Source organism: Melopsittacus undulatus, chromosome Z (genome assembly GCF_012275295.1).
Source record: "Melopsittacus undulatus isolate bMelUnd1 chromosome Z, bMelUnd1.mat.Z, whole genome shotgun sequence".
In the NCBI taxonomy this organism is placed as follows: domain Eukaryota; kingdom Metazoa; phylum Chordata; class Aves; order Psittaciformes; family Psittaculidae; genus Melopsittacus; species Melopsittacus undulatus.
In genome coordinates, this window is record NC_047557.1 from 42,489,193 (window position 1) to 42,604,218 (window position 115,026).

At 39.2% G+C, this 115,026-nt stretch overlaps 1 protein-coding gene across 1 annotated transcript; it reads right to left on the reverse strand.

Moving 5' to 3' along the window:
* Nucleotides 1-20,821: 20,821 nt before the first annotated feature.
* Nucleotides 20,822-63,129, reverse strand: SLC28A3 (solute carrier family 28 member 3). Its single transcript, XM_031054253.1, has 17 exons — nt 62,989-63,129; nt 52,510-52,592; nt 47,669-47,760; nt 46,074-46,263; nt 44,028-44,172; nt 42,272-42,385; nt 40,892-40,969; nt 34,576-34,656; nt 33,439-33,519; nt 32,476-32,601; nt 31,229-31,356; nt 30,234-30,402; nt 28,412-28,609; nt 25,738-25,819; nt 24,750-24,848; nt 22,813-22,936; nt 20,822-21,014 (listed from the first exon to the last, which is right to left on the reverse strand). Exons 1-17 carry the CDS (start codon nt 63,043-63,045, stop codon nt 20,900-20,902), a joined length of 1,962 nt encoding a protein of 653 aa, XP_030910113.1. The 5' UTR covers nt 63,046-63,129; the 3' UTR covers nt 20,822-20,899.
* Between the last annotated feature and the right edge of the window lie 51,897 nt (nt 63,130-115,026).

A 115,026-nucleotide genomic window follows, 5' to 3' on the forward strand; every position in this document is an offset into this window, starting at 1 on the left:
TTCACTGGACAAAATAGATCAAAAGATGGCATTTTCCTAAGCACTGGAGTATTTTAAAAGGCAACTTGCTCTTTGGAGGGGGGAATGCTGTTTGTTTAATAATCCCTGTATTTCTCATTCCCACCTCATTTTGCTAGTTTATCATAGAACTGAAACACGATTGCTTAAAAATGTTTATGCATCAGCCAGAATGCTCCCCTTGTTTGACAAATGGACACATACACAAAGGACAAGCTATCAGTCTTACAGATCTCATAATGCAGCTTGAACAAGGTCTGTATTGGTACTGTAGGCTGGTTAGAGTAGTATGTGAAAGAGCAGAAAGCGAATAAGTGCATAAACAATGGGCCCTCAGGAAACAATGGGAGATATGCTCTTTGATCTGTTTGATGGGCATTCTGCAGCTTCTCTGAAGGAGCAGGTGAGTGCTAAAAGCAAGTAAGCTCACCAGGAAAAAATGAGTGCTGCATAAGGGGTGCAGAAATTACTGCCAAGAAATCTCTGCTACAGAAGTTAATGGATGGTTTGTGTTAGGGTCAACCAAAAATTCTGGGTGCAAAAGTGTGAATTTCCTGAACTTAATCACCACTTCAGCTTAGCAAACATGAATGTTCAAAAGAAAAGCAAAGGAACTAAGTTGTCACCAGTACACCTGTTTCAAGGCGTAATCACTCCCGTTCACAAGGCCATTTCCTTCCTTTCAGTTGCCATACCTTTTCAAATAACTTGAAGTTCTGGCTAAAGATAATAAGTGAAAGAGGCTGGGCATCAGAAAACAGCATAGATGTTGTGTTGGTACACTACAGACATAATGAGGAAGGTTTAATTAAAGGATTTTGTAGTAATAATGTCATTCTAACAAATGGCAGGCTTTTTTTCTACAACTGCTTTTTCTTACTCTATTGATACAAAAGCCAGAGCTCCTGCATCTGATCCTGGCAATCTCTTCTCCCTGTAAGCCCCACCAATGAACATCTTCAGTTCCCTTCTTAGGTGCTGTGCAGGGACTATGGACAACCATTTCAGCATCTTCTGCTGCCATTGGTACTCCAGCCAAAGTCAGAGGAGCTGTCAGTGGAACTTTGTCTGCCAAAGTATTGTGTTTATGTAGCCCTGGAAGTGGGAAAAATAGCACACCACAGGATTACTTAAACTTTACAGGGCTTTTTCAGGCTCTGGCATTTTTTAAGTGCTTTTAGTTCCTGAAATATAAGTTGTTATAAAAGTGTCAACTGTTATTGACCCTGCTCAAATTCTGATCTGTCAAAAAAAATTTCAGGGCACATTATTGTGAATTTTCCATTTTACAGCTTTTACAGACAAAAATGATCTCCAGTCCCAATGCAGAGCATGTTATACATTAGCATTTAAGAGAACAACACTGGAAAATGGAGAATAGGCATGGAAAAATATCTGGAATATACACTTAGAAAATGAAGTGGTGATAATCAACTAAGTTCCATTTACATTCAAGATAAAAGGGAATAACTTTAAGCAAACAAAAAGATAAAGCCTCTAAGTAGGTCTGTGATGATATATTCTCAGAAAATGACTACTCTGACGGACATGAAAGAAATTAAAGGACTCCTTAACAGCCTCCAAATGCACCACATGCCTATATACAGAAAGGAACATCTTAGAAAAAGCATTACTTGAGGATACCATTAATTCACTAAATAATGGAAAAACATCTGGCTTGGACGTTCTCCCACATAAATTCTATAAAGTGTTTAAAGAACCTTGGAGGTCCATTTTCTGTGCAACATTCAGCATGTTCTTTGAAAGTTGTGATGAGCCAAGATGTTTGGAGCAATTCTGGTTGAGACTGCACATATCCAGCATCATTCACCTATCTGCAAAGGCATTTCCAAAGAGCCTAAATCTTAAATTTCCCATTACTGAAAATAACAATTGAGTAATCTTTGTTAATGGAGATTGTTTGATCATTAATAAACTTATTTATGTTTTTCTTGTATTAATCATAGAAAATAGGAAGGTTCATTACTCATGAAGTACAAAAATAGTTTAATTACAATGCCTTAGCTTTTAAACGTTGATAATAGGCTTCTACATCTATATCAACAAATCACATTGGAAATAACATTAGATTTTTCAAGGAAATGTTGTTCCTTCAGCACAGAGAGCCAGGAATTAGCCAAAGAACCCTTTTTCTTCCATAAGATGTTAATTTCTCAAAACAAAAAATGTTGCTTGGAAAGCATTCATTTCAAAGAAATCCTGATCTTGAAAAACATTTGGAAAATTTTCAAAATAGCCTGTTCAAAATGCAAGATCCATTTTTTTTTCACTAATGTACAAAATACAATGTGGTTACAGGAGCAGTTTTAGCAGATTGTTGAAGTATGCCAAAGAAATGTTTTAACTGATCTGAACCAAACTCACCCCTGACTTAAGGGCAGGGTATCCAGACTGAATCCTTTCACTATATTTCCTAATTACCCATTTAGAAAGATTTCCCCAGCACCCTGAGACAAGCAGCTGTTCCTGGCCTTCTCACAAAGACTGAGAACCGGATATATGAGTTGCTCATAGGAAGAGATGGAAGATTTTTCTCCCACTTTGTGTAAGCCAGAGTTGGCCCAAGGTTTTCATAATGTGGACCATCTGGTCTGATGCTTTTGTCACTTTTTTTTCCTCACAGGGAGCTGTGACCACAGCAAGGGGATTAATGCATAGGAGAAAAACAAAATAAAATTGTAATTGGAGTTTGTATTTGTTTTCCTGGCATTTTTAATTATTTTATAGTTTCTTCTCTGATTATTATTGCCACTTCATCCTCCTATCAACTTAATGCTCTTACTCATTCTTCAACCTTTTTGTCACTCCAACCACTTTGTTTCATCCACTTACCTCTTTCTTTCTTCATTCCCACTCCCTGCTTATTTTCACTCCCTTATTTTCTTTTATCCTCTCTATTTCTCACTCTTACTGTTCTCTCTTTCTTGACTCCCCACCTCTGTCTTCTGTTTGTATTTCTTTTCACATCCTCTGATTCTAACTTTACTCCTTTCCTTATGCTGCCACTCACATGGGTTTCCTTTCTCCCTACACCCTCCCATATTCTTTCACTTGGTAAGATATAAAGCTGAATAGCACTCATCCCAGTTGTTATCATTTCCCCCCCAACCTCCCCCATCAGTTATCACAAGAGGAGCAAAATTAAGCTGTCCAAGTGGCAAGTATTTGTATGTTTCACAAACTTCTCATACTGTTTTTCTTTTAATATTACGCATAGCTGTTTGCTATTTTTCTAAATATTTGAGACTATCTGATAGGTAGCAGCTTAATCTAGAGCTTGCAGAAGACTCTTATAATACCTGTGATTCTGAAGAAAATCTTGCAAATGCCTACTAAATGTGGCCATTTCAATGAGGTCAACCTGTACTGGCAGATGTAAAATGGACACTTCTGCATTTCAGAGCTCTGCTGCCTGAAGGAAATTCTTTGTATCAATATTATTAACTTTCTTTTTACCAATAGTTCTGGAAGGAGCATTCAGTTCCTATGTTTTTAATACAGTGAAAAGCACCATGGATGTTATGATAGTTTTCTGGTCCTTGCCTAAATGAGAGCAGATAGGCCAGGTTCGTTGGCAAACAGAATTAAAAATAAAAGCAGAAATGGCAAAAGCAAAGTACAGCAACATGACTAAATTGGCTTCTGGGAATTACATCTACAGCTCATATTAGAGAAAAGAGGGGCAAGTATTTCTTCTTAAAGCATGACAAAAGCTACCACCCCATGAACTGCACTGCCAAGAAGGCTAGCAACATGCATACAGTCTGTCAGGACTTTATAGTGTGCTGAGCCACTTGAGAGTCACTCTTGTGGTTACCATGTCATCAACTCCTCAATGTGCTTTTGCTACAGTTGGAACTCTACTTGGAACTGCTACAGTTCCAAGTAGTGAGTTTCCTCTTTTAATGAAATTTAATCAGCCTCTGAAAAACTGCATTTAAAGAGGGCTCTCTAGTTTAGCCTGGAAACATTTGTGCTTCAGATATTGATGTCATTTTCTAAGTTTATCCAGGGAAAAATAGGAAAACCAAAGTTTTTATAAATTAATTTAGATGTAGACCAATATGTAAGTTGTTCAGTCCCATATAAAAGCATATTTTCTGCTTGTATTTTACATCTCACTTCAGAATGACTTTGGAAAGACTGTGTCAAATGTCTTAAGCCTACACTGTATCTGCTACGTGTATATCTGTTCTTTCCAGTTTTGCCTGATACTAACATCTTGAGAAACTGTGTACATTTACACTTTCTCTGTTCATGTGCTTGCAGAGTTATAACAAGTAACTTAGTACATGTTTTATGTATACAGATCGTCTTCATCTTCTTACAACAACACATTGTACACATTGTGCTTGTACACTTCCCACAAGCTGAGGACTGTCATATCGCAAAAAGGATTTTCAGTACTGTGCCTTCTGGGTGAATGCAGAGATGCCTACAACTTCTTACCACAGATAGAAGTTGAAAACACTTCAGAAGGCCAGGAAAGTGGAGCTGAAATACAAAATAAAAACCAGTACCATCTAACGTACCATCTAACCCAAAAGCTCTCCAAAATCCGTGTGACTTCCTCTGACTGCTTACCTTTGAAACAGGATCTACGTTGCTATAAATCACTGACTAGAAAACTCCCTAATGCTCACCATGGTCGGGGCCCTCCTTTATCAGCAGAGAGGCAGATAAATCGTTAGCTTTATGGGCACTTAATTATATATTTACAGGTGCTTCCTATTCAAAGGTGTTCTGGGTTTAAGACTAGAAAAGAGTGGCAAGCTGAGGAAAGCCCAGAAGTAGGGGCTAAATGTGGCTGTTAGTCCCAAAAGCTGAATGGCCAAATAGTTTTGTGACAAAGGACTAGAAAATAGAAAGCAGTGCTGCTGATGGGCTTAGAAAAGTTATTTTAAAACCAGGGAACCATAGAAACATCACACAGCTGAACCAGCAGGACATGAGTGGAACAAAACCAGCTTGAAACCAAAGAAGAGGAGCAAGGACGCAATAGGTAAAAAATAAGTTTGAGAAAGTGGCAGGAGTTTCTAAAGTAGACAAATTTCCCATTATCCTCTGAGTGTGAAGAGAATGCAGATGAGTTTTTAATCAGCTGGGGACCAGGCGACAATAGAACAAGTGTGTCTCTGTGAAAGCGTAGGCAAAGATGGAATGACTATGTAGTTGTCATATTGAAGCTGAGGGATTTCTAGAGATGGGTGTATTCAGTAATAGGTCTCTTTTGGTTCAAGAATGATTACTGCAGGAAACCTACTTGATTTAAGGTGACTGCACTTAATATTCTATCATCTTTTCTCAAAGGTTGTGTTTATGAATTCTCTGATGCTTTGAAAACCCAAGCATGGAAAGCTGACAATGAAATAACAGGAGACACAGAGCGATGTCACTCCCAGAACAACTGGCCTATAGATGCAAACTAGTCACAAGTTTTCCTAAGCTGACATTTAGCTGCATGAAAAGATGTTGTGGAACACAAAAGAAAATAAGCATAAAAAGCTGACAGAGGAAAAACTAACTCCATATCCGAAAAACATTCCCAGCCATCTCTCTGTCTTTCCTGTAAAAAAGAATGGTTCAGAATACAGACAGCACAAGGGCTGGAGAAAATATCAGGCAACAAAATTAATTATATACATCTGTGAGATACTCACAATGATAGATGGAGCAGTCAGATTTTCAACATCGATGTGAATTATACATTTTCTGGACTTGTATATTATTTAAAAAATGCCTAAAAGCTAATTTTAAAATGTTAATTTTGTTTCTTTTTGCCTCATGCAAAAATATACCTTTAAACTAAATTTGTCAATGAACAATGGACCTGTTATATGCTAGATGTATGACATACATTTATTTCTTACTGTTAGGAAGCTGAAACACAAAACATCAACAAAAAAGAGAATTCAGTCTCAGCCCACACAGAAAAACAAAGTGTGTCTGAAAAGGCTGTTTCAAGAAATAATAGTCACACGGAAATTGTTCTGGCAGCACACAAAGGTTTTCATTTCCTACTGGTTTTCATTTTGTATTTCAGCTCCACTTTCCTGGCCTTCTGAAGTGTTTTCAACTTCTATCTGTGGTAAGAAGTTGTAGGCATCTCTGCATTCACCCAGAAGGCCCAGTACTGAAAATCCTTTTTGCGATATGACAGTCCTCAGCTTGTGGGAAGTGTTTTGCAAAGACAGCTTTGAATTTTGGCACCCTATGCATGTGGACAAAGCCCTCACTCCATCCCACCTGACACCATGCATACCACTGCTCCTTAGCCTACACTGCCTCTCTCCTTGCTGTACCACTCTCCCTCCTTTCTGTCCCCCAAAGGGAAAGCAATCATTTGGGAGAGAGCAACACACTCTGGACTCGAAAAAGCAGGACAGGAAAACACAGGGAAGCACAGTGAAGAGAATGGAAAAGTATCAGAGGGAGGAAGAGAGGAATCCCTGTCCCCCAGGTGCTGGCAAGAGGAACAAGCCCACCAACCCATGCTGCGGGGAGCCACGGTAACCCCCTTAGCAAGCTCCTTCACAAAAGGATCAGAGCAGGGGAAAGGCAGAAAAGAGGTCTGAAAATCTCAAAAAGATGGCACAGACTTAGGAAACATCTGCCAGAAATGCAGAACTCACAAGTAGGAGAAGGCATCTGTCATGCCTGGAGATGCACATTCTTCCACATCTTTCCTACCTCTTACTCATTAGGGGCTTAGTGTGGCTTGTACATTTTCACAACATATGCTACAACATATGTCATATGTCACTGATGCCATATGGATCATTACGATGTCACAGTGCAAACACATGGGGGAGATTTTTCAGGTCTCTGTAGTAAATGACTAGAAACAGCTTAAAAGCATACATATGAGGTGTCAGTGGTTAGGATCCTTCAGTCTGGAGGTTTCACACCTGTTTCTCACTTGCAGCAGTTGTCTCCAGAGAATATCTAATAATAATAAATTCTGTAACACAGGGAAGCTCTACATTCAAATTAGAAATTTGGTGATTTCCTACCTTGTCCTTACCTAGACCTGAAATCCAGAGGAGTAGGCAGTGCTGCTTTGGAGATCCTCTACTCCTGAAGGACAAGAGGCAGAAAATAGTCACACGAAGTTTTCACCCCAAGGGATGTTCCTCATTTGAAAAAAGCCCTTGACTGACAGCACGGCCCATCACAGCTCACAGGGTAAGTGCTGTGGAGAGGATGCTCTGAAAAGCTTCCCAGAGGACAGTCTGTACATAGTCAGTTTTGAAGGGTCTCAGATCCCATTTCTGCATCACAGAAGGAGAAAATTTTTAAGATGTACAAGATTCTGGAGTCTGACCTCTCTGACCACCTTGGCCACATGTGCCATGATGCAAAGAGCTTGGTGTGAAAACTGTGCATGTAAAAACTGTGATATACTTGAAAAACTGTCCCCAAAACCCAGCTCATCTTGCACTTTCCGTAGCAGCATGGCAGCTCCAGACTTGGTTACCTCTATTGTTGGTGCACCCAGCCCTCATGAGGGTGGAAGCACGGAGCAGCCCAGGTGCTGACACTGATGAGCTCTGTAGAAATAGGTACAGGAATGGAAACAAAGCCTGCTTCTGCAGGTGTTCTTTTCCTTATCCAGAATTTCACAAGAGATTTTAGCTATTCTAGAACACAACATAACAGAAGTTGCTGAAATGAAAAATAATGAAAATCCTCGATCTAACGGTTCATATAAGAAGAATAAGAAAAATAACGTAGATTATGATTACATTAACTAGAAGGCTCAGACTGGTTCACGTAGCTCATTTTTTGTTAAACAAAAGGGTTTTTTTAGTATTTCTGACTAGACAGAGGGCTAGCATAAGGTGCTAGGCCAGTAATATTTCCATTGGTGTCATGGTGTTCATGAATCTTTAATAGACAGCACTTGGAATCTGTTGACTGTTTTCTTTTTTGTGTCAGATCTGCTGGAGCATCCAGATCATTTTCATTGCCTGAACCTTTCCTATTGGCTGCACATTGACAACCTATGGAAATAGTTCATATATGTAATATGGGAGCTTGATGTATGCTTATGATAAGGTACAGTTAAAGTACAAGTCCTACGGTTTATACTTTAACAAGGTAGGGAGCATGCCCTAGTTATGTTTAAGCAGTAAAGCAGGTTTTTGCTTGTTGTAAAGGCAGATTCAAGTGAGGGTTTTCTACAACAAAGAGATGTAAAAAGTTTCTTTTTCAGCTCATACTGCTCCTTTAGCAGCCTGGGGTATGATGTTGTGCTGACTTTGCCTCCAGAAAAGATTACAGCTGCAGCTCTAATATTGCTCTGCAATCCTTCAAGAACTGCTCCAGTGTGGGTCCTTTTTAGGGGGTACAGCACACCAGGGACAGATTGCTCCACTGTGCATCCACCACAGGCTGCAGATCATTCCAGAATCTTGCTCCTGCATGGGCTCTCCATGGGCTGCAGCTGCCTTCAAGGTATGCCAACTTGTCGTAGTACTGCTGAAGGTTGTACAGCTATTATGGTGTGGTCCTCCATGGGCTGCAGTGGATAAAACAGGTATACCACAATCTTCTCCACAGGGTGCAAGGGAATCTCTGGTCTGGCATCTAAACCACCTTCTGCTCCCCTTTCTCCACCAATCTCAGTGTCTGCAGGGCTGTTTCTTTCATGTTTTTCTAATTCTTAATTCTCACAACTGACGCATCTTGTTTCTTACCCTTTCTTAAATATGCTAACACAGAGGTGCCACCAGCATTGTGGATGGGCTCAGCTGTGCCCTGTGATGGGTCTGCTGTTTTAGAGCTGTCTGGAATCAGATATGTCTGACATGGGGTCAGTCCTTGTCTCTTTTCAAAGGTGACAACCCTGCAGCCCCTGCTACCAAAACCTTGCCGTGTAAACCCAATATGCCACTTCATCATAACAGACTTCATCCTGTGTGCTTGTGTGCAGGAGTGTTCCAGCAGCAGCCACTCTATAACTTCTGCCACTGATGTCAGAAGAGCTCTAATGACATGACCTACATTTGTTTATGGTGGAGACTGAGCACAGACCCGTCACTCACCTAGCAGAGCCACCTAGACCTCATAGGCCAGTCCTTAGACCCAATGTAGAACAGAGTCCTGAATAAGATATTCCAAAATCAGTATATTCTTCCATGTCTGAATGTTTGTCATGGTTTAAAACCCAACCACAGTCTCTCTCTCACCACCCCCTACAGCCCACCCCCCCAACCCCCCACCCCCACTCCCAGAGGGATGGGGAGGAGAATCGAAGGAATGTAACTCCCATGGGTTGCGAAAAGAGCAGTCCAGTAACTAAGGTATAACACAAATCACTACTGCTACCACCAATAAAAATAATGATAGAGGAAATAAACAAGGGGAGAGAATACGATACCACCCACCGAAACGAGCCTGACCCAGAAGTGAGCAAGTGAGAGCCCTCCTGGTGAATTCCCAGTTACCTCCCTGGGCATGACGTGCTATGGCATGAAATACCTCTTTGGCTAGTTTGGATCAGGTGTCCTGTCTCTGCTTCCTCCTGGCCTCCCCTCCTTCCCTGGCAGAGCATGAGACTCACACAGTCCTTGATCAGAGTAAACATTTGAGCAGTAACTACAAACATAGGTGCTATCAGCACCGTTCCCAGCCTGAAAGTCAAAACACAGCACTGCACCAGCTACCAAGAGGGAGAAAAAAAGACTGCTACTGCTGAACCCAGGACAATGTTAGCAAGCTGAGTATTCACAAACTAAGCAAAGAAAAAACCCAAACATGTTCTCTCCTTTTACAAATACTTTGCATGAGAAATCTGTCTTTGTTGCCCGTTTTCAGCACTACAGGTGCTACCAGCAGCAGGTACAGACACATACATTTTCAGTCCTGGTCTATCTAGACTTATGGTGGAGAGGCTGGTCCTAACACTGATGAAAAAAGAAAGATCTCCCCAAATAATCTCACTGATGCTAGAGCAACACATGGTCTCTTTAGAAAATAAATGTATATAAAACTCAAGTACCAACACTTGGAGAGGCAGTTGTTTGTCTATGGTGGAAACAAAGCTAAACAAGCCCATGTGATAACAAATGAGAACTTTGGCTCTTATCCATGGCCAGCGATAGAGCTGGCCAGCACATACCTAGCCATGGACCATTAAATATAGGGCATAACAGTGAAAGGAAGGGATTATCTGGTCACAGTGTATTGTTTTATCAGCAGTTGAGGACTACACTACACAAATAGAATAAAAGTGCAACACATTCATATTCTTGCTTCAGAGAAGGGGCCTGCTTATATTTGTATTGTGCTCTATATTGTATCATTAATGGCTGCTTAATTTGTACTGCATTTAATTTATCTTTAATAGCACTACTGTGATTACTATTCTATGTAACTGTCTCTGTTGTTACCTTGATCTCTACACATGCTTTTGCTGTTTATTCTGTACAAATTGTATCAAAAGCTTTCTGATGCTTGCTCTATCTGTTCATACAATGCAATCTCCAAAAGTGGAGATAAGTGTCTGTGGAAGTAATACACTCAGAATTACATCTACTGTGTTTTAGAATATGTTTTGCTAGAAATGTGCCATCAAACAACACAGCCATCATCAACATAGACTTATTTTGCCACAGTCAGGAAAAATACATCTTGCAACAGCCTTTTCTGGGGCATATGAGTATGAAAGGCTCTTCCAGGAATCTTAAATGAGATAACTTTTATAGAAAGAACAGTGATAGTTCAGAATGCCACCAGAATAGTTCCTGAGTCGTTTGTACCAAGACCTCATGATTCAGCCTTGTCTCTCTGAAATGCCTGTATTTGGAAAGATCATCTGAAAACGGAAGATTTTTCATCTTTTGAAAACTAGTTTCCCTAATGACCCTTCTCAAATAAACCAAAAGGGGAAGAATGATCATTCTCATCTGCTTAGGCCAACACTACCAGGTCTGGTTCAACTGGAACTTTCTTAATTGGATTCAGGTGTATCAGGAAACTTGTCTTGACTGCTACTGCTGCAAAATCAAATACAGTCAAAAGTTCTCAGAAATCAGGACACTTCTCTCTTTTATGGCTAATGAATGAGTATGTGGCTGGACTTCTGCAGAAGTAACTGCCACAGCTTTACCTGAGAAAGTATAAAGCATGAAGGGAATCCAGTTCACTGTCTGCCACCAGCCCATACATTTTTACTGGGAGTCAAATATAAAATATATTTTTTTGCCACATAACTAAGTATACGCAAGAGAACCTGCATACAGCACAGAAACCACTTTTGCCTGACTAACTGTGCTATGGGATTTTGGGAGATTTTTACACAGACCAAAGGTCTTGTGTCAGAAGAGAAACAGAACTAGCTGCAGCTGAAAGCACCTTCCCATTGCTATTTTAGGGACTGTTTCAGTAGCAGGAAGGGGGTGAGGGTGATTTCTACTACAGGAACAATTTCTGTATAATTTGCTGCATCTTCAAAGGACTGCAAAGGACACCATCTCTACAGATTGGAATAGCAATGATTAGAAAAGGAATTACTAGTTTTTCTAGTTATTGAAATATACTCATACATGGAATATGAGTTATTTGTTATTGAAATATACTTATACATGGAGAAGAAAGTCTTTCCATTTGACAATAATATTTTGATGGAACTTTAGGCAGCAAGCTTCATGGAATGGAAAGTTACCATTATTTAAAGTCTTGCATTTCCCTGAACAGACAAATACACAGAAAACGCTACAGTGAACTAGACCAACACTAATCTTTTCCTTTTGGCCATTATTTGACAAATTCTTCATTATAAACAATCAAGTTAAGGTCTACAGGACAGAAATGTACCATTTGGAACTAGCTGAAAGAGTCTTTGGAGAATATTCTCCCTTTTGTGTCCAAGTGAAAATGTTTCTGGAACATTGCTTTTATGAGCAGTGCTCTAGAAAAGAGAGTCTTATCAAAGCTGGTAAGCGCAACACCACACCCCACCTCCCTACCTCCCACAAGAGCTTTAGTTAACTCCAGCAATAAGCATACACAACAGCCTTCATAGATTGACATTTGGAAATATGATGGAAAGCTGATGTAAGGAAACCAAATTTACCTGAGTCTGTCTCAACAGCACACTGCCTCTGGCTTCAGCCCTTCAGGAGTGTTTTTCTGGAGAGTCCTGTGGATGGCTCCAGTTCAGATTTCTGAAGTATGGGTACTAACAGCCCCTTGCCTTTGTGTGTTCCTTTCTTGAGTGTTCCCATTAACACAGTCACAGATCTGAGAGATGAACAGCCCAGAATAGATAGCAAGTGCTCTGCTGTCTCGCTGCACTTGGTGAAATACTTCTTAGTTGGAGTGAAAGTAATGGACAGACTCTCCTTACTTAGGTTTTGAGAACACTATATCTATCCAGTTGCTTTTAAAAAGCTTTTAAAGTTCTGTACAAGCTCTTCCAACTCACTCTAAGCAGGTTACTGAAGAGGATTACTTTGCCATATTTAGCAGTAAGTATGTAAGCTCTTGAGTAGTTGTTCTAGTATATCTGGTACGTAACAGAGGGTCTTCATGCTTCCTTTTCCTCTGGCAATAAAGCGTCTGAAAGACACTGCAACAACTGATACTCAAGAAACAAGCCACTTCCTTGAGTCACAACGGACAAGGATGTCTTGTCATCGCTTTCTCCACAATACATTTCCCTCTTCTTTCCAATGGTACTGTTTTCTAGGGCTGCTACAAATCATTTATGTCACCCTTAACACTTCTTAACCCTCTTTACCATAGTGAGCTGATTCTTCCTGCTCCCTCTTACCTCTATAAGGCAATTAAGGAAAACTATATCTGCGTGTGAAAAGCCTTATTGTGTTCAGCAAGCCCCAAGCAGAGAACATGCTTAGCCAGTGGTGGAGATTTCAGTAAAATGAACCTTGATACTGTTACTGGTATTGCTGTTCTGGGCTATGTATGAGTTTTAGAAACCCTTAGGCCCATATTACCTGCAGCTAAATATAACTGGGATATTATAGCAGGGTGCACATCACCATCTGTAGCAAGTTTTTGCAGTATCTAAGCCTTTATTTTTTCCGTAATTCATTCTACTACTTTCACTAAAGTTACCACAGATGGGCAGTAACATCTTTCACTACAATCTACAATGATAACAAGAAATCTGGGGGTATCAAAAGGTAGCATTTTAGGAAAATATGATTTTTGGGGGTGTCTGTGTAACAGTCCAAAATGAGGAGCTATTCAAAGTGCCCATAGTGGCCCTTTGAAGGCAAACCACCTTGGCCAAAGCATATCATACTTTTATATTACCCAAAAATGTATAAAAATATTTCATCTGAAATCCTGAAAAAAAAAAAACCAAAACAAGTAGGACAGATACATATACAAATAAAAAAGGCTCCATACTTGCATCCCTGTGTTTTCTTGGGAAGGACATTTAATGATTGTGTTCTGCCACCTAGTGATCCGAGAAGGGAAAAATTCCAGCCCTCCTGTGGTGATGTGTGAAATCAAAACAAAGGTGATCAAGAGTAAAAACAGCAATATAGAAAGCAAGATGTGAACCCTACTACTGTAAAGTCATTGAATGGTCAGAAGAAGAAAGGACGAAAAGAGGGAAGCAAGAGGCTTGAAAATAAAACCTTTACCTGTAAATGGAACCTGACCTGAAATCTCAGCCTGGGTTCTGCTGTGGTTTCATTATGGGGGTCAAGGTAGCATAAGGAGAGAACTGATAGTACTGAGGGAGTTCTGCAAGTTTTCCTATGTGGTTTCAGGTCAAACCACACACTGCAATCACTTACATAAGGTAAATGTGTGGTACAGAGGGTACCTCAGTTGACTTGTCTGAGCTATTTACAAGAATAGTGTGTAACTGCAAGGACAAATTTCTTTATTTAAATGCCAGGGCACGGTTATTCAGAAAACTGTGAAGGCTGGATGTCTTTTGCATGGTATGTGTGAACTGAAAATAGATAAAGGCTTTTTTTTCAGTGGCTTCTTGTGGAAGTACTGACAACTCCTAACTGATTCATGATAAACAGATTTTGGAGTCTTTCTGTGTGTAATAATTGGTGTAATATGGCCAAATAGTCAACTAGAGTCAAATGACAATTTTGTAGGAGAAGGTCAGTCAGCACTTAAGGGTACTTGGAATATTTGGGGTCATAATGATAATAAACCAGCTACAGAAGGTACCTGGGAGAGTGCAATGTAACAGTAGTTATCTGGTATGGGCAACAGTTTTGTGTCCCTGCTGTTATTTGAGTTCGTGTGCTACAACAGCGCAATGCTGTTTCTTTAGCATCAGGAAGTAACACTGGTATGAACATATTCACAGTCTTCCTTTCTTCAAACCAGAGCTGTTAGTTCAGGAAAAGTGCCAGATTGGTAGAGTTGTTTCTGTTTCATTCCATCTGTAAAACCCTCTGGCAGAAACTAGGCATGTAGTGCATAATTCCTCACTACTTTTCAGCATAGAATTGTCTGGAGGAAGCTCCTGTGCGTATAATCCCACAACTGTAAAAGTCCTGCTCTTTCATTTCTGCTAACACTTTTTGTTGTACTTCAACTGCTAACAACACCCGTAGGATACTGCTTCATAGACTGGAACAGAGACATCACAGAGCTCAGAGACTTTCCAGGTACACACAGGGCCTGTGACCAAACTCACAACAGGACACAAATCCAGGTTTATTTTCCGACATGTGGGGCTATTCTCCCCACCATGGGGACTCCAAATGTTGCAATGTGACTGCTGCTGAGGTAGGAACAGTTCCCCAGCATGTGGAAAACAGGTAAACAAAAAGACGCAAGTATAATATTGCTACATGTATTTAATTCTCGGAACATGCAAAATTTTGCATGTAAAAACTCTAGGCTTTCACATTTCATGTACAAAAATGTGGCCCTGAACAGCCATCTATTCTTGTCACCATGGAATGTGCAGCAATGCGGTATAGGGTATCCCCCATCTCTTGGACATTTCTAGCCACCTGACATCAAAGGCACCATTCAATAAACAGCAAAAAGAAAATCTGTTTTCACTGTGGCAACCATGTCAACCCATGCATTCAGATCAATGCCTTTTAATGTAATGCACTGGTTGGTTGCTATAGCAAATCCTGCGCTGCAGAATGCCATAGCAACAAGAATATTCTTTGATTTTTTTATTTTATTTTTTTAGAAGTACCATCATGAAGTAGTTTTGAGCTAAAGACCAAACTGGTTTGCACCAGTCCGTTTTTCTCAATATTCCCAGGTTTCAGATTCGGACTTCCACTGGGGCAAAACAGAAGCATGTGTACAGTTGCACTGATCATTTTACAGTATTGTATGAATTGGAGTACTTCCTTTGGCTCCTATGGACTTTAAAACCAGCTTGAAATTACAATCAAACAAAGTCTCGTCTGATTTACACTGGTGTAAGTGTATGGTAACTCCAGCTTCAGTGAAGATCCCCAAAGTTTAGACTGGTGTAGAGAACAGGAGAATTTGGTTCAGCGTCTCAACCGTGTAAGTTTTGTAGCCTGCCACTTGTTTTTGTGTTTGATAAAAGGTAATAGCTTAGGATAGGAGCAGGCCTACTTATTCCATGGGTCTGATTTCAGAGAGGGATGGTACCCTGTGAGTGAACTGTGCTCACAGACTTGAAGCTCAGGGCCACACACCAGCTGCCCCCGGGGCATGTCAGCCTGTGTCACCAGCTGACAAGCAGAGATCTGTGGTCCCTGGGCAGAGAGCTTCCCTTGTCCTGCACCAGTGCCCCAGGCACAAATCCTTCTTCACCTCTTAGCTGGTGAGGCTGAGGTTGGGAGTCACTCTCCTAGCTACATGCCACTGCTGCACAACATGCCTAGGTTACTAAAGTAAAGCTACTTTACTTTACTACTTTACTAGCTACTTTACTAGCAGACATCCAAAGCCTCACAAGAATTGGGACCCATGGATATGTGGCACTGCATGGTGGGAAGCAGTCTGACCACTGTATAGCAGAAACTGTTTCAGTCTGCAAAGGAAGAGAATTGGTATTCATATTCTGTGTCTTCAGCCTCTCTCTAATCATGTTGGTGATAAAGAGGTGATACCTGATTTGGAGAACACTTACTCGACTCCATAACTTGCTGTATATGACTTGCCTCTGACATAGTGTCGTCCTGGTTTCAGCTGGGATAGAGTTAATTTTCTTCCCAGTAGGTGGTGCAGTGATGTGGATTTAGGATGAGAGTAACACTGGTAACAGTCTGATATTTAGTTATTGCTAAGTGGTGCTTATCCTAAGTCAAGTCCTTCTCATCTCCTTACACTCCTCCACCAGTGAGTAGGCTGGGGGCACAGGATGCTGGAAGAAGACACAGCCAGGACAGCTGACCAAAGCGGGCCAAAGGAATATTCCATACCATGTGATGTTTTGTTCAGTATAGAAAGTAGGTGTAAACCTGGATGATTGTTGCTGCTCAGGAAATGATTGGGCATTGATCAGTGGGTAGTAAGCAATTGCATTGTGCAACAATTGTTTGCATATTCTAATTCTCCTATTATTATTATTATTAATAATAATAATATTATTAATGTTACTATTGTTGTTGTGTTTTCCTTTTCCATTCTATTAAACTGCCTATATTTCAACCTGTAATTTTGTTTTTTTGTTTTTCCCTTCCTATTCTCTCTTTCATCCTGCTGAAGGGCCAGGAGTGAGCAAGTGGATGTGTGGTGTTTAACTGCCTAGCAGATTAAAACACAACATAGAGTCAAATACTCAATTGTTCACAATGGTATGTGGGTTGCAAATGCTGCTGTGGTGTGAGAATTGGAAAAAGAGTCTGAGAAAAGAGTTTTAGGAAAAAGGTTTCAAAAACTGCATTTGTTTTTTTCCAACTACTCTGAGACAATTAATATTGAAGTATTTCTTCTACCTACCAGCCTTGCCTCTTCAACAAATTTTAGTGCTTTTCTAGCTTGGGGCCCAGGAAAACAAGTTTCACATTAAGGATAAGGTTGTGTTTTTTTGATTGTATATGCTCTGAGCATGACAATTTCTACTCAGTATGTTTCCTGGAACTGTTGTACACTAAACAGTTTAAGACATTTCCTGGAATTATTGCCGGTGATCTTTAGCAACTAACTAGCACCTTGTGAATGCTACAGTAAAAAGCCCCTCAAAGCTGTTAGATACATGCTGACATTCATTGCTTAGCTTCTGAGTGCAACAGATTGAGTCACACCACCTGTGCTTCATTAACTTGTCATCTGTATTGGTTAGAACCTGTTGTGCACTGCCATGCCAGTAACCAAAGAGCAGGTTAATCTCCCTCTCTTTTTGCAAGACCTTTGAAAGAGGGATACTTCTATGTAGGCTTCATCCACTGTTTTATCATACAAGCATAGAACAGTTAGGGTTGGAAAGGACCTCAAGATCATCTATTTCCAACCCCCCTGCCATGGGCAGGGATACCTCACACTAAACCATATCACCCAAGGCTTCATCCAACCTGGCCTTGAACACTGCCAGGGATGGAGCATTCACAGCTTCCCTGGGCAACCCATTCCAGTGCCTAATTAATCCATTATTTCCAACATGTTCACATAGGTCTTTGAATCTGTAGAAGTACAGACTGTGTATTGGGTTTGTATGGAAAGTCTTGGTAGCAGGGGGCTACAAAGGTAGGTTCTGTGAGAAGATGCCAGAAGCTGCCCCTGTGTCCAACCGAGCCAATACCAGCTGGCTCTGAGGTGGACCTACCACTGACCGAAGCTGATCCCATCAGCAATGGTGTTAGTGCCTTTGGGATAACATATTTAAGAGGGGGGAGTGTGGGGGGTGTATGTATGTGCAAACTGTGCAATTGCAGCCAGAAAGAGAAGTGAAAATATGTAAGTGAAGCAGCCTTGCAGACAGCAGGGTCAGTACAGGAGGGCAGGAGGTGTTCCAGGCACCAAAGCAGAGATTCCCCTGCAGCCTGTGGTGCAAACCACGGTGAGGCAGGCTGTGCCCCTACAACCCATGGAGGACCCCATGCTGGAACAGGGGGATGCCTTGAAGAGGCTGTGAACCTGGAGGAAGCCTGTGCTGGAGCAGGCTCGTGGCAGAAGACCCACATTGGAGCACTGTGCTCCTGAAGTGACTCACACCGGAGCAGTTCGTGAAGAGTTGCAGCCTACAGAAAGGACTATGTCTGTTGAGGACTGTCTAAGCTGAAGCAGGGGAAGAGTGTGAATCCTCCCTTGAGGAGGAAGGGGCAGCAGAGACACTGTGTGGTGGACTAACTACAACCCCTATTTTCCCTTCCCTTGCACCACTGGAGAGGAGGAGACAGAAAAGTCAGGTGTATTAACCCCAGGAAGAAAGGGGTGGTAGGAAGGTGTTCTAAGATTTGGGTTGTAGTTCTTATTATTCTACTATGATTTGATTTGTAATAAATTGAACTAATTTTTCCCCGAGTCTGCTTTGCGTATGATGATAACTGGTGGGTGATCTCTCCTTGTCCTTATCTCGACCCACAGGTCTTTCATTATATTATCTTTCCCCTGTCCTGCTGAGGAGAGAGTGACAGAACAGCTTTGGGGGGCATCTGGCATCCAGACAGTGTCAACCCACCACAAGTGCGAGCAATTATTTGATTAAATCAAATGTCTTCCCTGTGTTGCAGGTTTGCTGTCAGTAGCCATCATGCTGGTGGAAGTGTGCTCCTGGATGTTGACAGTTCAGGGCCCAAGCTGGTAGGCTAACCCTGAGCAGGTGAGATTCATGGTTCCCTTTTCATGTCAAGAGAAACACAAAGACCTCTATGCTGAACTCCTAGCACCATCACAAGCATAGAGGGGAAATAGTCACTTGAAAGCGTGCTGGCACGTGTTTGCAATCGCTTCCTGCTTTCACTGCTTTTTTTGCTACATTTAGGATGCAATATCCAATACATATAGTCTTTTGATTAAGCCATTGGCAGGTCAGGTAGGCAATCACTTTGAAAAGGTGTAGGTAGAAGAATATCACATATCCTCTGCTAAAATTGCCATCCATGTAATCATTCTATAAAGGAGTCCTAAAAAGGAAAAGAAACACACAACATCTCACACACTGGGAGGAAAGCCACTGCCTCAAGCTAAAAGTTCATGCATAGTTGTCTTTACTAGCTGGAGTAGCCCTTTCGATGAGCTTATAATTGTGGAGACGGGAAAAGCAGACACTTCAAAAGGCTAATATTAACTGGCGTATACTAGGGAGCAGCACACTAGTGTTAGTGATGACTTATAAATGGAGGATGTGGGATGTGTTCTGCTTGACAGTGAGAGTGAATGTTTCTAACTAATTTTCCTTGGAAGAATGTTTCCCTCTATTTCAGACTCTGAGCTTATTTGTTTAGCTAAACCCTGCTATAACCAGGATGCTGGCTAAAAATTGTGGACAAAACCCATGCAGTTTCTCTAGGAAAGGTTTGCATAAAATGTTTGAGCATATATGGCTGCCATTATCAGGATTAGCAATACTCTTTAAAAACAGTTAAAGTAGAGTTTGACATGCAGTCTCCTAAATCTAGGCAGATAAGGCCAAAGGAAAATCATCTGACATCTAATCTGTGATGAAAGTCATGAGTAGTAGTAATACTGGCATTTAAAAATCTTCAGAGGATTAAGTTAATAAACTTGGGTTTTACAGGAAACTAGCATCTTTTTTATGATTAAGTCATATAAATGCTTCCTGAAAATATCTGTATTGGCAGCTAAATTCATTAATGTGCATTTCCCTGAACAGATTCTGCAATAATTAATGGAAGATTAAAAAGTTAGCTATTGTTTTATCACGATTTCACAATTTTCCATCTGCACAAGTTTGATTTCAAGAGTATGTCAGGACTTCCTGATATTCCTGTGCTTCAGCTCCTAGCTTTTTTTTCCCAAGTCTTTGGCATTAAGATAGGAATATATATATACCTTTTGGAAAACCATCTGCAAATAACTTTTCAGTTTTAAAGTCCATGAAATGTCTGAAGCTAAAAAACATACCACCTTTCCACTTCAAGAGGATCTTCCAGAGGTCCTGAAGATCCATTAATACTGCTTTCAGAGGGAGCAGTCAGATTGTGACTTCACTTTACCCACATTTGATTTGCAGCACAGCTCTTCTTGTTTCTGATAGGAATAGTGCTTCAAGTTCTTGGTTGCTGACTCCACAGTTCAACAGCAGTTGTTAACAGCAAAGTTTGAGAAGAATCTATATAGGAAACTTTCCTTTGAGTCTGGACATTTCCATTCATGTGAGTTACCTCTGAGCAAGGATCAGTCTGGATCAAGATGTGGCTTGGATATCTCAGTAGGCAGAAGGAGGATGACTGGGGCACACAGAGGCTAGTCTCCTGTGGGTGCGTCAGTGACCAAGTGGTGAGGTGCATCACATTAACAGCTCAGTTCACATGTAGCCACAGTTATCAGAGGAAATGTGCACAGGTTTCTGAGAACTTTGTGCAGTAAAAGCACTTCTTTGGTATCAAAAAGAGCAGAAATACTACTAGGAATGGACAGCAATTATAAATATTTCTAGTTCACAGCTTTCTCTAAGTGGCTGCCATATCTTCTGGGTCAGTTTTTCTTCTTATCTACAGCACTTAAATTCTACAGATTCATCAGTTTCAGGGTAAAATGAAATCAGGAGAATCAGGCTCAAAAATATCTTTTTCTTTTGATCTGTAATGGGAAAAGAGATTTGTGGCAAAAGGTGCCTTGCAGTTATTTCAGTTTAATTTATAAGTAACACAAAGAAAGTCAGGAGAATTGGGCTGGTAAGAGATGGGAAATAAATGTTGGATTCACATTTGTGGAAAAGGGAATTTTTATTACCTTTCTACCAAGAAACACAGCTTTTATTTATGATCCACCTGCCCCCCAAAAATTAAGGCTTAATCCAAGTGCAATGAAGAGCAGCTTGATCCAGTATCTGGCAACAACCTTTCCAGGAGCTAATGCTATAGTTTCCTCCATGGAAGATCTCCTGAGATTGATTTACACTGGGGAAGAAGATGTAAGCAGAAATCAGATATAATCCTTTTCTCTTATGTGAATCTTTCTCTCTCTCTCTGTGTAGTTGTTTACATAATACACATATGTGCACACATATGCACACGCAAACACTCGCATGTTTTCTCCAAAGCAGCTTCAAAAGTGTTAAAATTTTCATGAGAAATGAAACAAAGATGAGACTTTCCAAACATGAGCTGTATCCCATGACTAAATGTTCTCCCTTTTTATCAAGTGATGTCTGGTTTTCTGTATAAAGTTCTTGAGTACATCTTCCTAGAAAACTGAAACAACTGAGGTTTTCAATTCACTGTTCAAGGTTTTTGAACATTTGCTCAACACTGACTCTAGTCAAAACAAACTCTTGTCTTCATAGCAACATGTCAGAGTTAAATTTACTGTGATGAAGAAAAGTTGAAGTGATGAAGAAATACGAAAGAATGTACCTAATATCACAGACAATTTTTACTGTGCAAAAAAGCTTTTTACACCAGTTTGGAAAATATTACTTGGAACATCAGGTTGCAAAAACAGAAATTCCTTGCAGTAATATGTGAGTGCTGATGTGCAGACAGAAGCTGGTGATCTTGATACCAATATGAATGATTTTTTTTAATTACATTTTTGTGAATAGTTTAAATCTAAAAATGTTACTATAAAAAGAAGGGTACCATACATAGCGTATATGCCCATATTCAAAGCTACTTTTTAAGACAAGGCACAGGGAGTACATGTATTAAAAGAATACAGGAAAAAAAAATCACCTGAAGTTAGAATTGGAATTTTGATCCCCAACAAAAGGAGTTAAATGGCACAGAAACTTTAAGTTGCCACAAGTCTTGATGTTAAGAAGACGTAACAAGATATTTCTCTACTATGCGCATAAAACCCCTGTTTAGTTAACTGAGGGGTTGTGAAAGCAGATCCAGTGCAATTAATACTGAAGAAAATTCCTCATTTGAGGATTTTTTCAAGAAGATTCTTGCAGGTTAGATTACAGCAACATCACTGTGACATTTATATTGTATGTTTTGTTGTAGAGAAATCCTCAGTCTTAGAGGACTGTCTTTGCTAAAAAAAATGTGAAAGGGGAGATAAAGTTCTATTTTCAATAACATGGACAAAAAGTTGAAATAGAGCATTTACTCCTAAAGCAATTAGTCATGAAAATAGGAAAAAAAAGCATCACATTACAAGAAATTTAAGAAGTTCTTGGCATAACTTAAATACAAAATATCTGCTTTTTGTGAGATAGTGTTAAGTATGTCTCTGTCTTTCTTCTCTATCCAAGATAGGTAAATATCAAATACAATTTACTTCAGAGGATCTCTCTAGTTTAAAGTCTGTGTAAACAGGCATGATCAATAATATCTTCGGCCAAATTCACAGACAGTAGAAAAAAAAGCTTCTTTTTTTTTTCTTTTTTCCCCAGCTAGAGTTATTAAAATATTTGATTGGTTTTTTTTTATTTTATTTTTTTTTTGCTAGCATTTGAGATGAGCCTAAGCTAAACCACTGAATCTTTACACAGCAATCTATCTCTAGCACTTCAGGAAGTTCAATTTTGGACAAAGATGTTTTGACTTCTCTGTTGGTTCCAGATATGTTTGACATGTAACAGAGAAATGCCCAGGAAAGGGAAACTATTCAGCAGCATTAAAGGATGCAAGTTCATGGAAAGCAGGTGTCTAACAAAAAAAGCCAGATACAAAAAATAAAATCAAGCTTTTAGCAAATATGTGAGCTCCTAAATTATGCTAACAGAAAGATAAAAGACTTCTTCAATACCTGGTGAAGAGTTGCTGGCAGCATTCGACTAGCTCTGTACTGTTGGCAGGGAAATCTGTGTAATTGAAGGCACTTCCTAATAAGATGTGGCAAGGAACTTCTAGACCAGGGACAATCAGCATTCCTGTGAAGGAAGTAACAACTTTCTGAATGAGTAATGAAGAGGAAGGTAAAACTTGGGGATGTCAGGCACTGGGGCATGGTCAGATGAAATGTTCTGGCTGATTTGAAATCACCTTCTGAGATGGTTCTCAGATTAAAGTGCAAGATTAAAACCCTCAAACTCTGAGTTTTTTAAAAAATCTGTACAATTTTACATAACTGGATTAAGGAGTGATCACTTGCATTGCTACAAATGCAGCATAGCTCTGCTTTAGTTACTGAAAGCACTCTGGCCCAGCAGTGAGAAAACCATTACCTTACCTTTCTAGTAGCATTAAAGTCAGCAGAAAAAAAGAGTAGTCTAAAATGTTACTGTATTTTGAAGGAGAAAACTTTAAGCATAGCCTATTCCCACTCCTTCCTTGAAGGACACTAGTACCTAGTAATTAAACCAGAGAATACTAATGGGCCAGAGTGCTTTCAGTAACTAAAGTGGAGCTGTGCTGCATTTGCAGTAATGCAAGTAAATTCAAAACCTTTTCTTTTCTTTTAGATATGTTATAGTTATGGATTACTTATCTTTGTTTTGCTAGATGTCCTTCAAAATTTCCTATAAATAGTAATATTTGCATTCATTGCAGTAATGAATATGAAAGTGCCAGCTCCATCTTCACATAGTGTTGTGGAATGTGGATACACTTTTAATATGTTCTTATCTTAACTGGGCAGTAGAAATTGCTTGGCTATTTTATCTTCTTCTGGGCATAAGGAAAAGCATTAGGATTGGTAGAAGCTGGTGGAATACAATTTTCTTTCCAAAGCAGATTTTATTGTTTTAGAAAGATCTTATAGTGGCTGTTGATAATTCTGTTCTTAAGACCAAGACTGTGAAATGACACATTTTAGTAAGACTTCCTTATTCTTCACGTATACAGCATAGATTCATGTACTAAACTATTTTGGAGGGTTATGAAACTAATGACATTTCAAGCATGCTAGTTCTATAACCTGCAGAAAATAGTGTGCGCTTATACTTAAAATGTGTATACTTCTGTTGCTGCAATGAACACAAAAGAGATAAGGAATCCATGGTAGATGGAGACATACTGTTTTCAGCAACTTAAGGCACCAACACCTTTCATTACTCTAGGAATATGAGTACTTCAAGCTTCATTATTATAATTCTGCATATCACATGCTCAGAAAAGAAAGCTGGGAAAGGTGCAGTTAAATACAGGGGTAAATTTTACCTGCTGAATAATATCTGGTCAATTACTTAATTTTTCAAATCATTAATATAATGTTCTTTCTAATTTCCTCCCTAAAATGGTTGTTGCATTATGACTCTTTATTCAGCTTGAAGGTGAGACTTCGAAAATTAGAATCTGTCACTGAATCCCACCTTAGGTCAATTTCATTAATCTAAGTGCTTTGCCTGGATAATATCAGCCCAAAATATCAGTTTAACACTAAAGCAAAAGTTCTTTCAACTTTCTCCTCACTCTCCTCTCTTACACCCTCCGTTCATTCCAATTCTCTATTTCTGCTCCATGATTATTTCTGCATTTCTGTAGCCAGTGGTGTGTAACTCATCTGTAACTTGCTTTGCCCAGGAGGCATGTGTTACACATAGACTAACAAAAAAAGAAAAAAAATACAGGTGAGACATAATGGAAGAAATTAAATAACTCCTGAACCCTCCATCTCACACTAACTTTTAATCCTGTCAAACTCGCAAACATCAGTGTTTTTGAGTGTCAGGAACTGTTTCTCGTGTTACGCACTGCCACCCGGTGGTCACTGACTGTAAGAGACACCAAACCTGGATACGGTACCTGCAACGCAGGCTGTCATGAAACAGGCTACGGTTCCCGCAATCATGGCTCTGAAAGCACCACCAGCGATTTCTTTTTTTTTGGAGGGAGCAATGCTTGCTAGGAAAAAAATGAAAGTGCGTGTCAAACATAAGTACATGCAGATATAAGGAAGAGGAACTTGCTGTCTTTTCCACCACAAGAGGAAATCCCCACCCTGCAGTTTGAACCAGGGGAAACATGAAGGGGAAACAAGACAGTTTTAGCTGGCCATTTGAAGGCCTAGTGCCAATGGTGGCTCTTTCTGTTAATAAGGTGGCTTATGTATAAAATGCAACTGCAGTTTGCTTCTGCATTTTGCGTGGTTTTGCTGGCCAATGGTGGCTTTCAGCGCACTGGGATCTGGTGCCATGCTGGGTCCTGCTCCCCTGTGCTGGCCCACTGCTGGCACTGCAGAGGTCACTAGGCTCCCAGGTAAAGGTGCCTACTAGAGATTCTGTCCACCTGGTGAGGAGAACAGAAGTTCCTTCAACTTTTTGTTTTCCCTCAAGATCTGAAAAGTTCCTGGGTTTGGGGTTTTTTTTTGTTTGTTTGTTGTGGGGTGTTTTTTTTGTTGGTTGCTGTTTGGTTTTTTTTCCCCTGTAAGACTACTGCATATATGTGACACAGAAAAGAGCCAACTTCTTTCAAACCAGCAAGCTGCACAGATGGTTTGATTCTCTTGAAGCCCAAGAGCTGTAGTAGCTCAGGCTCATGGTTTGAGGGCTGGACAAGGAGGCCTGTCTGCAGGGCTTGGTCCCCTCCCATTGCCCTCAGCCTCTCTCGTAGTTATGGATATAACAAAGCCTGCACCCCTGTGGGAGCGCTTCCATGCACCGTTTGGTGTTGGGTCTCAGGAGAGCACCTGCTCAGCCCTTAATGCTGCCAAGCTTTCATTACAGCCTGTTCCTCTGGTTATTTTCTTTAGGAGCTGCTTGCTAAATAGATTGTCTGCAAGATGTATTCTTACTCAGGCCTCCTATTACCAGTCCCAGAGAGCCGAAGTTGGCAAACCCACAAAGAGCATAGGTGGCAATAACTTCAGAGCGAACCTGGAAAACAAACACACACCCTGTTGAGTGGTTTGAGGCAGCTCATGCCGATTTAGAGATCAGAAAACGTGGCATTGTGGCTCAGGCCTCTGAGTACTGAAATCACTCTCTTTTGCTTAATTGTTGCCCCAGCATGTGACTTCCAACAGGCTAGGCTCATACTCTTGCTAAGAAGTACCCACTGCCTTTGTGAGGATTTTTAAACCATGTGATGGTTTTCTTTTTCATGTAATTTGCTGTGCCTTGTTGAATCTAGTACTAGTAATTAAAAACAAAAAAAGAATCCTTCCTATTAGTGGCAATTTGTCTTCTGTTTTCTGAAGGCATGAGTCAGAAAACGTTAACTCAGCTTATTGTCTATAGCTGGACTGCTTCTATAGCACTGCTGAAGCCTCAGGTTTAGGCATTTACCCCTGACTTGTCCCTGAACAAGAAAAGGGCTCCCAGTGCAAAGCTGCTCTGTGTGTGCTCCACCCTGTGCACAGAAGATGGAAAGGGCAATCGGTCTTATACAGAGAGTGGACCCTTTGATGTGGTAACACCAGAGGGTCATTATGATTTTGGAATCCCCATTAGCAGCTTATTTCCTCCCTCACTTCTGACACCTTCCTCCCCTTGGGCAATGCTGGCTCAGTCTGGACTTCAGACCAGAGCAAGGCTGGTTTGGCATTTCCTCCCATGGAGGAACCCCTCTTGGGACACAAAATCACTTTGAGTGGTATGGGGCTGAAAATCTTGAAAACCTTCAGAAGAATGTGGTTCTAACATTTTGGGAAAGGAGAAAATCTATCTCAGCAAATGGATTTTTATCTCCCCTTGAGAGCTTTCAGCTCCTAATTTACTGTGATTTAGACACAAACTGAAGATGCCCGAGTGAGTGTTCTAGCAGGTTTCTTGTTTGTTAGAAGCTTTTGCTTCCATTCCTGTTTTATGAAGACCAATTTGTAGATATTTTCAATCAGCCTGCACATATGCAGGAAAATGTTTTTCAAGTGCCCACTCTATCCGCTTTTCCTAGAAAAGCCTTTATGTGCTGTGATTTTCCAGCTTTCATTTGAACTTTCCTAGGTCTGAAAACAGGAAGCCTTATTATTAGTGACTCAGGTGAGTGAGGTCTGAAGGCCACTTGTTTGCCCACTCTGAAAGTGACTGGATGTATTAGAGAGTTTCGAAGCTGAAGAGAAATTAAAAAAAGGAAATCAAGCATAATATCAGCTGAATTGTGCAGCAATTAAAATGGTTACTGGGCAATTTTTCCTTATGTTATGTATCAGTTATTTTTATATCTCACAGTTTTTTATCATGGAATTAAATACAGCTCTTCATAGTTATTAGAAGTGAACGTAGAAGCTCTGTAAGGAAAAAAGAGAAAAAGAAGACGAAATCAGTTGATGGGATCTGCATCTTAAGGCTAACTTCCAGATTAAAAAAACACCCCTATTCACTCATTCAGGAGTTCAGACCCATATTCCAGTCGTAGAACATAGCATGACTACATCAGGATAGATCAAAACTCTATCTATCTAGCCCAGATCCTCTTTCCAGGATTTCCAGGAAGTGTAATGGATGCTCGGGCAAACATGATCAGGAACATGTTTTTGGTTTTGTGTAGAAGGCAGGTATCCACAGCATCACACCAGTTTAACTGACAATTAAAAGCTGTACAAAGGGATGTTTCCTAATCAGGGGTCCTCTACAATGACAATTTGTCTTGATTTGAGGAAGAAAAGCCAGTGCAGCTACAAAAAGATGGATGTCAGGTTTTTCATTGCCTGTGCTTGGAAGGAGTCAAAATTCAGAGCAGATTGATATTAGATAGAAAAACAGTTATGGCAACAAAAGCCAGCCTTGATCACTGCAATGCTCTTTGCCTCTGTGCACACACCTTTGTGTTGCCATTCTCCAGGTTACTTCTTCAGGGATTGTGCATACTTTTGGGTGGATCTGGGTGGATGTGTGAATGAGACCAGGCCCAGCCTTTAGCTGGAAATCCACATGAAAACTAACTTTCATTTGGCAGTTGAAACAAATTGGTTGGACTCAATGTAGCAAGGGAGGTGTATGCCATGTAATACAGATCTTTAATCTCTGACCCTGCACAGGGGATAGTAACCTCTAGCAGACGTGTGCCAGTAATATCTTCAAGGCTATACCTAAAGCTTGCTGGATTTCTCTCTTGGCTTGAAGTTTAATTCCTGGCTTAACCTCTGCAGGCAGGAGGAGGATCCTCTGGTTTGCCCAGGATTTTCTTGGGAGAGTATCTCCTAGGCATATGATAGCTAAAAGTGCAGTAAGAAGACACTCACCTTGAAGACAGACTTCATCTTAAGCACAGTGTCTTGTGGGACATTACATGTTCCTCAAAACTATGCTTTTCTTCTGCTATGTTTGTTTGAAATAGCTAGTGTGCTGACCATCATGGCAGCCTCACAAAGCAATGCTGCATTTTCACAACTGAACTGTATCAATGAAAGACACACTTTAGAGTAATATGCAACCATTATCCCTGTATGCCCATATTAAAAAATATGTTGAGTTCCAGCAGAAAACTATTAGATCTCACAAATCTGTACAATAAAAAATATTACTTACAGTCATGTACTGTTTCACACCATTAATGTACATGCTCCCACCCTTTTCTCGGTTGTGAATCAGTTGTGAGAGACGCTCATAAGCCACAAATTCATTGAAGAAAGTTTTGTAACCTAGTAGTCCACCGACAATAAAAGTGTCTTCCCAGTCTACCCCCATCATGAAAGCCAATGGCATGAAGACATAGGCACAAATGTTCTGCAAAATATGTAAGAGAAAGAAGGTCAAAAGTTCAAAGAACAAAGGTATGTGATAAGTTCCCTAAACCTAAAATAAGGATGGTTTTCTTTCAGCAGAGGAAACTTGACCTTGAATTCTTACTGCCAACACATCTGGAAGACTGAAGGTTTTCAATAGTGAGGTATGCTTGGGTAATTTCTAAAAGACTAACCCAAAACCTAGAAAAGTAATGATATGATATGTTCCTAATTTTACACCTAAAGCAAACCAAAAGTTTCAATACTCTTTTCCCCAGCAGTAGCTTCAGATTGAGTGTAGTGTTTGAAGCAAAGAAGGAAGGTCAAGTCAAAAGAACTGATAAGAGATCAAGTCTAGTTCTTCTGCTGATTAAATCAAGTGTGTTAATGAACACAGCTAATTACCAAGTTATTGGATTCCAACTGGTGTAAACAAGAGTTGTCTCTGCATAAAAGCTGACACAATTAAAGCTGTATTTTTTTTTTCTAGCATTAAAAGTTTTATGCAATATGGTTTATTTTTACATGAAAGAAAACAACTCTGGTTGTGAAAGGGTTTAGTCACATTGTCCTTAGTGAACGTAACTGAGATATTTAAGCAGTTCCTACTCCTGGTTTCTCTGTCCACAAAAGACTACACGTTAGTGTCTCTCAAAAGGAATGGATGGCTCAATGCAGCATGTCTATGGGTCTCAGGTCCTTGTGGTTTATCTATCTGTCCAAATCTTACTCCATCAGCAGTTATCAAAACACCACCCCTTGCATGTGTGGCTGAGGTATGAGTACTTGATGTATGCATACCCCCTCTGTAGTGGGTGTCTGCAGTGGGATAATCTGTGGAAGGTGTGCAGGGTAACATCTTAATATTGCTGAGGCCATGTCTGCTCTGAGCATTTATTCACTTCTACAGCACCGTTACTGCAATGTTATATCAGTGTTTCACAAAGGACTGTTATTAGAAGCTTGCAGAACAAAAAGTCCCAAACTGTTGAATCAAGATTGTTGTATTGGATCAAAAATTATATGTGGACCTAGGTAAACAAAAGAAGTCCTGTTTAAAACCTGTTTGCTCAGTTGAGTGCTCTGAGTGCAGTTTTACAATATAATTGTGTTGAGAAATAAGTGGTGTTAAGCATGGGTTCAGACAAGTCCTTCCTTGCCCCAGTGTCCTTATCTAACTGAAGCTAATGAGCATTAAAGGCTTGATGGAGCTCTGAAGCTAAAGCCACTCTAAAGTTTAACTGAATGTTAACAGCCTGGGAATTGTGCAACTGACTTAGCCTCTGCTGCACTGCCAAGTCAGAGGAGGTATGTATTAGCATACAATGATCTGTAAATATACTCTGCTAGTTAGCAAGAGCCATGGAGGGAAGGTATACATGGACTAATGGATATAGAAATATTTACAGGGCAAGGATTTTCCTTTGGCTGTAAAAACATTTTTTCAGAAACATGCACACAAGAATATATGGGCTTAGACCATATTAAAACGCAACAAAAACCCCACCAACCAACCAACTAGCCAAGAAAAACCCCAATTAACCATACAGGCATGCACTTTGAGAAAGGCAAATGATACATATATATAAGCTGCATGAAAGACTTGAAAGACCAGATCATCATACCTCAAAGTTCAGCTGTGGATATTCAAACAGACTACCCACCCAAGACAGGGCTGAGTCAAGGAAAGCTAGCAGGGCAAGGAAGGAGATCAGATTCACGGCGATGTTTGCTACCAGCAGAATGGAGGCAGAAGCACCTTGACTGGCTGCTTCAAGTAGGTTTTTTGATTCACTTTATTAATAAAAAAAAAAACAAAGAAAGAATGTGAACAATTTTTAATTCAAAACCAAATCATAGCTTGAAAAGTTACATTGTCTTCATTTGAAATCTACTACTGAAGCTGCCTGTTCACTCACAAGAGGAATAGTGATGATGTTAAGTAAGTTCTTGCTCTTGATCATTTCAAGAGCCACTGAACATGTATGTTTTTGGCATCCTGAGGACGAATTCTGGCACATCTGGGGTTAGGCAAGATCTGCATCAGGTCACAGTACTGTGATTGCCTGTCCCCTACTGGGACAAGGGAGTGGGCACTGCTCTTATTCCAGGCAACCCTTGCACAGATGTCTGGACTGTTCAGGAACAGCTTCATACAAGCTTTATTGCTTTGCCTGTTCTTAACACAAGTGAGTCTCCCTACAGATGGGCAACCAGTTCACTGCTGTCATTGTTGGAATGCTTGCTCCACTCTTGCTTTTTTATGTTTGCATTTACAGATCTGTTACAAAGGAAAGACAGCAAAAGGTATATAAGAAAACCTCTTGATGGCTCACCTCAGGTAGGCATTTCCCTCTTTCTTTGGAGGGTTTACTGTCTGTTCCAGGCCCTTGGCACCTCTGTGCCTGTCCCAGTGAGTAATGATAACCTCCATACTTTGTACTGGGACATGCTGCACCTGAATTCACAAACTACTAATTTGGGCTATGTTGGTGTGCCATTAATTTATTGCTTGCAGATCTACTGTGTGCTACCTCTAAAGTTTATGTGCAAGGAGTTATTTTTCCAAATCTCATTTGTGCATGAGTATTACTGTTAACTAGAGCTTAGATCAGCTTACCCTTTTGCCACCCGCAGCCCACTCAGAGTTACTGTAGGCTTTTCAGTTTCAGGCCAGAATAATTTGGAAGTGGCTAATGATGCCGGTGCTGACATGACGGAAGCAGTCAGTAGGTGGGAGGCAGAAACCTAAAATTCCAGTTGACAGAAAATATGCACAACATGGGAGAAAGAGATTGAAATTTTTAGATGCTTGGATGATTTTTCTACAGGGGGTCATTAAAAAGTTCACATTGCTCAAACGGAAGAGAATGAGCAATACAGAAGAAAAACAACTTGACTCAGGAAGAATCTAGATAATGAAAAGTATGGACTAATTTTCCAAGAGGCAAACTACTTCACTTCTGACCAGTGGCAAGCCTAAAGGCAAAACAAGAAAAAGCTGGGTCCATTGAGTGCAGTTGGGTGTAGCAATAGCAGAGCAGGTGAGCAAGAGTCAGTCTTCCTTAAGACGCCCTGTATGATATCCAGTGGGACAAAATTGATTTAGTCCTTTGAAGTTGTGTTTAAAAAAAAAATTACATGTTCTAACATAAATTCCAGTCTGCTTTCACTCCTTATTCCACAAATTTCCACACAAAACAACTTATCCGCTAACTTCTGCTGTATTTCTGTCTCTCCTTTTCTTCTCTTGAATTGGCCTTTTTAGCCAATACTCACATCTTTCCTCTGCCTTCCCACTGTATGGATATGGAACTAAAATATTTATCAACCATTCCTCAGTGACTCTGATCATAAATCATACCTTTAACCCTGTTCTGACTTTGTGTTGCCAGCCTCTTAGCAGACAAGCCATTTACTACCTTCATTTGTAAAGCTTCATTAGAACCTCAGTCACAAGTTAACCCTTTAGGCTCATATGGCTAGCAATAGTTCCTGCAGGACTTTGTCTGTATCACTGCAACAGAAGTGGGAGAGTTGTTCAGTTAGTAAGCATATTCCACATGTCACTTCATGTGGACTATAGGAAAATACGCAAATCAGTAATTTCCTTGCAGCTATGGCAAGTATTCTCTCTGTATTACAAGTAGAGGTTTGTGCTACTTAGTATCTTCAGCATCAGATCTTAGTATCTATTTTACTGTCAGAAGACATGGGATTTCTCTGGTTCATTCCTTCATTTAAAAAAAAAAAAAAAAAGGATATGGGAATGACTCAGGTGTACTTGCAAAGCATTTTAGCTGGACTTCCATACTTACATGATTTCAGATAAACAGCATATTTTTCAGTTCTCTTTCCCCATCTTACCCCAAAAGAAATGTATGCTCCTAAGACACTTCCAGCAATAGTTGAGAATCCTGCTGTCATGACTGCATGGAGTTCAGATTTGGTGATGTATGGTAAGTAAGGCCGTACCAGAAGAGGAGACTCTGTCTGGAAGCAAAAAACAACTACCAAATTAAGAACTTCCTCTTAAAACCTCAGACGTTGTTTTATTATCAGGGCATCACAATTTCTCAGGTGTCTTTGACTTAGTGCTAATCTTAATCTTAGTGCTAATGAGTGCTCTAATAAGTGGGGTTTGATTTTTTTTTTACACCAAGATAGAAAATCGTACTAACATCCATCTTGTCTGAAGAGAATTCTTTCTAGTTTGCTGTCTCCCCTGATGGCCCAATGCAATTGACAAGAAATCCTAATCCAATTAATTCTGTCTGAATTAGGTGCAGCCAGAGGCAAGGCTGTGCATCAAGTGAAATAGATGTACCATCCACTATAGGCAGCTTAAACTCACAGCCTTTCTGCCATGTGTGTGAGCACATCCTGGAGGCAGTGTCATACAGAGGTACTAGTTTAAATCTTGAAGCAGGTACAGTGATGCACCACTGCTAAACAACTGATATGCTAATGTTGCTGTTGGGCTTGGATACTACATATTGATCTTTCCACATTGCTTTGAAGCCTGGGACAGACACTGCTGTAGTGCAGGTTTAAAGGATTTCCTATTAAAATGGACTGCTAGATTCTTTCACACGCTTTGTGACCTACCTTTATGCTTGACTTTCTGTTGGGAAAACACATGGTTCCTGAAACCTACCCAGCTGTGCATTGCTGACAACATATGAATTCTGGAAATCAGCCACCAGTCCTGCTATATTGGAGTCCTGACTTAATATGAAATTATGATTTTTTTTTTATACACAGATGCATGCAGAGCAGCAGTATTCCACAACTTTTAGTTACCCTGTGCTAGCATGTTTTTCAACTTACCTGTCCCACGAATATGTTACCCGCAGCTACCAGAGACTCAACAGGAGTTGTCCCCATGAAAATCTGCATCATCCAACCAACCTAGAATGATTAAAAAAAAAAAAAAAAAGAAACAAACCACACTGGTCCGCCTATTTCATACAATTCTTGAATTAATTAAGCATTCTGAGACACCTTACAATATTTCATGTTAATAATTTCAGCTTCAAGATGTGGCAGGTTAATTTAATACTAACATTTGGAGATAAGCCAAGAATAATTGAACAGAATTGAGAGTACCTCAGGCTCCTCCTAGGCACTAAATATTCAAACTAAATCAGTTAAAGCAGATATTTTGATGTGTCCTTACTACTTATGCACCTGTCCAAAGGGACTTAGATCATATAAAGGGAAAAAATATGATATTTAGATTAAAGCTAAAAATGCTAAAACAAAAAGTTAAAAATGCCTCATAGAAATTTTAGCACGCTATTACAGATAGGTAAAATTTGTGGTGTTTATTCTGTGAATGAAGACAACAAAGGACTCTTAAGGAGTATCTTCAAATAAGGTTTAACTACCACCATGTGGGAAGATCTTTTCCCTCATATAATAAGCTTATTGGGTGGACAGGGCAGGAAGTGGCCTTTCTGTGAACTTAGTGGACACTGATGGTGGACAGAAGACCTGACAGAAACAAACACTTAGATAGTGAGGTGAGGAACTGGCCTCTGATCATAACCTGAGGATCTGTAATAGGAAGGTATATGCAATTGCTACTTCAATGTTTAATAGAAAGCAGAAATCTCTAATGCCTGTGATGTAACCTCCACCTTGTACTTTGCGAGCTGTGAAAGGGGTAGGCAGAAAGGCAGATTTAAGCAAGTATGGCATCTGAGGAATGCTAAAGCTAGCCAGACAAATCTAACAATTACTGTACTGTTAGCAATACAACCAGTATGGGGGCAGGAAAGTGTGCTATGTAATGCCAATTAGGAATTTGCAGTGGTAATATTTAGAACTATTTCTGGGTTAAAAATAAACAACCACTTTTCATACGTCACCCCTGAGCAGCTTGGTGCTGATACAGTTCATCTGCATGTGTTCAGAAAGTGTACCATACTAGTCAAATGAGTACCTACTGGCAAAAATTCATACCTTTCCAACAAGCCACTGCATGAATCCAATGTGGTAAAGCATAGACATCACTGTGCTGAAGAAAACCACAATAGGCAGGACCTGATTTGGAGACACAAAATCATTAACACTTCCAGAGAGGTTTCCTTGATTCTGTAGGCCAGTTAATTTTTGAAAAGAAAAATGGCTCATGTTATTGAAGATATTGAAGATACACTTAAAAGTGTTGAAAACTTATCATTAAGTTTACACTTATACTGTAATTTTTTTAACCAACTAGCTCATTGTTTATGTTTGTGCCAGCATTAACTATTTTTTCATGTATCTACATAGTTTTCTAACAGGACTGCAATAATTTTGAAACTGTCTGGTTTAGCATGATATACATTAATTTGAAGCTGTGTTTAAGACAGCTCAAATATTTACTGGGCAATGGCATCTATGAAGACATGGATATGTACATCTGTAGACTCTGAAAACCAGGAGCAGTACAGCAGTACTATACAGCAGTATATACAATAGGACTGTAAGAGTGACAGAGCACTGGAACAGGTTGCCCGGGGGTTGTGGAGTCTCTTATGTTGGAGATATTCAAGGCCCGCCTGGACAAGTTCCTGTGTGATGTACTCTAGGTTTTCCTGCTCTTGCAGGGGGGTTGGACTAGATGATCCCTTCCAACCCTTGGGATTCTGTGATTCTGTGTAGAATTCAGAGATCAGCTTCTCTGTGTCTGTGTTTAAAAAATAGTTTAGACTCCTACATAAACAGAAGTTGAAGAGTTTTGATTGGGATTGTAGCTGACTTAGTTTTGTGGAATTGAGGGCAGCTTTCTTAGTAGGCACATACTGTGTAGATGCCTTTTAATAGTACACTACAGAAAAATTCCCTTTTATTCTACTCTACTTATGACATTAATTATAATGCCAATGAGGAGCATTCAACAGCTTTTTAACTGTACACAGACTCAGAATTTGCTTAAAAACAAATTCACAGGTGTGTATCTATTACATGTAAGAACAGAATATGTCTTTTTCAGGAGAGACTGAAAGAAAAATATTTTCCTTAAACATGCAATTTAAAAGAATTGCATGAATGGCTAACTCATTGTCTGGTGGATTACTAAATGTGTTGTTTTTTCATACTGAATAAAACTAACATCACTTGATTCTCAAGCACGTTGAATGTGCAGGATCTCAGCAGTTAACATGCTGAGAGTTACATAAAAAAAAAAAAACAAATCTCCAAAAGGCTCACAATTGGGCAGACAGATTTGTTGCAGTTAAAACGGTACTGCTAACACTAGGAAGTTTTTATGTGTGTTCAGCTGAGGCATAATTAATTATAAATAAAAGCAAGGAACAGAATGAAAAAAACCCCAAAACACTTTGTTGGTTTAGACCTTTTTGGTAAATAGAAATTATGCCTTTTTAGAGGAGAGTTACTGCTATCAGCACTTTTGATAGACATTTGGAAACTCAGTTTAGATGATCAGAACCTTAGACTGAACGGAGAAAGTGCAATTCACAGATATTGTTGTGCTCTTTAGCAAGTTGTATCTAGCTGATAACAACAAAAAGTTAGTATTTCTTTAGTTTGATTTTGTGATCCTTTTAGCGATCCTCTAGGGGTAGTTTGCCATGCAGCGATGCAGAAAGTTTAGTTCAGAAAGCTGTAGTTTAGTTTAGTTCACCTTCTCCCCTGCCTTTTCTCTCCTGCCATTTCCCCTCCTTGTTCCTAAACATTTTTAGATGTGAAAATACCTTTGATAACTTTAAAATGTGCTTTTCCATTTTTTTGCAGTTGCAGGCATTTCTGAATGAAGTATTAACCTTTACAAAACAGGGAATTTGCTTTTCAGTTGTGATTTTTTTGTGCATTGATTGCATAAAGAAGCTGGGGGCTATTTTACAACTAAGCACTCTTACCTAAATCCCCAGTGACTTAATGTGGTACCTATTATGTCTTCATCAGAAAGGCGTAGAAACCATTTAAGAGGTAAGTAACAGTAATGAGTTGTCATGTCCAGCTTTTATCAAAGGCATAACTAAACCACACAGAAAGCACTGCCAAATTATTACTCTAAAATAAGCAGAACATAAAAGGGACTTGTAAGATGTCACATTGCAGCCAGTTTTCAATTGTGTGGTCTGCAGAGATAAACACAATGGAAAGCACTTAACATGAAACAACTAGTTCATCTGAGGGAAAAAAAACCCAAAACAAACCACTTCTTAGAAAACTTTTTCTTAAAGTAAAAACCACTTTATTCAAACAACCCCACTTTCACACAAAGGCTTCCCATAGTGTTAATACACTGAAGTGTTAAGTCAGTGGTTTTGAATTTTGGGAGAGAGGAGAAAATAGCCTCGAGAAAACAGCCTCAAGACAACTCCTTCTGTCCCCTATCTATATGGAGTGGCCATCTTCTCTCCACGAGCCCCATGAGGACTTTCACCTTTCTGCTGGGCCTACGTGGGGTTGCATTTTGTGGGTGAGACAAGAGTGGTAAAACTGATGCAGGAGCATCTTCTCCCCTCCCAATCTACTCTTTCCCCTTCTTTGCCATGCCAGAACCAGGGGACTAGGTGACACAGGGTCAGTAACAGAGGGCTCCCTCTGAGGGTGTTAGGGCTTGGGTAGCAGAGCATTCATGTCCAGGCAACACCCCTACGGATAAGAGCTGTGCAGGCACATGGGAGCGCAAGAAGAAAGCTTAGGTGGTGCTCCAGGGTCTGGCATCTGGTGAAACATCTAAAGGGTGAAAGGAACCCCAGGCTAGCAGAGGGCCTGGGGAGAATGAAAGGAGCCCAGCCTTACTAGAGCTCCAGGTACAAGATGTAGGTTGTTGACGAAGCAGATAGACCATGCAAAACTTTGTATTTGAGGAGGAGTCTGGAAGGCTAGGGAATTAGGTGAGGTACATGGGGGAAGGGCTGTTGGGAATAAAGGATGCACAAGGATGATCTTAAGGAGTCTTGAGAACAGCTTTTTTCTGTAACTTTAGGGCTGTCAAACACATTGTGTACAGGAGGGGGGAGGGCATGGTGCAACATCAGCCTTAATTGGCAGTGTTTCTTTTGCTGGCTAAATGTAAGATACACTTGTAAACAGTAGGTCAAAAGTCCCCTTTGGTTTTTCTTTTTCTTCTCCAAAAAGCATGCACTGATTGCAAGAAATTACTTTAAGGAAAGCAAAGCTCTTAAAACTCATTCTGTCTCATGGACTCCCAGTTCCTTCTTTGTGCTGGAGTGTCCTTATTCTCTGAGTGCAAAAGTCTGCCATAAAGATGCAGTTACTCTGAACAGGGATGATAAAGAGATTGTCTCCAACTTGCTTCTGCTGTTAAAAAAATCATCAGTTTTATTTGGATATACACACACCATTACAGGCTGTAATGACAGCTGTCAACCCAGAGAAAAGTGGGGAGAGAACCACAAAAGGAAATACCAGATAGAAGTCAAATGAGCCTCAGCTGTAGCAAAAGCCTACTCCTCAAAAAGGGTTAGGGAATTTCCATACAGAAGTGGGTGTGTCCCACATTGTAATTATACCTGCATGATTAAACCACTAGAATTCCCTTTGTGGACAAACTTTTGTGGAAGTTTAGCCTCCAGTATCTATAGTTCCTGATATCTACTACATACCGTTAAACAGTCAAGTTTTAGCTTAACTGATGAATAATTTAACAAGCACATGGAAAAATCCCACATTTCAATGGAGAACTCATATCAAAGTGCTCTTTAGAATTATGTGGCCTACCAGTGTTGCAGTTCATGCTTCCCACAAAGCTATCGCTAAGAAAATAAATTCTTTAATTGCTATTTTTTAATAAACTGGCTTATTTCATACTTCTTCTCTATATTGCAATATGGTTTGACCTTACTAAAGAGCTACTTTCATGGTTACTGCCTATATTACATACAGGGAGAGAGTTGAAGCTGTTGGCTGCTCACAACTCCTCTCCCATTTGTGGCTTGATGTTCAGCTTTTTCCTTACATTACTTTAAAGAAGTTGCTATTGACGTTTAAGGAACATCCTGGTTTCAGACACTCCTGCAGCCTGATGTTCAAAACGAAGCCTTTCTCAGGGAGTCATACTCTTCCTGGCATAGAAAGATACTGGTATAACAGAAGTCTAATTTCCTGCTTGCTGGAAGCAGACTTTGCCTTTTGCAATCAACAGGATAGATGACTTAGTACTAAGAGTTTTTTTCCATCTACTTAAATACTTGGGTGCACTTGTTTATATGGACAAGTGTTCTTTTTTCAGAACTCTGCAACCCTGCATCTGCATATACAGATATCTGCATTTAAACTAACCCAGTTTAAGCATGCAGATGCATGTATTTATTGCTAATTAATGCTTCCAAGACTATGCTCTCAAAGCCTGTTGTGGGCCTGTAGTCTGTAGTCTAGTCAGAATGCCCAGTGTGTGCATGCAAGAGATGTGTATGTGCTGGTAAGTGTGTTCATCTAAGTTAGCAGAAAACTGAGGTTTCCCCTGCATACTGCTAAGGATGCAGTATGGATACACCTGGGCTCTGACACTTTTCTGTGAAGACATACCCTATCACTTGCCTACTCTCCATCAACAGCTAAGCTAAGACTGAGATTCTTCCCTTCTATGGGGCACTTTGAAATGTCTTGGAGCAAGATTTGGACAGCTCAGTGCTACATGCAAACATTACAATATATCTGAAAAACACAAAAAAAACCATTTTTGACCATCTAAATCTTGAAATAAATAACAAGTGTTTCAGGAGAGTATAGGCTGGCTGTCCCTCACAGACATGGGAACAGACAAATCTCTTTCCACAAGACGAGCAGATGAAGCACGTTTTGGTGGACCTGTGCACTTAACTGCCACTCTGTTTACCATATATATTCTTGTATCAAGGCGTGCAGCTTTGAAAAACAACTCGTGGGTTTGCTATAATCTACTTGTCCCTGTTAGCCTCTTCTAGACATTCCACATGTCTTTTGCTGATTTATCCCATAGAATAAGACTGATGGATGTGTGAAAACACAGAAGCAAACTTTCGGCTGTTTGGTTCCTAGTTATAGCTTTAGTCAGCACAGTACTCTGTATCACCAAAGGTGTTCAAAAATCATCTTGAAAAAATCATATTCATAAGGCATTGAGGAAAGCCACATGAATATCACTGGGGGTGTGAATTAAACATTTTCATCCCCAAAATATGTAATTCTGAATGCAAGTTGCCATTTGAATGCTCAATAGAGTAAAGGTAAGAGGAAACTGGAAAGTGAAACAAAAGTTACAAAAATGCTGCAATGAAAATATAATTTATGTTTCTTGCTGAAATACTTGCGTTTTTTCCCCCATTAAGATGTTCTGACTATTCTTAGTAGTAGCATATTCTGCAGGTAGCATTTTCTTTCTGAAGTACTGAAAGAGCTAAGTGTGAAACATCACCTCCAGAAAAATGAAGATAAAAGAAGCGTAAGCCCAAGGCTGTGTGTCTGCAGTACCAGATAGATTAATACCAGACAGGTCTCTGATAAAGTCTCTATACATTTCTCATAGTTGGGTGTGGTTTTCGGTTTCAGTTTTTGCTAGCTTGTTTTAGTGGTTGTGTTGGGTTTTGTGTGTGTAGATTTTTTGTTTGTTTTTGTTTTGGGTTTGGTTTTTTTTATATGTCCTTGGTTCTAGCCTAAGCAGGCATTATGTCACGAGTTATATGTGAGAGCAAAAGCAGACAGGCTGCTGGCGCAGGTTAGAGAGCACAGAGCACATAAACTGTATTCGGGCCATTTTTTAACAGAGCACTCTAAGGGAGAGTTGGGAGATCTCCCTGGGATCTTATTAATATAATAATAATGTAATGTAATCTTCTTGCTTATACATGGCAGTTTCTACCTCTTCTACCTGGTGTAAGTACACTTTGCACTTCTGCATGGGCAATATCTGTGAGGCAGTCATCTGCACAGCACTTTAGGATAGCACAGCATAGAGTAGTATGTTTTCTTATGGAGAGGTGGTAAAGATAGACTGGTTTTCCATCACCAGGTAGGAGCCTTTTAACCTAATCCTCGTAGAAACATATACCGAAGTTCTGTCTACTTGCAATACATGTTGTCACAATTAGACTAAGTATAGCCTAATTCAGTGTATGACTGTAAATAAAGGGGCTTTATGTGGGGTTCCCAAGCTTTCTATTCAGAATGTCACACAGTAAAGAAGAGTTTATCTCTTAGCTGATTTTTTTGGTGACTGCAGTAGTATCACAAGACATAAAATTAATTTATCTGCCAGCCATACTGTTCCTTTTTTCTGTTGTCTAGCTGCCATGCACAGGATATATAAAACTTGACTTACCTTAAAAGCAAAGAAGTGATCCATATATTTCTCACCGAACACAAACTTAGCACCTGTATCAGAGTACTCTAGAAAAGTCTATGGACAGAAAACAGAGAAAGTTAGCGATAAGCTCCAGCTGCCTGTGAAAACCTAAGCAAATATTGCTAGTTGTCTTACAGAGGTCTGCTATAAACTGTGCTAGAAGAAGATTTTACTTCTTAATCCTGATACTGTGGTGCACTTCTACACTCCCTCTCATACAAAAAAGTGTAGCGAACAATACAGTTCAAAATGGAAATGTAGTGGCTAAAGTAATGAGTTCTGAAAGGAGTAGACAAAAGCTAGTCTAAAAAACCCATTCAACTTATTAATTCTGATATCATGATGCATTTTCAAGCTCCTGAAGGCAACATATGTAGTAAATGATACAATTAAAAATAAGACATAATACGTAGTGTAGTGAGCTATGACAGAAATGACCATAAACCCTATGGAGCTAATGAAAGGGGGGGACAGACCAGCTTCAGTCAGAGACAAGAGGGGGATTGAGAACCTAGTGACAAAACCCAGATGACTCCCACTCTTACAGATTAACAGCCAGACAGACGTCAGACCTGTACCTTTGCTCCTGCACAGAGACAGTACATTCTGCACTGCCTTATTTTGAATGCTCTTAATTATCTGCACTGTGAAGAACAGCTGTGAGAATGGTATCCCTGGGGTGAGAAATCTGAATGCCCTTCAGTGGGTACTCTCTGACCTACATTTTGGATTTCTCTTACTTATTACTTTACAGTAATGAGCTTTTTAAAAAACCTTTGTGCCTGCAGACTGCCTGCTGGGGCATATACACACAGTTCCTGTCCCCTCTCCGGAAATTCTTTTGCTGCTTGCAGCTGTGGATTTTGCCACCTGTAGTTGAATTAATTTTCTTATATGCCATGAGAACTATGAAATACTTCTGGGGCAAGATGTGTGGCTTCTCTGAAGACAATGGTACTTCTGCCTTGCCAAATCCCAGCATACCAGGTTTACTGCAAGGATGCTTTGGAGCTGGGCCAGGTCTAAGAGTTTCTGTGAGTGCCCTAGCACAACAGTGGTTTTTGTTTGGAGGGTGCAAGTTACAATTAATTATAAGCCCAAGGATGGTAAGGCCATTAAGATATAAAGTCACCTTGGCTATTATTTATGGGCCTGTCCCACACGACCTTGTGTTAACTGGACAAAAAAGACACTAAAAGGTTGAATTCAGGGAGTCATAAACATTTTGAGAACCCAGATTTTCTCAAGAGGGGAAAACATCCAGAGGCAAATGGACCCTCGAACTGTCTGGTTGATATGTCAGATTGTCAAGACAGAAAATGGTATAAATGTGGGGTTGTTTGCCTTGTAACTTACCTGGGTCTGAATGCCTAGCCAGTTAAATACATCAAACCCCACTTTGGTCCTCAAGATAAGCAGCCCAAGAATAAATTGCATTCCTATTCCTGAAAATACTGGTCTCCAAGCAACCTAGATGGACAGAAAAAAAAACAACCAAAGAAACTCCTTGTCATCTAAATATATAATAATTTATTTTAGATGCTTGTTAAAACAATGTAAAGGGATATTTGACTATATTGCAGGATAGGAGCAGCTGCCAAAACAGGTTGTAGGAGACTTGAAGTATAAATCAGCTCTTCTAATTTGAGAGCTCTATGAAGGGATGTCTCCATCTAGGCTAGCTGATCAAAGCCTGACTTTGTGAGCGTGGACATGCGCATTTCAGCACCATAGAGAGCAAGTAACCAAATAGTAGGAAAAGGAGAGATAGTTCTTCCTATGCTAAAGTTTATAGATTAAACAGACATACATCAAGGCGGTAGAAATTATTTTCTTCCTTTAAAATGGAAAAAAAAAAAAGAAAAAAGAAGTAACTGAGCATGTAGATTCTTCACATATCTGGAGTAGGAATAAGGAGATTTTGCTACAATTTTTTTGTGTGTGTGCCTGGGTAATTTCAACTCTGCTTCTGTTCCTCAGCTTTAAAGATCTTTGATACTTGCAAACTATTCACAGTTAGATATTGCAATTCATAAGACATAAAGGCAGTTGGAAAAACTGTGCCTGCCTATGACTAGTGGCTCTTCACTATACTGTAGATTTCTGCTTTGCTGCCTCAGAAAATATCTTTGTTTTGTGAAAATTAAACGTTATTATTTACAAGGCAAAGACCTGAGATGGCATTCTCCAATTTATTCAAATGATATTTGAATAACAGAAGCCAATTAGGTTTAATAAGTACTTATGGGAGAGCCACAAACCACTTGAAGTACATGAGCTTACCTCAGTTGGAGACTGAGTGTCTGCTGAGGGTACTTTTTCTGTTAAGAAAGCCTTAGCACTGATGCAGGAGTGTTAAAAAAGTGTTGGTAAAACTTGGTGACCCGGGCAATGGATTAGTCATTAATTTATGACTGATAAAAGTATGCACTGTATGCTAGGCATGCACACAAGGGTAAAATCTGAAGTGGGAGTTGTGGTGGCTAAGGTAACCCCTTTGTAATATCACAGCAGTACAGAAAGGACGTCATCTGGAAAATTAAAATAAATGGCATTGACAAGCCTATGGGAGTGGGTTAGCGAAAAGTGAAGACCTCAGCTTGGGCTCAGCTGCTGCATTTGCAGTGGAAATCAAACTTGTGAGAGATTAAGAGCAGCATAAATGAGGGAGATGTCTCCAGTTCCACATGTTTTGTGTTGATGTGATGACAGTGTCCTCGTATAAGTGCTTGTGATGTCCTGAAGACTGCTGTGAACCTCCTGCGGGTGGAAAGCATGGAGCAGGCCTGCCTCATCTTGCACTGATACTTAAGGAGGAAATGTGTTTCAATCATTTACATCAGGGCTGGAACAAAGGACAGGTAGCAGGCTCCCAAAATAGTGAGACTCAGATGCTGGTACAGCCCCACACCTGCTCCCCAAGACACCAGGGCAAAATTAATCTCCTCAGAAATTAAATACATCACTGGGCTTTGGTAGCCTAAATTTTGATGTTCATGGGTTTTCCATTATTCTTGCTGAACTTGGTACTAGCACAGAGAAATAGCTTTTGAGACACTGAACCAAAAAAAAAAAAAACCATAAAACCCCAAAAGAACCATTAAATACTCACTCTGGTTGGATATTTGGAAAAGATAAACATCAAGAGAACATACAATACAAGCCCACCAAAGGAGATCAGCTGATGGGATCCCTGTTTTGCTGTGTCAAAGACGAGCCAGCAGATGATAGCTATAATAAGAGCTGCATACAAAACCCTAGGAAAAAGAAGAAGGGTCAGGCATGGCATCCTGAAATAGAACAGATATTCTTTCCCCTCCCCACAATAGTTGTATCTCAGTCTGTGAATTAACTCTGAGTAATGTATTAAACTGATATGTGTGACTCTATACAATCAGGAAGCTGCCTTTGCTGATGCAATGCTCGTTGGTGGCATCCAGAAGAGAAGTCTTCCAACCATGTCTCTAAAGTCAGAATGTGGGGGAAACTCAATAAAACACAGGTTACTCTTGTGTGGGAGTTAGCTATGTTAAATGAAGTGTGAGAAGATACCCTCCTTTCTCCTCCATCCTCCTTTACCTTCCCTGTGTTCTTTATTGAATCTTAGCTCTGGCAAGGCAGGCTGTGGGTTTTTACGAATTGCACTCTGCTGTTTAAGTGGTGGATCCAAACTGCAGAGTGCAGGTTATAAACTCTTTACTTCTTTGTAACTGGCTGTAGACTGTTTAGAAAAATAATTTATCACGACAATTTCAGCTATCTCAGAAACAGTGACAAGAGCCATGTGTGCACCTGTGTTCAGTATTTCTATAGTCTCCAATATTACAGAACTATGTTCAGCTTGCATATTGAAGCCTGAGAGGCAAGGAAATACACCATTAATTTACAGAGAGGAAAACTAAGCTTAGTCACAGTTCTCTAATGTTATTTGTGTCTAACAGTTGTTTAGCTTCTACTGATTCTGGTGGTACATAGATACTTGTTTTTACCCAAAATGGTTAGCCATTGCATGGCTGAATAACATTTTCTATACCTGAGACACTTTCTGTCTCTTGGAGGAATCCATAACCTAGTTAAGCAGTTAACCTGTGATATGTACAATATAAGGATTGCAGCCCAGGTATTATTACTACCCCTGGCTTGTTCCATCTGCTCATCAGGGATCTCCTGTTCTGTTTACTCCTTCCCCCAGAGAGGCTGCCAGATTGCCTAGTGCAGGTATCTGTGTGTGACTAGTCTCTAACATGGCTCCTGAGCAGGACTACAATCTTTACAGCATCTTTCTTAGAAATTTCAGCTCCTGTAGCAAATATTTTGAAATCTTACGAGAAAATTGGGACATTTCCCTGAACACAAAAAGACTCCTCCTTAGAGCTCTTTCTCTCTGATAGAAGGTGACCTAGCTGAGACAGAAGGTAGCTGCCTGATTTCCCTTCCTTTTAATGAGAATTCATTTGGTGTTTACTTTGGTCTATGAGCCTCCTTTAGCTTCCCATTTTCCCAGGAATAATTTAAATATTCCCTATAACTGCTCAGGAGTTCTTGGAATAAGTATCTACCAGTTCTAAGGTTTTCCCATTTGTCTACCAGATGAATGTCTATCATCCCAAATAAGGCTGTATGATCTTATTATGACACTAAATATGTCTGGCTTGTTTTCATTCCTAAAGGTCAATTAAAAATTGCTATGTAGATATGTGAACAAGTAGTGTCTACATAACACACATTGGTCTTTAGTAGTCTGCATATGTTAAAATTAAATTTTTTATGTTATCTCATAAAATTGTCACTCTGAGCAAGTGACAATAAGGCACTTTCTGGCTTGCCTAATGAAGGCAGGCTACAATGCACCTGAACTACTACGAACATGCTCTTTTCAAACCCAAAACTTGTTCTCTCTGAATGTGAAGAATTTTTTTTTACACTTTCTGACAAGATTTTTGATACCTAGGTATAGTATTGCAATCTTAAAGGTGTACCTGACATCTATAAACTGGAAAATATTAAATTATTCTGTATGTATTCTTTGATTTTATTGCAATTTGTATGACTGGTCCATAACTCTGTGCTTATGAGTGTCCAAGGTGAAATAAAACTGTAGGGGTAAATAGACTAATGTTTTGTCTTTCTGCATAAATAGGAAGTAAATAATATTTACCATTTCAGCCAAAACCACTGTTTCTCCAGATTTTGTACTCCAGCAGAAAAGTATGCAGCAATTCTGTCTCCATACTTAGCTATTAAAAAATCCCAGCAGATGAAGGAGATGGCTAGGACAGTGATGATAAAGAGTGGGAAGGCTCTCTGAAAATTCAAGCTGCAGGCTGCAACGACTACTGCTAAATATGCTGTCACAGAAACAAGAATATGTCAGTGAGGTTGGTCTTTCTAAAAACAGAGTCAAAACTCAAATGTAAAGGATGTGGTTAAAGTTAGGCCTGTCTTTATCTTTTAAGTGCTTTTTTGACCCCTGGCCTAAATGTTCAAAAATTTTGTTTTCATACATAGTGTTTTTACTTATGATATGCTCGTTGATATGAAAAGTAGCTTTCAACCTGTCGAAGTGGGTTATATGCTTTGGCCAAGGCAAATTCATACCAAACATGTTAATCACTTGGGAAAATCAAACATGTCTTCAAAACTGCCTTTTCCTGTGTAAAACCTGTGAACAACGGGTCTTGGTCCTGCTTTCACAGGAAGATGAGTTTATCCAATAAAACTAGTTAGAAGAAACACTTAAAAACATTCATCAATTGTCTGATTTGATGGCCCTTTGAGTAACTGGGAAGTTTAGAAGTAGTTTACTTCATAAAGTAACTGTAAATTGATTTGCCATTTTGCAGGTTCTTTGCAAATACATGCAGGCCAGTGAAATATACAGTTCTTGTGAATAATAATCTGATTTTGTCTATGGCAAGTAAGGGAGAAGAACTACTGAGTTTTCTAAGGCAAGTTGGTTTTTATGGATTTAACCTTGACATATCCATAGAACTCACTTTTTTGAGCCAAGATATGTCTGTGCTATGACAAAGCAAGATGAGCTTATGCTAGGAGGGCAGGATATTTAGCATACAAATGACCCTTTTCTAACCACTTATGGTATGCTGATATGTATCACACAGACATATTTTACATCTTTATGTTCTCAGTGTTCGAGTAGGAGGATCTCAAAAAGACACTTGGTGATTTGGAAGAAAACAAACCAACCTACTGGTTAATTAGGAAACAGACAAAGAAGAATATCTGAATGACTTTGCAGTACATACTGACATAAACCTTATTTCCTCTAGCAAACATCTGCTGTGGATATCAACTGATATGGGTCAGAACAGAAGACTTTCGTTTCTAGCTTGCTGACTTAAGTTCAGTCCAAGTTGATGCCTGACTTTTTAATGTGATTTGTGCATGGTTTTGGGCAAGTTCCTGGAACTGTGATTTAACAAGCCTCCTGGAGTGGGCTGGTAATGAAGCAGACGCAAACAGAACTACCCTTTCATCCCAAATGTAATTGCTAGTCAGAGCTGAAGCATGATGCAGGAGCAGTGTAGCAAGATCTGTGCTTTTGTTAAGTTTGGGAATGAGTGAAGGTTTTGTGATCTGGAACTTTCTCTGGGTCTAAATACATTTTTATCTCCTTTCAAATTTATTCTTTAAGACAAGAATTTCTGTGTAAGATAAAAGACAGACACAGTCTATAATCTCATAAAGGTAAATAAATAAAACTTCAGCAAACTTAGGTGTAATATACTATACCTGTTGTTAAAATTCCATAGATCGCATGGTGAATTCTGGTCTTATGTTTCTTGCAAAATTCGCAGGCTTTATCATATTTCTTTTCTAAATGCCTAGAAAAACAAAACAAAACAAAAAAAACCAAACCAAACAGAACAGAAACTTAATATGTAAATGAAAAAAAAAAGAATAATTTGCACAGGAAGATCAGGTTGATTAAATTTTCTCTGTTGGAGTATACTGCACCTGGTAAGACTCAAAATCATACCCAAAGTGCCAAAGAAAATTGTGCTGACATCTGCAGAACTTTTTAGGGGGACTCCTTTGATTTGATGTGGGACATGTTGTCACTGTTTAACCCTAGCCGGCAGCTAAGTAGCACATAGCAGCTCCATCACTCCCTCCTAACCTTCAGTGGAATGGAGAGGAGAATTGGAAAAGTAAAATACACATGTTGAGATAAGAACAATTTCATAATTTATATAAGATGATTATGACAATGACAATGATGATGATGATAATAATAATAACCAGTAGTTGTAGTGGCAGTGGTGGTGGTAGTAGTTGTAGTAATAAAGTGTGAGAGAGAAGAATAAAGCTCACCACCCACTGACTGATACCCAGCCCATCCCTGAGCAGCAACTTGGAGCCCAAGTTAGCCCCTTCCAGGCAACTCTACCTAGTTTCCATACTCAGCATGCTGTGCTGTGGTATGGAATATTCCTTTAGCTAGTTTGGGTCAGGTGTCCTGTCTCTGCTTCCTCCCAGCTTCTCCTGCCCCTCCTCACTGGTAGAGTATGAGACTGAAAAGTCCTTGGTCAGGGTACATGCTGCTTAGCAACAACTAAAACACTGGTGTGTTATATTTTTTCTCAATCAAAAAACAGCACAGCACCAGCTACAAGGAAGAAAATAAGTCAACTTCCCCAGCCAAAACTAGGACACAAGTCAAAAAGAAAATCTGACTAACTGGTCAAAGTTAGAAGGCCAATTCTGCTCACCTCTGAAGTACAAATCTTCTGTTCAGAGGTCTGTTAATACGGTTAGTGCAAACTGGTATGTAAAGATTCAATGCTCAGTACTAGATCCTCAAAGATTGTTAATACAGCCAGCTCAGCATTGCAATGTGGAGCAGTAGAAGTTGTAAAGGCCTAATGCCGCATTTGTGTATGCGAAATAACCAATATCCATCTAAAACCTCATTACAGTGTGCATAGATTTTTCTCTATATTTGAAAAATTGGTTGTTAATTAACTTTTCATATATGACTCATGATTTTATGGAAGCTAAACTGCTTTGTTATATTTGAATGTCCTACCCTAGTATCTGTTCTTCCACTTACTACATACTTCACTTCTTTCTTTTCTCATCTTGCTAAGGGTAACATAGAGTGATTTTATGAAGTTTTGGGAAATTTTGGGAAATAGCAGCTAAGGGATTTCATTCAACACAGATTTCCAATGTTAAGCATGCTGGTGACGTGGACTTATTTCAATCGCAAAAGCTGTAGCTAGGTAAACACCCTTGTGTTGTGTAAGCTGAAAAAGAAATCACAACTATAGCTCAGCTTTTCTAAGGTGGTGGCTCACACCCTACAGTCTATAAAGGCAACGTTATATAAGCTGATTAATTTAAAAGAAATTGGAGGTAAACAAGGAGTATTAACTTAATTCATATCTGCACTAAGAACAGCAAGGCAGGAACATATCCCTTCACCAGTGCAAAGAGTAAAAGGGTCTCTGGTAAGTCTTAATTTCTTCTGGTATTTCAGTTTTAGTTCTGGAAATTCCTGTTGCCTCACAGATCATAGCTTCTTATTTTTTTGTTTTAGTTGTAAGAACGTGAGGTTATCTACCCAAACTCAATGGAGATTAACTATAATAGGAAAAGAAAAGGAGAAATTAGAGACAGATGCTTGAATAAACCAGAGTTCCTTTATCAAATTTACAGTTCATCCATCTGATGCACTGGTAACCAATGTACAGGGGGGTAATATAGAGAAATTGTACAAGGGGGTTAAAGGAATTCCTTTACTTAAACAAAAGTATTGTCTGTCCTAAGTATCTGCCACTGCCACCTTGCCAAGGCATTGATTATTGCTGGAGGGGAAGAAGCAGATGCTAGTTCTGCTGACAAAAGCAGATGAAAGGTCCTGCTGATAAGCCGGGGAGAAGCAGACTGGGCGATCAGGCCTTAAGACCATGACAAAAACACGGATGTTTATTCCTACTGATAAGCAGTAGGAGAAGCAGACTGGGCGCCAACTAACCCTAAATCCATGTCTGAAGATTAAAAGGTGTAAAGGTTAAGAAGAGGAAGACTCATTTACTTCATCTTGAAGACCCCTGCCCACAGGAGGAAGACTCATTTACTTCATCCGGAGACCCCTGCCCATGACCAGAAGGGGCACTGCGCAAGTGCAAAGGACCTTCCGGCTCATTATAATACGAAGCGGGGATAGGTAATAAATATGTATAGGCAGATTGAGCAATCTCATGTCTATGTATACCTTAAGAGAATAAGTGTAAAGGGACAACCACCCTGAGGCGTGCATGTTTTGGAGGAGCTATCCCCATGCACCTCAGCGCTGAATAAAAGCATACCTACTTTACAACTTTAACTAGTTGTGGAGTCTGTCCGCGTATCACATCAAGCAGAAAAAAGGAAAAAATATTATCTACTATCTGCTGTTAATGCTACTTATGAGTCCTCTGGGATTTAAAATTGTTACTTTAATATTGCAACTCATTGTAATCTCTTCTTTGCTGTAACATCTATTTCTCCCTTGCTATTTATTAACTTACTATCAGGGTATTTTGAATATTGAGGCATATATATGTCACAAATATGCAGCTCTGTTCTGAAAGGAAAGATTATTTCTTAAAGAACATTTAAAGTTGAATTTCAATGTGAACTTTTGTATAAACCCAAATTATTCTTGCTTGCATTTTGCAGCTCAAAAGTTTTTTTTTGATCTGCAGGTACTCTGTAAGTGAATGTCAACACCTTGCACACACAGTGAATGCTTGTTATAAAAAGACTGATCTTTCAAATGGGCTGTGTCTCAGACCACAGGCTATTCAGTACTATCTGTTGAAAGAAACTGATGACATTCAAATTGGAAGCACCCTTTGTGAATATCTCTTTTGAGAGACACAAGGAAGATGTTAGGTCACACTAGTAACTGCTTTCAGAAGCTAATTTACAAAAAAGCAGAGTTGTTGAGTTAAAGAGTTGTCAGATGCTCAAGATAAAAATAAGCCCAGACAAAGCAGAAAACCAACTACAGAACCAGAGAGCTCAGAACAAGCAGTAGCCTGACTGGAGTCAGAATAGAGCAAAGTGCTCTTCAGTTTACAGCCCAGGAGGAGCTTTCACTGACAGAAGGAATGATACCTGCTGGTGGAAAAACAAGGGGACCTTCGGAACTCTGCAAACTATTTATCCCTTGATTCTCCATGGGAGTACAAATAAACAAGAATCAATAAAAACCATACAGGCCTCAGCTCTATGCCAACTCAACCCATTTCTGTGCAGAGGTGCCTCCTGTCAAGTGACACCTATAGGCCCATGTTTGAAGGGGAGAGACCACTAGCTTTGTACAGCCAATTGTGTACCAATACTTGACTATGCAGTTAATATACTTGTGGGATAAAGCTAGATACATGCCATTGGAGAGTCTCATTAAACTAGGAAGTCTGATGTATCAAATCTCACCTCTTTTTTTTTTTTTTTTTTTGCTGGACAAGACTCTAAATGTTTTAAACAAGAAAGTGTTTCATGAACTGCTAAAGAAATGACAAGCCTCCAAAGAGCAGAGAGGCAAAAAGAAAGAATATTTAAGTTACTTCTAAATACTTTTGCTAGATTTTTGAAGCAGTATTTTCTGCCATTACATAATGCCATCAGTAAAACTGATCATAACAAGTCCAAGTTCTGTATGTACACATTGAAAGCATAACTAAAATCTTCACTGCTGCTTCTGTATGTAAGTGTGTACCAGCATGTACACAAGTAGTCCAAGTAGTCCCATTTGATTAAGACAAACTGCTATTTGAGATATCCAGTATGTGAATTGCTCATAGAAAGACAGGTTCAAACCTGAAATGGTGTGCTGTCATATGAATGAATATGAAAAGTACAGTGTAATTTCTATGAAGGCTTATATGAAAATTCAGTATGACAAAAATATTAAGACATTAAAATAGGACTTTAAATATTATTTAATTTTTAATGTCTTATGCATGGTTTGTAGTTTTCACCAATAAACTAATCCTGAAGTAAAATGTAGATGCATACTTTCACACGAGGTCACCTGACACCAGAATTAATGATGTAAAAATTCTGCTCCATTAAAATGGCTTTTTTACAGCTTTCTCCTCTCCTTTCCTCTCCTTCTCCCTCTTCCTCTCCCTCTTCCTCTCCCTCTTCTCTCCCTCTTCCTCTCCCTCTCCCTCTCCCCATTTTCTTTTTGCACTACGATAAACAGGTGTGCAAACTAAAGACTTGTTGTGAATATTTAAATTCCTGACAGAAAGTTTAAGATGTCTCCTTGAAAAAGACTTTTACAGAAACATTGGAAGAGTAATTAATGTAGAAAAGGAGAAAAAATCTTGCTTCTTTAATTTGAAAGGCTTCAGAAGAATCATTCTACCATTATACACATCAAGTGAAAGGTGTGATGATTTTAAATACATTTCTGTATTTCTGTACATGATTGTTAGGCAGTACAAAGGTGTGTTGAGAACAGGGGTATGGCAGTGAATTATGGCAGCTGTCACTCCAGAAGCAGAAACACTGGCAGCTTTTTCCTTAGGCCAAGGTAAAGTGCGTGGAAAACTTACTCATCCAAAAGACATTACCCTTTCAAGCGGGGTTGCTCATCATCTACTGAGTCACGTTTGTTTTCATGCAGATCACTCTCAATATTGATGTATTCATCCTCCTGGAAAACAGATCAGTGCCAAGGCTTTGAGAGGGGTGCATGCTTGGTGAGTAGGGCACAAAACCCCAAATCCCAGCTGGCAGACAGCTGAAGCAGTGTCAAAGCTTTCCCATCTGCACTGAGCACTTGTCTCCACATCTCCTGTTTGCCACCAGCACTGTGATCAGTGTTAGGTAAGCCCAGTGGTTAGACTGTGGCTGTGAACTTTCCCAAGTGATCCACACTGTTTTGAAAGGGAAAATAAAGGCAGGGGGGAAATACGGTTACTGAGAGCTAAAAAGAGCATCATACAGACTACCACTGCATACATGCTGAAAGTGAGAGCTGCAGGTAGGGGTGGTAGAGCTGTCAATTAGCCAGCTTGCCCAGCACCTCCTGTTGATGACCCCCACTTTTTGTTGCTTCTCTCGTTGCAAAATTTTAATATGGTGGAAATTTTATGTATGGAGTATGGTTAAATTGAGGGGGGAAAGGGACTTGGTGTTTTAAAAATGTACCTAAGCCAATAAATCTGTTATTAAGAAAAGCTGCTGAGAAAAGGTAACAGATAACAAACCTTTAGAGACAGCTAGAATCCATTTGCTATCTTTGTGGCAGAAACTTGACATTTTCATCAGAACACACCTTTATACTACCTGAATCCACATAAGCCTGACTGCATTAAGGCTTTTGAACAACCGCAGCCTGACCTCCACCATGATAGAGGACTGTCCTTGGGGTAGCTAGGAACAGCACAGCCCCTGAAGTCACTCAGCACATGCCATGCCCACCTTGCATCACTTCCCCTGTCCCAGTCCTGAAGGGCAGAGGGAAAGTGCCTATCCCATGCGTATGTACCTCCACACTTGCAGGAGGGCCCATGGAGGGCCTAGAGACACAGGGCAAGCAACTGTTGGATTCAAAGGAAGCAGCATAACCACATTGCTCCCATCTCCTCATTTTGTTGCTGTGCCAGGCCTGCCCTTGGGTGTCCCACCAGCACCATGGTGATGGCAGACAGTGGCTCCATGAACTAGTAGTCTTGTCCTGCGCTCTGGAGGGGAGCTGGCCTCCTGGTATGCAGCCAGCTGGAGCAGTGGCAGGCTGCAGGTGAGCTTTCCTTTTCTTTTTCTGTCACTATCATTTGCACTAGCAGCATTCCCCAAACTGCTGTGTGAAGTAAGGCCCACTACAGACCTTGCCTCGGCCCCTTGCCTCCATTTGGCTTTCCTGCTGCAGATGCCACCAGAAGTCCTGGAAAGCCCCAAGTTAATTCCAAGTGAGAGGCTTGAACCAGCTCAAAGGCAAAGTTAACATAAAAATGTTGCAGAGGAATATGTACATAGAAGCTGCTACTCATTCCCCTAGGAGAAAGCTCAGCGTGACATGGACAGGAGTCTCAAGTCCTCTTGACTGCAGTTTTTGGAGGAGAGGGGGTGGAAGCTGTGTAACTCTGTGGAACTGCGCTGTAACTTATGGCTGCATTTTCACTAACCTTAATTTCTATCTCTTTTTCATCTTGACTGAAATAAAACAAACCTGGGAAATACAGATGCCACCAACTGGGAGCATTCTTCTCAGTGGCTGTAGGAGGTGGGCTTTTTACCTGAGGGACATTGGGTGCTGATAGTATTGAAATATCATTTATTCCTGGGCTCAAATTTGGGGTATATTGCATGCAGGTGCTTATCACAGATTTTTGAACGTACATTACAAGTTAGGAAAGCCCAGCCCTCCAGGCTGAAGAACCATGCTTTCATGTGTGCAGACACGTGTGCCTTAGTTACAGTGTGCTTGGGAAAGGGTCAGTGTGCGTACATGTATCTCTACTACACTTGCACAAAGTAGTGACTGAACACTTTCACCTGAACCTTTTAAATGGCAAACAGGTTTCTTTGGCTAAAATGAAGCTCTCATATTTCATCAACTGCAACTACTTTTCTCTGTTTTTAAAATTTCCATCAGTTCCTTTTATTCTTTTTGTTTTGACATTTTCCTTTTTGTTGTCTTTTGAATAGGAAGGTCTATCACCATCCTCTCTGAGGATCTCAGATCCTGGTCTAGTTAACAGGAGCACATACCAGGACAGTCCAAGTGGTTCTTTCCATCACTGTAAGTCTGGAACCACTTCAGCTTTGAGAACAGAGACATTTCTTTAGCAGCATGTCTTTTCTGCTTTTGGTTGTATCAAAAAACTCCACTGGAAGATGCAAAAGAATATCCACAGCATCAGGAAAACTATTTCTCATGTGCTGCTTCAAGGACCATCACCAAACTTGGCAAGTAGATATGGAACTTTTAGGATATCAGGTTGCAAATTGAGTGTGGATTTGAAAATATTAATATATGACACTAGTAAAATATCTGTGGGCATTTTTAACCTGACTTTCATGTCTTCCAAGTGAGCTACTCAGTATGGTGGCTTAAACAAAAGCACAATCAGAAAAAGGCAAAATGGATATGTTTCTTGTGAATTAATCTGTATTGTATTCTCCTCTTCTTTGTCTAATCAGAGCTGTTGCCTCCAGTTTGTGTTTGTTGAGAAATTTTCATTATTTTGAAAGACCAGGTATTTAATAAAATGTATGCCCTGTCTGACTGAAAGATTGTGTCATGAAATCCAATGTTTCCAGCTTCTCTATCTCCAGCTTCTCAGGAAAAAATGCTCTGTATCAACTTGTCATCCATGGTATGCTCTCCAATCACTATATCTGATGCCTCTTTTTAATCTTGTATGAAGCAGTTATGACATTAGAAAACATTTTTCTGAATCCTCCACATCCTGTCAATTTTCTATGCTTTTTCCCAATTTCTGAGAACAGACCTCGCTTCCCTGTCAGTTTATGAATTTCAAATTCAGGCTTTCTAAAAATATGTATCTTGGAAGTATCATCATAGCCAATTGCTGAAATTGAATGTGAGGTTTATGAAGTTACATAAGATTATTAAAAAAAAAAAAAAAAAACAAAACCAAAAAGAACCCCAAACCTAAATCATACCTGGTTAATATGTACAGTTTTCTTATTTTCTGAATTCTTCATTCTTTGTGAATTGTTTCCAGGACCTTTCATATTTGTAACATCCACACCTTTACTATCACTCTGGGGTGTGACAAGACCAGAGATTGTATTGGTTCAAGTAAAAAACCTAAAGCCTTTCTCATATGAAGTAAGAACTGATTTATACTCTGATGCCTGTGCTTCTATGTTTTAATTTACTAATACAGGGACCCTGCAATTCCGTGTACAGAGCTCAGGTGTTCAAGTCCTCGTGCTATTTACACAAACCTGCATCCACTGGGGGTGTTGCTTAGCTACTGTGAATCTGCTGTTTTCTTGACCCAAACTCACAGATAACCCCAGTGCTGTGCTTTGCCTCAGCACTGGTTCAACAAGTTTGCAAAGATCTAGCCCTTCTCCCCACCAAGGGCAGAAAGGCCTATCTGGGCCTTCCCCAGCTTGTTAGTACCTTTACTCTAGTATATATGCTCCTTATGCATATGCAGAAAATACATATTTTTTAAAAAAAGATGCCCTTCTACTGCTCTTGGAAACTCCTGGAGTGTGTTTAAAGAGAGCAGCTAGCTTTACTGCATTAGTTGTAGGTGGTATACCTACAGAGCTGAAGACAGCCATAATCAACTCCACTATTCCTCCTACTACTACTACTATTATTATTTATTATTATGAGGTTTTTTTTCTTAATGTTTTGAAGAGTACATTATTTCTTTATAATGATCCTTTAAGGGCTGCTTCTTATTCTGATTTTGTAAGAAAGCTTCTTAAACTAAATGTTAAATAATTTATACCCACAAATGATATAAATGTTTCATATTTCAGTGGTTTCTTATGGCAGGAGTTATGGTACAGTCATTTCACTGTGTTCTATTGCATGAAGTATCTCATTACTTACATGGTAGTAAAACTGGTAAAGGAGTATCTACACTTAGCCTTCTCAGAAAATGATCATTTCCAAATGAACAATATAAAAATAAGCTTAATCATAGTAAATTATTGTAAAGGCAGGAATTGGCAGTACTACTAGACATAAATTAAATTTTGCCTTTTAATGGAAGCATGACTATAGAAACAACCAGGGCACTTCCCAGTAACCTATGCTCCTTAAAGATGCTCTGCCTCTAAACTTTACAAAAAAATTGGTTTCAGTAAAAATGTTTCTGCAACCTTGTGTGTCTGGTAGAAAAAGAAGGAGTTGCAAGAAGCTGTTTATTCACCTGCTGTTTCCCTGATAAACCAGATGCTGACATTATCAGTTCCCTTCTTTCTAAGAGAAGAATGTCTTTGCATTCCTTTCAGAGGCATGTATTTCTTTACCAAAGCATCTCTTGCTTCTAACCATGCTGTATTAGGAGTCTGTCATAGCTGTCCCTGCAGTCGACAATGAAAGCCTCCACTGAACTCTCCATAAAGTGCAAAAACCCATTCATCACAAGAAGCAATTCTTAACTGTAACATTGAGATATATTAAAAAGAGAGCATAGTGAAGATGAAGTGGTTCAGTTCTGTACTTGGCACACACCCACCCCTGGGATAGTCTCTTTGAAGACTGTATAAGAAAAAGCAGAGATGTCTTAGACTTTTTTGTGCAAAGGTGAAACCCAGTAAGCACCTATGAGACAACTGCTGTCTACAAAAAATGGAAGTACAGAAATTGGAAGAAACCTCTAAAAGTCACTTTGTCCAACCCACTGCTCAACTGCACTAATTACATAATTTCTAGAAAAATTAAAATATATGAATGTATGAGTAATGTAGCACAAATCTAGTAAGAGCATGACGTGATTGATGGGACTCTAAATAACCACACTTCAGAATGATATATTTGTGTTATTTTCTGCAAGCATAAACCCCACTGATTTCAGCTGATTATACCACATTTCTGGTAAATTCCAGATTCAGTAGAAACTGGCTATTATTGATACCAAGTTTACTTCAGTAACAGACTACTTCTGTTGAGTAAATCATCCATTAAATGCCAAGAAGCTGAGTAATTTTTTTATATTTCATAGCTGATTCTTCAAGTAAAATGTCTTCATCCTCCCCTTTATACATTATTTTTTATTTTGTTTGGTGAAAATGCATATTATTTAACCTTACCCTTTGGAAAAAAAAAGAAAAAAATTATTTTTAATTTCTTATAAAAATAGCAATATTTAAGTAGCAAATAAAACCACCTATTCCCTTCTCCTGTTTGCTTAGAGTCTGATTTTGCTAAAGGAACATCACACCAACATGTCAATCTGCCTGTTTTTATCACCTGCTGTTGCAGATTGCTACCAAAGCACCCAGCCAGAAAGTTTCTACTTCATTTGCACGGTATCCTTTTCCACCTTCCTGGAAATGTCTGTAGAACAAAACACCACAACAGAAAATGGGAGTTCAAGCGTTAGGGACTATAGCTAGCATGGCCCTTATATGACTACATGCCAGATCCACGTCACTTATGAACCTACTCAGTCTGTAGTGTCCTAAGGTAGCAGGAAGTTGAAACCAAGTAAGAGGAATTTGGAGGGGAAAATTCTCTTCCCGGTAGGCCACACCTGAAGTATTACAGAATTGATCAATCTGTTTTGAATGCCAACAATTTGAAAAGTGTTACACAGTTGTGCTTCTGATTTTACACTCTGCTGCACTTTTACTGATTGAAATTTCCTGCTTCTAAAATACTTGATTACACGCCAAGGGCATGGGTACTTAAAAGTGAAGTACTCTTACAATGTTTGTTTAGTTCCGTCTAGATGAGCATTTCATTTGCCATGTCTTTTTGCACCACTACATTCTTTGACATTCCCTCCTGTGTCCTCCCTGCCTTTTAAAGGAAGGACTGGTTTTGCTAAAAGGGTGTGACTTCTATGAGTTGTGCTTCTAACAACAGCACATACTTTTAAGAGTAGATGGTTCTCCACCCCTGCCAGTTAGTAATGAAAAGAGATTGGCTATCAGAGCATCCAGACAGCTCCTTAAACTGTTTATGGTTTAAGAGTGGGTCATTACATTAGCTTAGGAGATTAGAATCAGGGTACTTAAGGAACTCTGTGAAAAACACATGCTTCAATGCAAATGTTTTAAGCTACCAGACTAGATTTCATTGGATTTCAGACTGCATTCAGTCAACTGAAACGAAACCATATGGTTCACTGTTCAAAACTTTGCTATTCTTTTAACATTCAGTGTAACTGAAGACCATTCATCTAAGTTTTCCCCCATGCACTGCCTTTTGCTAGTCAGTGTCAAAATTCTGAAGCAGTAAAAATGCACTTTAAATACGGATGAAGAAAATTTTTGATCAATAATCACAGCATTCTTGAATTCCTGTCAAATGATAAAATTCAGTGTAAGGGCTGGAGGGATGAATGCTCATTATCCATGTGTTAAATTACAGTAAATGAGCTGTTGAGACAGCAAATAAAAGACTTGTACTGTCAGATTTAAATTCAGCTGGATAAATCTTCATGAGGTGTTTTGAAATGGGTTGTAAATTAGCCTCACCCACCTCTGAGTACACTAGTATTTTCTTTAAAAGCTTAAATTGCCAGTCTTGAGTGGGATAGTTGGATAGTATCCTGAAATGCAGGATAAACAAGTTAAAATGATAGACTGGCAAAAGCTGGACATAAAAAAATATAGGAAATCCATTTGCTCTCAGAACAAGTAAAATACATCAGAGGAGAAAGCAAAAGCCAGAAAATATAAAAAAGAAAAAAAGATTTGCACATTCCTGAAAAGATAAAAAGGTGCACATGAATGCTGTTAATGGCATTCAAAACATCTATTGGTGGCAAGCAGGAACACAATGAGGATGACAAAGACAAGAATCCTAAAAATACTTTTTACAAGGAATGTTTACTTAATCTGAGAGAAAAGAGCTTAAAGGCATGACTAATTTTCACTGCTTCCTGTAAGAGAAGGGGTAGTATGTCACAGTTAAATTATAAAAAAAACAAACCAAACTAAAACCTAAAAAACAAAAAACCTGGCTTTAGAAAGCAAGTTTCAAAAATGTGAAAAAGGACTGCATACTTTCCTGTGTGTATCTGATGGAGTTACGCAGTGCAATGCCTTCCTAGTTTCCAAGAGAAATTACAGCAATTATGGAAATGAAATGTAGATTCTTAATAGTGCCTATATTTTTTAATTAACCAACTAGACAAAAGTATCTAGGAAGTTCTGGAGAACGGAGATAAACACAGGAATATATGGCATTTTTTATAACATGTTATAAGCTTGTTTGAATGAAATGAAAAGCTGTGTATGTTATGGCAGTACCAATGTCCTTACATAGCATGAGTAAAAGAAGAATTTTAAAAGGCATCCTTCCTCACATCAGTTTCTTAAGAGCATGGTGTGCTCTTCTACAGAAAGAAGTACTGACTGTTTAATGCATCATAACATTGACAACAGGGGGGCATCGAACAATAAATATTTATTAGCTGTTACCTTCCCTTTGCATTGTATTTATTTTAATGTCTGAATTCCTTTTAAAAATCAGGGATTTTTTTCATCCCATCTACCATTCCTTTTTATGAGCCAGCTCTTATCATTCCTTGAGGAATAAGTGTGAGTTGTTGTTTAATGTCATCATTAGCAGAGATCTGAATCATCAGAACTGATTAGTTAAAATCTTTGCCTCTTAAATGATGGTTATACAAAGCTAGGTAAATCCAAGTTAACTGTTGCAGGGTTTCTGAGCAGGAAATTCTGTGGGCAACAGTAATAATCCTCCAGCTGGTGCCTTAAGGGAGAAGTTAACTGAACCACATTGAATGCAAGAGACACAATAGTATTTCTATACATTGTATATGACATTATTATAGATATAGATACAGAATGTATTACATTAGCATGTAGACACTAAACATGGACAATCTCTGGAATAGTGATGAGAGTCTGAAGATAAAAGTTTAGGTTCCTTACATTGTGTGACATAATTTAAGGGGATAAAAAAAATATTAAACTCCTCAGTGTCTCTGTACAAACAGTGTGTCAATCTGTTGATTCTAGCCTGTGTGATACAGTTAAAATCCCGTTTCACTAGAAAATCCTTCTGTGTGGATGTGTGTGTTTAAATATCAATATGCAATGTGAAACTGAGAAGTGCTCAAATAGTTATCCCCCTCTGATCATTTGTATCGCTAGTAAAAGGCAGATTACTCTGTATTCAACCACTTCATCCCCTTTAGAGTGCCCCACAACAGAAGGCACAATGCCTCCCATTCTTGACATAATAAATCTCTGATTTGATTCTTCATCCATCATTTGTTAGACTTGAGCTGCTTTTTTATGCTGAAAGCTGTTTCCTTAACTTATTTACTTTATAAAACAAACTACCTACCCAGGGTTTACTTTATCCCTGTCTTAATTTTTCTGTCTCTTTGTGTGTTAATTATTAAATGGCACAGGTACATCTGAAAGTACCTATGGAGTGCAATCCCACATTGATACTACAGATGGCTTAAATCCAGAACACTTCTGTGTTTTGTGGTTTAGGGAAGGTATTCATAGCTTGCTTCTAGAAGACGCTGTTTTTTGGAGGAAGAAAAGCATTTAATCTTTGTGCAAGAAAATTTCAAATAGGAAAAAATATCATGAGACTGTTGTCTTCTCTGTGGCTCTTACTGTGAAATGATTTATTTTTCTATACATAGAAGTATTTCCTTCTGTATCTTATTTTCTCTAGGGAGCAACTTGTATGCTGAGTCAGAGAAAGACAGTGTAAGGGTAAATGTTAAGAATTTTATGGCGTTCCAAGGAAAAAAGTAACCAGAAAACCTGATTCAGGCACCAGGTTTTGTTGCTGCACAGTATTCCTGGTTTAATATTTGAATTATTTAAATAGGAGAGGATATGTGGGCTCTTGCAAACTTCTGCAGTGGAAAGGGAATGAAGCACCTGGGTTTCCTGCATATTGCCCTGGTGAGCTAGCTGTGTAAGGCAGTGTATTAACACGAATCATTGCACTGTTCTCCACAGACTGCTGAGGAAAGAGGTGATTTTGAGCTTAGGTACTGAGATTCTGCATCTAGGGAATGTCTTCTTTCCTTCAAGGATTTGAAGGCAGAAACTTTGGAAGCTGACTTCACTATCTTAGGCACAAATTTTGTGGGAAAAGGCAACAAGGATGAAGACCTCTCCTATCACATTCACTTGAACTTTGGGAGACCCAAGTTGAAATGCTTTTGGCTATAAGCTCTGAAGCACAGATGCATTTGAGGGCTCTTTGATTACCCAGGAGAATGCCCTAACCACTGGGCTATCATGTTTTAAGAGAGTTATCTACCCATCTACTCTTGAAGCTGCCCTACTTAGCATGAATTATTAACTGTTGACTGGAGTAGGGACTTGACCCTAACTCCCTTATATTCCACAAATATTCACTGATCGGCAGATTATCAAATCAATCTATTGCTTGTCTGTCTCTATAGTCCAATGAATAAATATACAGTGGTTGGATGTCACTGGTGTTACACAATATTCCACGTGCTTAACGTTCACAAAGACCTTTCTGTGTTACTTGAACAGTGTCTGGCTGATGTTCACACCCACTATGTGCTACTTTTCCTGCTAGCTGAGCTAAGGGCCAGCATAGGGATCTGAAGCTGCAGAGGAGAGCTAGGGGTACATTGCTAATGCAGTGCTCCTTAGAGCCACTGTCTCTTTCTGACCTGTTCTACTTTCAGCAACAAGTACAGGGAACCAGCCTGGCTATAAGCTCCCTGCCTTAATTCTTATTAAAGTGCAGGGATGCTGGGCACTGAGAAACATAACTAACTTCTAAACAGTTTTTGGTGCTTCCATTTTTGAAACCTTCTTTTTCAAAAATGGTTGTTAACGTTACTTTATATGCACAATATGCAGAACCTTCTGGGTTAGCTCTTTACCTCCTCTCTGTGTTCTTCTTGGAAGTAGGAGACAATTGCACTTATTTTATGCACGGAGGAAAGAAGATATGCCACATGTCATTACATGAATATTTTTCTCATATTATTAATATTGATTTGATGGGGTGTATATCTGCTGCATAATGATGATCTCCTCTCCAACAGAACTGTGAATTACCTATCCTCCTGAAAAAGCAGCAACTGGTGCAGCAGATGGGAGAGGTGGATGAGCTAGTTCTGAGATACATCAGACTATGAAATATTGCTGAGTTAGGAGGCCTTTCAAAGACACTGGTATATCAGGCAGCAGATGAGCAGTAAGAGGAGCCTACTTGAATGTGTCAGTTGTGCTCCAGCCTTGTACTATGGCAGGGTATCAGTGCAAAGCATGTTAGATGTTGTAAAACATCTGCAGGCAGAAGCATAAATTGTTACATCTTTTTTCAGGGACTGAAATAGACATTGTTCATTGTTTGTAAGTCCTTCAACTTCCCACAAAGCAAAAGAAACCACGCTTACCTGGAAGGCCAAATTGCGCACTCCTGAGTGATCACAGGTGGTCTCCTTCAGCTCCATGTGTATAGCATGGGTGAGAGAGCTTTGGGTAAATGTTAAATGATACCTGCAGCACAGGGCAACAGGAGCCAGCACCTGGTTAATCCATCCAGAGGTCGGCGAGTATCACTTGAGGTCTAGTTAGCTGGAGGCACTCCCAGGTTGCTCTTGCTCACTCAGGGCTCCACCTTCTTACTCGCCTGGCACAGCCCCTTTTGGCCAGTGTGGGAAACTGCATTCAGTGTTTCCTTAGATAAAAAGGGAGAGTTTGTGGGCCCCAAGAGGCTGATACATCCCTGGGTGATTCCGAAGGCAAATGTGTGTACTTACGTGACACACACTTGGCTTTCGACACTTGCCTGGGGGAAGATCTCCCACACCCAGATCTTTGAGAGGTCAGCACAGTTTTTGTCTTTTTTTAACAGCTATTCTCAAGTTACAGTTTCTGTGATGTTATCATGGCTCTGTTTTCATGGTGGTTAGAGACTTCATCTAGCCAGAGAAAACAATGGAAAATTAACAACTCACAAACCTCCATAACAAACACCGGTTATGCATTTTCAGTTGGCATGTCAAATCTGATGGCACGGCGTCATTTGGATGACTGTCCTCAGATTACTCACTTTTAGAGAACAGTTTTCTAATACTTTCCAGGCTTGCTATTTGCAGAATGGCAAAATTATGTTCTTAGAACTGTCAGTTGGGTCTCCTACCCAAGGTTTTGGTTGCTTTTGGACTCTTGTCTTTACAGCTTGTTCTGTGTAAATTCCCTGGAAATAGTAGCAGTGTTACAGACATTAATGTCAGAACTTGAAAGAATATAAATTTTGTCTTCAAGGACAACAAAAATTAGGGAATTTTTATTTCTCTGAAATACAGCAACATATAGTTTTGCATGCATTAGGTGTCTAAATTTGAACCTTCCTTCATGGGGTTTGTAAATGTCATGAGTCCTCTTCCTGTGATAAAAGGCAAAAATTATACCCTCTTTTAGGAATGCAGACAGAATGAACCAGCATGACTGAATATATTCTCGGAAAAAAAAAAGAATAGTTACATAAAAATTTAGAAGATGCATCCTCCCAGCTATGCTTAATTATATTATAAATCATACAGTTGCAATATATGATCTCTGAATTTCATAACTCTGGCTCAAAATAAAGACTAGGGTATTTTTTTTTTTCCTGTGTGTTGTTGTTTTGGTTTTGTGTTTTTTTTTTTTTTTTTTTTAAGTAAGGAGCACATGACTTTTAATGATGTATTTTGATTTTCAGTGTCAGAATCTTTTTGATGCTCCAGGTGTTGAAAGCATGTTTGTTGCCATTCGTATTTGCCCTGTAAGTAGAGCAATTTCTGTGAGTAATTGCTTCTCTGGCACATTAATCATCAGCAAAAATAGCTGCAAATCTCTTTAACAAGTTTGATATAATTGTCTGCTGATTACTGCATACCTCAGCTGTTTTTCTCTTCCTTTCTTCCTTTTCTCCTCTTGCCAGTTTTGGACATGCATTTTTACTATCACAGTGAAGAAGGCAGAGGGAACAAGACAGTGAATAATTTTCAAATCAGCCCATGCAATGTTATTTCTTCCTTAGACTGGATATAAGGAAGAAATTTTTACTGTTAGGGTGGTGAGGTACTGGAATGGGTTGCCCAGGGAGGTAGTGAATGCTCCATCCCTGGCAGGTTGGATGAAGCCTTAGGTGACATGGTTTAGTGTGAGATGTCCCTGTCCATGGCAGGGGGGTTGGAACTAAATGATCTTAAGGTCCTTTCCAACCCTAACTATTCTATGATTCTATGTTAAAATCTGTAGTCTGCATTTGCATGGATGGGAGAAAGTTCTACACTCCTAACTATGCCAAGACACAAGTATTTTCTGCTATTGCTCCTATTCTTCTGACAACTGGTTAGATCATTCTAAAAACTGGTTTTCTCATTGAAAAAATACCAGAATAACACCAATGCAATCATTTCAGTGCAAAGTTTCTTCCTCTGAATTATATTTTATGTTAGAAAACTCAGAAGACACTGAAAGCAAAGCCACCTGCAGATTCAAGCTAAATCCTGAACCTACTGTAGAAAGCATTAAATATGCCATTTCCCTGTGGACAAAGGACCATGTAGTTAAACAAAACATTTACTTCGTGATATTTTTTGTACAGACCAGCCAACAGCCTACTTGTTGTTTGATTTTCAGCAAACCCCTTTCCATTTCAGGTTAGATTAAATTCTGACAGGAACACATAAACTCTCAAGAAATGTTGTATCTCTGAAGGATATCACATCCCACCATTTCAATTGATAAGAAGACTGGACAACTGTTTTCCTCTTATGTGATTCCTCCAGCTACAAGAAGGCATTAAAGATCCACGCTCTGTGGTGTTTTTACAACATAGACTAATAGTGCTAGGCTCATCCCATATGTGTTGCCAAAGTTCTACTAATAATTGAGAGAAAAATTTACGGTAACCAGAACTGCTTCTTACGAAAAGCAAAAAGAAACTTTATATTCTGTACCAGTATTTCTACAGTAACTCTAGACCCTCTTTCTTAGAGAAAAACCAGTCAAAACCCCTAATTCTTTCACTGACTTTCACATATAATTTTTTCCCTTAGTGTGAATAATACACGAAGAAAGATTTTCTTATTCGAAGACATAAATAAACTTTTTCTGGATGCTTCTCACTTTCTTTTTTTAAGTTAGAAGATTACGAATTAGTTGAAAGAACATTGTTGTTTTGTTTAGCAGACCTCAGAAACTAGGAAAGGAAAGCATTTTATTATATGAAACAGTAATCTGGAAAAGAAGATCAATAGCACAATAAGTATGTAAAGCTGCTTTTTTGATATGGACTAAGGAAAGTTTAGTTTCAATGTATTGTGTATCCTTCTAATTTTGTAGGCAGCTGACACAATGAACCACTGTTATCACAAATATGACTAAAGCCTAGAAGATGAATAAATTTGAGAAAAAAGATGTTTTAAAAAAAGTTTTGCATTTAATGGTTATTTTATTGGGTCCTTTCCACAGGAGAAGTGCTCTCAGTTATTCCTCTGAAATTTATTAAGGAAGCAGAAAGCTTTACTATAAGGCAGTCTTCCTTTTCCTTCTGTCTTCTCCAAATGAAAAAGACCCTTTCCATATTTGAAGAAACTTGAACCAAAAGGCCATTCTTCATTAATATCTATAATCTCCAAGATGCAGATGTTTACACTATGGCCTGTTTAGTTCTTAGAAACATATTCATTAGGTTACCAATGAAAAGATAAACTCTAAATCAGTCTCATGAGAATGAAGGATGAAGGAAAGAAATTAACTGTCTTTTCAGAAAGAAATACAATTTTGTGAGTGTAAAAATCATCCCTCAATACACTGTTTTCTTGGAAAATCTAACTTTGGGACTTTTATCAGAGGCAAACTTTTTCCATCCCTTCATGTCCCACACCCCAAAAAAAGAAAAAAAAAAAATCCCAGCTACAGATCCTTCATAACTAGGGGAAAGCAGAAAGTAAAAAGTTCTTACCAAAATAAAGTCTTGAAAGAATCAGAATGGTGTCAATTTTGATGAAAGGTGGACACAAAACCTTGAACCTCCATTTTAAAAAATCTTTTACATCTGTACAAAGTGACAATAAATGCTATTAAAGAAACATTATGTGTTTTTTTGTACACTTTGTACAATGTGTGTTTTCTGTACTTCATAAGATGTTGGTATTGAGCAAACTCTGCTGTTCCTTCACCAGAAAAATTATTAAACTTTTCAGAAAATTAGGTACTCTAATGGGATGGGGATATAAGGGACAGACAGTCCACAGCATCTGACATGCATGGCATGGTATCTAGCTGGTTTGAAACACATTGCATTCTTTCATAATGGGTGCTGGAGAATTTTTTTGCTACATAGAAAAATGATGGGGGGAAAAAACATCATCATTTTCAGAATAATTTTGACTTCCTGCCAGATGGATCTTATAAAAATATACTGCTCCTACAGTCATGAGGTGGCTGGTTGACCAGGTGTTATCACCTTCTCTCCCAGGTTCTGCTATGAATTCAGTCTTTGGTCCACACCAGTCACAGTCTCTTGTCCAGTAAATCTCTGGTTCCTATTCTGACTCTCAGCTCTCCCTCTGAGATACTTCTGAAATCTGTTCGAGTATTTGAGCAAAGTAACTGCTGAGAAAATTATTCACTTTCTTGCTTTTCTGTGTCAGAAATGAAACTTTTTTTTTTCCAGTTATCCTAAAGTTGCCTTTTGACAGGAGGGAAACGTTAATGTAAAAGAACCTCATGTTTAACAAATGCCATGAATTACGGAAGGAAAGACTTTCTGGAAGAAAGATAAGGGCTATTGTGTTTACCTTGAGACAAATACACATGCAAGGCTAAACAGTAGGAATCCTACAGCTGTTGATACTCAGACATTAGCAACCACTTCAGGAAGGTTTAAAGAAGACCACCCCAAAGGGAAAAGGCTTTCCAAGAAGCAGAAAAAGGATTTTTGTGATACATTTATCATGCAATACAGGCTAAGTAAAAGAAAATAAGACTACACAGATACTTCCATTCCACATTTATGTGAATACATGATGAAAACAAATAAGCAAAGCCCAAATAAAAGAAGAAAGGTATACACTTAAAGGTAATATGAAGTATTATTTCAAAGAATTTGAATAAGGAAATTACTTAATTAGGGTAGAAAACTTCCCTAGCTTCAATGACTACATTTTAGAAAGGGTTTTGCCACCTGCAGGTGGGAACTTCTGTGTGAACCTAAGCTCAAAGACAAATTCAATTAAGCTTACAAGGCTTTTGAGGCTTCTAACATTAATCTAAAATTGTCTTATTAATCTATAAGATCTTCATCAATAGATGGTATTTTGATACAATTCTCTTAATCTAACTGAGAAAAATACACCTACTGGCTGTCTGTCACTTGGACTGTTTTTTCTAACCTTTTATGCATAGAAATATTACTGGCATCAATCTGTCACATGTAAAAAATAAGCTGAAATGCTAGCATCACATATTTCCTTTGGGCAGGGTTTTTTCTTTTCTCTTTTCTTTTTTCTTTTCTTTTCTTTCTTTTCTTCTCTTTCTTTTCTTCTCTTTTCTTTTTTCTTTCTTTTCTTGTCTTATTTTCTTTTTTACTTTCCTTTCTTTCCTTTTCCTTTCCTCTCCTCTTTCCTCTCATTTATCCTTCCCTCTTCTCTTTTCTTTTCTTCTGCTTGCAAAATTATACCTTTTGTATGCTAGAAATATTTCCAACATAACTTCTAGTCATAGCTCAGACACGTGAATAGAACCTGCAGTGTAAACATGACTGATTTTGGTGGGACAACTGTTGCAATATGCTTCACACAGGATGCAATTCGTCTCTGCGTATGTGTGCAGGGTCATTAATCGACTTTTAATGTATAATAATTTTGCCTTTCTGTTCAATGGGATGAAAAGATAGTCAACGAGGTAGCCAACCACTGCACTAGAGAAAATTAGACCTCTGAGGTAGAAAATGAATTAAAGGTAAGTAATGCATACTTGTATTTTCTGTGAAGGCAGGTGTGGCAAGAACCATGGAAATTAGTTTATAATTGTGATAGAAAAAGGAAATTCAAGTCTTTCTGTAGTTATAGTTGCAGTGTGGCTGGCATGTACAAGAGCTGTGTATACAAAGGCTGTACCTATGTACATACCTGGACTGCTTCATCAAAGGAACTCCCCAGCTTGTCTCTGTACAGATGAGTGATTGGACTAATTTGTGACAAATTTGTTCATTAAATTCCTAGCTTGTTTTGTCTCAAAGCAGATACCTAAGTTGTACTGGATCTTTCTGTGTGCTGGATTCTCAGTTGCTCCAGGGCTTACCCTCCAGGCCTGAGACCAGTAGTTAGGTACTATGAGTATGTTGAGATGTGTCAGATAACACCCTGAGTAATTCTGGGGGTCCTCTGGGAAGCTGCTACTGAAGAGAAAGGAGTTGACCAAAATGTGCATAGATAAGAAAATTTGAAAAGTAAATAGAAACTGTTCCTGCATACGGAATAGTAGTGGCAAAGTAGGATAATCCTTTGTGCACAGCTAAGATAGATAGAATATATTTTGTAGGTACTTAAAACTAGCCCATAGCAATGGATCATGCACTTGCTGGAGTAGTTGTCTTGCTGATAGGACTAAGAAAGACCTACAGTTTGAGGAGTCTCATATGACTCAGTGAAGATGCCATTACAATACTTCCAATGGGAGTTCTGCAGCATCTGCATAGTGACTGACAGCCCTATTTGAGACATTCAATTGCCCACATAAGCATTACCCTATCTATGCAAGAGATCAGAATTAATTATTTTTGTAACTAGTACTCTGTGTATGTTGGTACAGCTCAGGGAGTCTTTCTTCTGAAACAAAGTCTTCTGCTGTAAATGTAAATTCATTCTACTTGTTTATAAGTGAGCTCGGAGTCTGACAAGTTTTGAACATTTCAGTGTTTATTATATCATTGTTAGTTCCTGTTATGATCCAAACACTGCCTACTTCCTGAAGTGCTTCTACATAAGTAAACAGAGGTGTCCTGCTCTGAACTGCCAATGCAATGTAAGTTCAAGTATGGTACTGATCTTTGACCTGTAGCAGCACAAATAAATGTTTTTCTTATGATAAAATATTTCAGAAGGACTGGAAAGAGGGTAGTCATGGATCAGAAATCTGAAGAACCTGAACGAAAGTCCTGAAAGAATTTAGATGCCTATCTACAGAGAAAAGCTATACACATAAAAAATATACTTATTCTTCTGTGTGGTTATTGGTTCCTTAAAGCACTTAGCAGTGCTTCTGGAGCTTCGAATTGCATCAGGATGTTGACAAGCAGGAACTTAAAACAGCCAGTGGGAATCCTCATTTCCTGGGAATGAAGAGGATGTCACAAACAGTTCTGGGCTTGCACTCCTTACGTTTCATGATAAATCTCTCATTGATATTACTGGGTTCGAAGGTAATTTAGAAACAATGTGAATATCAATGCTCTGTATGGTTCCCTGTGGAAGAACTCATTACCCAGGCAACAAAGCCTCACTGCTGTAAAAACCACAACCTGCTACTTACAGAGCTTTGCTGACTGTAGTCCCTTTGTTAGAAAAGGGTAAAATTTTCTTCCATAACTCTGTGTGGTTGCTTTAACATGAAATTTCACCCTTTTAATGTTAAAGAAGGGAGAAGTTTTGTGTTGAAGTAATCATAGAATAATAGAAGCAATTATATTCAAAAGATTTATAAATCAATAGAAGGCTTTTTATATGGGGTGGCTGGGGTATGAAACAGCGAAGTTACACCATTTTATAAAATGGGCTGTGGTGTTGCTGTTTTGTATCTTAACTATTCTGTAGACTCAGCAGTAACTTTGCTGCCTTGTGTCTTAGTAACTCTGTAGCTTTAGCAATAGAAACTAACATAACCATATATAGTAGAGGGAGTATAGGAAGGAATGTACTGTGGAACTCTACCCAAGTAGAACCTAGGCTTAAGAAAGCCAAAAAGGCATACCAGGAGCATCCAAGTGAAGAGAATGCTAATGTCCACATAACGGTTGGGACCTGTCCAAAGGACGGAAAGGTGAAAAGGACAGAGCGAGGAAGACTTCTTACTTCATCTGAGGAAGACTCCTTACTTCATCAGGATGACCACAAGAGGGGGCTGCGCAAGCGCAGAAGAGGCTGATGTCGTAATGGACTGATGAGGCAATCCCTGATGCATATGTATTAGTTGATGAAGCAACCTATGTTGAATACGTATTAATTGCGAAACTTTTAATGTATAAATTACAAACGCGATGTGACGAGGTGGAAGACAGATTTGGGCACGTGCCCCTGCTTTCCCAGCACTGCATTAAAGCACCTCATATAACCATTCCGGTGGTTATGTGTGCATTCTTACGCTAACACCTTGGCTGGCACCATCACAATGAAATTAAATATTTGTACATGGAAGTGGAAATTTACTTGAAGTCCAAGTTACCTCTACTTAAAAAATAGCACCACTGGTGAGAGATTTAACCTTATAAACTCTGTAAGACTGAACTGCCGATAAAAGGTCCTATCTTTCCTTTTTTTATTCATCACCTGGTACACACTGTCAGTTCAGCAGGCTTATATTTTCAAAATAGCAAAGCTAAAGACTGTGCCCTATTTTACTGCTAGGACCAGGACACTGAGCTTCCACTCCTTCAGCCTCACAACCTCCTCACTAACATAAGAAATGTGATAGGAGGAAAAGGATTGGGGTGCATGTTATGTTATCCTAAGTACCTTTAATCTGTACTAGAACTAGATTTTTTGTCTACTACAGATAACAAGGCCTTTCCAAGGACTTGAACTCTGTGTGTGAGCTTTAAAGAGGAAGTAGAGAAAGAATTTGGACTTAATCAGGCTAAACGGCCATGCTAATATAAGCTCTTTATGGTAAAATTTCTTACCCATTAACTTTGTCTAGGTTTTATGTTCTCGTTTGTTTTTGTTTTTCTTTTATTCTTCCCCCCCCCCCCCCCCCCCCCCCTCCTTTGGCTGATACTAATAAAATACGCCACTCATATAACGTTATTAAGCAATCCTGCTTTAATTATATATCTCAAGTTTAGTGAAATTAATAACTTTGAAACAGGTCAAGCATGTACAGTGGTTTTGAACAAATATTCCATAACTTTACAGCAAAAAAACTCCCTTCAAAATTAGCCCAGTATGGAAGATAGAGTCATGCAGACAAAAGAGGTTGAATATAACCGATTAACTTGAAGTGGTTGGGATAAATCTGTCCCCCATGCTGTTTCCCTAGGTACACTAGAGATGATACAGCGTCTCTCCGCTTGATGCAATGGGATCGCCCAGTGTGATTCTATTAAAGGTCATCTCTCTCTTGAGCGCCAAATGCAACTTAAAGAAACAGGAATATCAGACCCTTTAAAAATAAAGAAAGAACCCTCCCCTTTGACTACTGGGAAGTCAATTCCTTGAAATACTTAAACATGATCAAGCACCCTTTCATATTTTCCATATCTGCACATTTTACGTTTATTGGCCAGGTGCAGAAGTTGAAGTAAAATATGCTTCAGAAGAGAAAATAACTCCCTTGGTTCTGAAATATTACACTACAACCAAAGGCAACATGTGCACTCAGTTTGAACTCTAGGGCATTTTTTTTAAAACTGCTGCTGCCTAGGGAGGGAGAGGCATCATTTAAAATGCTCTTTTGAATTTTTAATGGATATTTAGAAGTTCAGGCCTTTGTCACAGCTGAGAAGATAAAGAAGTCAACAGTGCCTAAACACCGCTCTTAACATCCTGCTGTTAACACACCTAAAGCTGTTATCACCGTAATAGCTTTCAGGGAGGGTTCCGCCTAAAGGACACTCAGGGACATTTCTAGGTTGCCCCAGGATCACAGCAGTGTTGTTCAGACCAGTTTCTCTACCTGAAACGAGCTCTGTTTTGGAATCTGAAGATGTATGTGCCCTGTGTCATCCCAGCAGAACAGTTTCACCTATACCCCGCACTAAATTTTCTTTGTCTGGGAAAGCGTTAAACTCATCTTGCAAGACACCCAGCCTGGAGTTATGGCTACGATTAAAAGTATGTGTTCCAAGCACAGTTTAGTATAAACAGCTGCAACACCCTTCACCACTCCCCCAGAAATTCAAGATACACATATTTAAGGCCCAAGAGACACAAAAATACAGCTTATTTATCAAGGCAAAGGATTTAACAGAATGTAAATGGGGTTGGACAACCACTATCATAATCACGCAAAGGATTCTTCTTTTGACCAGCAGATGCCATATTCACACAATTAATCCGTTGGTGGGAAAGTTGTATTTGCAGTCTGTTATTGATGGATCTTGTTTCACTATTCTTCAAAAAATCCCAAGCTCCTACCTTGCATATTTATTATGTTTCTGTACTGCAGGGTGTGTGTACTGACGGTTCATTAGTGCCCTTTCAGCTGCATGTTTGCTGGCCTAGTGAACTTTCTGGATTTCTTAACAATATTGGTAGACAAAGCAACCTAATCATAAACCTGACACAGCATAACCTGAAGACAGTTTGTCATTATGTTTCTAACAGACAAAGCTGTAATGTGTGGGGTTTGTTCATCAAAAGGTTTAAAGGGAAATATTGCTTGCTACACTCTAAGACACGCTCTGTAACTGTCACTGTATGGAACCATATTTCTTTCTTTTTTTTTTGTAATTATTGTACTTTGTGAGTTATAAAGGGGAAGTAAGTTGTGTTGTTGCATGGGACTGGGGGTGGAGTGGAAGCCCCGAACCCGGTGCTGAGGTTGGAGCCAGCGAGATTGAGCTGGTGTTCAGAGCGCACCCTGCTGGTGGAGGGAGGGGGAATTAGGTAGAATGGTTACATGTACCATATAAAGAATAGAGGTTCCGGTGATGGTGAGGCTGGTAACAGAGACTTCTCGAAGCTTCTGGGAGCTTCTCGAAACCTCTCGACGATGAGACCCCAGCAACAGAGGGAAGCAATGGCAGAGCGCCGCGTCAACATCCGGGCGAAAAGGAGGCAGCGGGATTGGCTGAAGCCTTGAACTGAGAACGATAAAGGACAGCCCCCCAAAAGACCCCGTGTGCGCCTCTTGGGCGGAGTGCAGACGGCCTGGCGTACCGAGTGCTGTTTTTTATCTGCTATTGCTTGCTCAATTTAATAAATTTATAAACTTGCGATTTAAAACGAGATTGGCTCACTCATTGATAACAAAGCCATCATCCATCCCACTTCATCATATTGCAAATGTAAATTTTTTTCCCAGCTTTTTTAACAACAGAGCTCCTGCTGATTGATTTATGCCACCTAGATCCGAGGGCTGACAACACTCAGCAGTGTTGTCACAGAATTAGCTACTCTGTGTTGACATAGCACTGATCTAACACTTTTGTAATTTGCCAATAGATACTGCACAGAACTTCCCGATAGAAAAGTTTACTGTTCATGTTAATCTTCTGATCCCCCATACTCGTCCTTCTAATTTTGGCATATCTCATTATAGGCTTCATGTCTTTAAATTCCATATATTTTGGCTTCTGTAGGTCTATGGAATACATAAGGGTGACCAGGGAATAAATAAGAGCTTCTTGAAGAATTAGGAGAAAGAGTACTGTAAAGAAAGTCAAACTGAAATCCTTTCAGCTCCATTCCCAAACCTGAACAAAGTACTCAAACACATCACAGGGACAGGGGCATATTTAGTAATCAGTATTTCATTATGGGTATTTAGTATGAAGAATAACACCTTAAAAGAAGCAGTGGAGGAAAACAGGAATTATCACTGGACTAAAAAGTGAACAATTAGTTTAGAAGAAGGAAGGAATTGTAACCATGCAGAAGAGCAAGTTCTCTAGTTACGCAACAGAACATGAGTTAAAAGATCTTGTGTGCCTGCAAACTAGCAAATTCCAATGGAAAAGAGAAGCCACATTAAAAAAAAAAAAAAAGGAAAACCAAACCAACCAAGCAAATTAGTTAGAATGTCACATCTCTCTAAAACCACTGTAAAAGTGCATGATAATTCCTTTTCCATTCTTGACATTCTTTGTGGCCTTTTCTCAGATGAACAAACTGTCTATTGACAACCCCTGGAGCTACTAACTACTATTCAAGTAGAAGCATCTATGAGAGAAACTGACTATCGGGCTATACATAACCAGTAAGTTAAACACAACACATCTGTTTCTGACTGACTATCCAGCTCCAACAGGGGTAGCTCTGATTTGTGATAGATTATTAATTCTACAAAGTTTTACACTTAAGTACTTTAAAGCATGTTCAAAAATTCCACTGGAAGCAAATTACCTCACAAACCTCCCCTGCAACACCTGTACATGAGATTGTTAGGTAGCACCAAACCACAGAGTGTGTGGGTCACATTACAGCCCTAGCAGTGACTCATGTGGTCAGCCATGACCGGACAGGCACACTCCCTGCCCCTTTCTTACTTGGGAGGGGGAACAAGGTCCAATAGGTTATCTCGTTCTAAGCAGAGGAGTAACATTTGCTGGTAGCACAAATTCAGTACATGTGTGGTGTTCGCCAGACAGGCCACGCACAAGAGACTTTCAGAGCATTAAGCCTCTGTTTATCCTAAAGTGACACTGTTAGTAAGCACTGGTTTTCTCAGCTGTCTTTGAGGTCTGAAGAGTGATATAAGCATTATTCTTCCTATTACTTGTACATGAATATTCATATGTATGCCCTCATTCTATGGCCAAATAACAGAACAAAAATGTCCGATCCATACATACAGACAGATGCATTGCTTAGCGTACGTTTGGATTGGGTTTCTTGCCAGGAGTAAAAATTTGACTTGAAAGACCTCACTGACTTCGCCTTCTGCCTGTGAGGGCATCCTTAGTCCTGGATCCTCAGACCAGACAGCAGCAGCCAAATCCCTGCCTGCTTCCTCCTCTGCCAGCATTGACACTCCCCCTTCTGTTTTACTCTCATATTTTCTGCTTGGGCTATCTGTAATGTTTCCAGCGTTTCTTAGCTTGGTATGTCTAGTCTTCCTGAGTAAGGATTTTTTTCTCTTTATCAGTATAATATATATCCGTGAGGTCAACTATGGCCAGTTATACCAATTACCATAATACTAATATTTTACATGCAGAGAATAACCCACTTCTGCCTATAAAATCATATCCTTGTTCATTGTCTTGAATTACATTTAGAAACACCACATTGATTATCTGTTTATCTTCCTAAACCATATTCATGCTTCTATTCTTCACTTTTAAGCTTTCTACAACATTGAAGCTATTTATTCTATCATCTCTCCTATGTTTTTATCTTGAATGCCCCATACAGTCATGTTTCTGCTTTAATATCTAACCTTATTTGTGGTAATTTTCTCCTACATTCGTTTGGTTTTCCTAATATTTTAAATTCACTCTTGCTCTCATCTCCTTCTCTGATTCTCAGCTTTCTGTATCCTGGTGCTTTCTAAGTTTAAAAGTAGGTATCTTCAAGTCTTTCTGAACACTGTTTGTCCAGAAAGCTTTCCTGCTCCTGCTTTTCTTACTGATGGTTGTGGTTTGCACTCAGTTCCCTAAAAACTTCGATTTACACTGCTGATACAGTCATTTACTGTACTACAATTAACATGGCTGAAGGACACGCTTTTGATGACCACAATTAGCTGCTTAAAATAACACATTGGGAAAAATGCAAACATAAGTATTGATAATAAGAAGACATTCGATTCTGATCCTTCTTATGGATCAGCCGGCTCACAAGAATAATAATGAGAAAAAAGCACAGCATAGGGTTTCTCTTTTTCACTGAAAATCAACAATTTCTGAAAAATATCAGGTACTTTCAGTTAGTTCAATGTTCAGTTAGATTGCGTTGAAATTGACCTCTAAACCCAAAAGTTAAGGGGGGTGTGGGGTGTGTGGGGTGTTGGCAAAGGTGTTTGATGCCAGTGAGCCAGAGGACCAGGCAAGCAGTTCCAGCTCCCGTGTCAGCAGACAGGAAGAAGTTATATGCCCCAGGAGCTGGTTTTTGCTTTTGGGTGGGCTGTGCTCTGGGGGTCTCCAGTGGGCTGGAAGCTCTTCCAAGGTGTGTGGGGCCATGTTGCGTTGTGATCTACTGAGATAACCATGTTTGTGCCAGCCCTGATGGGTGCGGGCAACAATCCCAGCCGTTTTAGTGTGCTTTCTCCTGAAGCCCTTGCCAGCACACCTTAGTGCTGAATCAAGAGAGATGGTTCTGAATCAAGAGAGAATGTTGAAGTTTAATTTTGGGGCATGCCAGAAAATGGAATAAACCTTACAGTCACATAAGCCTGGCTAGCCATAGAGAGAATGATTTCCCATGCTGGCCACACTTTTGAAACTTAACGAGCTCTTCTGTCTCCAGGAGGATGTTTGCATTTACCTGTACATTTCAGATTCTTTAACTGTTTGACACTGTGCCAGAAGGACTTGTTTAGGAGTATTCACGGCTGTTGTACGTTGTGTGTTAACATCCACATCTTTGTCCGCAGTTGTAAATGGGAGAGTCTGTACTGCAAACTGGCCTGTTGGGCGCTTGATGGCAGTATCTGCGTTAGGTGTTTGCACCACTTAACTTCATCAGCTCTGCCGTTGCCAGTGCAGCCTCTTGAGAGCCATGGGCACTTTTGGCTACCTGGGGAGGCAGGGTAAGGGAGGAAAGGGAAAGAGAGAATCAAAGAGGAAGAGGAGTGAAAGGACAGCAGATACAATTTACTCTTTTCAGCCTTACTGCTGCAGTTGTTAGACACAATTTCGCTTTAGAGTTGGATTCAGTGATCTTAAAGGTCTTTTCCAACCTAAATGATTCTATGATTTTCCTGGTTATTGTTGACTTTCTGCCTTAGGAACTCAATCTCAGGACAAAAGTTAAGTGAACATTTATCTGAAATCTATCACAGCGCAGCTGGAAACATTGATCTAGGTTACATTGATTAAGAGTGGAGGTAGGATTGTTATGACAGTGTTAGCCTCCAACAGTTATTGTCTCCAAGGAACTACAATGCCTCGGATGTCTCAGTAGGGAATGAAGCACTCAGGGACAGCTCTCACCTAATCACTTGTTTAGTAGTATGTTGTAGCACCAGCAAGTTGCTGAGTGCAGCAAGGAAATCCTCCTGCACAGCTTATGGCTGACCTGGGCCTGGTGCTGCCTTTGGAAATGAATATTTGAGGCTGTCTGGCCTCTACAGATAACTGAAGCAATCCCATGCTAATGCTGCAAACAAATGGCAGAGGTATGAAGATGGCAAGAAGCCATTCTGGGGGGGGGGGGTTGGCAAGTGCATCCTGGCTCAAGAAAAAGATTGTGGCTAGAAGAATACATGAAGCACTTTGGCATATGTATACCAATATCTAAATGAATCCCTTCTATGTTCTGAAACTTGTAGGCTGTACATATTTTCAGTCTTACCCTATTATGAAATACGAATTGTGGATATGCTTGGTGTAAATAGTAAAAGCTACATTCTATGATTCTCATGATCTGGTAAGACTATGAAATGCCAGGTATCTATTTTGTGAAGATATTTTGTTTCCTTAATGCAATAAGCTTTTTGCAGTGGATTAGAACAAGAAAAATATGTAAGGGTCATATGTTCTCTCTCCCCCTGTTTTCTCCTTAGATTTTGCTTCTCGTTTTACTGCCTGTTTCAGAAAAGGGCATCTGTTGGTCTCATGAGATACTTTTCACAGATTTGGGTGTGCAATAAAACCATGTTATAGTATTGCTTTCCTCATGATGCTCACACCTCTGAATTTTTGTTTAAAAATGATTTTAGGAAGTAAAAGAAAATCGCATAAGAAAACCTGGTCCCCTTCAAATGCTAAGAATGGTCCCCAGATAGTGTAAAGCAGTGTAGATTTAATATTGCTTGTTTTTACCAACTGTGGATCTGAACCACCTAATAATTTATATAGGAATGAAGCTGGGAAATTTTCATGTCCAGTTGAGCCACTTTTCCACCTCTTTTCATTTGAAAAGCTGAGAAGAGACATTTTTCCCTTCTCACTACACAAACAGCTCACTCTCCTTGTTGCAGTTGACATCTTTATCCAGTTGAATTATTCCTCTGTCCCCTTGAAATGCTCTGTAATAAATTAATAATTTATGCTAAGTGGAGCAATACTGCTGGGAGCTGGGAATTGAACTAATAAAAATTCAGAAGTTGCAGGACCCATTGAAAACATTTGCTGAAATCACTATGGCTCCAGGAGATATTAAGATACGTGTGCGTGTGTGTTTGGGGAGGGAGAGAGAAGAGCTTTGTCCCCTTTTACTTTCCCAAAGGAATGACTAGGAATGGCAGGATTTAGGAAAACAGCAATGCTCTAAGCAATCTTGCTCAGCATCGGAACACTTTGGAAACAGAAATTCCCCTCCATGGAAATTTCTCTGTGTTTGGAAAAGGTAAATTGATTTTCCAGCATTTACAGCAGGATGAAGAATTTGACGACCTTTATTTAGTAGTGAGCAAAGTAATTTATTTAGGGTGCAGTTGTGGGTTTTTAAACTATTTCCTTTGGGAATCCAAGTTCTGGCTATTGAACACCCAGGGAGAAGGTTACCTGTCCTGAAACTTAAAGCTGAGGGTCCCTCCTGCCCCAACTACCTATAAGGATAATGAACTGCAGCTTGTGGTGGCTCCAGAGCCTTAGGTGGTCCCCTGAGCTAGCTGAAAGAGCCAGGGAGATCACAAACCTGCCTGTTTTGTCGAACTGTGGTCATGCACTAGTCAGTCTTCACAGGCTGCATTTTAAAATGTTTTATGAAATGTCATTTCAAACAGAAACTCCCAGTAAACTGTTTTCAATAGGCAGGTCAAATATTGGAGACATGGGAAGGACAACATAGTAACAGTGGCCCCTGTTGTCTCCCCAGGCACCACTTCTGTGGAGTGGATTATTGCTTCATGCTGGAGCTATAATGACAATGGCTATTGTGAGACAAGCCTACAAAGTTTATTAAAACACTATTCCATTTTTATTCTCCGGTATCTCATTTAATCTTTTCTTGCTGTCCTCCCAAGTGAGTCTATGTAACCATGCCCCTGTTGCCCTGGGCTGCCTTTAAAGATTAGTTGTTACAGCTTCTGAGCCATCTTAGGCATCCTGATATAAAGGTGCCTTATAAGAGTGAGCTGTATGGAGAAAAAGCTTCATAAGGCACATGTTGAGGGTGGCTGGAAATTCTATAAATGTTTTTGTGAAATGCAGCACATTTTCTTGATTTAGTTAGCTTCTCCATTTTCTATTGAAACATCGACTCCTCCCCCAACTCTTCCCCCCTAGTTCTAAATCACAGAAAATTTAAGACGCTCAGTTTAATTGAAAAGAAAAATAATTGAATAATATTGTAGCTAAAGAATTAGTCAGGTACCAGCAGGTGGTGCTCCAGAGTATGTAACGTTATTTACTGGTGCAGAAAGATCTTTTGCTTTTTACAGTAGGAAAGAATTCTTGGAGGGAGTGTCTTATTATCTCATTGGGTGCAAAGATGATCATGAGCTGATATTCAAAGATGCTCATGATACAATAATTTAATCTAAAGGTGCAAAACTCAGTCATAAAAAATGGTTGTAAGTTTTCACTTTCTGGGATGGGTTAGTGTTTTGTATATTTGGATAATTTGTTTTGTTCAAAACCAAGCAGCTGAGAAGAGTGGAAGCTAGAATATTTGCAGTGCAAATATCTTTCCTGAAATAGTTCTTTGTTTTTCTGTTTTCCACAAAAACAAGTGTGGCATTTATAATAGTGATTCTTATTTTTTTTTCCCTTTAGAATTTGCAAAGAGTGAGAGGACCATAAACCAGCAGCCAGGAAGCAGAAGCTTTTATCTCACTGTCAATTAAAAACTTTTGGATCATCAGAGAAGAGGTGTGCTCTCCAAAAACTCTCTGCTATTACTCAGCACAACCATACAACTTACAAGGAAGGGCTTTTCTCTATACACAGTCTTCTCTGTTTTAAAGGTATCCTTATTAGTCTGGTTAATTGAGTTTTATAAACTTTCTTTACTCTTAGATATTTAAAGCAGCTGCAGTGTGGCTGAGAGTCTGGTCTAAATGTTAAGATAAAATTCTTATCTGAAACTGGACCAGGGTTTTAATTCCTGGATTTGGATTCCATCCTACTTCAAGAATTGTTGGCTTGATCACTTTGGTTTTGGCTCATTTTGCAGCTGGATATTCTAGTCTAATGAGAATGGTTAAAGCAAAATAGTTCAGACAAGCAATACTAAAAGAAATCCAAGTATTTCCTGTAATCATCTGCTTCAAGCAACATTACTGGTTTTGGTAATAAAAATATTGAAACATTTGATCTTCAAGATGTAATTTCAAAAACAGGTTCTTGAATGAGTGTTCAATCCGTTGGCATACTTACACATATGATCAGTAATGAAGTTCACAAAGAAATAACAATGGAATTAGTTGCTCTTGGCTTGGACTTTGGTGTGGGGGGCTTTGAGGACAGTGTGTCAGAATATTTCAAAAGAATATAAAAATCAGAGGAATGTGCAAACATATCCACACTGTGTAAATCAATAGCTGCATTGTGTACAAATATGTTCCTTTTTACCTGTTACTAGATGCTTCTTAATTCAGTTGTGGTTCCAGTAATTTCAATGTGTTTGATTGTAGTGGGTTTACTTATGAAGTAAGACAACATTTCATACAAACAAAACTGTTACAGATTTTCCTGCAATTAGGATCTTAATCTGTTGATAGCTTCATCAACAAACAGGGACTGCCTGTCCCCAGTTTGTTCTATGAAGTTGCTCTTGTTCTCAATAACCCTTCAAAATAATAGGAAGCATGAATTCTTTTATAATAAACCATTTAAAACAAACAAAAATTCCCCCCAAACATCCCGTAGTGTGCTTCTGTCAAGCAGTGGGTCCATCAGATGACAAGTTTTATTTAGGGTACTTGTATATGGATCATTAAACTTCCGTATTACTATGGTACAAATTGCCAAAGGACTATAAATTTACTTTCCTTGCCCAAAGTGGCTTTAATGTATTTTTTCTGTGGTTTTCCAGGAAATTTTTTTTTTAATCAAACATAATTTGTCATAATTCTCTAATTTTCTAATGGATCAGAGATTGCTTACTACAGCTAACTTGATAAAAATGTGATTATGTGTTCACACCTGATTCAGATCAAATTCATAATAGCTAGCAATTCAGTAGTGAAAAGCTCCATTATTACTACCTCTGAAATAGCTTTTTATTTTATGGACAGGTGCTCTCTTTTGAGTGCACGAGAATCAGCTGAAGACACTACTGCCTGCTCCCTCTGGATATCTTTCTTGTCTGGTTTGAAATGTCTTATCTTCCACAGTTGTGGCTGGTTAAAGTGGTCCTGGAGCACCCCCTAATCCAGATCAGGCAAAATAAACCAAGTTAATTCAAAACATTATATGAACTGTTTAAATTAGTGCAGCTGGTTTGCCATTTGTGGATTAGGCATCACTCACACACACTGTTCTGCAAGAGTGGCAACCTCCAGCAGACAAGCAGTCGCTAACAGCTGGGGAGTGGAGAAGGAGGAAATAGTACATCTGTGAAGAGCAAAGTTCTCTCTGCAGCTTGTATTTTCAATTGATTTAGCAGCTCATTAAAGGAAAGTTGTAAGATAGCTGAAAACTGAATCAGTATGAAATGACGTAGCAATTACGGATGTTCACATCAGATTGTTCTTAAAGATTAGGCTTTTTTAGTCTCCTGCCATATTCTATGGGATTGTGTTGAAGAGCTGACTTGATGTCACTTAAGACTGAGAATTCAAACTAATAAACATGGACACATGGAAGTCAGAGGTGTGGTGGTGAACTGGAATATAAAGCCTAGAGCTGAAGGCCTTTTTGTCCTTTCATAGACTGTAAAGACAGTGTGTTTCAGAGCAGTGTTTCACAAAGTATGTATCCTGAACAAGTCAATAGAAAATACCTGAAAGAGAGGGTGTGATGAAATCTTATCCCATTATGTATGGGCTGAGGAGTTGATAGCGGCTGTCTTAATGTGTTAGTTTCCTTTGTGCTGTTAATGGACTCTTCAACATAGACAGTTTGGATTGTACAGGTCCTCAAAATATGCTCCTCAGCTTTGTGCTTTTCTTCAATAGGCTCTTGTCTCCTGTGTATGTTAGGCTTTTCACACCTACACCAACTCTGCTTTCTAAAGAAAAACTGATGAACTGCATAAATTCCTGAATTTATGATTGCCCATGGATTTCAAAGTTGGAGGCAAATCCAGTATAAGCCTAAAAATATGTCATTTAAAATTATAGTTAGCAGAAATGTGCAGATGATGCTGATAAACTATCACAGAATAAATATGAATAATGTTGTAGAGTATGTATAAATAATAGGGATGGAACAGTACTTCAATTATTAATAGATTATTGCCATCAATAAACAAGGGCATGAATCTCACATGCTTACTATAATTTACATCCATTAAGTCTTTCTTTCTTCAAGCACATAAATCCATACAATCTGAGCTTATACCAGTTTTAAAATCCATAAATATATTATGTAGTATTTCTCTTTAAGGAGCTAATGCTTTGTTCAATATTCTGTTCAAATGTCTCAAATGAAGCAAATGGACTTCTAGAGTCTTATTTATGAAGGCTCGGAGGAGCAAAATATAAAATATCAAAGTAAAAGCATTTGCAAGCTCAGAGACCACAGCACCCTTCTTTTAACCAAACTGAGAAACTGACTGAGTTTCTGGATTCACATGGCTCTCTGGTCTCTGAGGGAATGCTGACTATCTCAGAAGCATTCTCCCCAAAAAAAGGAAAACATGGAAATGTGACTTTGAGGAAAATAAATCCTAAATCACCTTAAATTAACTTTCCCTTTTCCTGTGGTTTTATTTTACTGTATACTGATAGCTGAATAGAAGGTCAAATCAAGATGACAGATTTCGCCTTATGATCATATAGGAATTAGGGCTTCTCCCAGCAAAGAGCAGGTGGGATCAATAGTTCAACTACGTTAATGCATGCAACATGGAGAGGAAATGGGAGGAGCTGGAAGCCACTGTCAGCAGGAAAACAGTGATGTAGTTACTTGTCATCACAGAAGCCAGTGGAATGACTTGCAGAGCTGGAGTGCTGAAATGGATGGCTGTAACACTTCAGAAGGGATAACCAAGGAAGGAGAGATGGTAGGGTAGCACTGTATGCTGGGGAATGTTTTGAATGCCTAGAGCTTAATGATGGTGACAATAGGGTTGAGTGGTTATAGGCAAGAAACTAGGGGAAGGCCAACAAGGCAGGTATCATGATGGGATTCTATGACAGACCACCCAACCAGGATGAAGAAGCACGTGAAACAGATATAAGTATCTGGGACAAGTCTTCCAGTCACTAGACCTTGCTGTCATGGGAGACTTCAACTTGTCAGATTTCTTCTGGAAGTACAATACAGTGAAGAGGAAACAGTCTAGAAGGTTCCTGGGTTGGGTGGAAGATAATTTCCTGACACAACCGGTGAGTGAGCCAACTGGGGAAGGTGTCTGCTGGACCTATTGTTTGTGAAAAAAGGAAGATTTGTGGGTGATATGATGGCAGGGGACCATCTTGGGAACAATGATCACAAAATCACAGAGTTTTCAAATCTTGGATAAGGAAGGTCAGCAGAACTTAGACTTCTGAAGGGCAGACTTTGTCCTGTTTACAGGAGCCTGGTAGACAGAGTCTCTTGGGAAGCAGTCCTGAAGGGCAAAGGAGTCCTAGAAGGCTGGACATTCTTCAAGACAGAAATCTTAAAGGCAGAGGAACAGGCCATCCCAATATGCTGAAAGACAAGCTGGTGAGGAAGAAGACTGGCCTGGCTGAACATAGAGCTTTGGCTGGAACTCAGGAAAAAAAGGAGTTTATGACCCTTAGAGGAAGGGGTGGGCAACTCAGGAGGTGAATAAGGATGTCATGAGATTATGCAGGGAGAAAATTAACAGAACCAGAGCCCAACTAGAACTCAATCTGGCTACTGCCGTAGAAGACAATAAAATATGTCTCTATAGATACATCAGCAAAAAAGGAGGGTTAAGGAGAATCTCCATACTTTCCTGGATGCAGAGAGAAACATAGGACTAAGGATGAGGAAAAGGCTGAGGTACTTACTCTCTTTTTTGCTTCTTTCGTAGAAAGACTGTTTGCTCTCTGGCTATCCAGCCCTCTGAGCTGGATGACAGGGATGGGGAGCAGAATGAAGCCACCATAATCCAAGGGGAAATTGTCAGCCACCTGCTGTACCACTTAGACACACACAAATGAATGGAGCTGGATGAGATCCACCCAAGGGTACTGAGGGAACAGGCAGAAGTGCTCACCAAGCCAGTTTGCATCGTTTCTCAGCTGTCCTGGCTAACCAGGGACATTCCAGGTGACCAGAGGTTAGCAAATCTACATCTACAAGAAGGGCCAGAAGGAGAATCTGGGGAACCACAAGTCTCTCAGTCTGATCTCTGTGCTGGCAAAGGTCATGGAGTGGATCATCCTGAGTGCCACTGCATGTCATGTACAGGACAGACAGAGACTGTCTGGTCAGTGTGGGTTTATGGAAGGCAGGTCCTGCTTAATAAACCTGACCTCCTACAACAAGGTGACCCACTTACTGGATAAGGGAAAGGCTTCAGTAAAACCTTTGACACCGTTTCCCACAGCATTCTCCTGGAGAGACTGGCTGCTCATGGCATGGATGGATGTGTGGTTTGCTGGGTAAAAAACCTGCATGGAGGATCAGGCTCAAAGAGTGGAGGTGAATGGAGGTAAATCCAGCTGGCAGCTGCTCACAAGTGGTGTTCCTCAGGGCTCAGCTCTGGGGCCAGTTCTCTCTAATGTCTTTCTCAATGATCTGGATGAGAGGATTGAGAGCACTGAGAGCACCCTCAGTCAGTTTGCAGCTGACACCAAGTTGGGTAGGAGTGCTGATCTGCTTTGAAGGTAGGAAGTCTCTGCAGAGAGATCTGGACAGGTTGGATGAATAGGCCACAGCCAGTGGTATGAAGTTGAACAAAGCAAAGTGCCAGATCCTACACTCAGGTCACAACATTTCTTCTTCTGCAGGAGGAACAATCCCAATTCAGCCTTTCTTCATAGGAAAGGAGAGTGCTATTTCAGCCCTCTGACCATTTTCATGGCCCTGCTCTGGACCTGCAGTAACAGGTCTATGTCTTTCTTGTACTGAGAACCCCAGAAATGGACGCAGTATTCTACGTAGAATTCATAAGAGCAGAGTAGGGGAGAGCATCTACTCTGTCATCATGCTGGCCATGCTTCTTTTGACGCAGCCCAAGATGTGTTTTGCTTTGTGGGCTGCAAGTGCACATTGCCAGCTAGTGTCAGATTCTTTATCCTCCAATATCCTCAAGTCTTTTTCTGCATGGCTGCTCCCAATCCATTCCATTGCCCAGCCTGTACAGATGCTGGGAGTTGCCCTGACCCATCTGCAGGACCTTGCATGTGGCCTTGTTGAACTCCATGAGAGTCATATGAGCCCATTTTTCAAGCCTTTCAAGGTTCCTCTGGAGGGTATCCCTTCCCTCTAGCAAACCAACTACACCACTCAGATTGGTGTCAACTACAGACTTGCCAAGGGTGCACTAAATCCCACAGTCCATGCTATCAATTAAGATATTAAAGACTACTGCTCCCAGTATGGACCCTTGATGGACACCATTTGTTGTTGGTTTTCACAGGGATCCTGGGAAGAGCATTCGTGGGTAGCCTTCAAACCCCCCAGTGTCTGAGGGAGGGGAGAGACCCCTGCACACCTTCTCCATGCCAGTTGTCATCAGCTTTTCTGTGTTGCTTGTCAGGGAGGATACATTTTCTTTAATCTTCGTTTTCTGGTCAATGTACCTGTAGAAGTCTTTCTTGATATTCCTCACATCCACTGCCAAATTCATATCCAAATGTATATTTCTGGTCCTATCTCTACATATCTATGCACCCTCCCTATATTATTCCCAACACATGATCATGGTTCCACTGCCTGTGCATTTCCTTCTTATATTTCAGTTTGGTCCTTACTGACCCAGGCTTGTCTCCTGCCTTTCTTGCTCTTTTTCTTCCATGAGGGAAATGAAAGCAGTTTCCTAGGGGTCCCATCCCATTCACTAATATTCCTTAAACGACTGTTTATATAAATTTTATATTAAGAAAATTTTATAATTAATCTGCAAGCTTGGATAATTTAAATGACATATGGCCCTGTAGAAAAAGCCATGGACAATCCTGGCCAGATAGTGTTTTCATTTCCTTGGGCTACGAAATTTCTTGTAGACATTTTATGTTCTGTGATCACAGCATAAATTTTGGATATCACTGATCTTCAGCAATGGTGACCATATATGTATCTGACTGGAGACTTGCCCAGTGGATAGTTGCAGGTACATAATTGACCATTTAACCTCTGGATCATATCTCAGCTATGATAAAAGTTTGATGATGTTGCATTCCTTCAGACATCTACATAGCTCTTGTCTGCCTCATATACATCCATGAAATTTATTAATGCCATGTAGGGCTACTTCTATTCTGAGTATTTTTTAAGGTCACATTGCTCCCCACATACACTATTACCTCTGAAATGTGATCACAAATAGGGTGCTTACATGAGGCTAAAATTTGTCCAAAATAATCTTAATAAAACTTACAATTCTAACATTCATTTAATAAATGTGATAGTGATACCATGGAAGTTAATGGGAGTATTGGTACTTACTGAAGTCTTGCACAAACAAATATAATTCTGAGCTTATTTACATTAGTAATGGTTAGTAGGACTTGACTAAGTGCCAAAACAAAGACCCTTTTCCCCCAGAATACAGAACTTGTGTGAGAAGAGTACAGAGCCTCTGTTTGTATAGAAACCCGAAGCGTGCTGTCACAAGGTGTAGATAAATTATACTTGTTTTTTTGCAGATATCACATTACATTTAATAATACCAATTTAATCTGATCTAAGAAAGCTAACAGGATATGAATAGCCTATAATCTTTGAAGCAAGAGCTTAACAGAATGCTTCCAAAATCATGTATGACAAAACAGTCTCTCTTTAGGAGGTTAATATGAAATATGGATAGGTGTAGCTGTCTTCTTAGAATTCCTGGAGCAAATGTGTCAAACTGTATAATTTCATATAATTTCATATATGTCAAAAGTGTTGAAAATTTGGTTACATTTTGCACTATGTATCATGAGAATCAAATTAAATGAAAAAATATGAGAAGGGCTAGAAAGCTAGAAATTTTTTAAAAAAGATGAGAAGGGCTTGTGTTTACACAAGATGTTCCAGCAGTTATCATTTTCCTTCATTATAAACTGGCTTTGTATTGAACATCTATGTAAAAATCTCTGTTTTTTAAAAAGAACAAGTTTCTACATTTGGCATGTGGATCTCAATCAAGCCTTAATTTTGTGAAGTACTTTCAATATCTTAAGTATTATGCTGTTGAAATAGATGTATTTTTAATGAGGGCTTTACGGAATCAGGGCTAAAATGTCCTAAATGCTTTACTTTTAGAAGGGAAAATCCCTGTTTTACCTTCATGTGACAGAGCATATCACAGCATGGGCTTTTCCAGCCCATGAAACTGAGATGTTAAAGCTTCTTAGACTTTGGCATCATACACTTTCTTGGACTTGTAGCTCTTTTTCTATCCTATAGCACTGTAAATCACAGGGAAGAAGTGGTAAGGGAGAGATCTAATCTGAAAAGTAATTAAATAAAAACTGATTCTGATGTCTTCACCCTTTGCCAGCATCAGAATATCTCTTCAAAAAGTAACTTTAATCTATGGCATCCTTGCTGTTTCCATTCAGAAGAGATTTAGCCACAGTCATCATCAGCAAGATTAATTTCAAACAGAACTAAGCTTCAGATCAGGTGGGGAGCTAAATGTTGATCAAATGAGAAATTAAGCTCACCAGTCTCCCTAATGTTCCCCAGGGATAGCTCTCAGCTTAAATAATCTAATTCCTTCTTCTCTGATGAAAATTTCATACCTGGATTTCACAGTCTTTTAAGCTTAAGTCTTAATGTTGTATTGCCTCTTATTTGCTTGAGAGAGGTGGACTTCAAAGGTTAGGATCTTCTGGAATTACATCTGGTGGAAACATGTGAATATGTGGGCATGTGAACTCGGGCTCAAACTGGAATGTCTGAAAATATGGGGATCAGTAAAAGGCAATAAGCTTTGCAGATACATTTTGTGCAATCTTGTGCCCAGTTTCATTAACTGGAGGGTAACTTACTAATACAATTGCTCTGGTCACTTAGCTCCCTGCTCCTGAAAATACCCCTGTATCTCAGGAAGGAGTAAGAGGATTTCTCAGTTTAAAGTTCATCTGGTACCACAAGTGTACATTAATTACGATTTCATTATTCTTTCAGATAAATAATGCAAGGTCTTTAACAAAGCATTTCCTTAATAACCGCATTAGAAACTGAACCTCATACACCAATAAAACAAATACTCTGTTTAACTTTTACTACCTTTGAATCAATAAGAAAAATGGTAGGGTAGTAAAATACTTTAAAGAGAACAGGGAAAGATAATATTTTAAATGAAAAATTATTTTGGCACAGCCTTAATTTATAAAGCAATCTGCATATATTCAGCACATCAGCACCAAGAGGAAATTAGCTACCAGTGGAAAGAAAGCACTGAACAGTACTGAAAACAGACATTAATTTCCCTTGCAGAGTCATTAATTTGCCGTAAAAATCAGAATAAGGTCTGAGACATGGAGGTTATTTTTGCATCTAATATCACATGGTAGAAAATTATTCATGAATTGGATGGGATTTAGCTCCAATTCTCAGTTTCTTGAGTGTGGGAGAAGCATAGCTCCAGTGCAGTCAATGGCAAAACAAATATGGATTTTACTGACTTGCAATTTTACTATTTAGAAAATATAAAATAGAATAGTTCATCTCTTAAAGGGTGCAGACTTGTGCAGCTTAATTAAGCCATCACATCACTGTGGTTTGCACCAGTTGGGAGTCTAAGCTATACACTTGCGTAAGAAGAGGGAGAATTAGGTTGCAAGTGAGGCGAACCTGTCAATAAAGCTGCATTACCCCAGTGTGAATGAGAAAGGAGTGACCTATTTGTGCCTAGTGTCTTCTAACTCTCCTCTTCTAGCTCTTGAGAACTGGAAATTGGAAAATAAAAGCTTTTTTTTTTGTATAACTCAAGGAAGAATTAATACTTACATAGGGTAAATATTGTCTTTTATAACTGTCATGAGTGTACATTAAATGACTGCTCTCAGTGAAGAACTCCTTTGTGTTTTTCTCAAGATCTGTAACAGTAGCCTCTAAAACTCAGCTAGGTAGAAAGGGGTGGGGGCTTCTGCTGCACTAGTGTGAAAACTACAGAACTATGATTTCCTCACACTGAGTAGATAAAGCTCTTAAAAAAAATGAAAATCTACTTTTTTTTAATTTTTGTTTCCCCTTATATGGAAAATAAGGGACAAGCCTTGTTACTGTTCCCAGCTAGCAAAAGCAGTGGTACAACAGTTCTTCCATTTGAATAGGAAATTGCTTTTTTGGGTAAATGCAGAAATGAGTCATTTGAAGAAATCGTGAGATTTCTGCAATGCATTTTTTTTTACCATATGGAAATAGGTATGCCCAAACAGCTGAAGCAAGCTGGTTTCATTCTTGTTCTTTACAGAGTACACTGAAGACCAAATCCCTCTTCCTTTGTTATTATCTGACTCTATTGTTTTGACTACTATTATTCCGTTGCTGCTGGTTTGCAGAAACATGCACAGCCTAGTCTGGGTGTGCAAAATATCCTCAGATTTTGAGTTTTAGAAATTTTTCATTTACAAGTGAGAAACCAGACGATTATCCTCAGGCTGCCCTTTCAGAAGTTTCAAAAATATTTTTCCTAGGGGAGACCAAACCCTTCAAAGTTACATACACAGGTTCTACAGGCAGCACATACAAGCACATTCTACAACCAGCAACATAATTAAAAATAAGTCCTAATATGTGTGTTTTACAGTAACAATATTCTTCTGCCATTTCAGTAGCTGCACAGCACAGTCACATGCATGCAGCAGGATAACAAAAGGAATGTATATGCTAGTTTATCAAGATAATGAAAACACCTTGATAGAGCCCCAAGAAGGTAATTTGATCAGAGTAGAAATAAATGGGCGGACATTTAACTGAACCTGATTGGTATTTCTGTGACAGAGAAGTAAAGAAGACCTTGGCTAGATTTCATTCTGTCACTTCAGGAGTAGAGTCTGTGCTACTGTAAAGGCAAATACTATGCATAAACTCACATGCATATGCCAAAAAAGATGTAAAGCTAGTGAAGCTGGCCTGAGCAGGGAGAGAATTTTCTCTGCCTCCACTCAGAAACCTGAGGACACTTTCACACAACATCACTGGAAGAATACATTGCATGTCTTCAGTATTAGGTAAAAAGACATCGAAGCCACTGCATTAACAAAGGATTATGCAAACTAAGACTGTACACAGCTCTGTCTTCCACAGAGAATAAAGGGTCAATGAACCAGTTTCAATAGTTTTCATGATGCTCAAGTATCACTCTTCTAAAGCACAAAAGCTTTTATTTTTTCTACAGAGCTAGCTGCACCTGATATAATTATTCATATCATGAAGCATCAAGATGCTGTCTAACCAGCTGAAAACACTTGCCTGTATTTTACAGCTGGAAATTAATTTTTATTTGGCGTACTGCTATTCATGTGTATTTTTGCACAGTCTGCCTGTTACACTCAGAGTATTCATGAATGCTTTTGCTGACTCTGTAACATCTCCTTCTAAATACATAACAGCCAGAGAGATCACTTCATGCATATTGGTCAACTGTCTTTTTTTTTCCAGACATGACAGGTATAATTTCTCCTTGCACGCTAGCCTTTGACTGAATGTCAGTGACCTCCAAAACCAAAACCTGCTCTTGTGGTGTTCCTGTCTTTATCCAAGTGAAACTAATCAATGCTCTTGCCCTGCAAGGCTTGTTAAATTACCACAGGCAACCTTGCTGAATCTGCAAGTTTCAGATTCATATTGAGTTAAAGAAAGCCGAAGGGGATACCCATATTACAGCATTTTTGTTGCAAGGGACCCTAGCTAACACAGTATGCAATAACATTTGGTTTGATCAGTTGCTAATGCAAAAGAGATAAAATACACAAATCACTCTACAGTTTATACACAATGTTCTAAGTGTAAAAACATTCTTTTCAGGCTCCAAAGGAGATTCAGGATGCCAATCATTATTAGATTCTTTATAGAAATTAAATTTCTGAGGCAGAAATGTTTATTGGAAACTTAATTCCTACTGAAGGTGAGCAGCAGCTAGGTTCTAAATACCATGTATGTTGGAAGGAATCTTTTTTCTGTAACTGCTGAAGAGGTAAGCAGTTGATGGGGACAGGACCTCTCTTGTTTGATCACTGGTTAATTTTGCTGATAAAAAACAAGTCCCAAACTGAATAGTAGCGTGTCTTTTTAAATGAGGAAACTGAAAGTATTAATGCCTGTGGCTATTTGCAGTAGTTGTTTGGAATGACTGACTGTTTAGATATCTGTAATTTGTATTAATCAAGTGTTTCTTCAACAATTAGTCATAAGATGTAAGAACTCATTATTTTTCATCACTGACTTGTCTTACCCATGGCAGTTCTGCTTTTAGAGCAGGTCTGAGATGCATTCGTACGGGGAAAGCTCACATCATCTTATTAGTAGTTAAATATTACTTCAGTTTTCAATGCCATCCATCCATTGTAGCTCATATGCACAAAGTTTAGCAAAATATTAATTTTGATCAAAATAGTATGCCAAGGAAAAAGCAAAAGCCTTCACAGAATAGTGTTATTTCTTCCTTTTCAGGTGTTTTGTTAATTTCAACACCCTGATAGCTGTCTGAGAAATAGGGTGGGAGAGGAAATGATTTCTTGTGTGATTCTGTTGCAAAACTGATTAATTTCCAGTGAGAAACCTAAACTGTAAAATATGAGCACCTATAAGATGTCTGCATACTGTTCCTTTGGCTATATATATTTCATGTTTTCTTTCAATTGTATGCTTTTCTGTCACCCTGTAGTTACCCAATGTGACTTTTTTCTCTATCTAATTTCTGCTTTTTACCTGAAAAGAGGATTCTCCCGGGATTCTCTTTCTCCTTCCATTTGTTTTCTATTAGTTTATAGCAACCACTGACTATAATAGCAGTCTCAGGTTTCTAGAAGCTATTACTCTCTTATAGACAGGACACTTCATTGATTGTTCTGAACATAACATGTTTCAGTGATAAGATTGATGGACATGAAATCCCAAGATGACAAATTGACAATGCTTTTAAAATAAGGGGTTGTGCAGCTCTGTGAGTTCTTTCTTTCTTTTTTTTTTTTTCATACAACAATTTGAAAGGGTTTGTAGAGTTCCTAATTCAAAACAGTCAAAAAAGTAATGAATAGTTAAGTGCAGGCATAGATGATTTGCTTTGCAGGAGCTGTCTTAAACATCTGCTTTATAATGCAACATAAATACATGTTACTGTTTTGCAGAGAAATAAGAGCCAAGTTACTGCAGAAGTGTACTGACATGATCACTTCCTCTACACCCTGCAGAAAGGAGAAAAGGTGTTTCTATTAACAGCACTGGCAGAACTACCAGCCTTTCAAGTAGGGGTGGCTGCAGATGGGTTGGAAGACGATGGAAATTTATGAAGTAGGAGATCAGCAGAAAGCAAACTAGCCATCTTTTTTCTAAGGCAGCAGAAGAGTATACCAGTTTTCTACCCTGAACTTATCTGTATGTTGAACCCTGATCTAACTTTGAAGTGAGACTCTCAAACAAGAATCATACTCACATGCAGAAGGTCTGCCACCTTCCCTCTATAGTGTGCAAACAGCAGACAGCACCCATTGTTAACAAGTGTTAACAATCTTTTATCATTGAAAGAAAACATTAAACTGTCATATTTTACTGAGTTCTTTCTAGTTGTGGAACAAGGAGCAGGAGATCTACAAGGACAGTTCAATATGGAGCTATAGCAGAAAAAGGCAAAAAATGCAACAAAATACAAAGGAAAAACAAGATAGAGAGGAAAAGACATGAGTATCAGTATGGAAAGCACAATAGCACAGATCTATGCATCACAGTAGTTTCAGCATTTTTGACCACAGTTATTTTGGTTTGGGTGGGGGTTTTTTTGTTTGTTTGTTTGTTTATTTGTTGTTTTCCTGTCATGATGTGAAGAAACTATATTACCATAGAAAGATAAATAAAAGGTGCTGGTTTAATATGTGTCTCTATAGAAAGATCAGAGAAGCAAGTTAGATCAGCGGTTAAGGCTATATCATTTCTCTAGCAAAACTAGAGCTATTTGATTTTATGAGAAAGTATAAAATTCTTAACCACTAAAAACTGTACTTTTATAGAGGTGTAATATATTCGGCACATAAAATTCACCTTTACAGCAAGTGATCAAGGCTGATAGTTTAGCAAGTTTGGAAATTAGACTAGAGGGTTACAATCTCAAAATTTAGAGTTGTCATAACTATATGTACTTAGCAAAGAACAGATTTGTTAAACAGAGGCTCTAGAATTTAAGATGAAGTTTAACTATTAGGGCTTAGATGAATACAGCTGTAAAGGACTTTTACTCTGTTCTCATAACTGTAGCATTCTCATGTGTTTCTATGAAGCACCCACTGGTGGTAAGACTCAGAAATGGAAAGGTGAATTAGAGTACCTGAAGAGATCATTGTAAAACAACTTTTAAAGATGATAATCCAAATTTTAGCTCCCATGCAAATACTCTGTTCTATTATATTGCAGCAGTAATTTATCTTCCAACATTTTCCTACAACGTTTTTAGATTTAGAAGTGATTTTGTTTGCTACTTTGTAAAATACAAGCAATTTAATTCTGAGTGAAAGTAGTTGGTACACGGGTAACAAACTCTGTGTCATACTGTCCAGTGTATGGTGGATTGTAACCTCTTATACAACTATTGTAACCAGAATGTTGTATTTCTGATGTGTATGAATAATAGAAAGCAGAAAGCAATTAACAAGTCAGAAGACATTTCATACCACAAAGACAGTGTGTTTCCCACATCAGCTAACAAGTGGCAGATGAAGAACAGTTTTGTATTTGCATTTGTATATGGGCTTGCATTGAAGAGACACAGTTAGAATATATATCTTTTGGTCTTTGTTATTGCTATGAGTCAGAGAAAAGCTGTGTAACAACATGCAGACAAAAAAGTGCAGCTAAGCAGACATTGCACCTTGCTAGTCTGTGTACTTTATGACTTCAGAAGCAACAAAAGTGTTAACCATATTCCCATCTGGACCTGCCTCAGATGAATACACAGCTCTCCATACACATCATCTAATATCCAAAATGTAATTTTTTTTTCCCTTAGCAGAGTGTGTAACATCTAAGGGAAAGACACTGAATCCATCAGAGCTAAAAATATAAAATCAGAGACATTTTTGTCTTCATGCTGCTAAGCATAGATCAGGCTCCTGTTGTGCAAAACTGTGTCTAAATGCATAATACAAAAGCATCTGAGTTCCCAGGAGTTTACATCATAAGAGGGGATGCTGTTGACTGAGAATGATACAGCACCGTGTTGAATGCATCCTTTATGATATGATCTCCAGCTATGAATTATGATTGTCTTCTGTCTAAGAACACAGAAGTCCTTTTCTTCAGCATATATCCCTGCGCCAACATTTATAATTGGGACCATATTAGATACTATGTGGAGGTTTTCATTTAATACTATGCTATCTAGTAAAGTGGAGGGTTTTGTTTTAAAAATGAAAAACACAGTAAGACTAAATGGCCAGATCTGTGAGATTAAGCTGCCAGATCTAAAATGCCTGAACCACATGGTGCACAAGATGAAAACTGACATTTTTATTTTCCTGGGGATCCTTGAAATTTAAATGCATAACGCATGAAAAGTATCAAGGTGCCTGAACACCATTTTCAGGTCACAATGCAACAAGGTTTACAGCTCTACAGTGCAATCCACAGAAACCCCATATTTATACAAGTAGTCAGGAGTCACTCACATATTAGCAGAGTTGCTGAATCTTGCATCTAACATAATTTTACTTCTAATATGATTTCTTACCTTTGTTGGGAAGGTATTGAGTAGGGCACTGGAGGGCTGGGTATATTTGTTGCTTGTGCTATGTGCCAAAATTCTCATTGTAACCTATGAACTTTGGGTAAATATGGGTGCTCATGGACAGCAAACTGCTCAAGATTTGTGATAGTCTTGGTGACATGCACCACAGTGTTGGGAATCCTGTTTGGTTTGGGAACACTCAAAATTCAGATCTGCACTCAAAATCTGTATGCGTGTTCTTTGGGCAGTAGTCCAGTTGTTGTGCTTCCTTACTAACAGGCTTTGTGTCTGACTGAATGTGGCTATGAGAACATGGGCCTGATTTTCTCATGTCTTCACTGGTTTAATCTTGGCTTAACTGCACTGAAGCCAAAGGGAGGAATTTTTTTTTTCCGTCTTGTTGCAATCGACAGGTTATGGTAAGAAAACCTATGCTTCTGAAAGCTTAAAGCCTTAAGAAACTATTATTTGTTCCCTTTTCTGTTTATTACATTTCTGAGGAAAGATCAAAAGAGACCAAAGGAGCTTGGAGATTAAAAAGTACATTTTTTTTTCTTGGAGCTTCCAAAATTAAAAAGCTCTTAAAAGTATGGGAAAAAAAGGACTTCATTATTGAATTTTTATCATAGCCAAACACAAAATATATACTGATTAATATCTAAAACCACAAAGCCCTTCCAAGAAGTCTAGAGTCTGATTTGTAATGTCATGATACTTAAAATCTGCATATGACCACACAGAATAATTTTTGAAAGAGAACTGGATTTTTAGAAGGTATCTAAACTGATGATGGGGGTGTCAATGTTTCCAGTTTTCACCGCAAACTTTGACCCCATGGGCTTTATACTTTTTGTACTTACTACCAGAGCCTGGAGGCATCATCCCTCCACAGGAATTTTGTCTGCTGGAGCTCAGGACCAACTCAGAGGGTGACTCTGCTCTCCCACTGGTGTGGGAAGAGACTTCCAGATGCCCTGTGGGCATGTGGTGGCCAAAGCTCACCCCTGTCCTCTGGGAGGTGCTTTTACGCTGCTGCCTGGGTGGAGGATGCCCTCCTCCTCCCTGGCTTACTTGCTTCCTGGCTGGGGTGGTGGGACATTCCAACTTCTGGCCCTGTCACCCCAGGGAGCCCCAGTGACCCCTAGTCCCTAGGGAGCAGCCAGCAAATGCCACTTGTAATGCCAGTGCTGTTAAAACTACCTTTCCTCACCAGACCCCATAATTGTGCCAGCTGGAAGGCCAGTAGCAGGGCATGGATCAGGCACACCTCGTCACTGGCCAGAACGATAAAAACCAATCAGCTTCGTCACCTTTCAACTTTACACATTGGAAGAAGTGCATCTTCCAGACCAGCTGCAGTGAGAGGTCTGCCCATGAAGACAAAACCTCTAATCTGCAATTTTACAGGAAGCAGCAAAGCAGAGTTAGTGCTCTTAGTTGATGCTCCAGGCTTGGAGCACCTGCTTCCTGGTGGGATTATTTTAATATCCTCCACATGGGGTTAACCTTGAAGATCCTATGGAAGTTACAGATGGTGCAAAGCATCCCAACATCTGAACTCCAGCAAGAAAAAAGGCCTTACAGAATTAAGCAGAGGTAAACTTGCACATCAGCCCACAGGGTCATTTGCCTTGTTTAGATAAACGTTGTGGCTTTTTGAAGGAGGAAATGCAGAGCACCTCTGTGATGCAGTTGTGCTCCCAGAAGTCCATAAAAGCCTAACTCCAGCATTAAATTGCCAGGTGCTCAAGGGTTCACTAATCCACTAACTATTACACCCACATTCCAGGGTTTTCATAAGGAATGCTACACTGAAGCCTTTAAATGCCCCTTGAAGCAATGTCATGCTTCAGAGATTCTCTCTCCCCTTTCCCCAGACTAGGAGGAAATTGCCCCATGAGTTATCCTCCCTCTAGAATAGGTGTGGGTAGCAACAGGTAAAATAATTAGATGTTTTTGAGGATGGCAGAAGTGTGGGTGGTGCAGGAAGGCTGTTATAGCGAATATTGCAGTGTTAGATGGGCTCCTCATCCTTGTTCTCATGCCCTCCACAAATACACCTTTAGCTTAGATGTTATCAGCAATGGCATAGGAAATATATTTTCAAGTATGTTGTATGCTATTCTAAGCAAACATCTACTTGGATGTACCCAGGTAGCCAGAAAGCTGGATATTATGCCTTAGACAAAGACAAATTTGTTGTAGTAAGCGAATCATAAATCCCTTTACTAACCTAATGGCAAAAAAATGTAGTGCTCAAGATTTTTCCCTTCATATTTAAAGAGAACATTAAGTCATAACATCAATTTGTCAACATTTTTCATGTAACTGAGATAGCTGCAGTTTCTTCTGGATCTTCTACAATATGTAAAAGGTGCTATTGTTTTGAACTGAGAAATTATGTTGTGATCCCCTTCTTTCATGCATTGCAGAATATGCATTTGATGTCTGAACTGAACTAATTCTCTGCTACTATCAGTCTGGCATAACTCATTCCTCAGTAAAATTTTGTCTTCTCCTGAAACATACTCCTGTAGTTGAAAGTCAAAGGCAGTAATAATCAGAAGCACTTTATTCTGCATAAAGCATCCCACCCTGCAAAATGATTGCTGTGATTCATTGCCTAAATTGCAATATACTGTTTCTCTTCTTCGTTTGGATGGACGATAACTAGGAACATTCCTGAGGCAAATAAATAGGTCTTGATTCTACCAAAGAGCGGTTATAGGAAATTTTCTGAAAAAAAGCAACATAGGAAATGAGTAATTATGACTGATAAGTAAGCTTAGGAGAATATGAAGCCTTTACAATAATTTCCACCTTCTTTTTTGCAGGATGGAGTGTGTTTGTTTATGTGAGATACATTTCAGCTCTGTATCTAAGGACACCTCAAGTCACCTTCTTTGGGAATGAAGGAACTGTGATTTGGCTAAAATATTTGTCCTCCTTTTCAAGGAATTAATTGATATTTATTAATGAAACTAAGAACTACAGAAAATCTCTTGTGCCTTATTTCCATGTTTTAACTGCAAGTTCTAAGAGGGCACAGACTGGTGCATTTAGAAAATACTCCAGTACTACAGTAGAGAATAACACCAAAACACAGTGATAACATGCCAGTGTTTTACCAGACCAAGTTGCGTGTATATGCATGAGTCACCAAGGTTTTTCTTTGTTTGTTAGGAAGCACATAATTCATAAATGTGTTTGGACACTTGCAGTGTAGGAAATTGAGTAGGTGACAACAGTGTGACAGGGCTCTGGATTCTTCCAGGTTGGTAACCCGACAAACCAGAGATCTCTATACTCATTCCTGAAGGAATCATAGAATCATAGAATAGTTAGGATTGGAAAGGACCTCAATATCATCTAGTTCCAACCCCCCTGCCATGGGCAGGGACACCCCACACTAAACCATATCACCCAAGGCTTCCCCCAACCTGGTCTTGAACACTGCCAGGGATGGAGCATTCACTACCTCCCTGGGCAACCCATTCCAGTACCTCACCACCCTTACAGTAAAGAATGTCTTCCTTATATTCAGTCTAAACCTCTGCTGTTTAAGTTTCAACCCATTACCCCTTGTCCTATCACTACAGTCCCTAATGAATAGTCCCTCCCCAGCATCCCTGTAGACCCCCTGCAGATACTGGAAGGCTGCTATGAGGTCTTGTCGTGGTTTAAACCAAGTTCCCCAACTCCCGGAGAGTTAGGAAGGAGAATCCAAAGAATGTAGTCCCCACGGATTGAGATAAGAACGGTTTAATAGCTAAGGCATAACACAGAATCACCACTGCCATTACCACTACAAATAATAATGATACAGCAAACAGCAAGTGAAAAGAATACAACACCCCACCAGCCACCGACCCATAACTCACTCCACCCTGCCTGGCCGAGCACCGCGTGCTCCCTCCTCCATTTTCCTCTAGAGCTCTACCCCTCCAGCCTTCTCTTTCCCAGTATGCATCCTGGGCATCACGTGCTATGGTATGGAATACCTCATTGCCTAGCCTGGGTCAGGTGTCCTGTCTCTCCTTCCTCCCAGACTCCCCTCCTCCACCTTGAATAAAAACACCCTCAAAACATGCTCAAACCATGACAGGTCTCCATGCAGCCTTCTCTTCTCCAGGCTGAACAGCCCCAACTTTCTCAGCCTGTCTTCATATGGGAGGTGCTCCAGTCCCCTGATCATCCTTGTTCCCCCCCCCTCTGGACTTGTTCTAACTGTTCCATGTCCCTTTTATGTTGAGGACACCGGAACTGCACACAATATTCCAAATGAGGTCTCACGAGAGCAGAGTAGAGGGGCAGGATCATCTCCTTCGACCTGCTGGTCATGCTCCTTTTGATGCAGCCCAGGATATGGTTGGCTTTCTGGGCTGTGAGTGCACACTGCTGGCTCATGTTCATTTTCTCATTGAATCATCAGGGAGAGATTTTAATAAAAATAGGATGTGAAATCAAATGAAGGTTTCATGAATCAGTAATAAGTTGCAATATTGTCACTGCAGAAATAGATGTAACTTCAGTTAACACATTTAATCATACTCTAAAATCTCTATAAACACCATTGAAATGACAGTGAAATGCTACTTAAAAACTGAATTCAGGCTTTACTTTTGCCTAAATTTTATCTGCTAACATTTTTTTTTTTAGGGCAGGGAACTTAGATTCAATGTCCTGAGTAATATGATTTCTTAAATTGGTTCTGAATTTGGTACTTAAACCCTTTTCCATTGAAATAAAAAATAAATATATTGTTGAACACCAATACTTGGAAGTCACAATAGTTATCTTACTACACATTACAAACCACTCCAGAATTCACTAGCATGCCATTCTTCCTTTTCTAAACAATACTTTTGCACGAGGATTAACTTTATTTTATGTAATACTGAAAAGAGCATAGTCCAATGGAGGAAATGCTGTGAAAACCTTAAAATAGTGCCTTCTCTTACTGAATCTTTTGCTTTGGTTACATTTTCATTTTCCTACATAGTACCAAAACATGATTGATATGTCTAATTTTGCTCCATTTTTGTACACTGTCACTGCAGTAATTCAGTACACAAGAGGCAATATTCAATTCCATCAGTTTCTTATGAGAGTGGATAAAAACACCCACATGTCAGATCTTCATGATAAAGCACATGAATCCCTAAGTTTACACCAGAAAGAAGACAGACTTGAAAATGTACTATCTAAAATACATACTGTACTAAAATATAGGAGGTGATTTTAAGTTTATAATGTAAGAGTTTAGTGAAAATTGAGCCATTTGTGGAGTGCTGCTTAATCTACTTTGTGCTCTGTTTAGGATATGGAAGCTTACAAATCAGACAAACTTGGGGTCTCCAAAATACTGCCACACCTGACTACTGAAGCCACTACAATTAAGCACACCCACTCAGTACTGCAGAGACTTACCTACAAAACCTCAGTCACAAAACATACCAAGCTGAACGAAACTCCATCCATCCTTTGTTTTTCCTGCTTTTATACAATTGAGAAATTGCCCTTTAATCTTGCTCTCAAGCAATTTGTATGTGACGGCTCCACTCTTAAAGGCAGTTTTGGGAAAAGCACTTTCTTTGAGATTGTGAATTCAATCATATACTTGACATTATAAGGAAGGTATGTCCTCCTTCCAACATATTTCTCTGTCTGTGTTGCAATTAGCTAAAGTCAAGAGGCAAATCCATTGCATCTACACAGCAACTGTACATCTGTCCAAAGCAGATGATGTGTCTTCTTCAAGAGGTATGATTTCATAGCTAAATATTTCTGTAACATTTTTTCTTGAAAATAAAATGTTTTTGATTTGGGGAACACCAAAAGCTATAGCAGACTTATGAACTACTGGAGGGATGAGAGCTGTTTTCTCACTGGTCCTTGTTGACTATGCCTGTGTATGATCCAGTCAGAGTGTCTCAGGACGTCTCCATTCAGCTTGTTGTGGCAGCATTTGTTTATTGTCCTAAACATCTCCCAGGTCACACTGCTTGTCAGTGGTGAAAAATCCAATTTTTTGCTTAGTGATAGAAATCCTAGATGGAAAGTGTCTTTCTATATGAGTGGAAGAAGAAGGAGATAAAACTGCTGAAAACACTAAGTTCATTGAGAGATTTGAAACTACCTGGTCCAGTGTGTATCAAGTTGCCCATATACCTGATTGAAGGGGATACCAAAAACTATGACTGGTTCTACCTGCAACTGTGGCAGAGTTTCTGTCCTCTGGAGTTTCTAAAAATAACATTCAAAATGGTTAATTTTGTCTTTCACAAGGATTCAAAGGAGCCCAGTGTATGTTCAGAAATACAAGCCTTTTACTTTCTCAATACTTTTAAATGCTGCATCCTTTCCCAGGGGTTTAAACTCACAGATTTATTCACACATCATTACCATACATGGTGATAACACATAGAACATATATATATTTCAATGTATATGAATTAACTAGAAGACAAAAGCAGGGTTCATCACATCATAGCAGAGGATACCATATATGCAAACATATTCAGCAAGTATATACTTAGTGTAATACTTACGTTTATTTGGCAGTGGAATAGTAAAAAATCAGGTATGTGGAGAAACAGGAGTTTGATGTTACAAATTTGGTATGATACCATTTATCTCAGCAACAACAAAGTAATATTTTTAAGGCAGTGTCATGTTTTGAGCATGTTTTGAGGGTGTTTTTTGTTCAAGGTTTTTTCCAGCCAGGGGGAGGCCGGGAGGAAGGAGAGACAGGACACCTGACCCAGGCTAGGCAATGAGGTATTCCATACCATAGCACGTGATGCCCAGGATGCATACTGGGAAAGAGAAGGCTGGAGGGGTAGAGCTCTAGAGGAAAATGGAGGAGGGAGCACGCGGTGCTCGGCCAGGCAGGGTGGAGTGAGTTATGGGTCGGTGGCTGGTGGGGTGTTGTATTCTCTTCACTTGCTGTTTGCTGTATCATTATTATTTGTAGTAGTAAATGGCAGTAGGGGTTTTGTGTTATGCCTTAGCAATTAAACCGTTCTTATCTCAATCCGTGGGGGCTACATTCTTTGGATTTTTCTTCCTAACTCTCCGGGAGTAGGGAGACTTGGTTGAAACCACGACAGGCAGGTAATATATAATATCATGTTTTTGTGTATAACAACACTAAAAAGTTTTATGCATAATTCCACTCATTTTAACTACCCCAAAGAATCAATGGCTCTTGCTATGCCTCCTAATAAGTGAGTGGGCAGTTTGCACAGTACTAATTTTTTATGTTTATTTTTTTCTCCCTTTCTTTGAATTATTATTGTCTCAGAGTGCAGAAGTTAGTACATATGAAAAAAAATAAAGAAAGAAATCTGTTTCTCCATTAGAATACATTGCTTCTATGTCTAGAGGCAGTTTCAAATTCTGGGAAATGCATAGGCTAGACGTTAGTTCTTCAAGCTTTGCGTTTGTAGTGGAACAGTTTCCATTCCAAAGAATTTTGCATGGATTATAGGCATTCATATGCATGCAATTGAAAAGCCACTGACAAATGCTGAAATCAAATGGAATGTGATTTAGCAATGTTTATGATGTTATCAACAAAAGGCTGGGTGGTTTTTTTTTAAGAGCTTATGGTGGTCATGTCAAAACCATTTGGATAAAATGAGACATGTTCTTGGCAGTTCTAGTGCTTAAAAAAGTAAGAAAAACACACCCATGAAAATTCCTGGGCTTTGATATGTTTTTATACATTAATCATTAAAAAAGTAGATTTGTCAAAAGCTGTTTGTAATGAAAGACCATTGGCAATACAGATCTAGGCCTTGAAAAAGTCACAATCTCAATTCTGTTTTATTTGAAAGTGCCAAGATTAGAATCCATGAATAAGTTCCACTAGCCCTTTCATGCATGACTGATAGGAAGTGATTAATTTGCGCAACAGTCTAGGAAGACACCTCATTAAAGTCTTCCTGAAAAATCATCCTGAGATTGTATGGGGCTCTTAGGGTCTATTAATCAAAAGACTCTACACTTCAAGTGTCAAAAAGAAAAAATAAAAGAACCTGAGTATTACCTGCAGAGTACAGAAAAAGATATTTCAGTCTATCATAAACATAATGTAAACTGAAAGGGAGTCTCTTGGAAAACTCTTGGAACCAGACTATGGAGAGATAGTTTTGACTCTAAACTAAAAATCACTGATCAGAAGTACTAAGCAAATTTTATTTTCAATTGATCAGTATAAGTGCTTTACTATTCAAATCACAGGCATTAAGTTGCTTTCATACAAGTTTGTTAAGGTTTTTTAGTTGGGTTTTTATTTCAAGTAATAGCCTGAGGCTAATTGAGATTTTAGTTCAAGTGAATTTTGTAGCATCAATGTGCTGGCAAGAGATTCAATGTGTAAAGAAACAGTTTGTTCTTGAAACATCATTAAACCTAATTATTTCAGTGAAAAATCATGGAGACATTAATAGGAAAGGTGGAGATAATTGTTTTCTAGGGGTCATCCGCTTAAGCTGAAAATCCATGTAAGTAGATGATAACTACCTAAAAACTCTTTGATAGTGAAGTTACGGCAAGAAATACCAAAATGTCACAATGCATCAAAAGTGAGACCTTTCCGATTTTATGTTTAAGTGCATTTAAGAGACACAACACACTGACCTTTTCCTAACTTTGCATTCAGGAATTCACATCTCTACTCTACATAGCTCTGTAATGTGGAATCCCAAGTCACAGATTTGCTGTTATTATTGTCACATCTGGTTTCGTCACATACAGGAAAGCTATCAGGCTAAAATGTTGTTTATATACCCCTAAGGAAACATCTGCTGTCAGAGATGGTAAATTCTTTTTATTAACTGCCAAATACAGGTCTTAAAACTGCATCAGACTAACTGTCCTGGCAACACTGTTATAATCAAATAGCCTTGGAGACTTTGTTTCTATTGCATTATCTACTTACAAATTAGCAAAAATCCTTCATAGGCATTTCAAGCCAGGATGTCCACTGAACTGCTATCAGCCAGCAGTGGTGGCAGGGACAGAAGGAGACTTCTGGATCCCAGGACAAATCAAATTTCCAAGTCATGTTTTAGTAGCCAGTGTTTTCAAACCACCTCCAGCCCAGCCTGGCTAGGACCAAGGCTTGCCAAGATCAAGACCTTTGCATAATTTGCCATGGACCAAACTCACTTTCATTGCATGTCACATAAGAGACAAATATTTTTTACCTGTTATGCTTTCTGTGGCTTTGGCTCGTTTCCTTGTTCAGGTTCAGGGTGCATGTCACAATTCATGAAAATAACTCAATTCCCATTCCACTGTGCTGTCATCACCAACCTTCCACCAGTGATGCTCTCTCTGGTGCAAAGCTCTCTCAAATGTCTCAAAGCTGTCCATGAGAGAGATGTATTCAGGATATCCTGATGAGGATTCAGAAAACGAGCATATTTCCTTTCCCAATACCTTTTATTTTAAAAATTTCTAATCGAATAATCACATGCCAGACTGGTTCTCTACATCTCAGATAGACGATGAGTTAATGTCAGCTGGTTTTCCCCACATCACCCATGGAAGGCAATCAGATAAATTAGTATAGCTGGTTTACAACACACCACACCAACTGTACAGATGCCTTGTTAGTCTTTTGTTTGCCAGCCAAGGAGTGCTACACTGAGGTAAAAGAATGTGTAATTCTCAAAATAGTCTTAAATCATGAGGTGGGGGAAATTTGTCAGTTTATATTTAGGGAAGGTGCATTACTGATGTGATTCTTTTGGTATCAAGTGGAACTACTAAAGTAATTATAGTAATCATAAAAGCTTAGTATAAGGTCTTCATAAGAAACTGTTGTTACTGTTGACCATAAGGGTCTAGCTCAGTTTGTACAGAAGGAAGAGGATTACGGATGTTTATTCAATCAGCCTCTTAATTTATGACAGATAACTTCTGCACTGTGAAGCAATTAATTTTCTCCATTTGAATGCATACAGTCAAATCTAGTTATGTGATTATTAAAAAGTACTTGACATTAATATATATGTGAAAGCTAGATTTCCCTTTTCCCTATGCCATTCTTAAATAGTGCACACTATAGAGTAGGAGAAGCCTAAGAATTTTGGAAGATTTACATTAGCAAGAACTGATCTAAATTCTCATAAATTCATGCTTTTACTTTTGTTTACAACTGAGACTTCTTTTGGAAAAATTTTCCACGATCTTTCATGAAGTCATGATGAGCACACATAATATTTAGTTTATTTTCTGAACTGTGCATGATTTGCTATACATGGATAAATTCTTCAGGTTCTCTCTTTATGAAATTATACAGAATTTGAACAGCTGGTATATCAAATAAACATGATTTCTTTTAGTACTGAAAATGCCAGATCATCCCTTCGGTTCCTTATCTGGCTTTTCTTTCTACTTTGAATTTTGAATCTGGAAGATAAAAGTCAGGAATGAAGGTAATTTCTGTGGCCTGAGAGTAGAGAGGGTGAGAGTTTAATCTGTTCAGAGCTGTTTTAACACCTGCCATTAGAATTTTTGGCAAATACTTTTTAGACTCTGTAAGAATGTTTGTGTTTTTGGTTTGAACTACAAAGATGCAGAGTACTTGTAAAAAATACCAGCTGAAGCATAGACTTAGTGACTGCAAAGACAGTTGCATACTTCAAAACCTGATGGAATCCAGAACGGATTATGCTGCTTTAAGGCCCTGAGCTGTACCACATAGAAGGAATTTTTTGATGTGGAATCCTGGCACCAACACAGCCATCAGGGTGAAAGATATTCAGCAATAGCCATCTCACAAACTGTTGTGGGGGTCTGGCCTAGTCTGTGGGATCATTTTTTAAGAAAGTGAAAAAGAAAGGCTGCTGCAAGTTAAAGCAGTTATCTGCCTTGTTCTCATCACAAATCATTTACACTGTAGTTAAACCCTAATTCTAAGGGCTTATAAATGCCTTAAGAATTCCTCTGCCTTCCTTTCTGTCTTGGCTTCTAGTTTTGTGCTTTATTTTAGGTAGAATGGTAAAAAAAATAATCAGTGTGCCCTGTTGTATGTATGGGGTTTTCATATACAGAGTTAAATTTGGAGAATACCTATGTGGCTAATTAACAGTAATTTTGTTTGTTGCTGTAGAAAAATTACAGGTACAGGAAAAATAATGCCAGGCATTGTTTCTGGTGCTAGCTGCTGCTGTAAGTTAATATAATTTACCTTATTTTACAGCGTTTAACCTGAACTGACAAACTGATCAGATAAAATTAATGGATTTTTCCTGAACAAAATTTTGTATTACTGATCTAAGTGAACCCCCTTCCTCTCCGTAATAACTACATGCCCTGACTCAGCATATTGACAATTGTCAAACATGATTTTCCCATTTCTTTTGATAAGACTTGTACTGCTTTGGATACAGTTAGAGCAACCTGGTTTGCTAGCGATTAGCTGATCTGTCTTGTGTTGCTGTTCATGAGCTGCTCTTCTTTCCTAGCACTGGTTTTAGGCAAAGAACAAAATGAGGGCAGTGGGGGCTGTGGGCATCACCACAGCTATAATCTGGTGCTGGATTAGCTAATGTGATTCGGGTCACTCACGACCTGTGGTGGTCCCAATGAGGGGCTGTCCTGCTGCAGGGCTGGGGTTGTGTGTGAACAAGAGTAAGACCAGAAAGAGCAAAAGCCTGTTTCTGGTCAGTGAATGTTATTTGTTGTGCAAAATACCGCATGTGTACTCATAGGGGCATGGAAGCAGGAAAGATTTAAGGGTGGGCAATGTGAACAGTGATAGTGGAGTGACAGCCTTTGGGTCTAAATCTCATTAACATCTACACTAAGACTAATGAAATAATTAGTAAAGTGAATAAGAATCAGATCAGACAGCATAAAAAATAGTCTATAGCAAGAGCAGAGGGTTCAAGTCTACAAGCAAAAGTGCTTTTTTTTCTGTTTAAACCCTAAATTTTCAGAAAAAAAAGGTGTTCAACATTAAAAGGTAAGGCAACTAAGAATTTGCAAGGATGAACGTATTGACACGTGTACCAGCTTCCTTGCATTAAACAGAAACATTTCAAACAAGCACATTCCCAGCTATTAGTTTATACCTTCACAATTGGTAAAATATGACATAAACCCCTCTGCAATAAAGCAATCCAAAAGTGGAAAGTTAAAAAAGACCATAAAATAAAAGTAAACTGTGAGGATTTGCAATATAAACACTACAATCATGCCAGAAGCATTGCTGGAACTAAAAAGCAATAAAAACTGCTCCCTGGGGTGACTTTTCCTGGTGCTGTAAATTTTGTCCCTTTACTTTACATCTCGTCAGGTTCCTGTAGCTGTTAACTGAGGAAAACTATAGTGAAATGCTCTTTTTCTGTGAGTTATATAGAGTTGTATATATGCTTCAAGTTCCAGTCTGCTCCATTCTGCCTGATATGATCTTAAAGTATATTCTGCTTTTTCCTTTTCTGCCCCACACTGGTGTTTTGGTAGAGAAAAAACATCTGCTTCCATTGTTGCCACATCTCTGATTCCACAGTCTCTGAAGTAATAGAAAAGACTGATGGAAAGCTATGACTGTAATATATGTGGCCTCTTGGTATTTACACTTTGGACATTTGTCCCCTATACAGTTTCTGGTACCTTTCTTGAACTGGACAAGGCATTCATCTATTAACTGGCTGTGTTGAGGGAATTAATACAGATTGGTATTAACAAGTAAATGACATGCTTGTCCCATTGATACCAATAAGGCTTTTGAAAATGCTTCTGATGGTACTCCCTGCAGTGTGGGTAGAAATACTAGAAGCTAACACAATTTACAAACTTTCGAATTATCTAGACGTAATACCTGAGACCATCTGGATACTCAATAGCTTTGAAGATTGGGCCATGTAGACTGTAGATAGCTATTTAATTATGGAGCTGCAAATATCTCATACACTTGTTCCTGAAACTTGAATCTTTTATATTTAAACTTTACAACATCAGTTTTAATTTAATATTTTAGTATTTGTATGAAATATTCTTCTGTGGTCACAACTTCTGTCTTCATCCTGTGTCCTTCTTTCATCTAGTGTGTCAATTAAGCAAGAGGAAATAGCCTGAATGTTTTATATGGTAATGAACTGACATAAATTGCTGTAACCTAATATATGTTGCTCTAAGTCATTCTTCATCCTTCAGCACTGAAAGTATGCAGCTTTATTTTACATTAAATTTCACAAGCTCTCTAAATCCAACACAGATGCAGGTCTTCGAAAAAGAAAATCCCTTATCCTTTCTAGACAGATCTTAGATGTTTTAGAAATAACATAAGCTAATATGAACAAATATATTTGGCAGCTGAGTCTGAACAAAGTGATACCTTCTATTCTTCTGGAAAATTTGTTATGGGTGGGTACCACAGAAGTGGTACCTTTTTTCATTTGTCATTCTGTTGAATTCAGTGATATGTCACGTGCTAAAAGGATCTCTAGTCAATATAACTAAGAGTGATACAACCCAATCCAAAATATTTAGACATAAAAGACATTATGTTCAATTATTGAGCTTACCATTAAAACCAATGGTGATGGTTTTGGAGGGCATTTCTTTTCATACTTGTTACATAATCATAGAATAGTTAGGGTTGGAAAGGACCTTAAGATCATCTAGTTCCAACCCCCCTGCCATGGGCAGGGACATCTCACACTAAACCATTATCACCCAAGGCTTCATCCAACCTGGCCTTGAACACTGCCAGGGATGGGGGTTTTCCTTTATTTGTTAGGAAGCACATAATTCATAAATGTGTTTGGACACTTGCAGTGTAGGAAATTGAGTAGGTGACAACAGTGTGACAGGGCTCTGGATTCTTCCAGGTTGGTAACCCGACAAACCAGAGATCTCTATACTCATTCCTGAAGGAATCATAGAATAGTTAGGATTGGAAAGGACCTCAATATCATCTAGTTCCAACCCCCCTGCCATGGGCAGGGACACCCCACACTAAACCATATCACCCAAGGCTTCCCCCAACCTGGTCTTGAACACTGCCAGGGATGGAGCATTCACTACCTCCCTGGGCAACCCATTCCAGTACCTCACCACCCTTACAGTAAAGAATGTCTTCCTTATATTCAGTCTAAACCTCTGCTGTTTAAGTTTCAACCCATTACCCCTTGTCCTATCACTACAGTCCCTAACGAATAGTCCCTCCCCAGCATCCCTGTAGACCCCCTTCAGATACTGGAAGGCTGCTATGAGGTCTCCATGCAGCCTTCTCTTCTCCAGGCTGAACAGCCCCAACTTTCTCAGCCTGTCTTCATATGGGAGGTGCTCCAGTCCCCTGATCATCCTTGTGGCCCTTCTCTGGGCTATCATCAAACAACCTTAGAGCTTGTGTTCAGTGTATCTGTTTTGGCACTGAATTACTTGCTATGATGCCCAGAAACACTTTAATTATGCCCAAATTAAATATTAATTCTCTCTCTCATGTCCTATACTTCTGCTTCCTTCCCTGACAAGGGACAAGAGGAAAAACCACAGCAGAGGAAAAACCACAGAAGAAAGCAGTGTCAACACTCTAAAGATTAACCTTAATGGGAGCTGAACTAATACATGGTTTGCCAATGATACAGAAAGTCCAAGACTAAAAGCAATTTTATAAGGTGAGTTACTCACATGTACAGTTTCAAGGAATATATGTGATTATTTTTATAGTTTTTTGCCTTATTTGTTCACTTTCAAGATGGATTGTAACCTGGGCTGTAATCATACAACCACAGTGTCCTGGTTTGAGCAGTAGCAGTCATTTTTCTCCTTCTTGGTAGCTGCTGCAGTGCTGTGTTTTGACTTTCGGGCTGAGAACGGTTGCTGATAGCAAGTATGTTTTGAGTTACTGCTCAAATGTTTGGTTTGCCAAGGCCTTTTCTGAGCTCATGCTCTGCCAGGGAGGAGGGAAGGGTGGGAGGAAGGAGAGACAGGACACCTGACCTAGGCTAGCCAAAGAGGTATTCCATACCATAGCATGTCATACCCAGGATGTAACCGGGAGAGACCCAGAAGGGCTGGAGCTCTGGGGGGATGGAGGAGGTATTGGTCAGTGCTCGGTCGGGCAGGGTGGGGTGAGTTATGGGTCGGTGGCTGGTGAGGTGTTGTATTCTCTTCACTTGTTATTGGTTTTATCATTATTATTTGTAGTAGTAGTAGCAGTAGTGATTTGTGTTATACCTTAGCTATAAAACTGTTCTTATCTCAACCCGTGGGGGCTACATTCTTTGGATTCTCTTTCCTAACTCTCCGGGAGTTGGGGGAGCAAAGGGTGGGGAGTGAGTGAATGAGCTGTGCGGACTTGGTTTAAACCATGACACACAGAATCATAAGATGGTTTGGGACAGAAGGGACCTTAAAGTTCATCTAGTCCCAACCCCGCTGCCATGGGCAGGGACACCTTCTACCAGACCAAGTTGCTCAACCTGGCCATGAACACTTCTAGGGATGGGGCAGATACAACTTCTCTGAGCAGCCTGCTCCAGTGCCTCATCACTGTCACAGTAAAGAATGTCCTTTTAAAGCCAAACCTCTTCCAGTTTAAAGCCATTTCCGTCTTGTCATATCATGATGTGCCTTTGCAAAAAGTTCCTCTCCATCTTTTTTGCAGGAAACCTTTGGGCTCTAAGGTATCCCTGGAGCCTTCTCTTCTGCAGGCTGAACAAGCCCAACTCTCTCAGCTTGTCTTCATAGAAGAGGTGCTCCAGCCCTCTGGTTATCTTCATGGGCCTCCTCTGGACTCTATTAAGCAGGTCCATGTCCTTCTTATGTTGGGGCCTCACAGCTGAACACAGCACTGCAGGTGGGGTCTCATGAGAGCAAAGCAGAGAGGGCGAATCACCTCCCTCAGCTGCTGGTCATGATCCTTTGGTGCAGTCCAAGGTGGAAGTGTTCAAAAACCGTGTAGCCGAGGCCCCTAGTAACATAGTTAAGTGATGGTCTTGGGAGTCCTGGGGTGATGATTGGACTTGATGATCTTAAAGGTCTTTTTCAACTTAGTTGATTTTATGATTCTAAGATTTCAGAAAAGCTTGAAAATCTTCTACAAGCTTTTTTCTAAGATCAAGGGGAAGGATGATGGGCAAACTGGGGAGAACTGATTTAAATGTCCTGCTGTGGTTTAAGTATCCCTTGCAGTAAATTTTCTTCAATAGCAATATCTGCGGCTGCTGAGCTTCATACATATAACTTAATGTACTGGTTTCAAGACATTAATCAAAATTCATTATTAGGAGCAATCAAATTTTTTTTTTGCATGTATTGCCTTGAAATTTATAACTTAAATTGTATAAAGGGTATTTTTAACTCCAAATTTTATTTGAGCTTGCTTCCTCACTATTCATGTGCTTGGCATGCTTTTAGAATATAAGCAACTCCTGAGAACAACTTTAACAACTGAAGTTGTCCTTTTTCTTTAAAAGATCTATATGCAGCTTCCCCTCCCCCTTCAACCTTTTCTGGGGCTTATGCCCTCTGAGACATGGAACTTATCTCAGCCTAAGAGAAAATGTTTTTCTTCAAGTGTTTCCTGAAAATTTTGACAGCAAATCACAGACACTCCTAGAGAAGAGGGAACACCTGAAGGGTAAGAATTCTCAGAATTCCATAGAAAAACTTCTGCCTCCATCCACCACAACACTTGCAGTGTTCCGAAGGTCTGCAGGGATTAAGCAGGCCGAGATTATCCAGTATCACTTCCAGCAGCATGAAGCCACTGGGGAAGCTCCATCCTGTTCTAAGGGAAAAGGGAGTGATAATCTCTGAAGTCAGTCATCGCTTTAAGAGTGTCTTTAGAGCTTCCCAGCTGTAGCATTTCTTATGAAAACCCTGGAATGCAGATGTAATAGGTAACGGATTACTGAACCACTGAGCATCTGGTAATCTAATGCTGGGGTTAGGCCTTTCGTATCTCTGGGAGCACAACTGTGCAGAAGAGATTGCTCTGAATTTCCTTCCTTTAAAAATATAATGTATCAAAAATCTGCTGAAGATAAAAAGAGGTGCTCAGAAAATGATGCTTTGGGTGGATACCAGTGCCACACCATGGCCTTTGCTGACACGAGACCTTTCCCCTTTCAGGATATTTAACACAAGTTCTTTCTTTTGTGATTTTCTGTTATGGTCCATCCCTGTGGCAACTGATTTTTTGTGACCTTTGTTTTGTCTACTTGTGTCATTAAGTTCTAAAAGTTCATGTATTTTCTTTCTTTAATAAATTGCTACCTTTGTCCAGGTGATGTTTTTACAGCACTATGTGTTGGGACCTCTGCTTTTCTGTACTTGTCTTTATCACATGCTCTTCTGGCCAATGAAGGCTTTTCCATGGTTTCACTGTAGGAGATCACAAATTCATAGATTACCTGAATCTCATAGAATAATGCTGATCTTTCATTTTACTGTGAAGCTAAGATTAGAAATGTTTGCAAAATCCTGAAGAACATGAAAAGTACATCACAAAGGCTCTCAAGGCTTTAAAGATATATTTCTGCAGTTTCTTAATGCCTTATTTAGTACATGGAGCACCCACTTGTGAAGAAGAGGTGTATTAATATTTTCTAAGCTCCATGTAGGGGTGTAACCCAAGACATGAAGATACTAGTGATTCTCTTGAGTGGAACAATGGGAAAAGAAAGTTGGATGAAGCCCTGGTGGCTTTACAGTAGCCACAGAATAAATCATTCATATATTTCAAAGCTGTTCATTTTCTTATGTTCTCAATCCAGTGTGGCCTACTGTAAGAAACCTATGTTGTACTTCAGCCAAAGTACAACGAAGGAATTGCAATTTAGGCATAATATGAAAGGTAAATATATACATTCATGTGATTTTAAATACATATGTATATGTAAAGGTAATTTCATACACTGTATAAATGGTTTGTAATTCATGGAAGCCTTACAATTTGAGAATTTGGGGGATTTACAAATTATTAGTAGTATATTTCACAGTGAGTGATTTCTCAATCAAAAATGTTTTGGACTTGCTCTAAGGGAAAACTCAACTTCTCAGTTTCAAATTAAATTAGATATACTAATGGAGCACTCCATACAGTCACTTTTATAATACAGGCTTACCATCAGTTCTATTATGATGTGTTATATATTTTTGTACTGTGATGAATGTGAGGTTGATACAATGAAAGGAGATAGCTAAACATCTGTTACACATTTGCATTTCAGGTGTAAGCATGAAAATACAGCTTAATTTTTCATATTTCACCATGTGTAGTGGGCACATTATTCTCATTATCTTATAGTCTTCTGTATCTCAAAACTGTAACTCCACTGTTTCTTCTGTGTTACCCCACTAAAATAGAAGATCTAGATTCTAAACTCATTGTGTATAATCTGAAGGAAGACTTTGCAGCTCAACAGCGGTACTTTAAATTTTCATAAGGTAACTATAACCAGACCCAGATCCAACTGAATGTGTATGTAAAAAGCTGATATAAACGAGATAAGAATCAAGTTTGTGCTATTTGTTCTGTGCTTTCTCTTTGTTTGCTTTTAAATGTGATCAGTAATATTTTAATCAATCAGTTTAATAAGTAATATTCTAATGTAATCAGTAATATTCTAATCTGTTATCTTGAGCAATTAGCTGAATGCTCAATTGCTTGAAGCACTTCCTAGCTGATACTTACATTTAATTCCTTATTATTTCAGATGCCTTATACTTCCTGTTTCTATGGAGAAATTCCAGTGTGTGTGCAAGAGTAGATGTCCATAACAATGTGTATAGAGGCCTCGAGGACAAGCTTTCCATTTTGAGAAAGGTAAATTAGAACTTGTGTGGCCATTATAAATGGAAAAATAAATAAATAAAATCATAGACTGATAGTACAGCCCAGATGTAAGAGACCTTGAGAGATCATCTGGTCCATATTTTCCTGGGAAAGGAAGTCTAGGTGAGATTGCCTGGCATTCTCTCCAATCGCATCTTGGAAATCTCAAGTGACGAGGACTCCATTGGTCCCCGGTGATGCTGTTTCAGTGAATGACTGTTCTCACTGTAAAAAAATTCTTTCATATGTTATTTTAGAGATAAAACCTCTTTTAGGGCAACATTTACCCTTTGCCCCTTGTGTTCACCGTGTGACTCCCTGTGTAGAAAGAGACTCTGTATTCTTTTGTAGTCACCTTTAAAGTACTGGAATAATGTAATGAGGCCCCTGCTAAGCTTTTTGTTCTCCAGGAAGAAGAGATCTAGCTCCTGCACAGGGCAGATTCTCCAGCCCCTTTTTCATTTTTGTGGCCTTCATTTGGAGTCGCT

Bases quoted from the DNA above. Each gene is read 5' to 3' on its own strand.
- SLC28A3 (XM_031054253.1), bottom strand. From the start codon at position 63,045: ATGGAGCTGAAGGAGACCACCTGTGATCACTCAGGAGTGCGCAATTTG. The intron at 47,761-52,509 runs GTAATGTCTTTT...TTGTTTTTCTAG, and splicing joins GAGCAACCCCGCTTGAAAGG to GCATTTAGAAAAGAAATATG. The intron at 44,173-46,073 runs GTAAATATTATT...TCTTTTTCCTAG, and splicing joins CAGTGGTTTTGGCTGAAATG to GGTTTTGTATGCAGCTCTTA.